This window comes from Chenopodium album, chromosome 7 (assembly GCF_948465745.1).
Source record: "Chenopodium album chromosome 7, dcCheAlbu1.1, whole genome shotgun sequence".
Classification (NCBI taxonomy): Eukaryota; Viridiplantae; Streptophyta; class Magnoliopsida; order Caryophyllales; family Amaranthaceae; genus Chenopodium; species Chenopodium album.
This window is the reverse complement of record NC_137840.1, coordinates 68,069,952-68,212,242: the sequence shown is the minus strand read 5'-3', so window position 1 is coordinate 68,212,242 and position 142,291 is coordinate 68,069,952. Positions and strand designations below refer to the sequence as shown.

General features: G+C 35.0%; 14 protein-coding genes and 1 pseudogene across 17 annotated transcripts; 6 read left to right on the top strand and 9 right to left on the bottom strand.

Annotated features, from left to right (window-relative positions):
• Positions 1-5,273: 5,273 nt before the first annotated feature.
• On the bottom strand, positions 5,274-7,082 carry LOC145638192 (uncharacterized). Its single transcript, XM_081689151.1, has 2 exons — positions 5,816-7,082; positions 5,274-5,591 (listed from the first exon to the last, which is right to left on the bottom strand). The coding sequence occupies exons 1-2, from the start codon at positions 6,990-6,992 to the stop codon at positions 5,557-5,559; spliced, it is 1,212 nt and encodes a 403-aa protein (XP_081545277.1). The 5' UTR covers positions 6,993-7,082; the 3' UTR covers positions 5,274-5,556.
• A 4,486-nt stretch (positions 7,083-11,568) lies between these two features.
• Positions 11,569-12,469, top strand: LOC145638191 (uncharacterized). Its single transcript, XM_081689150.1, has one exon. The coding sequence runs from the start codon at positions 11,655-11,657 to the stop codon at positions 12,195-12,197; it is 543 nt and encodes a 180-aa protein (XP_081545276.1). The 5' UTR covers positions 11,569-11,654; the 3' UTR covers positions 12,198-12,469.
• A 3,978-nt stretch (positions 12,470-16,447) lies between these two features.
• Positions 16,448-35,223, top strand: LOC145639277 (E3 ubiquitin-protein ligase BRE1-like 2). 3 transcript variants are annotated; one of them, XM_081690470.1, is made up of 20 exons: positions 16,448-16,589; positions 16,713-17,038; positions 20,634-20,795; positions 20,891-20,978; positions 21,089-21,328; positions 21,462-21,629; positions 21,799-21,992; positions 22,110-22,193; positions 22,375-22,494; positions 22,568-22,754; positions 22,831-22,991; positions 23,496-23,567; positions 23,751-23,827; positions 31,594-31,788; positions 32,979-33,051; positions 33,160-33,246; positions 33,341-33,478; positions 33,557-33,759; positions 34,476-34,638; positions 34,781-35,223. In XM_081690470.1, exons 2-20 carry the CDS (start codon positions 16,934-16,936, stop codon positions 34,910-34,912), a joined length of 2,649 nt encoding a protein of 882 aa, XP_081546596.1. In that variant the 5' UTR covers positions 16,448-16,589; positions 16,713-16,933; the 3' UTR covers positions 34,913-35,223. The 3 variants fall into 3 exon arrangements, with proteins under 3 accessions (XP_081546596.1, XP_081546595.1, XP_081546597.1); XM_081690469.1 differs by having other exon boundaries at positions 21,459-21,629; XM_081690471.1 differs by lacking the exons at positions 16,448-16,589; positions 16,713-17,038; positions 20,634-20,795 and having other exon boundaries at positions 20,911-20,978; positions 21,067-21,328; positions 21,459-21,629.
• Positions 35,224-53,457: 18,234 nt separating this feature from the next.
• On the top strand, positions 53,458-61,684 carry LOC145639276 (O-fucosyltransferase 7-like). The gene is made up of 13 exons (XM_081690467.1): positions 53,458-53,616; positions 54,018-54,119; positions 54,389-54,488; positions 54,583-54,650; positions 55,537-55,625; positions 55,734-55,903; positions 59,186-59,208; positions 59,324-59,452; positions 59,548-59,681; positions 59,804-60,017; positions 60,563-60,747; positions 60,829-60,924; positions 61,040-61,684. The coding sequence occupies exons 1-13, from the start codon at positions 53,473-53,475 to the stop codon at positions 61,197-61,199; spliced, it is 1,614 nt and encodes a 537-aa protein (XP_081546593.1). The 5' UTR covers positions 53,458-53,472; the 3' UTR covers positions 61,200-61,684.
• Positions 61,685-62,673: 989 nt separating this feature from the next.
• LOC145639275 (thylakoid lumenal 29 kDa protein, chloroplastic-like) lies at positions 62,674-67,278 on the top strand. The gene is made up of 11 exons (XM_081690466.1): positions 62,674-62,874; positions 62,954-63,049; positions 64,100-64,184; positions 64,264-64,298; positions 64,425-64,490; positions 64,605-64,645; positions 64,885-65,015; positions 65,454-65,560; positions 65,701-65,838; positions 66,531-66,665; positions 66,857-67,278. Exons 1-11 carry the CDS (start codon positions 62,788-62,790, stop codon positions 66,965-66,967), a joined length of 1,032 nt encoding a protein of 343 aa, XP_081546592.1. The 5' UTR covers positions 62,674-62,787; the 3' UTR covers positions 66,968-67,278.
• Positions 67,279-68,130: 852 nt separating this feature from the next.
• On the bottom strand, positions 68,131-69,433 carry LOC145640567 (putative galacturan 1,4-alpha-galacturonidase SALK6 pseudogene; annotated as a pseudogene).
• Positions 69,434-70,687: 1,254 nt separating this feature from the next.
• Positions 70,688-72,450, bottom strand: LOC145638190 (putative galacturan 1,4-alpha-galacturonidase SALK6). The gene is made up of 4 exons (XM_081689149.1): positions 72,304-72,450; positions 71,866-72,189; positions 71,235-71,750; positions 70,688-71,145 (listed from the first exon to the last, which is right to left on the bottom strand). Exons 1-4 carry the CDS (start codon positions 72,448-72,450, stop codon positions 70,891-70,893), a joined length of 1,242 nt encoding a protein of 413 aa, XP_081545275.1. The 3' UTR covers positions 70,688-70,890.
• A 5,214-nt stretch (positions 72,451-77,664) lies between these two features.
• Positions 77,665-79,686, bottom strand: LOC145640566 (putative galacturan 1,4-alpha-galacturonidase SALK6). Its single transcript, XM_081691820.1, has 4 exons — positions 79,540-79,686; positions 78,995-79,318; positions 78,141-78,656; positions 77,665-77,919 (listed from the first exon to the last, which is right to left on the bottom strand). The coding sequence occupies exons 1-4, from the start codon at positions 79,684-79,686 to the stop codon at positions 77,665-77,667; spliced, it is 1,242 nt and encodes a 413-aa protein (XP_081547946.1).
• A 2,123-nt stretch (positions 79,687-81,809) lies between these two features.
• Positions 81,810-83,804, bottom strand: LOC145640565 (putative galacturan 1,4-alpha-galacturonidase SALK6). Its single transcript, XM_081691819.1, has 4 exons — positions 83,673-83,804; positions 83,209-83,532; positions 82,361-82,876; positions 81,810-82,064 (listed from the first exon to the last, which is right to left on the bottom strand). The coding sequence occupies exons 1-4, from the start codon at positions 83,802-83,804 to the stop codon at positions 81,810-81,812; spliced, it is 1,227 nt and encodes a 408-aa protein (XP_081547945.1).
• A 3,459-nt stretch (positions 83,805-87,263) lies between these two features.
• LOC145638189 (putative galacturan 1,4-alpha-galacturonidase SALK6) lies at positions 87,264-88,980 on the bottom strand. The gene is made up of 4 exons (XM_081689148.1): positions 88,838-88,980; positions 88,417-88,737; positions 87,652-88,167; positions 87,264-87,576 (listed from the first exon to the last, which is right to left on the bottom strand). Exons 1-4 carry the CDS (start codon positions 88,958-88,960, stop codon positions 87,331-87,333), a joined length of 1,206 nt encoding a protein of 401 aa, XP_081545274.1. The 5' UTR covers positions 88,961-88,980; the 3' UTR covers positions 87,264-87,330.
• Positions 88,981-91,728: 2,748 nt separating this feature from the next.
• Positions 91,729-97,252, bottom strand: LOC145639272 (serine--tRNA ligase, chloroplastic/mitochondrial-like). 2 transcript variants are annotated; one of them, XM_081690463.1, is made up of 10 exons: positions 96,844-97,252; positions 96,583-96,731; positions 95,077-95,170; positions 94,852-95,000; positions 94,630-94,722; positions 93,964-94,143; positions 93,618-93,784; positions 93,131-93,265; positions 92,947-93,040; positions 91,729-92,162 (listed from the first exon to the last, which is right to left on the bottom strand). In XM_081690463.1, exons 1-10 carry the CDS (start codon positions 97,172-97,174, stop codon positions 91,896-91,898), a joined length of 1,659 nt encoding a protein of 552 aa, XP_081546589.1. In that variant the 5' UTR covers positions 97,175-97,252; the 3' UTR covers positions 91,729-91,895. The 2 variants fall into 2 exon arrangements, with proteins under 2 accessions (XP_081546589.1, XP_081546590.1); XM_081690464.1 differs by having other exon boundaries at positions 95,077-95,177; positions 96,844-97,249.
• Positions 97,253-98,911: 1,659 nt separating this feature from the next.
• On the bottom strand, positions 98,912-102,990 carry LOC145639274 (uncharacterized). The gene is made up of 5 exons (XM_081690465.1): positions 102,833-102,990; positions 100,358-100,675; positions 100,146-100,228; positions 99,981-100,062; positions 98,912-99,239 (listed from the first exon to the last, which is right to left on the bottom strand). Exons 1-5 carry the CDS (start codon positions 102,857-102,859, stop codon positions 99,186-99,188), a joined length of 564 nt encoding a protein of 187 aa, XP_081546591.1. The 5' UTR covers positions 102,860-102,990; the 3' UTR covers positions 98,912-99,185.
• A 3,945-nt stretch (positions 102,991-106,935) lies between these two features.
• On the top strand, positions 106,936-108,328 carry LOC145640564 (uncharacterized). The gene is made up of 3 exons (XM_081691817.1): positions 106,936-106,992; positions 107,107-107,905; positions 108,087-108,328. Exons 1-3 carry the CDS (start codon positions 106,936-106,938, stop codon positions 108,326-108,328), a joined length of 1,098 nt encoding a protein of 365 aa, XP_081547943.1.
• A 701-nt stretch (positions 108,329-109,029) lies between these two features.
• On the bottom strand, positions 109,030-113,752 carry LOC145638188 (alcohol dehydrogenase-like 1). The gene is made up of 9 exons (XM_081689147.1): positions 113,657-113,752; positions 113,413-113,552; positions 113,257-113,303; positions 110,956-111,278; positions 110,547-110,629; positions 109,991-110,066; positions 109,580-109,743; positions 109,296-109,457; positions 109,030-109,178 (listed from the first exon to the last, which is right to left on the bottom strand). The coding sequence occupies exons 1-9, from the start codon at positions 113,715-113,717 to the stop codon at positions 109,047-109,049; spliced, it is 1,188 nt and encodes a 395-aa protein (XP_081545273.1). The 5' UTR covers positions 113,718-113,752; the 3' UTR covers positions 109,030-109,046.
• A 14,671-nt stretch (positions 113,753-128,423) lies between these two features.
• LOC145638187 (VQ motif-containing protein 9-like) lies at positions 128,424-131,443 on the top strand. Its single transcript, XM_081689146.1, has 2 exons — positions 128,424-129,397; positions 131,228-131,443. The coding sequence occupies exon 1, from the start codon at positions 128,566-128,568 to the stop codon at positions 129,385-129,387; it is 822 nt and encodes a 273-aa protein (XP_081545272.1). The 5' UTR covers positions 128,424-128,565; the 3' UTR covers positions 129,388-129,397; positions 131,228-131,443.
• The last annotated feature ends 10,848 nt before the right edge of the window (positions 131,444-142,291 follow it).

The following is a 142,291-nucleotide window of genomic DNA, read 5'->3' as shown; positions in this document are numbered from 1 at the left end:
TTGGTTCGTATAGCTAACTCCACTTATGGGATTAAGGTTTTGATTGATTGATTGATTGCAGCAATGAGCAGATTATACTGTAGTTATTGTGTCTTAAGTACAAGCATTGTCACCTGCACTGTTAACGAATTATCATTGTCATCCCTCAATGATCAATGATGCAATAAAGATGTAGCTTTCTAGGAAGAAACTACGAAAGAGAAAAAATAGATCTTTGGTAACATTGGAAACGAAATGGAAAGGAATGCCAATAAGACTCTTATTATAAGAAGGGGGAAAGAAATCACTTAAACTTAGCTCTCTTTTGTTTTGTTTGGTGAGGGTATGGGAAATTGCTATCTTAGGTTTTAGAGATGTACTCCGTAACAAATAGAAGGAAACCATTACCCTTTGAAGTGGTAATTGTTAACCAAACACTTGGAAACGATAATGGTTTAATTACCATTTTCAACCAAAAAAAAAAAACTGACCAATTATGGTGAGTTGGTGACTTATGAAAAAACACCTTCACTATTTTTTGCCCAAATGATGTTGTTGACTAGATAGAACGTGGAATTTGTAGTGTGCAATATCAAATGCATTAGGCAATACATTTCGTTTAAGAAGTCCCAAAGGATGCTTCATGCTACATGTTTAATTTTAAGAATAAGCAAGAATAGTATGCTATACTATCAAAACATAAATCTGGCCACGGATGGTTCCATTACTTCCATATGTTAACTGTGTAATTTTGAGGAGCCGGATGGAAGTGGGTGGGATGAAAGAGTGGTACGCGGAAATTTTCAGTCATTTGAGTCCAATGAAGTCTTGGGTATTCTGCTAGCATTGCACAACTAGTTGATATGTTTGTATGGTGATACGACAAATCTGGAAATTATATAGTGAAGTTGGGGTAACACTTATTTCTTTTCTTCAGAAAATCAGTTAATGGTATGGTTGGGTGACTTGGGTCATTGTTGGATACTTGGATCTGAGAATTTGAAAGAATGTATGGAAGTTTGATACTTTGATGTGACCCTGCAGAGTAGCAAGAGCTTCTCTGTCTTTCTAGCAGCATATGTACAGGTGAGGGAGTTGTGTATAAGCAACTAAAAGATACTTGAAAGTCATTGTTAGCAGGTAGTGATTAGTGAAGCTAATTAACCATAAGCAGAGTGATGGTGAGCAGAATTCATTTTGGTGCGTTGTGAATGCACAATGCACTGTTTCATTGCCTGAAGATAAATTACGATATGTGATGGTATTAAGAAGTCTTTTACTGCTTTTCAGGGTAATAATTACCCATTGGACATCATTATTTGTAGTGCTTTGGGTGTTGATATGTATGATTGTGTTTACTCCACCTGCACTGCTTGTTTTGGTACAGCCCTTATACTACAGGTTTGCCAAAAGCTTCTGCATACTTATTTTTGTGAAATTCTAATGGGCAGGTATATCGTATGTGCCTCAGTGCCTGTGGCTGCGTACTGACACAAAATTTCTATTCTTTGATACGTTAAAGAATATGCCTTATTCGATCTTCTCTCTACTATTTCCAACCGAAATTTCCCTAGCAGGGTGTATAAAAACTACAGCACTAAGACCGAGGTTGATGATACTCGCGGTCTCACCCTATTGATCCTTCCTGTGCTCGTATGGCAATGTTTTTAAATAACCACTTCCTAGCTACTCTGTCCTTGAATTGTAGGTCACATTTGATTAGAGGTAAATTCTAGGGATTTGAGGTCATTCCTAGCACCTTAACAATCCTACATTTTTAAATATGACATCTTTACCATACCAGTTTAGTTCTCAATAAGAGTATACAAGAGTAATATGGGAAATTATAATTCATCAAAAGACCCAGGGAGTAATTATATAAAAAATCATTTGTAGTTACTAAACCTGGGGATGTCCTTTTACTGTAGGTTGTCAAGACATATACAAGAGCTTTATTCATTGTCGTGTTACAAAAGACACAATAGGCTCAAAACTTACATGATGAAGGTATATGTCTTGGGGGTTTTTCTAGACTAATGTAATATAATGTACAGTTACTGCTCATATTAGTCATACAGTTTTGTTGAACGGCACATCCCTGAGTATGTAACACTACTTTTTTTTTTTGCTAGCCTGTTTACTTTTTGCTATGCTCTTTTTCTTTTTCGGATGGTTCCTTAAGACGATTCATGTTAGCCGTCCCTAAATCATTTTGGGACTAAGGCTTTGTTGTTGTTGTTGCTGCTGCTAGCCTGTTTACTCCCCTGATGAGTTTGTTGTGCTTGATGAATGCATCATACTGCAATCTCATCATTTTTGGATTTTCTGCAGGTTTGTGCGCGATAACTGAACTATATTTATTTCTTTTTGTTTGGAGTTTGGAAAAATTGATATTTCTATGCTTTTGCTGTAGCTTCCAAACTGAGATGTACCTGAGTGGGTCTGCAATGCCATGGAGGTTGCTGAACCAATATTTTTTCATGCTGTGGATGATCGTTTATAAGAAATAATCCCCCCCTCGTTCTCATTGTTGCCAAAGGGTATAAATACAAGAGTATACACAATTAACTAGGATTAGGTACAGCTAATCTAGGTGAGCATCATAAATGCAATAATACACTATACATAATCTAATACACCCCCGTAGTCGAAGCGGGAGGTTCATGTACGCTTAGACTATTGCGAAAATCATCAAAAAGAAGTTGAGGCAGCCCCTTTGTGAAGATATCGGCAATTTGATAGCGAGAAGGGACGTGGAGAACACGGACTTGGCCAAGAGCGACCTTTTCCCGGACAAAGTGTATGTCCATTTCGATGTGCTTAGTCCGTTGGTGTTGAACAGGGTTGCCGGAGAGGTACACGGCACTAACGTTATCGCAATACACCACGGTAGCTTTCTTGATAGGACAATGAAGTTCCAGGAGTAAATTTCGCAACCAACAAGACTCGGCAACGACGTTAGCCACGCCACGATACTCTGCTTCAGCGCTGGATTTAGAGACTGTTGGTTGGCGTTTGGCGGACCACGATATCAAATTGTCACCAAGGAAGACGCAGTAGCCGGACGTCGAGCGGCGGGTGTCGGGGCAGCCACCCCAGTCGGCATCGGAGTAAGATGTGAGACCATTTGTGGGAGATGAATAAAGATGAAGGCCGAGTCTCAAAGTCCCCTGAAGGTACCGCAATATGCGACGAAGAGCAGCCATGTGCTCTTTGCGAGGGTCATGCATATATAGGCAAATCTGCTGAACGGCGTAGGAGATGTCGGGCCTAGTGAAGGTCAAATATTGGAGTGCCCCTGCTAGACTTCTGTACAGTGTTGCATCTTCGACTGGTGGGCCAGAATTCGAGCTTAATTTTGCTTTGGAGTCGACGGGTGTCGCGGATGGTTTACATGAAGACATGTTTGCACGAGCAATTATGTCGGCAGCATATGAGTGTTGAGATAAAAATAAGCCATCACGATGCCTTGTAACTGAAATGCCGAGAAAGGAGCTTAGTGGGCCGAGATCGGTCATGGCAAATTCGGAGCTCAATTTGGACATAATAGAAACCCGAAGATCATTAGAAGAAGTGGTGAGAACAATGTCGTCGACATAGAGAAGGATGTATGCCAAATCTTTCCCATGAGAATATATGAAAAGAGAGTTGTCGGAGGTGCTATGAGAAAAACCAATTGTGGCCACAAAAGAAGCAAACCGATGATACCAAGCCCTAGGTGCTTGCTTGAGACCGTAGAGGGCCTTTTTGAGAAGGCATACATGACCCGGGTTGTCCTTATCCCGCAAACCCGGAGGTTGGTGCATATAAACAGTTTCGGCTATGTCACCATTAAGGAAAGCATTTTTGACGTCCATTTGGTGAATGGGCCAAGACTTGGAAAGAGCAATGCTGAGGACGGTCCGAATGGTAGCCGGTTTCACGACCGGGCTAAAAGTTTCATCACAATCAATGCCAACCTGTTGATTCCTGCCATTAACAACAAGACGGGCTTTGTGCCGCTCAAAATCACCGTTAGCATTCTTTTTATGTTTAAAAAGCCACATACAAGGTATCACATTGACATTAGGAGGGCGGGGGACCAACTCCCACGTCCTAGTTTTAATAAGAGCATTGAACTCATCCATCATGGCACTTTTCCAATTCGGGTCCGAAAGAGCGGAAATGGGATTACGAGGCAAGGGTGAAGGGGTGGAGGTAGAGGTCAAACTGAAAATATTTTTGGGTTTGAAAATCCCATGTGAGCTTCGAGTTTGGATTGTTAAGGGTGGGGGAGGAGGCCTGGTGGGCCTTGGGGCCGGATTCAGAGGTGGGCCGGCAGTAGGAGATGCGGGAATGGACCCAAAAAGAGTGGGGGTGGGGTGGGCCGTGGGATTTCTAGGGGGAGAACATGTTGCTGGGCTGGGTGGTGAGCGGTGAGGAGAGCCGAAAGTGAGAGTGGGCTGAGGAGAGCCCATAACTGATTGTGGCGGAGGGGAGGTAGGCGAATGAATGGGCTGGGCCTGTTGGTGTGGTATGTGTACTTGGGCTGCAGGAGTTGGGTTTGCAGGAGAGTAGAGTTGATGAGTGAGAGTGGGGGAAAACCCATCATATAGGAAGTCGTAGTCAGTGGGTTTTGGTGAGTGAGTTTTTGCAAAAGGAAATTGAGTCTCATCAAAAACCACATGTCGGGAAATGATAATTTTTCGAGTGGAAATGTCGTAGCATTTGTAACCTCGATGGTTAGAGGGATACCCAAGAAAAACACATGGAGTAGAGCGAGATTGAAGCTTATTTATGGAGGTGGAGGGAAGGAGAGGATAGCAAAGGCACCCAAAAACCCGTAAGTGTGAAAAAGAAGGATCACGATGATATAGAATCTTTGTAGGTGAGTCATAAGAGAGGAGTTTGGTGGGTAAGATATTGTGGAGATAAGTCGCCATTTGAAGAGCATGGTGCCAAAACGAGGGTGGCATGGAAGAGTGGGCAAGAAGGGTGCGCATGATATTGTTGATGGTGCGTATTTTTCTCTCGGCTTTTCCGTTTTGGGGGGAAGTGTGAGGACAAGAGAAACGGAAAACCATCCCATTAGAAGCACAAAAATTTCGGAAAGGGTCATTATCGTACTCACCACCATTATCACATTGAAAACACTTAACATCACGTTCAAATTGAGTTTTGGCTAGAGCATGCAATTGGAGAAAAATAGAGTAGACTTGGGATTTTTTTGAGATAGGAAAGGTCCACAAAAAATTAGTAAAATCATCCACAAATAAAACATAATAATGATGACCAACACTACTTAGCTTTGGAGAAGTCCAAATATCACTGTGTAAAATATCAAACGGCATACTAGTGCAAGTAGTAGAAGGATAAAAAGGAAGTTTTACATGCTTGCCAAACACACAGGAAGAACACACACTATTGTCCAAAATTCTATTACAACTAATGAAATCCTGTTGCTTGAGAGTCTTTAAAATATTTGCCCCGGGGTGGCCCAATCTGTCATGCCACAAGTTAGAGGAAAAAGCAGCAAAAGAGGATGGAGTAGAGGCGTGATGCACAGTGTTGGTGAAAGGGTAAAGCTCTCCGGAGCTCTCACATCTCATAAGAATGGTCCCCGTCCGAAGGTCCTTCACAGAAAAACCACACGGATCAAATTCGATGGAAACGGAATTGTCATTAGTAAACTTTCGGACAGAAATCAGATTTTTGACAAGGTTGGGGGCATGGAGAACATTTTTTAAGGTGAAGGGAGGGAAGGATTTTTGACCATAACCACGAATTGGAATTCCATTGCCATTACCAACAATAATATTATGAGGAGTGCTCAAATTAAAATAGGACGAGAGAGTACCTTGCTGAGATGTCATATGTGAGGTAGCCCCGGTGTCCATGTACCAATTTTCATCCGGAGGAGTGAGGGAGAGAGTGTGCATGGCGGCCTCGATGTCGGTTGGAGCATAACCAACTGTTGAAGGAGCTTGAGTGCTGTAGGCTTGATGCTGAGGTCTAGGGCCGAGAATACCGCTTTGCTGCGGTTTGGGCCCAGCTGGAGGTCTGGTCCATGGAGTGGAGGGGTAAGGACATGGGGGAGCAGCCCATGATGGTGTGGGCCAAGTACCCCAAGGAGGGTATTGCCACGGTTGTGCCCCCCACTGCCAGTGCTGTTGGTGTTGGTTCTGCCCACGACCACCCTGACCACCTCGGCGGTTGTTGTTGCGGCCACCACCACCGCGGCCTCTGCCGTGACCACCACGGCCGCCGCCACGGCTGGTGGTCTTCTGGTGGTTGCGCTGACCATGAGAAACAGGGGAGGGGTGATCATTGGCTAGGGAATTAGGATTTCCCGTAGCCATTAGAGCAGAGGCAGCAGCATTAGCTTCGTTTGAGGCTTGATTTGCTTGACGAGATTCTTCGAGAAGGAGCATGGAGCGAGCTTTGTGGAAAGGAACAGGAGGGTCGGATTGTTGAAGGATAGCAGCAACATTGTCATAAGCCTTGGATAGACCTCGAACAAGGGTGATAACAAGACGGTGATCGGAGACTTTAGCCCCAACATTGGCTAATTGATCAGAAAGCATTTTGATATGCTGACAATAATCAGAAACATTTGCAAAATTGTTTAAATCCACCTGAGAAAATTCGGATTCGAGTTGCACCGCACGATTTGTTCTATTATCTTGAAAGATGTCTTTCAATCTCCCCCACGCGGCAGCGGCGGTGGAATCAGGTTCAATGATGGTGTTAAGGAGGTCGTTGGAGATTGTTGCGTATATCCATTGAAGTACGATTGCATCGAGACGAGCCCATAAGTCAGGGTCGGTGGTTTGAGAGGTGGAGGAAGAAGCAGAATCTGCAGCAGGAGGGAGGATGTGCTCGATGACTTGGTATGCTCTGGCCTGAACACGAAAAAGCTCTGCCCAAGTGGTATATTGAGAGCTTTTCATTTCCAAAGTGACAGGGATGAGGCTTTTGATTGGTGGTACAGCAAAGGCAGGGTGAAAAGGAGGATTTTTTGGAGGTTCACCCATGATTGGCGGCTTAGAAAAGACAAGAAGAGAAGAGGCGGCTAGAAGAAGACAAAGGAGAGGAAAGGTTAAACCTAGCTGATACCATATAAGAAATAATCCCCCCCTCGTTCTCATTGTTGCCAAAGGGTATAAATACAAGAGTATACACAATTAACTAGGATTAGGTACAGCTAATCTAGGTGAGCATCATAAATGCAATAATACACTATACATAATCTAATATCGTTGTCACTTTCCAAGCAGGTTCTTTATAATTAATCATGTGCTCGACAGGACGACAGGTGATGCAACTGCAGCTTGTAATCTTATTGGATTTATGTGCCAATTTTTTACTAGGTGCCATACTTAGGAAATTTACAACACATATGACATATTATTGCCACACAAAACTAATAGTTAGATTTATGTGGAAATTCTTTACTATAAGCATATGGCGTTCTTAAAATTTCTCTAGACTGTACTTGCACAAGGCAAACTGTTGTTCTTGGATCATTTTAACATTCAAATTAAATGAATTGCTGTGATATGATTCTACTGCTGTTTTAAACTGACGGCAATTCGAATGTTTAAACTCTGTTGGCTGTGGATTATCTTAATGAGACTTGGAAGAATGGTGCTCATTGGTTTTTTTTTTACTACATTTTTTTTTTTTTTTTGGTACTGAAGTATGATTCAAAAGCTTGTTTTTCAGATGGTGTAAAAGCAATATTATCAAGTGGTATATTTGAGGTGTGGATGATGACATAGGTATGACTCAAAGTCCATAATCAAGTCTTTAATAAAGAAGGGGGTGGGGGGCTTGTTGCCTATCCCCTTATTTCAGCTATTTGTTAGATTTTAGTAAAGAGCACTCATATTTCTTTTTTTCACCTGTAAGGATGAGTTGGGTCGGGTTACTCTGAGGACCCGACCTAAGTCATCCTTACGAATGAAAAGAAGATATATATAGAGAGAGAGAGGAGGGGGGATATCAGCTTTAAGCCTTCAACCGAGGACTAATCTTTGTAAATAACAGAAGATATTCTCACAGAGAAAATGTATAACTAAACACTTGCTCGGCAATCTAGCTGAGACTGAGATCCATGATTCAGAGTAGACGCTTGTATAATATTGTAAATTTGTAAGGTCTGTAACAGATCTACTAAGATAATAAGTGCTGTCATTTGTTTTTCCTCACAATTTGCACCCTCATTTACAGAGATATACAGCAGATGAAACTGGTGCATAATTTTTTGAATAGATACATAAATTTGAGTGAACTTCATCTTATGCACCCCTCCTAGACCAAACTAAACTTTGGCATAACTGACTAGTAATGAAATTCAGTACTCATAATTCACTATATCCAGCCTACATCATAACTATATTAAAAACTAGACTAGACTAATGTATTAACATGAATTAAAATTGACTCGATCCAAACTAAATGGTCTCGAAACTTAACATAAACTAGTATTGACAGAGGTAAACATAAAATCATGAATACTGCTTTTAACTGAACTTAACTGAATTGATTGACTTATGGCCTGTTCTCATAGACTGCACTCAGCTGAAATGAACTGAAATGAATATTTTATAAGAGAAGGAAATTAGGAGCTAAACTGAACTGAAATGAAAATAAACGTATGAGAACAGGCCCTTAATCAATTGCAAAGACCCCTAACTCAAACTAGATTCAATCCGAACATCATGATTGCCACCTATACACCTAACTCAATAAACTATTATTGATCATCAAAACAATATTCTTTTAAGATGCAAACAATTGAATAAAATGATTCCTATAATATCTATGAAACTGTTAGAGGGTGGTGGGACAGTTGTTGATGATGGTACACCATAAGCTACGGCCTACGGGAAAGTACAATCCCCCTAATCCCTAATCCCTATGCCTTCAAGCTTAGCTAGCTGCACTCCCACAGCTAAGCTTTGGCATGTTTCAAAGATACTCAAAATCTCATCAACTATTCTCAATTATTGTAATATAAATCATTATTATAATTAAGATACTGATGTACTGTAACGAAAATACATACATATTTGGTTGTATTTTAATACTTAAGAGTAGTCATTTTTTTTTGTAATTTTATGCTAATACATTATTAAAATATATGTTTATGAAGTAAATTGCTAGTAGTTAGCAGCTTCTAAGAAAGTGGTTCTCCTGTCGGGACATTGTCTGAATAGATGGCAGATTTGAGGATGGTGTGTGTGAATTAAAGCTTGCTTTTGAGTTGGCTTTGTCATACAAGTTGTTGATAATTTTATTTTAGAGAACAAAATATATTTTTCAAAGAATATGATTTAATTAAAAATGGTTATTAATCCCTGCATTTATGCCTGCAAATACAATTTTGAAGTCCTTTTTTGTCTACATTGTAGACTATACATGTTCAAATTTCTCAAATCATATCATAAATTGTATTGTATGAATGAATCAAAAGCAATATTCTCTGTAGCATGGTACACCTTACTCTTATAATTAAGCACTTTTCTATTAGTTAAATCTTCTATTTTAATGTATATCCTTGATACTTGATTTGGTAACCAAGGAAATATAAATGTCACTATGAGATATGTCTTTAACATGTAATACAACTTCATATCCTATCCTGCCCTGGAGGAATGGACATGAAAAGTGATTTGGCCAAGTTGATTGTATGGAAGCTAGGAAGGAATAATGTCATTACGGAAATCTAATCTTTTATGACAACCCATTAATAAGACGGACTCAATTTTTGTCTCTAAAAATATAACATTTTTAATGATAGTTTTTTAGTCTGTTAAAAACATACTCAACTCCATACAAAAGACCTAACTCAACTCTTATTTATAAACTAAAATATCAAAACAAATACGTTTTTCTATCTTAGCCAAGTCTAGCAATGAAATATTCATATTCAACAAGGAACATTTGACCTATCGAGGAGTTTCACCTTTACAATTTTACACCATCATATTAGAAGGCGAATTGTGCAAAGTTATTTCACGCAAAATTTCAACCTAATAATAGGACCTTCTCCTTACCGACCAAAAGCAGATGTAATAAATTTTCATGGGGCAACAGTAATTAGAGACGTGACAAGTTGTAAGTTTGATGTACGTGCATAATTACACACACTATAATCTACGGCTGTATTATGTATTTATAAAATGTACTCGTAGTTGACTTAGTAAATGTACATCCACATGCACGGACACGTATCATCTTTGCCCGTCTCGTGCTCCTAATGTAGTCCTCATTGATTAGTCAAGCCGCAACGCTTTCCACACGATTAATCTGTCAAACCATACTCCTTTCCACCTCCATACGATTTGCGACATCTGTCCACCTTACCCCACCTTAAGTCAAAACAGGCGACCCTTTCGCAATTTCACACACATACATTAACTACTTTAGGAAATTTTCAGGGTTTTTACTCTCACTTATTTTTGCACATTTTTTAGGCTTTGTTAAGGATTATCTAATGGTATTTAGATAATATTCTTATATTTATGTATTTTTCATATACTTTCCATTTCCTTAATTAATATCCTTCAATCTAGGTATGTAATTTTAGACTACTACCTAATGTAATTTTAAATAAATATAGAGTTTCCAAATGTTTAATATATGTAGTACAAACCTAAAGTAAAATTAAATTAACTAAGATTAAAAATATGCATCTAAAAGTTTTTTTAAAAAAATTCCAAGTAAAATTTATGCTAAATTAATAATAATAATAATAATTAAAGATTTTGGTGAGTACGATGGGTAAAATATATACTTCGTATTAGTTTGTAGCTATATTGTTTTATATTATTAAAAATAAATATATGAAGAATAAATTTAAATAATTTTGAAATTTAAGATTGAATTTAAACCCATGGAGTAGATATATTTTTAACTTTTCTTTTAATACATTATATTATACATTTATACGGAGTACTTTCTTATTTTAATACTTGCAATGTTTTTATTTTTCACTTTAAATACATAATTCTACTCATTATTATTATATCTACAACTGATACTTTTTTAATAAGTAAAAATAATTAAAAGTAAATGAATAAATAAATAGATATATTGAGGCGAATCCAAAAATAAAAAAAACATTGATGACATCAATGCAATCTTCCTTATATTATATTGTGAATCAAATTAAGTAATCAAAGTATGTGAATAGTACAAAACCAGTTAAATAATATTTCATATAAAAGGAAAAGCCAATGTAATTACTAAAAACCAATTAAATAATATTTCATATAAGAGGAAAAACCAATGTAATTACTAATGTATTTTAATCAGACTTTTGATTATTGGAAAAGTATAATTATGTACTGACCCACTTACCCCACCTTTCTAACACACTCACTAATCACTATCCACAAGTCTACAACTAGGAAAGAAGGAACTTAACCAACCAACCAAGTAAAAAGTGTCATTTTAATTAAAATATGTCCTTCCTTCAATTCCTTGATTTCCTTCTTTATTTTATGAAACTACTTAGAACCTCACTTGAACTCTCTTAGAAACAAACTCCCACCTACACCAACACAATACACCTCCCTCTCTCTATATATATATACACATAACCTTCACCCTCCAAATCCTCTAACTTGATCAACTTGAAGAGAAAACAATTACTATAAATAATAAAACCAAAACAATTACACACAACTATGATGGGAAGACATCAATGCAAGAAGCACCCTAAACACCGCCAATCCCCTGGCGTGTGCTCCCTTTGTCTCTCCGACAAGCTATCCAAGGTCTCTAACTCCGGTACCGCCTCTCGGTCCGCTATCATTCGAGCTCGAGCTCGTGTTTACTATCAATCCTCATCATCCTCCTCTCTTTCATCTAGCTATGATTCTTCTAATGCTTCTTCTACTGGTGCCTCCCCCGTACACCACGTTGTAAGTGGTGCTCGTCATCGGAGGATCGTGTCCGATGTACGAACTAATGTTGTTGTAGGCAAGGATGGGTATAATATTAACAGTAAAGGTGATTCGGTTTTTAGTAAGAGTAAATCTATGGCTCATGTTGAAAAATATGATGATAAAAAGAAGAATATGAAGAAGAATAATGTAAGGAGATTATGGGCTAATTTGCTTCGGTTAGGAAGAAATGAAGAAAAGCGTGTTAATGTTGCACAAGTTAATGATCGTAAGATTTTTCAGTCGCATCAACTTCAAAGTTCTAGCAGCATGGTTGTTTATTAATTGATTGATGATTGATTTAAGTTAGATTAGATTTATTGATCGTGTTATTTGGACATGATTAGTGATTTTAATTTTAATTTAATTTTTTTTACTTTTTTGTGTATAAAAGAAAAAGGGTAAATGGAGGGGAGAAAAAAAATACATACAGCAATCCAAATTACAAAAGAATTGAAGAAATTTATCATGATTTGATGAATATGTACATTTATTATGTGATACAAGTTTTACAAAAGATAGTGATGAAATGAAATTTTGTGGATAATTTGTGTTTATTTTATTATTGTCAATTATTTAATTGTGTGGTTAATGAGTTTGGAAATTTGGAAATGCAACTCAATATTCTTCATTGTAATGTAGCTCATTTGCAAATTAAATACTCTGTAGTCGGCCGTATTACCTTTTCTTTAACGTAAAAATACATCTGCCTCGCTCTATCATAGATTGATTGAGGAAAGGATTTGCCTCATCTTTATGTAATAAGGTAAAGATAAATTCGCCTCTATCACATATTGAGGAGAGGACTTGCCTTGAAGAACCAAAATTTGGACAATTCAAGGACACAAGGGCAAGATCCAATTAATGTAAACCTTGTATAATTGATAATAATGTCTATAGATCCATGAAGTTTCAACTTCCAAACACAACATACCACTATTCAAATTATCATATGTACGTACATTCACTTGATCACATTATCCATTCTCTTACCTAATGTTTTTTCTTATACACTCTATTAATTAATATCTCTAGTGTCATTTAAAAAGTTAATGATTTGCTAGTTTTCTATAATAGTATAATCGATATATACATAATAAACATTTTCTTTTATTATACTACAATTCCATTGAAATTGACGTCATATTATATCATAATTACAATAATGTATATAGTATACTTTGTATATATTAAGAGATAATGATTGACACAATAGTCATGAATTCTGTTTACATTAGAAATGACGCAAAGAAAGTATATAAATATGTTATGATGACCGTTTTGCTTAATTAAGTATTTTCAAGATATGCATTAAAAGAATTTGTTATCCGTAAGCATACATATTCTGATAGGTACACTATTCGCTAGATTGCTAAGTTAGCCACATCATGATCCCTTTATTTCAGCTTACAAAGTAATATACCTTTAAATATACGATTATCTATACTAATTAATCTTAAAACACATTATTAGAGGTAATAGTGATTCATGCTGATTTGAACATTATATCTTATTTATATGCAAAATTATTTATTTATTAGTTGAATTTGAACAATTCATTTGAGCTCAAAATATTGTTCAAACTCATCCACTTAATTAGATTTTGTCATGTTTGAACTTGGTTTGTAATTTGAATATTAAATGAACAAGCTTTCTATTGTCTAGCTTTGCGTAATTACATTATTAATTGTTCTCCGGAATATACTTCAGATAATAAAATTAATTTAACATTTTCTAGCCTAGCAATTTGTTGACAAATTCAAACATTTAATACAAGTTCTAGGCAAGTTATTATGAATAATAATGTTAGTGAATGAACACAAAGACAGTTATTCATGAATATATATTATATATTAATAAATGAATTGTTCATAGATACATACGTAATACTAATAAATGAATATCCATGTATTCAGGTTCGAGCTCATTTACTACTCAATAATAAGTTTAATTCGCAAATAATATATATTCAACTTATTTTCACCTCAAATAATTGGCAATGCAAGATCTTATATTTATGAGTTATTGAAACATCGTTCTTGTGAATGTTGTGACTTGCGACTTGCGAGCTTCATGCAAACGACAGGAAGAAATAGTACTATAAGGAAAGAGTGAAGTTAAGAGAGACACGTGGAATAGTAAGGAAATAAGGTTAGAACAACTATTTGGCGATGTGTTATTGTGACTTGTGCATGTGTAGGCCGTAGAAATTAGGTTGATTTGGTCATTATGGGGTAGAAACACAAGTATGAAATCGTCTAAAATAGACAACTAGGAAAAAGCAAGTTTAATACAACTTGTCAAATTAGGCTTCTTAATGTGAAGTCACTCGTTATTAATTTTTCATTGGGCTAAACATAAAAAGTTGTTATTTTAAGCTTATTTATCACAAAAAAAGGATATAATGGAGTATCAACTTATTCTTATCCGAATTATTTTAATCGTAAATCATATCATAATCTTAATATTCGTTATTTTTCCACTAAATGTTTTTAGTCATGTATCTAAAATACAAATATTTCCTTACCTATTTACAAATACACATTATACACACTAAAATAACATTTTTTGTGGTCAGTTTTATGAAAACTAAAAACCAAAAATAATAAATAAGAAAAATGTATTTTTACTTTTTTGTTATCAGTTTTCAAAATTATTTTAATAAGACTAAATAATTTTTTATTCATTATGTGACATATATAATATACTTTTAAAAACTAAAAAACAGGAACCACAACGATGTCAAACGAACCCTAAATATATGGTTATATATTAATTATATTAAATCAGACCATACTAAACCATAAAGATTCATAAATCATTACTGGTTAATTGAATATAATACCCATATGATTATTCACAAGTCACAACATAATTAACCGTGCATTTCAAGTTGTAAGAAATTCCTCGTCTTTGACGAATTCAAATTGATTATCTGTACTAGTCGGTGGTCAAACCAACGTGCTTCTGCGTATTTCTTCTTTCTCCTTTTTCTTTCGCTTTTACATTTTCCTGTCTTTTACAGGAATCCGAATTTAATGTCTTTTTATGTCTTTATTAACTGATATCGAACTCTTGTCTTTTATATGGGCTTCCATTCTACCAAACTGAAGAAGACTTATGGGCCCATTACTCTTACTCTTATGGGCTTGGCTGACCAAGATCTATGGACTTTATTTATCAAAGTATATACAAGTTCACTCCTTGATTTGAAACTCAAATTTATTGACTCTCATTGATAAGGGCTTATATAAATCTCTTGTCTTGAACCACAGGTCCACAATGTACCCCTTTTTTGTTATTTTCATTTATAATAGAGATTACCATTATTTACAAGTTGTAAGAATGTACAATTATTCTCAACATATGTTAGATCTTATTTAATTCGTCTCAATAAATTATAAATTGTAATTCATTTACGGAGTAATTTTTAAATATATTTAATCAAAATAATGCATTAATAAAGGTGGTATTTAAAAAATGAGAATAACATTTATGATTAGAGGGAGTAGGTTTTAATTTTCATGCTCTAATTAATCATATTCTACAATTTAAGGTCAAATTCTGGGTTATCAGTTTTTTTTTTTATTTTTTATTTATTTTTATTTTTTATTATCTATATTTTTCATATCTTGCAGATGATGTTACATGCGTTTCACAATACATACACTATTTTGAATTTTTATGCTTTTTTTTTTTATAAAAAAAAGAAAAGCAACTACATTTTTTTAAAAAAATGTAATACTATGTGCAAATATTGGGTATGTTCGGGGCAAAATATAGCTGTGAAGGTAGTTGTAGCTGTGGAGATAGCTGTAAGCTGTGTATGTAGTTGTTAGCTGTCAACAAGCTGTTAGCTGTGAAGATAAATAATTTAGATATGAGTGTTCGGTAAAGTAGCGGTTGACTAACTGTTACATATAAAAATCAACATTTTATTTTTAAAACTATAGATTAAATTTTCAACAGCTACCTCAAAAGCTACTTCTAATTTCAAAAGCTAATCTTTCTAACTTTTCATAAAAGCTACCTCCACCACTACTTTGCCAAACACTCACATTTTTTGTCAAGTAGTGATTTGACTTGGTCAAACCACTAAAAGCCACCTAAAAGCTAGCGCCGAACACGCCCATTGTTGAATTGGTTTTAGTGTATATCTTCACAATATAAGTACAATAGTGACAAACTGACAATGCAATCTAGAATTCATGGTATACAAAGTTGGTAATGTAAATCTAAAATGAGCATAAATTTATACGGAGTAACTACTATACTACTACACTACTCGGTTTATTCCATATCATTTATTGAAACGGATCTAATAAAACTCTACATATATATTCGATACTCCGTAAAAATTTCAAAGTCAAACCCTTAAAGTATAGACAGCAGAAGTACAATTAGATATCACCTAAATTAGTAAAGTCACTTAAAATCAGATCAGATACAACAGCAATACAAGCATGAGTGAATTAAACCCAAGATTAGTTAAATAAACTTGAGAGCCCTAAAAACGGAACTCTCAAAGACCCACCTCAAATTCCGTAACATTGGCGCTTTTCTTTCTCTCTCCTCTTTTTCTCTTTGCTATCATTCTCTTCTTCCTCACCTTCAACCTGCCACTCTTCTTCAACCAACTTTTAGCTCAATTAATTTCACTATAAAACAAAAATATTGGTTAGTTCATGATTTCAATTGCATGTTTTCTTCTCTTAATTTGTATTGTTTTCATTGAATTTTTATACATTTTTCTGTGAATTTCTAACTTTTTTTTGTTTTTAATCTCTTTGCATGTTTCAGGTTATTCGTTCTCACTGTTGATTACTCTTAATATTTCTATTTTTATATAGGTTGGATTGAATTAATTAGCTCTGAATTGATTTGGAAGTTAGTTGGTATTGCAAAATTAATCTGGGTATTAAAGAAATTAAAGAATTGTTTTGGGGGATTAGGGTTAGGGTTAGGGTTTTAGTGAACAGGGTAATGGTGGTGGGGGTGGTGGTGGTTGAGGAGGAGAGGTGATGGAAAACGCGGAGTTGGAAGAACCAGAGAAGAAAAGACCTCATTTGAGCAGTGATTCTTCCCCAATGGCTCGCAACTCTAATCTCTCTCCTGATAACAAATCGGTACGCTTTCGCGCTATACCTCTTTGCCTTAATTTGATAAGATCATTCGCTTATTTAATTGATAACACTCTATTTGCCTCAATTTGATATTTGCTTTCTTAATTGTTGATAAATTGGATGTGAAAGTAGGGTTTGGGTTTGAATTGATTTATAAGCTTATAATTGGTTTAAGTGTTACTTCCCACGTGTTGGCGGAGAAGAAGGTTCTGTATTTTGGCCTAATTTGTGTGTATTGTGTTATAATCCAGTGATGTATTGTAGCTGAATTAGTGTAAATTTTGGGTTGTTGCTGCCAAATTATATTGGCATTGTGAAATTTGAGTACTGATTGTAGCTTGAGTTTACGACGTGGTGTGTTTGATGCTTGGGTTACTATTGTTTGCTCGTGATAAATTGATTTCAGTGTATCAAAAATATTGTGATCCAAACCCAGTGCTAAAGGTTGAATATTGAACTTGGTGGTGTGACTATTGAGTGTGTTGCTAAGATTGGAGGGAGTCTTTTGTTATCTGAATTTTGTTGTATATTCATTCTCTTTCTTCTTCAGTGATGTTCTTGCTTTGGTATTTGTAGACTCAGACCTAAAGCGGTGGCGAAAATTTTGTGTTTTATGTGAATACTACTTTGTTCTGAATGGTCCTTATGAATTTAATGCATTCCTTAGCTGGAAGAATATAAACTTTTGATTCTCTTCCATGCTCATTTTGTGGGTTGGGATTCTGTTTAACCAACCTGTTGTAACTGTACCTTCCTGTTAAATCATATTGCATAGTCTTTCCCTTGACCTCCACTTTAAAATTTCTTTCCGCAGTTGGATTTTAGCCATTCAGACTCATTCCTTTTCTCTGTGCAGCCATCGCCATTAGTCCACTTATACATTGTCCAACCTTTTTCCTCCCCAGTATTTTAATGCAGTTTTTAAAAAAATCTTAGATACTTGCGGGCCTGTGGCTAACAGATAAACAATATATTACTATCAACTTTTTGGTTCCCGCGATCTCAAGGTGTTTGGAGCTACTAGAAACATGTACTTATTTGTAGGGGGTGAGCATAATAGGGCACCTTGTTAAAATTTTTGGAACCTGAACTGGAAAAAATGGGAACCAAAACCGGTTCTTGGAAAATGAGAACCAGGTTCCGCTTCAAGGTACCTTATTTTTTATAGTATAGTAACATAATAATGTTTTGCAAAATTTTATTTAAAAAAAACTCGATGGTGATAAATTTATAACTTTAACAACTCGCAAATATAACAAACCAAAAGTAGTTGTTTAGCAAATTTAATACATATATCTATAATTGTTATTTTTAAATATTTGGGTGTGAATTGCTGTATAATTTGAGCTTAAGTAATATACTAGGTCAAAACCCGTGCTATGCACGGTTTTACATTAGTTTTTCATTATTCATTTATTAGAAATTTTACAAAACGAAATTATTGTAAGTAAAAAAAAAAAACATTTTAAAAAAGAAAAGTACAATATACATTGTGATATACTATAAGATTAATCTCGATCAATGTCTAATTTTACTGTACAATTAATGTGAGATGGAATGAGCAATAATATAATAGTATACGTAATATGAAAGCATACTCATGTTCTTAATTAAAATGTCTCTTCATGATATTATTATAGATAACAAAAAAATAAAAATAAAAAAAATAGTAATAATAATAATTATAAATTTTTATAAAATTCTAAGTAGTATTTTATAATATTATGTAACATTTTTTATTCTTCACCACTATATTTTTTTTTAATTTTATTTAAGTTAATTGTTGTTGGGCAATATAAGGCCAGAATTTCTCCATGAGATATAGTAACAAACTACTTTCAATAACAAATAGGGATGTCAATGAGGCGGGGCGGGGCGGGGCGGATGTTGGCCTTCCCATTAGGGCTGTGCACGGTGCGGTTTGGATCCCAAACCGCAAAATTGCGGTTTGTAATTTTTTCAAACCGCACCAAACCGCAATTCTATACAAACCGCACCGCAAAATACGGTTTGGTGCGGTGCGGTTTGCGGTTTTTCCATAATTTTTTTTACCTCACAAATAATGATTATTTGCTAATCTTTTGTTATGAAATTTTTACTTGGAAACTGTACAACTATGCAAATAATTCAATAAAGAAGTAGTGCTTTACTTCAATGTTAATAGTGACCCAATAACATGCCAAGGCAAACATGGAGCAAAATCATTAAGTAAACCACAACCACTCCATTACAACTCCAAAGCACAAGAAACGGAGAGTAATAAGAAAGGAAAACTTTGGTTTTCTTAATAATGACCCACACAATTCAGTACATATAAATACAATATAAGAGTCTTCTTTCCATATAAGAGTCTTTGCATTAAATTACGGCTTGCGGTGCGGTTTGGTTTGAAATTTTTTTGAAACCGCACCAAACCGCAAAACCGCGGTTTGGTCAAATTTGAAAACCGCACCGTAATTTCCAAACCGCAAACCGCACCAAACCGCAATTTTGCGGTTTGGTTTACGGTTTGGTGCGGTCTAGACCGTACTCTGCACAACCCTACTTCCCATCCCCATCCCCACCTAATATTTTCATCCCCATCCCCGCGGCGGGTCCAATTTTCATCCCCATCCCCGCCCCACCGGGTACAACTCCAAAACCATCCCCGCCCCACCCCCCACTTGGATATCCATCCCCACCTAATCCCCACCAAAGACCCGCCTAATCCCCACCCAAGATCCACCTAATATCCGTATCTCAAATACACAATCTTACATAATTAATACGAATTATAAAATAAAACATTCTATACACATTTTGTGTTATAATATAAGTGTCGTACAAAGTATTATAATTAATATTGTATTTCATGTAATTATTTTATAAATAGAATAAAAGTATGTAATTTTGCTTTAAAAGATATATAGATGTGGGTATGAGGTGGGGATGGGGCGGGTACGAAGTGGGGCGGGGCGGGTACAACTTAAAATCCACCCCCGCCCCATCACCCATGGCGGGTACGATTTTTATCCCCATCCCCGCCCCACCACCCGCCAAACCGAGACCCATCCCCGCCCCAATGGGGCGGGTCTCCTACTTGACCCGCCCCACTGACATCCCTAATAACAAAATAAAAAACCAAAAAAAATAATATAAAAAAGTAACAAATTTTTTTGGCGGGAAATTTTTTTATGAGGAGACGACACATGTACTTAGGTAATAATTATGGGGATTACTTTAGTATATAGTATTGACTTTCTCAAGTCATATGGTTGCCTGGTACCCTACAGGTTCTGGTTCCAAAAAATTGAGAACTTGAACCGGTTCTCAATTTTACTACCCGGAACCAGTTTCAGAACCTTTGCTGGTTCCGTACTCTGATTATTTGCTCACCCCTACTTATTTGAGGTACCAACTTTTATTCATGAGTGGAAGTTAATTTGTAATGTAAAACATTATCCGTGTCAACAATTTATAGAATTATGAAGCGTTGTTGTGAGAACGAGCTATTTCATTGATGCCACCGATGTATGAATAATATACACAAGCATATTGCTGTGGGTGAAAAAATCGTATCAGATGAGGAGGTTAGTTAAGAACTCTATATTTGTTACAGGTTGATGCAGCTGTCCTCCAATACCAGAATCAAAAACTTGTACAACAATTGGATGCACAGAAACATGAGCTACATGATCTTGAAGTCAAAATCCAAGAACTAAAAGAAAGGCAATCCTCTTATGATGATATGCTAACAACTATCAAGCAACTATGGAACCAGGTTAATTCCTAAAAATGATATGTGCTTACTTTTTTGGCTTCATATTTCTGTTCTTATTCTGATTGTTAATGAGATTCCATGTCTTTGTGATGTAGTTGATTGATGATGTAGTTTTTATTGGGGTCAGAGCTGGAGGAAGCCTAAATGTCTTGCAAACTTTAGATTCTGAAGACTATTCTCAAGGTTGTCTTACTTGTGACTTATTTACTTGATGCACCTCTTAGGTTCTTCTGTTTTCTTACAGCTAAGATTTTCTTTGCTTCTACTCTAGATTGACTTGATGTACCTCTTAGGTTCAAACACTTCTTGTCCTGCGGAGCATGTATTACTCTGTAGGCTTCTAAATGTTGATTCTGTCAAGGGCAATGGAGGAGAGGATCATGTTAAATCTGTTGAAGAAATTTTTTCCCAACACTACTCCTCTATTTTGGATTTACTGAGATTTTTTGAAAACTTTGTCGAGGATCAGAAGAAAAAGACCTTCAGCATTGCTCAGGAAATGCATGAAAACCTTTCTACAGAAGGTCCTGGAGGTCAGTTTTGGATAACTAATAACTACTTTCTAAGTAGGTTTCTTGGGATTTCTTATAGAAAGTTTTTTCTAGTCCTGTACATTTTTCTGGTTGAGCATCATCATGTGCTTATTGCCATTTGTGGTTGTAGCAGATGCCATCACTAAATTAAATAAAATTGAAGATCTGATGACAGAGGAGGCTAGTAGTCTTCGTGTGGTCATTGATGATCTCCATCTAAAGCACTCACAATATGCTGATAGGATCCAGAGCTATATACAGAACAAGTCAGTTGATGAAACTGAGATCAAACATATTGCTGGTCAGTTGTATTCTTCTCTTCAATTCTGGCCTTCTTAAATGGCCTATAATACTGAACTAAATTTTATCTGTACTATTATGGGTTTTAATGCTGTCAATACATGTGATTTTCTATATGACACTGTTGTTCTTACACATACCACCTTTTTCCCTTTCTCAATGTTAAAAAGGTGAGCTTGAAGAGAGCATGGCTGAGCTTGAAGAAAGCAGAAGAAAGCTTGTAAATCTGAGAATGCAGAAGAATTTAGCATCTGGGACTTACAGCCCAGTCACTGGGGTTATGAATGGCAATTTATCTTCATTGAAGTTGCCTGATAAGTCAATGGGCCTGCGGGAGCTGAAACACTCAATTGAAGAAGCCGAGGTACTTAGCTTCTATGTACATCCCTATTACTACAAAAAAAATGGGACAAATCAAGTGGCCTATTTTGGAGTTACGACAAACTTCCAGTCCCTTGATTAACGTTTAGCAACAATGCAGGTATTGGCTGCTGATCGTCTTGCTGAGCTTGAGGATGCACGTGAAGATAATTCCATCCTGTCAAAACAATTAGAAGAAATTGAGGTCTGTTGCTTGACAATTGAATTAATTGATGTTTTATAATCATAATTAACTGGTCCATAGCATTGGCGGGAGCCTTGTTCTAGGCACTGTATGTGATGATATGGTATGGAGTCTATAGATTAGCTTGGGCACTTTTGCTACTTTGTTTTCTAATGTTGAATTGGCAATATTGTCATCGCAGAAAGAAATGAAGGATGATAAATACGTGTGCAGTTCTCGATTGTACACTTTGGTAAATGATCAGCTCCACCATTGGAAAGCTGAAGTCGCGCGATATAAAACATTGACTGACTCTCTGCAGGTGATGACTGCTATTTTTTTAGCTTGGTTTCCTGTGTACTTATTTTTTTTTCTCCTAAAAAGGCTTGCTTCAGTCCGATAGGTCATACCTTATCAGAAGAGAGAAGGAACTAGAGTTAAAGAAAGAATCAGCAGACAGTGCAAAAGCTTCTATTGACAAGGCTGAGACAAGAGTTGAGGAATTAGAGCTAAAGTTCCAGAATTCTATTATTGAGAAGAATGAACTTGAGGCTAAAATGGAAGAAGCTGTTCAAGATTCAGGTGACTTATTGTTTATACAATCATTAATGTACGTCTTTGTAATTGGTTAGTCTTTAATAATTGAAACTTCCTGCAGGAAGAACAGACATTAAATCTGAGTTCAATGTGATGGCCTCTGCTCTGTCCAAAGAAATGGGTATGGTAGAGGCTCAATTGAATCGATGGAAAGATATTTCTCAGGAAGCCTTGTCCTTGCGTGGGGAAGCAGAAACACAGAAGGCATTGTTAAATAGAAAGGTATTCTCTGAAACTGTTGTGCTGTACTTGATTTCTAGTTAAATTTAATTATTTGAGGTATTATGGATATCTTGGCATATCATGTCACTTCTTTCTCTAATTGCTCCATTTGTCATGCCTTTAGAAGGGAGGCACAATATATTTAGATGATGTAGAATATTGGTGCATGTTTAGTTTTCAGATGTACTGTCAGCAATGGGTTTTAACTTGTCACTTAAAAAGCTTCAATAGAAATACTACCTCCGTTAATTATTATGTGCAACAAAGGAATATTTTATGTCTCACAAATAATACCCCTTTGTTGCACATAATAGTTAATGGAGGTAGTAGCAAATATACTGCAGAGACCAATTTTTTGTCAAGGGTAGATAGTAAAGAATTCCTATGGATCTATATAGTAAATGGGTGTCATGTATGTACATATTTATTTACTCTGTTTTTTCAAGTGACAGTTTTCTTGACATTTTTTTCCTAATACGTTCACAATCTTTTATTTGCTGGTAGACTAGTGAAGTGAAGGCCTTGGGAGATAAATGTGGTCAGCAGATGGCAGAAATCAAATCCCTGAAAGAGTTGGTGAGATGTCTTCATCCCAGTAGAGTCTTAAATCAACTTTTTTTTTTCCCCCTTCATCTTTTCAGTCAAATGAGTAATTTTGTTTGAAACTCTCTAATACTGTTGGTATATTGATCATGAGTCATGACACCTCAGTATTTGAGGGGCGTTTTCTGTTAACTTACAAGTATATAAACATTGCAGATTGAGAAGCTGCAAAAAGAAAAGTTGGAACTGCAAATTTTCGTTGATATGCTTGGTCAAGGAATTTATGACAATAGGTATGTTGATGAGGTCTTCCTAACTTCTGATATGTTATCCCATTACACGTTTGATAGATCAATTAGTAAGTCTTATACGGGATTCGGTGACACTTACAAAACATTGGGTTTGTTCAATTTTGAAGTGAGTATTGACATAACTGATATTTAAAAAGACGAATAAGATTTCTTACTTGTTCGGTGATTGGCTCAGCTCATTTTTTTAGGCTTTGATTTTATTTTATTTTATTTTATATTTTTTTATTTACCTAGAAAACCCATAATACAACCTTTTAGTACAATAGTATGATATTTGGCTTCCAATATATCTTGATGTCTTCTTTAAGGAAGCGTTTCGTTTGGTATGAGAATAAAAATTTGAGGATTAGAGGGTGTGATTGAGGATAGCAATTTTTAGGCAGGAATTCATTAAAAAATTTCCCATCGCTTGTTTTGGTAGTGATTGGAAAAGATTTGGAATACAAGACTACCCATAAATTGTAACTAATACAATTAGCGCCCTTATTCATTCATAGCATGTGGGACATTTTACCCTTTTATTAATTCCCTTCCTTTAATTCCTGCCCCTGGATACTATTTTGATGGGAAGTGAGGTCTTTTATTCCCCCTAAAAATCCCACTCTCTTCCCCAATTCCCTTAAGGTACTATTTTCATTGAAACTATGGGTTTATATTCTTAATCCCACCCCTTTATAAATCCCACTCATACCCTTAATTCCTACACATCAAGCACCTCATTATGTTGCTTGGTCCATTAAAGGTGGACATACATCTTTATTGTTCTATTTCAAAGTCCTAGATATATCTTTTTGGGATATTAGTTCATGTCTCAAATCATGCTATGAAATTTTATGTTAAGAGGATTTTTTATGGATGGAATTCTCTATAGAAGTGAACAGTGTTTCTTATCTCATGAAGTGTATTACGTTGGCTATTCTTTTGGCGTATGCCGCATTCCTATGTAGTTTACAATAACAGAGAAAAATTAGACTTTTAATCGATCAATCAAAGCCTTAATCCCATAACTGGGTCAGCTACATGAACCAAATATTATTATTCCGTATAGTCATCCACAAAAATGTTCCTCCTCAATCCCTTACGATCAAATGCCTCATGCTCATGCAAATCCATATACTTCGTATCCTTCCTAATTCCTTCCAACTAAGTCGTGTTCGGTCTCCCTCTCCTTCGTTTAACCCTTCCATGGTCCCAAATAAGACTTTACTTCCTAAAATTCCTAACAGACTAATATACCTAGCTGCTGCTAATTCATGTGACCAAATGACAACCTTAGCCCATTGTGTCACCAATGTTGTCCTATTGGAGTACAAATAAACTAAGGCCCTTTCCCGCCTTTGCCCCTAAATCTACATTATATGAACTCTTAATTTACCTTAAGTAGGGCCGTGCATCGGTCTAGGACCGGACCGACATAGACTGAAACCTGAACTTTAGACAAACTAAGACCAAAGACCGGACCTATTACATTCGGTCTGAGACCGGATCGACCCTATCGGTCTGGTCTAAACCCCGGACCGGACCGATTATTTGATGATGATAAAGAGTGTATATCCTCCACCTTGTTTTTCTTGGATTTAGCTCTTTGTACATTGTAAAATATATATTTATACTATTGTATTGACTTTTTTAATGTAATTTTGATTACATAATTTTTATCCTAATTTCTAATATTAATCTATGTTAATTAATACACGTTTTACATGCTACTTATATAGTTATATGCATGTAGCATGTTCATGCTACTGACGTCCGTGGCCTCTTGTGCTACATGATAAGCAAAATTATGTACAAGAAAAGAAACAATAAAAAGAAAAAAAATATCTAATCAAGTCACTTAGTACAAATTTATAACTCAAAACCACATGTCCAAAAGTAGTATGATTAAAATTCTATAGTCTACAACTCTTATTAAAGCAAAAGTCATCAATTGCCCGATTGCTCTGAAGGTCTTGATACTCTTGATGAAAAGTGAAAACCATCAATCTACAAAAGAAATAAAATACATATATTAAATAAAAATGGCAACATTACAATAATAATAAAAAAAAAACAAAAAGTGAAGAGTATTTATATTGGGTTATTAGTATTACCTTTTCCATTCATCAATCAAAAACAACTTCGGATACACCATCATTTAAAGAATTCTCCAAATCTATATACAAAAAAAAAAAAAAAAAAAAAAAAAAAAAAAAAAAAAAAAAAAAAACTCAATCCGATTGTTAAAGAAGAGAATGAAAAATAAATGTGTAAGAAAAATACCTTTCTCATGTTGCTCCATTTCTTCCAATTTTTCCTCTTCAACACCTTTTTCTTTATCTTTCCTAGGACGGAGCCAATCTTGTGAAGATATAACTATATAAGAGCTTGCACCATCTTTTTAAATGACATACAATTATTAAAAAAAACAATAAAATTATTGATTAATATAAACAAAAAATGATAACAAAGAAAAATAAAAGTGAAGACATTACCTTAGGAGTCAAGGAGCTTCTAAATGGATCAAGATGACGACCGCCGGTACTAAATGCCGACTCGGATGCAACGGTGGATATTGGCATTGCTAATACATCACGAGCTAAGTATGCCAATATAGGATATCTATGAGCATTCATCTTCCATCAAGTTAGTATGTTCATCTCCAACTCATGTTCACCTATTTGATCATATTTGATCATTCAAGTATCTATCAAATTCAGAACTTGAATATCTTTCATTTGTTGCTAAACTCCTCACTTGATTTTCAATATCTTTTTTTAAGTCGCAAATAGTGGAATGTGAAGGAGTACAAAATGAGTCATCATTATGCGGTGTAAAAGGAGTATACATCTTCCTATAGTCCTCAAACAATGAAGTCGCTCTACGGTACACAATTTGACTCAACTCTTTACCTTTAGGTGATGCATACATACGAGCAAAAGCAAGTTTCAAGCCTACAAATTTCATCTTGGGATCAAGTATGGTACCCATGTAGATCAATACATTCATTTTTTCAATATCTCCCCAATATTTGTCAAACTTTTGTTGCATTGATATAGCCATAAGTCTAAAATCTCCATCATCACTATTCATCCACCTTTTCAATTCATCAAAAGCACGAGCAATGTGAAAGAAAGTGTTGTTACTTGTTACATACAATGAACCGAAAATGGCATCCATCAAAACCTTAAACTCTCTTAGGAAAACATCTAACCCTTAAACCACCTTCCAATCACTCTCAAGGGGGGCTCCAGAATTTCTCATTTCATCTTCTCCTGTACTACCATGTCCACTACTGTGGTTATCATCATATCCATCTTAAGTTTCAAGAATAGTATCTTGATCTAATTGAGGATTAGTTGGAATATCCATCCTCCAAAAATATCTCGAAACTTCAATGCTTTTTCAAGCATATCAAAAGTGGAGTTCCACCTAGTTGGAACATCTAGAGACAATGACGAATGGTTTAGAGCATACCTTGCAGCTATGTCTTTAAAAAGTTTCAATCTAGATGGAGAACTCTTTACAAACCTCATGGCATATCTAACCTTATTGATGGACTTTTTATTCTTTTTCAACCCATCCCACACAATAAGGTTGATAATGTGTGCAACACACCTCATATGCATACAATCACCATAACCAATACAAGACAATTTACTTTGCATCATTTTTTCTTAATTCAGAACTTGCATTATCAAGAGGAATAACTTTTCATCCAAACCCCAAGAAGTCAAACATTCTTCTACCCCTTTAGCAATAGCTTTACCCTTGTGGTTATAAATAGGACAAAAGTTCAAAATCTTTTTATGCAACTTCCACTCAGTGTCAATAAAATGAGCACTAAGACACATGTAATTGATTCTTTGAATACTTTTCCATGTATCAGTAGTGACAAAAACTCGTTGACATTTCATTCTTAGTACTTTTAATTGTATCCTTTCTTTTGTATAGAGCTGTAAACAATCACGTGCAATAGTAGTACGTGATGGTATATGGAACCTAGGACAAACTACTGACATAAAATGCCTAAAACCAGGTTTCTCTACATGATGAAAGGGTAATTCATCCACAATAATCATGTAAGCAAGAGCATCTCTAGCATCATCAACATTTAAAACCCAAGCTTTCATTTTATCTTGTCCAACATCAACATCATGGTCAAAAGCTATCTCAGTTTGTTTCCCTTTAGATTTGTTTTTAGGATTAGCCGGACAATTAAGCCAATGATTCCTCACATTTTTTTGAACCATTGAATATAGAATCACAAGCAAAGGTTTTATTCTCACAACACATACACTCAGCTCTATGCTTACCATTTTCCTTGTACTCCCAAAAATGCTCCCAATAATCTGCTCTCCTTCCTTGTGCCTTTGACACATAATTTCTTCCCTCCGTCTTTTTCCTAGGTGGTAGTAGTGTTGTGACTATTTGCTCCTCCGTATCAGTATCATGACGTATTATGACGAACATCATCCTCGTTGAAAGTTGCATCTACATTATCTTGTGAATCTTCAAACTCAGAAAGCGACCTCTTATTTGTTGATCTAGAGCTTGACATCTACAAACAAAATGTAATACACCTAGTAAGCTAGCGGCATACATATAATATAGTAGTTTTTTTTATGTTATTATAATATTTATAAGGAAATTTTGACATTTGCTACCACTAAAATGACACTCTTTCACATTTGCTACCTGTTTAAAATTTTATTTTAATTTACTACCACCCAAATCTCACATTGTTAAATATCACTACCTCCATCCTTATGCCGTTACTATTTCCGTTAAGGAGCTCAGCCACCCTCACTGCCATCGTACAACCACTCCTATCTCCTCAACCACTCCTATCGCTCCTCTCCCCATTTCGGCGCCTAAACCAGTCCTAGCCCCTCTTCGCCGACCTTATCTCTCTTCTTCACCGTCCCTATTGGCTATGGGGGTTGAATTTGGCGCTCGAATCATCATTTTCACCATCTTTTATCGAGAAATTAGCACAATTTAGCAAAATGCATAGAATCGCACTTTTTCACACAATTCACAAATTAAAAATCAACTAACTTCTAGAAAAACTTTAGCTTTAGCTTTGGAAGTAGCAATTACAGTAGAACTTTCAGGATGTGATTCAACAGAATGAATCAAATTCGTCGGTCTCTCACCGATAATCCGATCATCAGCCGCCGGAGACCGATCGATGACGACGGAAGACAACGAAGAATCACGGATCTCGCCGGAATTACAGCAGAAGACGTCATTTTTTACGAAATTGAGGCCATTGAAGAGGATTAGGGATCCCAGTGTAATAGTAATAGAAATTATCTAGAAAAAGTGCCGATTTTCGAGTGGTCGGAGGTTGAATTTGGTTTTGGCGGTGCGATGGTGGAGTGACTGATATGTGGAGGTCGATTTGGGTTGTTTGTGATTGATTGGGCGATGCTGCTAACTGGTGGCTGCTTCGACGTTTGGTGGGCGGTACGGCTGTGCAAAGTGAACTACTGCTACTGTTATTGTCGTGTTGGTTGGGTGTTGCTGTTGGAGTTGTTGGTGTTTGCGTCATTGCGTAAGTATAGACGGAGGTGCGAGGTGGCTGTGAACAGTGGAGGTGACTCAGGTGAGGGTGATGCCGCTGAATTGTGTGGTGATGGTGGTTGGTTTGAGGTGCGGTGTGGCTGCTTGGTGGGCAGGTATAGGGAGGGGGAAGGGTGGCTGACGGGGAGGGGGAAGTGGCTGGGAAATATATTTTTTTAAGAGGTTTTTTTCTTTTTATTTTTATTTTTAATAAATTAAATTATTATTTAATGAAATGATGGCCCCCACTTAACGGAATTCTAACGGATTCTGTTAAGTGGTAGCAATATTTAACAATGTGGGATTTAGGTGGTAGTAAAATAAAATAAAATTTTAAACAGGTAGTGAATGTGAAAGAGGGTCATTTTAGTGGTAGTTAATGTCAAAATTTCCTATTTATAATCTACCTTTAAATATTGGTGGTGAATACAGAATACATGAAATCTAGGATGTCAGAACTCAGAACAAACTTATAATACTTATAATATATGGTATGTTATTAAAGATGAAAGATTAGTTTATATACATATTAATGTATAGTAGTTTTGTTACTTTTTATGCCACATTTTTCCTTATTAGATTTAGTGGAGTTATGATTCATATCAATCTTATGACAATTGGCAATATAACTATGATTAATCCGATATTTAATCCTTGAAAACTAGAAATATCAAACATAGTAATAAGTATCAATACTATCTAATGCTCAATATAGGGTTTGTAGCCTTTGTAGGGAGGCAAGTGCCACTTAAGTGCATATTCCATGCAACATAAATACGATTATACGAATACAAAGTCGCAAACTCGCAAATTACACCAATATAAAATTTTCACTCCTTCACAGTTGAATATATACAATCATATCATTCATATGAATAATTAATCAAATATGAAAAGGGATCTGAAATATAAAGTACAAATAATTGAATAAATTAATAAAATTATTAATAATTTACCTTTGCTGGCAGCAAAAGTCTCCCCTAAATTGATGAATGATGATAAGTTGATAATTGATAATGTATGTAAACTAAGAAAATCACTGACTGCACTGTGAATTTGTTAAATTTGCTAGAGAAGAAGGAATTGTTTGAGAATCTACGTAGGTCAAACTCGAAGGCAGAAGGCAGCGGTTATGTGACGTTCAATTTCAAGGGTTTTTCTTATCAAATAATGAAGCCCATAATTATTTCCAAGCATTAAATTTCGGGTTCGGTCCGGTCTGGGGTTTTTTCGAGTTTAGACCGATCCGGACCGAAACCCGAAAAAATAAATTTTGGAACCTGAAGACTGGACCGAATATCTTCGGGTCGGTCTTGATCGGTCTGGTCCGGTCCAAAATGTCGGTCCAGCCCGATTTTTGCACAGCCCTAACCTTAAGTACTTGTGTCGAACCTCGAACCCTCGACACCCGGACATGGGTTCACTTGGACATTCCATTTTAGACCAAAATCATGTTTTTTTATTTTATTTTATTATTATTTTACCAAACACTTGGACATGTACCAAATAAGGGTACTTTGAGTAACGTAGATTCTAAAATATGCTTATTATGTTTTGTTGGCAGTATGTTGCCTTTTTGCTCGCAACATAGGAGATTTACCAACTCTTGGAACCATTATACTCTGTATACCTAGAGGTATTAGAAAAACTTGCCTTATCTTTCTTAGTCGGTTGGCAGGGCCTATCTAAGACTTGTAGTTCATTATATGCAATTTATTACAAGTATATCATTATATGAGATATTGTTTTTCTAGAAAAATCAAGAATATATTCTTGTGTTTTTTTTCCCACTTTCCTCAAGTTTATACCTTGAAGTTGTTTCACATTTGACCGACTCATTTGGCTGAGTGATATACATTCTAGGTCCGTTTGATACTAAAATTAACATTGCTACCTCTGTCTGTTTAGCGGTTGGGTATGAATGGATTAGTAGCTTATTTCCTGAAATTGAAAGTGCATGTATTATATTGCTCATATGAAACATGCGTTATCAATTTCAATTTTGGTCAAGGCTCAGGAAATCCTAGTGTCTTGATTGCGATCAATTTACTGAGATGACTTTTTTCTAATCGTGAAATGTATATTTTGGCTGCTCTTCATGTTAATTATCTTTCTCTGTTTTCTTATATTTTTGAGCTGCATTGGATGTTTCATACGTGCCCTATGTGTCTAATGGAAGATTTTTTTACTCTGAATTTCAGGGATCTTATGGAAATCCAAGAATCTGAACGAAGAGCTTGTGCACAAGCTGAGGTGTTGAAACATGCTCTTGATGAGCATAATCTGGAGCTAAGGATAAAAGCTGCTAATGAAGCTGAGGCTGCTTGCCAGCTGCGTCTCTCTGTTGCTGAAGCTGAAATTGCTGATTTAAGAGCCAAACTAGATACTACTGAAAGGTTTGAACTTTGTGTTTTTTTTCTTCAGGTTTTTGTTTTGTGTGTAGTTGATGTGGGGGCCAGAAGACCAAAAATCCAATTATTTGATTAGTCTTTTTTATTATTGGGCTTGGCTTGTTACCGGTTATAATGTAACTTGGTATATTTTATGGTTAAATAGCGTCATTGTATTGTGGGCTTGTCAATGTTATATTATGCGGTCTTATGGGTTTATATGGATTCATGTTAGGGTTTTAATTATTGTTTTTATGCAATAAGTTATTTATAGAGATAGAGATTAATTAAATTGAGTTTTCCCTTTGTGCAATTTATCGGGTTTAAGGATTGATACAGAAACCCGATAAATTTATCTTATTTCAAGAGTGATTAAGATTATTGGTTGAATACCTTGAGGGGATTCAAGAACCAAATTAACCAATATGTTCTTTTAGGAGTGATTTGAGTCTATTCTCTATCGGCTACATTTATTTTTGGTTAAGATTCATATTGTTTGACTAAGATTCATATCACTTGCCCACTTCCTTGGCTCCCACTCGCTTGCAACACCTCTGACTTCATCATGCTACGCTCTGCAACATTAAGCCGGTTAAGGCAATCCATTTTTAGCCCATAACTGTTGTTGGGCTCTGGGTCAAGACTCTCGACAAGAGAAGAGTTGACTAGCGTACAAGTTAAGTGAGGTTGTGCAGTGGGACACTTCCAACATTGTGTATATTTGTCTCTGTTTAGGATTGAAGTAGTACTGTGGCTATATATTTTGTAGAAAATTATTATGTAAGAGGCAAAGGTGGCTATATGTTTTTCTTTTTGTTTTAGAGTAGAGGGCTTCAGATTCCATAATGAAACCTTTAATGAGAAATGAACCCCTGCCCAGATGGTGTGTTCTACCTTCTTTCTTCCTGATTTCTGGTTGAATACAGAGGTAAATACTAACCATATTTCAGCATTCCCAAGTATGATGGATCATTTTGATATCAAATTCTGTAGTATGCAGCCTTACCCTTGATTGCAAGTTAGCAAGGATTTTGTCTTTTTGGACTTCTATTGGAAATATATAAGTTGGCCTCTTAAAGGTTTGAAACAGAAAGCTACTTATGTGAAATTTGGCATGTTCTCGAGGCTGATAAACAGTAGGCATTGAGTACATCTTTGTTGGCTTTGAAAGTTACAAATCACTTTTCTATCTGCAGGGAAGTTTGTGAACTGACAGAAGCAATTAAAATAAAGGATGCAGAGGCGGAAGCTTATATATCTGAAATTGAGGTTTTCATCTCATCCTTCGTTTGTTCCCCAAAGATTTTGGCATTCAAAGTGTTCCTCTTTTTTAGTGGTTTTATCACTGATTTTTTTTTTCCTTTTTCTATATTGCAGACGATTGGTCAAGCATATGAAGATATGCAGACACAAAATCAACATCTCTTGTTGCAGATGACTGAGAGAGATGATTACAATATTAAGGTGTAATGCTAGTCACATGTGCTTAATTTGGTCTCATTATTATTATTATTTTTATATATGTGCTAAGTAATTTACTGTTGTGCTGTGTATTTAGCTGGTGTCTGAAAGTGTGAAGACAAAGCAGGCTGTGAATACACTTCTCACAGAAAAGCAAGCCTTGGCTAAGCAGTTTCAATCAGTTAATGCATCATTAGAATCTCTTAGAGCAAGAATTTCTAGGAGTGAGGAGCAGGTATATTTCCATATTCGATCTTGTGCTAAAATTTTGCAGTTTTTTGTAATCCCAAGGTGACGACTCAACTCTTTGCAGATGAAGGCTATTATGTCAGAAGCCTTGAATCATTGTCAAGAAGACAGGCACCTCATTGTTAGCCTAGAGAGAGCGAAATGGGAATTATCAGATGTAGAAAAGGAATTAAAATGGGTTAAATCTGCTATTGCTTCTTCTGAGAAGGAATATGAACAGGTTCAACGGAAGACTGCCGATATTCAAAAGGAGTTGGGCAGTGAAAGGTAATATCTTTGTTATCTTACGCTGCTGTTAGACATATAGTTTCATATCCTAATATGCATTATTCCTGTAACCTGAAAAGGACATGATGTAACAGGAAAGTCATGTAAGCTTGTTCCAACTATCTTAACTTTTTGCTTGATAAATGTTTATCTTTGTCCATTGTTCATAACTAGGTACTGGAATCGACCGGGCTTGGAAAATTCATTAAATATCACAAAACATGTCCAAAATTGGACTGGGCTGGAATAATTCTGATCCCCCAGTCTACCAAAATTAATATTTCTGGTCTTCTGGTACATAAATTTTTTTTTCCAGGAATGTCCTGAATGAACGAGTAGTTTAAAATAATGCACATTCAATATGTAGATTATGAACATATTGTTTATATATTGTCAATAATTAAAAGTATTTAGTTCATACATCACTGCTAACATATAGTTGCACAAATTTTGAACTTATAATTCTTTTATTACTTAGGCTTTAATAAATTAACATATAGATTAATAAATGAAAATAGAAAATATCTTCCTTTACATAGAACCTATTTACTCATTTGGGACCAAGGCATACATTGTGGTCCCAGGTGCAGGATATAGTTATTGCAACTGGTTCAGTTTGTGCACTTCCCCTAATTCTAGTTGTATTAGTTGTCATTTTCTTGCTTATGATTGTATATGGTTTTATAAGAAAACGAGTGTTGCTTGTGGCAAACCAGGAATGACAAAAAGAAGCTTGAGGAGGAGCTCAGACAATGGAAGGACAGAGTTGTCGAGATGACCGCTGAAACAGGGGAGGCTGCAATCCAGAGACTTCAGGAGGAAATTAAAGACTGCAAGTCTATTCTCAAATGCAGTGTTTGCTTTGACCGACCAAAAGAGGTAGGTTACTTATCAATTATCTTTATGCTACTCCTGAGGTTGAAGTCGTTGCCTATCATCATAATTTGCTAGATATTGCGATTATTTCCCATTCGTTTCCTACTAGTCCTCTGGCTCAATATACTTGTAATTCTTCATATAGGTTGTGATTGTGAAGTGCTACCATCTGTTCTGCAATCAGTGTATACAAAGAAATCTGGAAATTCGCCACAGGAAATGCCCTGGATGTGGTACCGCATTTGGGCAAAATGATGTTCGGTTTGTAAAAATATGAAATAAACCTGCTCCTTTAGCCTCAATTTGTTTTTTGGGTTGCAGAAAACCCAATGCTTTGTATGATAAAGTGCACCACACCATTGTAATTGGCAGCCTAAGTGGTTATGCCCCCTTGTAAATAGCAATTAGTGTAGTGAGCTCCACTTATAAATTATAGCAGCGGTGCTTATCTGTAGTGTACTATAGGTGACTTTTTAACTCATGCCCTTAATTGTGCATGCTGATGTGAATTCGCATTAGTTCATATTTTTTGTTCGTTGACAACTAATAAGAGTAGCAATATTCTTGTAGCCTGCTTGACGGACGACAGCCTATTCTCTTTCTTGGCTGATTTTTGGGGTTCATTTTGTAAACATTTTTTATTTGATGAATGATTGATGATGTATATGGATTATAATAAGATGAAAATGTGTGTTGCCATTTCAAAATTGTATTTTTACATTCAATGTATGTAAAATGATTTAGGGGTGTTGACAGATTATTTGTTGCATATGTTTTACATTGTCAACATCTAAGGAAGACGTATATGGAGTAAGCAAATAAGCTCACTTTATGTTGTATTTTAATGTTGTGTTTGTTAATAGTAATGTCTAGTTATCGTGTATTCGTGTGCTCTATACGTGATAAGAGAAGTGTTCCATACTTTCATATAATAAAAAGCGATGTAGTAGTAGTGCAATCAAACTATGAAAATGTTTGGTGTATGACCCCTCTGTAGGACATAAGATCCAGAGCAAAGCCAAATGAACATAGTCCTGGAGTCCGCACGTATTCTTGGACTTGTATAATGACTAATGAGCCCTTTCAGGCCTAAAAGGACTTCAAATGAGCTTAAAATTGGGGGTCCCTATTTTGGGAATTAATACTAGTATAATGATGCGTCAATTTTGTAAGGTGAGGCCCGTAAATAAGTGTTTGTATTCTTGAAGTGTCATTTGTAGGCTTGTAGCAGTCATTGTTTTTAGTTTGAAAGTGTCTAAATTATCTTGGTACATACTTGGTATTTTGTAATGATACTAAGTAAAACCTCCATGTATAAAGAGTTTCTTTAAATACTTCCTCTAGAATAGAAGTTTCTGGAGTAGGGTTAAGGGGCCTATAAATAGGCGTTAAGGATCAATTTTATACATTATGTGAGTGGTTTTAATTAACACAGAAAAATTAATATTAATAAGCATTGGTCCTCTTTAACTTATTAATTTAGTGCAATAATTTTTTCATGTTCATGTGCCCGATTTTATGTTCAACAAAAATAAACTAAAATACATATTTAAAAAATTATTTGGGATGAAGAAAGGAGTAATACATTTTGTTAAAGATTCATAATCTGCTATTTTTAATGGGATGAGAGAAATCTATGATAGTAAAATAAATAAAAAATGACTAAACTGTTAAATAAGATTTCAAATTTTGTATTTAGAGATTAGATGAATTAATATGGAAATTGATTCAAATTCAATTTTAAAATTTTTTGATTCCCAAACAAGTAAATTGAGTCAAATCCTGAAATTCAAATTAAATGCACATCCAAGCAAAGCATTACATTAATATATATTATGTCATGTATCAGCAATAAAATTCCATTTAATTCTTTCTAATTAAATCACTATCTTAATTTTTATTTATTGTTAAAATGATGAAAATGTTAAATTAAACGATAAAGGATAAGCAAATAGTTATGAGTTTTTTTTTTTTTTTTTTTTTTTTTTTTTTTTTTTTTTTAACATGTTTTTCAAATGATGAATTGAATAAATCATATTCACTTTGAATTAAATGCAGCAAGTGTGGTGAAGGCAGTAAATTCGAAAGCAAAAGGCTTCTCTCCTATCTTTTTATTGTATGATGATATTTCTAGTTTGGCTTCGTGTTTTAGTTCTTTTCGTTTTACTCATGTTAAGCGAGCGGGTAACATCCTAGCCCATAGTGTTGCACGATGGGATACTAGGGATTGTAATGAATGTGTTTATATCCTTTCTCCAAAGTTTGACAACTTTGGCGGAAATTGATCTCATATAATGATAATCAGCAAGCGTTTGTTTCAAAAAAAAAATGAATTGAATAAATAATTAATATTTTTTTAATATAGTAAACCCTCCCATTTTTCTACTGAAATTGCTCGTAATTGTAAAAAAAACTGAAAATTAATATTTGAAATTAAACTATAAATTTTGTTTTATTAACTATTCAAAATAATGCAAAACAAAATGGAAATATTTACTGTATCTTTTAATAAAAATATTGATTTCTTGACAATGCATATTAATTGAAAGAAAACTATATGATTGGGTAATCGAGTAGATAACACTTTTTAGGAAGGTTATCTCAAAATAGATAAACATTTTTCAGTTATATATGCTCTTTAATATATAATTCAAGGGTTCTCTCGAAACGCTCTGTTCTCTCTCCTAAAAATAAAAGCCTTGAACCCTAGAACTCACCGGAGTTCCGGCGCCGCGGCCGGTTCTCCGGCGAGTTCTCTTTCCTTTTTCTCTAGTTTTCAATAGCTCTTGTTCGTGTGGTGAAGTTGAGGCGGAAACAAGCTCCACGAAGAGCTTCGACCTCCGTTTAGTTCTACCCTCTTCTCACCGGAGAGTTTGTTTTTGTTTTTGTTGGCTTAAGCTAGATAAGGAGACGAGGAAGCCTTTTCCACCGGGCATTCGCGTTGCTTAGAAGAAGGGTCGTGGTTACCGATCCGTGTGTTAAGGGGACGAAATTGACGATAAGGGGTCTTGGGCTAACTCTAACGCCGCCGTCAGGGGATTGCCGGAAAAAAAAAAAGGACATCTCGACGGTAATTGGTGAAGTTAGGGTTAGAGTTTCGTAGATTTCCGATCAATTTCGAAATTCTCCGTTCTGGTTTTCTTCTTTGTTATTTTGGTGCTCTGATATAGGCTCTGTAAGTCTTCTCTCCTTGGTTCTTCCTTTTGGAAGCTAGTATGTTCTTTTTTAGTATAAGTTGCTGCTCCTTGGTTGAATGTTTTCCCTTTTGGTTTTGTTGGTTTGTTTTTCTCCCTGTTATGTGTCCATGTTTGGTTTCTTGTTGGATGGCCATGGTGGGCTTGTCCAATCTTGAAGAGGTAAGGGGAAGTAATTTTGGGTTTGCCTTGAAGAACAAATTGGGTGAAAGTCATTTGGTAATGGCTTTTAATCTGTTAGGTTTGCGAGTGTACGACTTGAAGGTTTCGTGTTTAGCTTCGTTGTTAGTTGGCTCTAATTTTTATAGTTGGAGTTTTGTTAGTTTTTTCAGGTTTGTGATGGGGTTTGTACTCATTACATTCAAAATTTCAAATCTGTGCACTGCTCCCATATTATTTGGGGTTCATAGTATGCTACCAATCATGAATTTCTTTCCTTTAAAGGAGAGAAATCAAGTTACTTATTACAGTGATATTACCTTCCTGTCGTTTCTTGCTTTGGTTTTGTTGTTCAAGCTCCACAGGTTACAAAGAGTATCCAGCGTGGTCAATTACCCAAGCTTCTCCCTTGGTGAAAAAAGGACATCGGGAACAACATGTAATGTAGGCTTTGTCTCGCTAGAATCAGGGCGAGGTTACCTACACAGTGGTTCCAACACTCAGGGGATAACTAGGATAGCAGTTTCTTTTAAGTTGTTATGGTTTCTAGCGTTCATAAGAGCAAGTGTTGCTCGTAGCTTTGTTGTAAAGGTCTTAATAGGCCTAGTTCTTATTGTTTTAGCGTGAACTATTTCAATTTATGCAAATTAATCCTTTGTCAAAAAAAAAATAAATAAATAAATAAATATATATATATATATATATATATATATATATATATATATATATAATTCAAAGGTTTTTATTTTTATTATACTTATATTTTTATTATACTTATATTTTTAATTCTCGTCTTAAAAGGCACCAACATATTATAAATTCAAGGGAAATTATCAATAGTACACCCAAGGTTCGGGCTTTTATCAATGGTACACCAACTTAGTTTTTGTTTATCAGCGGTACACCCAAGGTTTCACACGATTATCAACTATACAATTAACGTTAAACAAACGTTAAGTTGGGGTTTAATTCGATTTTTTTAACTTAAAAAAATTCCCTCCCTTTTTTTCCCTCTTCATTTTCCCTCCTTTATGTAGTCTACCCTACCCACCCCCTCTTCCTCTATATATAGTTTCCCTCCTTTCTGATTTTCCCTTTTCACACACAAACATACATATATCTACTCAAACACACCCAATTCGAATTATTTGTGCAAAAAATACAACAATAAAGCAACAAATAATAATCACAGGCATATTGTGCATAATTTAAACCATAATTCTCTAACAATTGTACATGGAAACCATAATTCAACCATTTAAACAAAAAATTCATATACTACCAAAACTAAGCGAAAGTTAGAAAATCAAAGACTCATATGAAAACTTACCTTAAGCGATCAACTATGAAGTGCAGAATTTGCTAGAATTTTGTTCAATTCGCCCGTCGATTATGGAACCTCAAAGCAGCAGAAACAGGGGAGAGAGTGAGAAGGAAGAAGAAGATGAACGTCTTCTGACTTAAGAGTTTTTAATATAGATAGTTGATGTTTTAAAGGAGCGATTTAATGTATGTGGGGTAGGGGGGCAAAGTAGTCATTTCATTTTAAGTGGATTAACCTAAAATTAACCTTTAAATAACGTTTGATTAACGTTAGGGTTACTGTAGATGAGTGTATTATATTAAACCTTGGGTGTACCGCTGATAAACAAAAACTAAATTGGTGTACCATTGATAAAAGCCCGAACCTTGGGTGTACCATTGATAATTTCCCTAAATTCAAATACAATTCCACCAAAGTTGTGAGAATTTGGAGAAAAACATTTATACAAACTAATTCGGAACAACATGCCAAGATGGGCTATTGCATTACCGACTCTCTTTCTTGTCTTACTTCCGGAGCTACTATCTCATTTTTTTTCCACATAATCACAATCACGTTTTCATAAAAATAATCATATAAAATGCAACTCAATTCAATTTTTTCATCGATTGTCATGCCAAAAAAAAAACGGTAAGGTTTTAGGGGTCATATTAGTCCTTAAGAATCTATAGTGACCTCGGAATTGACAAAAAAAAAAAGCATAAATGCCTCATTTTGCTTATAAAAAATGTATCAATTTTGTGCAACTATTTTTTGTCGTGAAAACGAGTCCCTTACGTTAATTTTTTTGTCAATTTTAAGCTCAATTTGGACTCTTAAGAACTAAAATAGCCCTTAAAAACTTAATGAAAATTTTTGGCACGCAAATCGATAAAAAAATTGAATTATTGGGTTGTATTTTACAATTAATTACTCCCTCCGTTTTAAAATACTTGCTCCATTTCTCCATGCGCGGAGTTTTAAGAGAAATTGGAGAAAGTAATAAAATATGGAGGTAGTGGGGTAGTTGAGAAAATAAACAAAAAAAAATAAAAAAAACAAAAGTAGTGGAAGAATAGGAGGAGATAGAGTATTATGTTGGGTCCACTAATTGTGAGAAATGAATTAAATATTGTAAAAGCTTTCCATAAAAGGAAATGGAGCAAGTATTTAAAAACGGTCGGAAAAGGAAAGTGGAGCAAGTATTTAAAAACGGAGGGAGTAGTACTTTTGGGCCGCAATTTGCAATTTTTTAATAAAATGACTGCAATTTGTAAAATACAAAGGGTTCGTTTGGCATTGCTTTGGTTTTCTGTTTTTTGGTTTTTTGTTTTTTAAAAGTATATGATATATGCCCCGCAATGAATAAAAAATGATTTAAACTTATTAAAATCATGATAATTTTAAAAACTGACAACAGATTAGTGGAAACACCTTTTTCTTGTTTCCTTTTTTGGTTTTTGGTTTAAAAAAAAAGGAAGCTGAAAACAAAAAAAGATGCCAAACAAACATAATTTTGTGGGATGGGAATTCAGGGCAGCAGGAGGTGTTAGGGGTTTTAGGGGGGGGGGGGCAAGAGGGTGGCAACAAGGGGTGAGTAGGGATGGTAATGGATCTGGACCCGACCCGGATCCGTGGATCCAGTTCCGTTTTTCTCGGATCTGGGTCTTCAAATTTTGGACCCGACGGATCCGAGTCGGATCTGGGTCTAGGTCCTAGACCCAGATCCAGATCCGTGGACCCGTTTTTTTATTTTTCCTATTAAAAAAAACTAAAATTGTTTGTTTCTTTATTAAAAATGTTGATAATGTTAGTAATGATAAAGATTAACCCTTTCAAGAGATGAATTTTGGATGCTCATATTATATACATCATCGTTGTTTTTTCACTAGCTCATATGTAACATCATATTTTTTTTTTTGTTGTTTTTAATTTTAATTCAAAATATGAGTGTATAAGTTGGTTAATTTGGGGTTGAACTTAATAACCAACAACGTAAGTTTGAAATAAATTTTTTGACCCGAACATTACATTTTTTGCAAAAAATTAGGCAAAATATATTGGATCCGTTTTGGACCCTGATCCGGACCCGGATTCGGATTCGGGTCGGATCTGGATCTGGGTCCGGATGGACCCAGATCCAGATCCGACCCGTTGCCATCCCTAGGGGTGAGGGACAGTTCAGGTGTTTTTGGGGTGGTGGTTATGGATGGGGGATGTGGAGGTAGGAGGAGAGTGAATAATAATTAAAAAAAAAAAAACATTTTAACCTGTTTAATAGGTTTTAGGTTAAATGGATTTGTTCTTTCAAAAAAAAAAAAAAAGGTTAAATGGATTTGTTGGTAAAGATAAGGTATAAAAGTTGGATTTTTTTGGGAAAAATTTAAGGTTGGATTTTTAATTTTCATTTTTTTTAAGGCAAAATGAACATATAGTTGTTACATGTATATAGTTTTTTTGAAATGAACATATAGTTGTATTGTAAAGAACATATAGTTATTTTATAAAGAAAATCTGTTAAATTACTACGATTTATTTAAATCTAAAGCATAATTTGTTCGCTTATGTAATCTAATCACTTTTTTAAAATAGCAATGTATTTAAATACCCTATTTACTTTTGTTTGGTAGTAGAATTTTTTGTTTTCTTTACAAAAATTAATTTACTAGCCTAACAATGAGATAAGCATGAGTTATCAATAAAAAAAATTATAACAAAAATAATTTAATAATGAATATGGACGAAATATGTCTTTAAATGCTTTTTTCGATGGCTAGCGTATTATTTTGCACATATAGTACAAAAAGTTGTACTGCTATTAGTAAATAGTTGAAGTTGTATTATTTTGCACACACCGTTATTGGAATTATTTTAAGTCAATTTTCCTAATACTATATATATATATATATAGTGCAAATATAACCACATTTTATTAATCTAATTCATGTAAATAGAAACAAAGATATCTTGACAGAAAAATCAGGGAGAAATGCACACAAAAATAACTTAGATTTGGTACAAATTAATTTATAATGCATGTGATCTTGTTAATTATTCTTTGCTTAATTGGTTTGGTAAAATTTTATTAGAAGCTGCCATTCCTGACATTATAAAGTTAAACTGAATTAATTGATTGTTAAAGGGACCCACGAGCTCTTCCTCAATTCTCTCAGGCATAAGGTTTGTTGCCACGTGACTGTCCACGTTACATTTTTGGTTATTTATTAATTATTTTTTCTTAGGAAGAAAGACATTTTAACGTGCCCATTATCGCCATAATAATCATCATAATCCCACTAAATTAATTGTCTTTTGATAATTGGCCTTTAGGTCTATGCCACGTGTCCTGTTCTATAATGTTTTTACTGTAAACTTTAAAGCTTTAATTCCATTTTTATCTAATGTAATGTTTAAGTTTGACAAGTAATATATGATTTAATCTATAGTTTTAGTTAATGATTAAGGCCTTAAGGGTTAGGCTCACACAATTTAATTACATGGAAAGTTGTACAGTAGACCTTGCAGTAGCTGAAAAGACATGAGAAGACACATTTTAATAAAATGAGTTTTTATGTTCAGGTCTTGTTTAGATTATTTACAATTTTTTTCTTTAAGATTGTAAGTTGATAATATGAAATGAAAAACATTGCGTGAGGTAGAGTGTCATGTAACACGTAAAACTTCTCAAAAACACCTTTTAATACTTGTACTATATACAATTAGTGTATAGAATTATAGTCTTATAGATATAGCTATATAGATTAAATTTCAAACATAATATAATGAAGATATATCTAATTTAAGGGTGTGTTCCCTTCAGCTTATTTTCAGTTTAGTTCAGCTCCAATTCAATAAGTCCAGTTCAGTTCTTGATTTCCTTCTCTCATAAAATATTCAATTCAGTTCATTTTACCTCTAATAAGTTCAGTTCAGTTCAGTTCAGCTCAGCTCACTTCAGTGAATCAAAACATGTCCTAATCATATGTTGGTATGTTGAACATAATAAGTTTCAACTAAATAGTTCATACAATAAACTTGAGATTTGTAGATTTTAATGTGCTACACTGCTACCAAACAACCACTAATGCTAGCTAACTGATGTAGAAAGTAAGACATGTAAGAAAAAAAAAAAAAAAAAAAAAAAAAAAAAAAAAAAAAAAAGAGAGAAGTGTGTGTATAATTATAAGTATATTGTTTCGACAATAAAGAGGTTTTATTTTTAATTTTTTTGTAAGGGAATAATGTGGCAAATGAAAGTACGTATAAAAAATCAGTTTGTCAAAATAGAAAAAAAAAAAATTAGGGTGTAACCAACAAAAGGAAATCTACAAAAGTAAACTAGATACCAACAAAAAAAATTGAAGGTTGTATGATTAGCTTTCGGCTTTCAATGGTCTTTCCAACTTTCAATTGTCTTTCCGACTTGCTTAGTTTTGTCAATACTGCAACTGCCATCCATCTTTTTTAAGTCTTTTTTGCATTTTAGCTAGTTTAAAGAATTTTTACTAGTTTATTTATTAATTAAAACAAGCTATTTTTATGTTGTTGTTTAGGTTCATTCATTATTGAAAGATCTCCGGAGCAACTTTAATGGTAAGCTAATTTGACATTACGTAAAGTTTTAAGCTAATTATCATTTTAGTTACTTTGAGCTCGAATGGCTCGCTATTAGCTTACTACTTAAATGAACCTACCTCCTCAATTATTTTTTGTTTATATAGTAGTATTTCATTTTATTTATTCTTTTTTTTTTTTTTTGAGGCAAGTATTTTTCCCAAGCTAAGTAGCTTGAGTTGCGCTTATATGAATCATTATATGAGCTTGGGATAATAAAAAAAAGCTCATATATATACAAAGCTAAAACTAGAAACTTTAAGAAAAACAAGTAGATTTGCTTCTCCAATTAGGTCTGAAATAGACTTAATTAGCTCCTGGTTCAACCCAAGATATCCTCTAATTTTTCAACAATAGATTTATCAATTTCAAAGATGCAAAATACAATTGGTGGGCCGCTAAAAATGGAAGCGGACCAACTTTGACTTTGGTGAATTGGAGTAAATGAGTGACCTCATTGCACAACGTCAATACAATACAAGTGTTATCTTTGACATTTTGAAGTTGGAGTAGTAACTTAATTTTAATAGTGCACATATACCGAAAGCAACACTCTTTAATTGATAATTTTCAAGAAGATAAACAGTAGTGGCCTTAAATGTTAAAAATGAGAAGCACACAACATGCGTCATCCAGAGATAAAAATGTGTAGGTTTATATGGTTCGCTAACAAGGGAGAAATAGAGGTAAAAGAGTATCATATGGACTACAAAGTATAAAAACTCATTCACTTGTCTTTCGTTTAAATCTGATCTTATTCACCTGACCTTTGCATGTATAAATAAAAATCAAGTGAATAGAACGTGCGTTCACTTTTTTTAACTTTCAAACGATGTAAATCATATATGTACATATTGATAGAAGGGGATTATTAAGAAGAAATTCTACAAGGACAATTATAAATTAAGCAAACATACGGTGTTATTATTATGATTATTCTCACAAGTGGGAGCATTAATTAGAATCCGAAATGAAAATTAAAAACAACCTTTTTTCTTATGAATTGTCATGATTTTGCTTGTCGTTGAGAAATTCTTGATGAGGGGGGACATTTGGCATTTCTTAAGTTAAAAATCCTTTTACTACATAAGGCACCTTTGCGAATTGCGACCTTGTACTTGGTCTCATCCAAAAGAAACCCCCACCATTAAATATACGAAGTAGCAAACTACTCCTAGTACACTTTTCTAAACTAAAAAGTGGTACCAACTACCAAGTATATAACTTCTAAGTACTAAGTGTCAAAGGTGATGCATGCATTTACTGTTTAATTGGAGTTTTATGTTTGGATTGTGACATGCAAACTACTCTTTACCATATCTTCTTATGGAGTATTAGTAACTTATGTCATTTTATATTCTCTACTTAATTGTAGTTTGGCAACACTAACACTTATGTGAACCTTTCAATCTTTGATATATGATGTGTAAATTGTTACATGAATAATTCGAGAGCACAAAAAATTGTACGCATTCATATATGGTACGTATCACATTATGATATGACACACACATGGTACACCTACTTACGGTATTCATGTGATAGACTTGCATCCTTATGCACGCGTAGGTGTAATGCAAGCATCATCGATCATAGAACAAAGCCCATAAGTACGTGGACATAGAAACCATAAGGTTCCTTTACATTTTCCCCTCACTTTCAATCAAGTAAGTGCATCGTTCACAAACATTAGAATAGGATTAAATTAAACCATGACCATCGAGCCCATGCTAAATTGTTGAAGAAAAAAAAAATCAATTCCTTTGGTCATTATTCATTATTTTAATAGTCAAAGTCTTCAAGTTGATAATTTAAAATACACATTAAATTATAGAACTACCTTATACAAGTCAATTTTTGTGAAAAACTACCTTATTAAAAAAATATTGTAAGAAACTACCTATTAAGGAGTATTAAACAATAGATGTTGTAATGCTTGTCAAAAAAAAAAAAAAACAATAGATGTTGTAATAAACTACATTATAAAACTATTAATATTATAAAAAGCTACCTTTTTCCGAATTATTGCATTGAAAAAGAGACGTTTAATAACTCATTTTCAATCATTTTTTCTCCTTTTTCCACCTAATTTATCCATAGCCTCCTTATAACCCTTAATTCCCCTTCACTTTCATTGTTAAATTAAGCACATGGTAACAACTTACAACATTTAGTTTTTATGAGACAGTTTTTTACAACTTTTTTATAAGGTAGTTTCTCACAAAATTTAATGTATATAAGGTAATTTTTTCACAAAAAGTCCTAAAGTATAATCTATATTCCATAATTTGATAATTTACGAGGTATTAAGAATCATACTCCGTATCTCACATTATATGATTGCTCTCAGACATTAATATTATCACAAATATTGTTAGGAAATTAGGTTGTAATTGTGTTTGATTAACGCGGAACAAGCCAATGAAATTAAGAACGAGAAAAGCAATAAAGAAGATAAACAAAGAACACAAGGATTTACGTGGTTCGGTCAAAATAGACCTACATCCACGGGTGGGGGATTCGAGAGCTTCTTCACTATAATGGAGAAAGAAACAAGAGAATAATACAAGGAGTCTTAAATCTAATGGCTCGAAAGGTATGATCTAATTGATCAACTAAAGGGTCCTTTTATAACACAAGGAAACCCTAATAAAACCCTAAGATTGTTCCCCAAGTATACTCAAATAGCCGTCATAGAATAGATATAATTTTAGGAAATATTCCATCAATTATCCTAGAATAATCTAACTACCGAGATATAGCTCGGCAGCTAGCTCATGCCTGCCGCAAGTCCTCATAGGGCCGAGCTATAGCTCACTCGTATAGAGCTATAGCTCACAGCCTCGTTGCAAATTTTCAGCTTCGTCAGGTTTTCCTAAAACGGTCATAACTTTCTCGTTTCTTATCGGAATTGAGCATACGATCTATCGTTGGAAAGCTCTTGAACCAAGCTATCACCTCCAACTTGAATAACCTCAAAATCAGTTGTAGTTTGAGAGATATAAGCGTTCAAAGTCAGCCCTACTAGATTTCAAGTCACAATTTAACAAATATACGCTGTATATATGTCGCTAATTCAATGTTGATAGTATTGACCTTGAAAACCAAAATCTAACATCTATAAATGACGGCAGGTAGGGGACTTATTAGGGAGTAAACCATGGACTCATTTTCCCTTGATCACTTATATCATACGTAGCAGTGTTGACTATATGTTTTGAAAAATTGACTAATGACTTTAAATTAAAAACAAGGGGTCATCCTTAAATTAGTACGTAGTATGTAACTTAGCGATCTTCAAATCTCACAAATAATACTCTAAAGTTGCGAGTAATTTGAGTCGGAGGTAGTATATATTTTGTATAGAGTAGAAGGCTTCAGTTATTTTTTTAATCTATTGTTTGGATTTATCTTAAAAGGCTTTTTTTTTCTTTTTTGGTGTGTATGTGTGTCACTAATTTGTCTACTAACAAAAACAAAATAAATTGTAAAATATTGATGTATCTCTTGATGAGTAAGTAGTGTACGTAAACCTTGTGGCTTTTGTTAGCTAGGTTGCAGACTTGCAGCCTCGTAGGTGGAGCAGCCATTGACAATATAGAGCAGATAGAAGCAACATGCATTGGAGATAGATAAGGCAAAATACTCCAACTTCAAGTTTTTAGTTTTTATTAACCTAAATTTTATTTGGAGTTATCTGGATTGTAACAACTATTATGTTTCAGTATTTAAAAACTCTATTTAAAAACTCTTTTAATATGTGACAATGTGACACTATTATATAATCCGATCTCTTAATTGTTGAAAGTTGAACACAAATACTACCTCCGTTATATATTACGTAAGATATATAGAGTATAAAAACCGATTATAGGTTTCAACCATCAACTTAAGCTTTTGGTTGAATTGATTCTTTAACAATGCACAAGCGTTGGGTATTATTTATGAGATACATATTACTATAAAAAAACTCAAAAGTTGCACATATTATATAACAACGGTTGTGTCGTATGTAGTATTTGAAAACTTTGTAACAAGTGAGAGTGAAAATACCAATATGAAAGGTAATAATTAATTATTTTTTTAAGTAAAATGGTAACACTTATTATCTTCATTTGTATTAAAAAAAAGTAAAACTAATTTAAGGGTACAATGTGTTTTACTCATCTAATTTTTACTTATTTAAATTAATCTTATCTTATTTAAACTTAACTTATAAGAACTTGATAATATTTATCAAATTTATTAAACTTTATTAACTTATAAGAACTTGATAATAATTAATTATTAAAGTTTTTTTAAAAAAAAAAAAAATTATTTTAGCTCTAATTTAAACTTGGGTAACTCAAACTTATTTTATTAATAATTATCGTAATTTATTAGAAAATAAGGCGAACATAATATGCTCTAATTTAAATGTTACTACTTTAATCAATTAGGATTAATTAAAAAAAAGTAATATTATTAGTAAGTTAATATTTCTAGCTTGCTATTTTCTACCTACATTATTACTACTCCATAACATTCTACTACCTCTACTTCAATTCATTTGCAACGACATGATATACACCAACATTTAGGTAAAATTTGTTTGTGAGTGGTAAATGAAAAGAGGAAAATAAAGTTTGATCAGATGAGAAGATGACAAATAAAAAACAAAAGGAAAACATTTTCCTTATTTTTATTATTTATTCATGAAAAGTGTTATAAATAAACAACCCGTTTTGTGTGTGGCGGACCACACTATCCACATAATATATGATCGAGTGACCCTTATAACACTAACCAAGTAAACCCTGTAATAATGAATGAGTAACCCTTAAAAATAATAGCGAAGTAACTCCTACAATAACTTGTCACATGGTGTGACCAATCACATATAAAAATTTGTAATAGATAATTAAATTGATATTAAAATGAGTTTTCATGAGGCTTGATCCCTAGAGCTTAGAAATACAAGGTGGGAGCAATGTCACTACTCCATTACCTCAACCTCAAAGCAAGGAATAGTTAGTATTCCATATTGTATGTATGTGAATAATTGAATATGAAGCATCAAACCCTTGAATTATTGGTAGAGATTAGAGAAAGCAAGGAGTACAAATTAACTCGAAAGTCCCAAACCATGTTTAAGCAAGTTGACAAAAAAGACAGACATTGATTGCACACAGAAATATGTCACGAGAACTCTCCTATTGTTAGTAGTGCTACTTGTAGAACTTTAAAGTTTCAGAAAATAGAGCATGTAAAGTTGGCTTTTTTCCTTAAAATTAAAGAATATATTCTGTTACTATTTAAAGTTCAATTTGGACTTGGAAATAAGACAAGTGCTACACATTTCTATCTATGTAACGAATGTTTTTGTAAGTTACTACGAAGTGTTATCCACTTTCATTTTTGGATTACATAAATGGATCATGCCAATATGATATACAAGTGTAAATAATGGTTGATTCTTTGCCAAAAAAACAACTGAAAATTATACATTGGTCGTTTGAAATATGACTATCATAATATTTTAATGATTATACAGTTCATAATTAAGGTATTTTTACCCAAGTAATTAATTATATTACTCTGTTTTTTCTATAAAATATTATTATCAACATTTATAAATTATCAAATTTTAAGTTTTATTTATGTGAATTTTACTCTTATTTCATAGTTTCTCGAAAATATTTATTTTATGTTTGATTAAAAGTTTCAAAAATTATATTTGCATTGCAGAAATTAGAATACTAATTGTGTTCAATTTATAGTGTGAAAAAAATAGATCGCTTATATTATTTATCATTAAAATAATAAGATAGTCATATTTCAATTGACTGTTGTAGAAACATCCAAAAACAACCGAAAAAGTAAGGGAGAGTGGCTAGGTTTTTGTTTTATTATCTTTTCTCAATTAAGGAATTGACACTCTTATCTTGTATGATTAAATGTATAGTTGTAAAAAAATCAAGTTAATTGATAATCTCGATTAGAATCCAAGTACACACAACACACTATGTATAAAATAACATAATTAAATGACATTATATTCCTAATTACCGTCCTAATGCTAGAATTAATCTAGAATATCCGATCCACATAATTTATGAATTATGCATGGGGTACGAATGTATACACGATTGTTTTACTAGGATACTTGAATTATATTTGTAGGTGCACATGCATGCAGAGTCTTGGTATGTAAAAGAGTGTTTTCTTGAGATCTACAAAAATGGTAAATGAACTTAAGCTTCTTTTAATCTTCATTCCACATCATCTGCTAATATCTGTTGTCAACTTTAATATGTCAACGATGGGCAGACTCATCTAGTACAAATCGTCATTAATTCAAAGATTTCTTTAACTGTACTATTTTTATACTATTGATGTTGCAAGAGCATATCCTATACACGTCACTGTTTTGGAGCTGAAGCAACATATTATGCTCCATTGCTCCTAGCTAGATTATTCATACATGAACGCGCAATGGATTGTCAAATACTCCGTACGAACTACGAAGTATGGGCAACGGTACCATAAGGCGTAAGTACTCTACGTATTTTTTATTTTTTATTTTTATTTTTTTTAATTTATATTGTAGTCATTAAGCAAATTTTGATCGGTTAGGATTGAGCCTTCCAACCTTAACATGAACACTTTAAAGTTAGAGATTTCTCTTACCGTTACCTCTGCTTTCAAAGTATCTAGCCTGTAAAGTCTGATTAATTTACATGTAAGAAGTTTTGAGCTTATATAAGCCTATCTAAAAAATATTCTTTATTAGTAACAGTCTTTAGATTGTACCTGTCTACATCACCACCTTTTATAATCTCTTCTCTCTATATATAAAATCTTCGTTTTGCACCATTTGTGTAGTTAAATTTTTCGTGATTTGAGGTAGCTAAATACCCATATTAAATACATTACAACCAAAATACACAAAGCTTTTCTATTTGGTGGCCATTTACTCCAATTGACTTTCCTTGGAGTTGAGGTAAGCCATTTACAATCACGTACTCTGGATTTTGACATAAGAACATCCCATTGGGCGTCCTAGCCATTTATGAGCAACAAAGCCATTTTTTAATTGATTTTTAGCTAGACAATCTAATGTATTCCTAACACAACTCGCATTATTTTTATGTATTCATTGGTCTAGAAATAATAATTTATATGAATTAAATAATGTTAAGTTGAATAACCACAATGATTAACATGTGTAACCAACAAATATAATTTCAATTAATTAGTTAGTTTGTAACGTGAAAATTATCAAATTGTGAGCAAGAATAATTGAGAATCTTGAAGGTAGTTAGGTGAATAGTCTAAGTATAGTACAGCAATACAGTTGGTGTAAGCTTAAATGATTAGTGGATTTTAAGTAGCAGCCTCTAATGATGGAGCATATCGAACAAATATAATTGAACAAGTGACAATACCACCCAAAAATATATAGTCTCATTGGCCAATTTATAAAATTATAATGGCATTTATTAACATTGACTTTAAGTTCACAAGGTAGGTAATATACCCTCCATTTTACTTCCTTTCCATGGTAATATACTCAGTATGATATTATATACTTCCTCCGTCATTCAATATAGTTGTAAATTGCAATTCAAAAAAAAATAAAATAAAAAATAAAGTAATGATATATGTAGATAAATCTTTTGGAAATATTGCAAAGGAAGTATTAAATATACTCTTGGAAACTGTATAAAATTAGGAATTCATGACAAAAACACGCGTAAATCAGTGTTATTAGGGCCTGTTCTCATATGTTGAAATTCAGTTCAGTTAAGTTAAGTTCAGTTCAGCTCCCAATTTCCTTCTCTTATAAAATATTCATTTCAGTTCAGTTCAGTTTAGTTCAGCTCAATTCAGTCCAGTTTAGCTCAATTCAGCTGAGTTCAGTCAATGAGAACAGACCCTTAGTGTTTATATTTTGATGATTTCTTAATTTTTTACGATTTTCAAGTGTAAATTTAATGCTTATATGTAGCCATAAGGGCTATGTATAACTTTTTTTTTTTTTTTTTTGAGAGAAACTCTTTGTCCCACATTGGTAACATAAAGAAGGTTTTACTTGGTTTAAATATGTGTGGTTATACTTTGATGTTTGAAGCGGTTTCCCTATTGTTGTGGGCTAGAAGGGGCATCCTCGCACGCCGCTGCCATCCAGCTGGTTCAGGTTCGTGGCATGTGTGTGGTGTGGTGTTGCTACTTTTTTGGGCTATTGAGTACACTTTAAGAGAGATCGCTGTGTTCAATCTTGGGATTAACGCCATCTCCGGTTGCACCATAGTCGGGCGAATTTTGTTGCTTCTAAGACGGTGTTCTAAACACGTCACAACTTTACACATACATTAAACAAATTCGGCCCACATTTCAATATATATATTTTCCACATTTCAAAAAAAAAAAAAAGAACTATTCATGATGCATAAAGATAAACCATATTACATTACATAAAGACCTTTAATTTTTTTTATTGTACCATAGAAATCATAGGCGGATGCAAATTGCATAGTCTATTAACTTATGATTGTGATACATGCATAAACATTGTCCACTTAACATTTTTTTTTGAAACAAATTGTCCACTTAACTTGAATCAAATTTGGTCTACATTATTTTTCTTACGACTCTCTATATATTATAAACATTGTTCACTCAAATTGGAGAAGAATATATACAAAACTTAATCAATACATTTTCAACCACCCCATCACAAAACAAGGCCAAAAACCAAGGTAATTAATCATCTAATCCATCTCAAAATCTACCATTAAAATTAAAAAAAATAAACTAGTTAAATAAAAAGAAAAAAGATTAAAAAAAAAAAAAACCCGAAATCCTAGAAGTAATGGGTCGTTCAAGTAAGAGCAAAGTTCGTAAAAGGTTGTGATAGAAAATGACAAAAACAGGCTTATATTGCGCCTTAAACTCCTATCTTATCGAGTATTTAACAAACTTCCTCTTCTTCACTTAATCAAATCTTAATCTCTTAATAATCAAATTAAAAACATAATTAAAAACATAATTATAATTATAATTATTAATAATAAATCAAATTTCAATTTCTCTTTTTCAAAAATACCTCAAACTCCCCCACCTCCACCTCTCTTCTTCTCCCTCTCTCCCACGTTTACCCAGAATCTCCCTTCCTTCTCTTTCTCTCTCTAAAAACTCTCCATTTCTCTCTCTAAAACTCTCCATTTTTTTTTCTTTTTGGTATTTTATACTCTAACCGTTAACCCCCTCAAAAATCGGCATTTAACGCAAACACAGCTCAAAGCGTCGAAAACACCGAAACAAAAAAACCAACTCCAGTTTCTTTCAATCAACCGACAATTTTCGATTCTTTCAAAAGAATTAATTAGAAACCCAATAAGATTACATTAATTTTTCCGAAAAAACATAAACCCAGTTTATAGTTTTTGTTAGTTGTTGTCCTGTTTGATCATAGGATGTGTTTGGTTGGAAAACACTCCCTCTAATTTTTCCCACTTTATTTATTTATTTTTTTAAAATTTTCTAGAGAGAGAAAGTAAATTATAGAGAGAGAAAGGAAAGAGAATGACGCAAAAACGAAGATTATTAACGTTAGCAGTTCTTCGGAAGTTTCTAACATGCTCCATTTGTACAATTGGATTATTGGCACTCTTCTCTGTTCATGTCCCCCGTGTTCCTAAGCTTCCTGATCCCTACAAACTTCCCACGGTTTTTTTTCTCTCTCCTCCTTTTTCTTTTTCTTTATTTTTTTTTAAATAATGGGTATAATTAAAATATTAAATTTGTTTTATTGTTGATTAATTTCCATTAATGAATGATTTCTTTCCTTTGAAGAAGTATGACATTAATATTTTTTTATGTATAATGATGGGTAACTTCTAAAAGTGTATAATATTTAATTTTTTTTGTTTGTTTGGTAATTTTGTTATAACAATCTAATAAGTAGTTTATAGTGTTGTTAGTGATTATGGTATATGATGAATGATTAAATCAGGGGTTGAATCGTGTAATTAGTGTTTGATTTAAGCTTCATATTTCCATTTTAGAAGGTGTAGAGTGTATGTATTGTTTTTCCATTAACTAATTGGTTGTAGTTTTCATATTTGCAGCCACATGAAACTAATTTTCCGAAATTAAAGGCTGAGCAAGAGCTTGTGCTTGAAAATGCACCTCCAAATATAGCTAAACCTCCACTTTCTTCTTCACAGAAGGTATGTGATTCCTCACCCCTTGTCTTTGTCTAGTTATTACATTTGTCGGGAATTAGTAGTCGCGTTGATAGTGTGATTTAAACCAGTAACGTGACAACTAAGTGGTAAATGGAATCACATATGGATTGGCATTATTTTTGTAATTGATAACTGATAATGATATTGGTAAAGTGGTATTTTATCTGGAGAGCTGAAATTTCTGAACCATCTGTTTGATGCAAAGAATTTATGCTCGGGTTTTCATTTTTTCACTCATTTAGAATTGACAGTTCATTGGTGCCAGTGGGTTATTGGACTATGACAAATTATGGAAGAAGCCTCCTAATCGCGATTTTATACACTGTGTCGAGCCTAGCAATGTTTATACTCGTAAGGAACTGTTCTTTGGTTTTCCTTGATTTGTATGAATAATGTGAAAGTATTAATCATTCATATGTTTGCTATTGGTTTTCACACTTTTCAGCTCCTGTAGAGTCTCAGAATTACCTGCTTGTTCACACTAATGGTGGTCTTAATCAGATGCGAGCCGGGGTTTGTCCTCACTTACTTGCTCCTCGGAAACACTACTTAATAATATTGTTTATCTTGCCTGAGTTTATTCGTGAAAAAGAACCATATTGAGATTATGTAATTGTTTTAGTCTGATGGTATGCCAAAATTTGAAATATATGATTGCACTAGAAGAATATTTTGTAGGCAAATTTTAGTTTGATTGGTACCATCAGGATTAATAGCTTATTCATATTTCATTCAATTCTTCAGATGTTCTGTTTTGGTGGACACTTTGATTGAACAACTAGCATATATCTGGTCCAAGTCTGGTACTGATAGGCTTATATGGTTGATTAATTACGAAATTCTGTTTATTTGCTATATGTCTTTGTTTATCATGAGTCGAGGGTTAGCTGTCATCAGTCATTTCCCTCTACTAATTTGAAGGAATAAACACCAAAATTCGTTTTTAACCTATGAATCAAGAGCCGAGTGTTAGATATGCTTCAGCTTCACTCTTATACTGCTTTTTATATTTTTTTCTAGGACTTGTTAGAATTTTTTTCTTATATTGTTCCGAATTTTGTCTTTGTTTATGGGTGATTAATTGCAAAAAATAATAAATTTCATCATCTTTCTGATAGTATCATCCTCATATTTACTATAGAACTGTAGTTAATCTTTCACACCAACCTTTTGTACTTCCAAGATGAACGAGTTGTACTGTAGTAATGCTTAAGTTGTTCATTTTGATAAATATTTATACTCTTGAGATTTTACTGAATTTTTTGTATAATGCTGCACTTTTTCACCTTTTTATCTGGATAAATTACATATATTGGTGTTAAGAAAATGTCATTTATCTCTTAGTGGGGGTTGGATAAATGAGAGTTTGACACCCATCACTTTCATGTTTGAATTTCAGATATGTGATATGGTGGCCGTGGCCCGGATCATTAATGCGACTCTTGTGATCCCGGAACTTGATAAGAGGTCATTTTGGCAAGACTCTAGGTATTCATTCATTGTCTTTTGTTTTCAATTGATATGACATCAACTGACCTGGTGCTTGAGATTGGAAATTCTGTCTCTTATGTTAATCTTTCCAAAAATTGATTGCAGCAACTTTGCAGATATTTTTGATCAAGATTATTTCATTAAAGCTCTGGCTAATGATATTAAAGTAGTTCAAAATCTACCTAAGGAACTTATGACTGCTCCTAGAGCAGTGAAGCATTTTCGAAGTTGGTCTGGTTTAGACTACTACCGGAATGACACACTACAAGAAATAGGTCATTTTGCGACGGAAACCTTGCAACGGACTACAATTCCGTCGCAAAAAGGGTTAATTTGCGAGGGAATAAATTCCGTCGCAACTTTGCGACGGAAACAAACTTTTGCGACGGAATTTCCGTCGCAAAGTTTGCGACGGAATTTATTCCCTCGCAAAAGTTTGTTTGCGACGGAAATAATCGTCGCAAAACAATATTAAAAAAAAAATAAAAAAAAAAACATTTTGCGACGGATTCTGCGACGGAAATTCCGTCGCAAAAAGTTTTTAAATTTTTTTAAAAAAAACTGAAGTTTCGCTGAAGGAGAGAGAAAAAGAAAACGAAGAACAGAAAGAGGAAAGCGTAGAGAGAGATAGAGGAAAGCGTAGAGAGAGAAAGAAAATCCGGCCACTTCACCGCCGCTGTCGCCACCGGAACGACCGGAATCCGGCCACTCACACCTACTAACGCCCACCCCTTCCGTTCACTCCCACTCACGCGCACTCACGCCCACCCACGCCACCCCCTCCGTTCAAGCCCACTCACGCCCCTCCGTTCGCCGGCGGTGTGCAGCCACCACACCACCCTCCTTCCGGCAGCCGGATTTCCGCCACAACACCCTCAAATCCCGGTGAGTATTCCACTATCCCCCTTTGTTTTTGTTTTCAATTTAATTTTAATGTAAACCCTAACTTTTTCTAATTATGTTTTTTAATTTAATTTGTAACTAAATTTTATTATTTAATTACTTGTGTTTAGTGTAGTGTAGTTTAATTTATATTGCAATGTTAGAATTAGTTTAATTTTTAAGATATATTGCAATGTTAGAATTAGTTTAATGTATGTTAGTTTAGTTTAAAATACATGTTAGATTAGTTTATAATGTATGTTATTTTAGTTTAAAATATATGTTAGTTAGTTTATAATGTATGTTAGTTTAGTTTAAAATATATGTTAGATTAGTTTAAAATATATGTTAGATTAGTTTAAAATATATGTTAATTTAAAAATACATGTTAGTGTATGTATGTTTATTTGAATGTGGGTAATTGTGTGTTAATTATATGTGTTTCATCACTAGGCATACATTCACTAGTGAGATAAGATGTCCAAGGATGGGTTAGGTTGGAGTGATAAGGACCCCTGGATATATGTCATCTAAAACCTCATGTAGGTTTGATTTTATGAAGAAAAGAACTTAGCTTGATACTTTGCTACTATTGTTTGTGACTGATATGATTATATGCGTGAGTTGTGTAGAAGTTGTGACAATGAAACGAACAGAGCGTAGCGGTAATAACTAGTTTTCGCCCATTTTCAAGCCACTTGTTTCCTATATTGCCACTTATGAACTATTTCAAGCCTCGAACTCAAGTAACTATGTTAGGTAGGTGTATTATGGTCAAAAATAAGCTCATTTGATAACAAATGTGAGAAATAGGCAAGTTAGAACCAAAAACGCCCCATTTTCGCCCATTTTTTCTAGTTTTAGGACCTAGTGAACCTATATTGCCACTTATAAACAATTTCAAGCCTCAAACTCAAGTAACTATGTTAGTTAGGTGTATTAAGGTCACAAAAATAGGTTCATTAGATAACAAATGTGAGAAATAGGCAAGTTAGAACCAAAAACGCCCCATTTTCACCCAATTTTCCTAGTTTTAGGACCTAGTGAACCTATATTGCCACTTATGAACTATTTCAAGCCTCGAACTCAAGTAACTATGTTATTTAGGTGTATTATGGTCAAAAATAAGCTCATTTGATAACAAATGTGAGAAATAGGCAAGTTAGAACCAAAAACGCCCCATTTTCGCCCATTTTTTCTAGTTTTAGGACCTAGTGAACCTATATTGCCACTTATAAACAATTTCAAGCCTCAAACTCAAGTAACTATGTTAGTTAGGTGTATTAAGGTCAAAAATAGGTTCATTAGATAACAAATGTGAGAAATAGACAAGTTAGAACCAAAAACGCCCCATTTTCACCCAATTTTCCTAGTTTTAGGACCTAGTGAACCTATATTGCCACTTATGAACTATATCAAGCCTCAAACTATTGGTTCTCATTCTTTATTTTTATTTCTGCATTGTATATCCTTTGTTTGTTACAGGAGGCGTACCAACACAGACAGGAGGAATCAAGAACCCAGGGTTCCCAACTGTCTGAAAATGAAATTTTCTTTGAGGCGGCTGGTGGTCGTAATAAGAAGGGTCGTGTTAGAGGTCTTGGTGTTGGTGCTGACTTGTACTACGGCACATCTAGGGGACGAGGATCGGGTTCTTCCAGCCAATACGTACCGTCGGTCATAACTCAAATGCAGGAAAACTTCCACAAGGAGTTGAATGAGAGGGTGGAAGCAATTGAGAGCCAGATCGATAGCCGTGTGGCGGAACAGCTCGATGCTCGAGTGGAGGCTCGAGTGGCAGAACGGATGGCTGAAATCGAGAGGAAGAACAAGGAGTTCTTAGAGGAGTTAGCCAGTAGATTTACAGGATTGACCACTCCTTTCACTTGTTCTACGATTCAGCCTCAGATTCGAGACCCCAGGAACGACCCGGGTGGTGGTGGTGGTGGTGGTGCAGGCCAAGGACAGCCAGCTTGTGTTTAGTTAGGTGTCATTTTTCGATTTTTGTATATGGATGACATTGTAGTTTAAAAAATTATATCATGTACCGTACTTGGTAGTTACGGCTACGTGTTGTATATATTTGAATTATGTTAGGGCGTGGACTTTTTGACTGAAATTATTTTAAATGCACGTATTTTATTAAACAAGATTGCATGAATACAGGTTCCAGGAAAACAAAACAAAATACAAAAAAATTAAACAGGATTGCAGGAATACAGGTTCCAGGAAAAAAAAACAAAATACAAAAAAAAAAAAAAATTAAAATTACAATAACTTTGCGACGGAATTTCCGTCGCAAAATTTGTGACGGAATTACATTCCGTCGCAAAATTTGTGACGGACTATTCCGTCGCAAAAGAATCCATTTTGCGACGGAAATACATTCCGTCGCAAAATTTGTGACGGAATATTCCGTCGCAAAATGACTCCTCTTGCTACGGAATTTTCGTCGCAAATGTTGTTTTCAGCTACAACTACCTTTCCGTCGCAAAATCCGTCGCAATTCGTTTTGCGACGGATATTCCGTCACAAAAGGACTGTTTGCTACGAAAGTTCGAGCGACGCCATGCCTGTGACGGAAATCCGTCGCAAAGTCACTTTGCGACGGAATTTTGCCAGTTTGCGACGAATTATTTCCGTCGCAAAACGGCCCTTTTCTTGTAGTGACATAGCAAGCATGTGGAACAACTTCCAGGTACATTTCTCGTCTTTGTTCTGATTAACACTGTTTAGTGGGAGCCTGGGAGGCAAGCCTGAAGAAACTGCATTTTCATGTGTAATTTTAAACATCTTTTAACTTTTTGGTGCAGGTGATCCGAGCTGCCAAATCTGACTCTCGCTTAGCAAATAATAATCTCCCCCTTGACATTCAGAAGTTACGCTGTCGTGCCTGTTATGAAGCCCTCCGCTTTTCCCCAAAGATTGAAGCAATGGGAAAAGTAAATTTCTCTGAATAAGTTTATTAATGCGTTGCTTATACAGTATAACCAATGAAATGCAGTGTTGGAGTTTAACTTTTCTTTCTTTTGTATAGTTACTGGTGGAGAGAATGAGGAATTATGGCCGTTATATTGCTCTTCACTTACGGTATGAAAAAGACATGCTTGCATTTAGTGGATGCTCCCATGGATTATCTCATGAGGAGACTAATGAGCTCACCACGATTAGGTAACGCTAAATTTCCGTTGCAATTTTAGAGGAATCATTTACCATTGCTGTACTGGTGCTTTATACTGATTTTTAAGCCTAGCTTATGAAATTGATGTTCTGCATGTTCTTGTGAACTGAAGGCATAATACAACACATTGGAAAGTGAAGGATATTAATGCAACAGAACAAAGGATTAAAGGGTTTTGTCCCTTGACTCCAAAGGAGGTTGGCTTATTTTTGTCTGGTCTTGGATTTCCATCTGACACTCCGATATATGTTGCTGCCGGAGAGATATATGGTGGTGAATCTCGCATAGCTGAATTACGGTCTCGTTATCCCATTTTGATGAATAAGGTATTCCCCCCTATTATCTGCTCCTTATTATTACTTTTGTCTTCTGCCTAGATATCTGGTTGCACATATTTGATGTCAGAATGAGATATGAGTTAGGGAGAACGAGGTATGGATGAGAAGAAACAAGTGAAGGGGGATTCTGAATGTCTGGGTACAATGCATGTATACAGACACGCCAGCTATTATGAAACTTGGAACTTTTAAAAAAATTAAATACTTTAATTTTGTTGATTTATTTATTTTATTATTCTGTCTAGACTGTCATGTTACGATTGTGCTTATGAGTTAAGTGCCTGCTAATCCATGTTAACTGCTGAATGTGGATAGAAGAAATAAGACATCTTTTCTTGTTAAATGTAAATCATGTAATATATCAAGGAATACAGATTATTTGTGAGCGAATGTTATTGACAACTTTAAGTTGATGTTATAAGTTCTTATTTATTAAGTTCTTGAGGATAGGATATATTCTTTCAGATGTAGCTGGTAGGAAGTTGGAAATTTGGACTTGTAATGTCATTGACTTTCCTTTTGGTCATTTTCAGGAGAAACTAGCATCTGTAGAAGAATTGGAGCCTTTCATGAATCATGCATCTCAAATGGCTGCACTGGATTATATTGTTTCTGTTGAAAGCGATGTGTTCATTCCTACATACTCGGGGAATATGGCAAGGGCTGTTGAAGGTCATCGCCGATACTTGGGTCATAGAAAAACAATTATTCCTGACCGGTAAATTTCTTTCTAAAGCCCTATTCCTGGGGATATTTGTTACAATATGTGAAATTCATTAGTTATCATGTTTCTTCACAGGAAATCTCTTGTTCGTTTGTTTGACAAAGTTGAGCGAGGATCTTTGAAAGAAGGGAAGAACTTATCATATCGAATAATTGAAATCCACCGAAGAAGGTAATGTTATAGATTACATCTTTGAACTTTAGCTATTCTAATACATATGGAGTAGATATTATGTGGAATTCAAAAGTCTCATCTGCAATTACTGATGTTTGGTGTCCTTGAATAGGCAAGGGTCGCCAAGAAGAAGAAAAGGTCCAATTTCAGGAACAAAGGGCATGGACAGATTTCGTTCTGAAGAAGCATTTTATGAAAATCCTCTACCAGAATGTTTGTGTCAGAGTCAAGGAGCATCCTTACATACAAATACTTCTGCTGTCAAATTGTGACCTGCAGAACTGATCTCAGAGTTATACACACAGATACATTTTCTTTAAACTGCACATGCCGAATTTCCAAAACTCACCGTAGCTGCAATATCTGACAACAGCAATCTGATTCTGACTGCAGTTCCAAGTGCATATTCATATGAAGCCTGTATAAATATGCTGCGAACATTCTCTGTTCTTTTTTCCTGAGATAACAAGGCTAAGCGAAAGGAGAATTGGGTGCATTGTTGGGATATACGGCCTCCAGTTTTATTAGGGAGGCAAAATGTGTACATTTACTTCAACAAGGTAAATTAATGGAGGAAACAAAGTTTTACTTATTTCGAAAGGGGGGAAATCGCCCCAATAGGGATACTTAGCTGCATCTGTGCAGTTTTTCATGGGTAGTAAGTTAGTAACATATGTGGGAATTTACATGTATAGTTTCTTATTACATTAATTATTTATATTTACATAAAATGAAATAAAAGGTTATACTTTCTACTCTTGTACTTTGTATATCGAATATTTAGGCAGTAAGTTTGTACAAATGTATGTAATACTCAACATTAAAAAAAAAAAAAAAAAAAATTACTTACATACTTTTGATTCAGAAATCTAAAATGCATTAATTTACAGAGAGGTGGAGTAAAGAAAAATTCGGTGGAGGTAAGGAATAAAAAAAGGAAGATAAGTAGGAGAGAGGGTGCAGATTGATGGAATAAATGAAGGATAAGTCCTAATGGTGGGTTAAATGGTGAAATGTGTTTGCCAAAAGTGAAAGTGTGGTTATAATTTTTTTTTTCTAGAAAATACTAAAATTGAAAGATTATTTCACAATTAATTTGATACCGAAAAATTGGCAATAAGAAAAAGTCACATTGTTTACAAATATTACAATAGAAAAGTCAGTCTACTGTGGAAAATTTTATGGATATCAAATCCCTTTACTTCACTCACACATGTCACAAGTGGATCCTATGGAGTTGTTACATTATTTCATTACTCGTAGTAAATAGTTATTAGGTATTACTCTATACAATTGAAAGCTGAAGGTAATTGCTTGATTTTCATTCAATTCACCACATTGATTAGAGGAAATGGTCACGAGGGTCTATTAGGCATAACATAAAAGATGAAAATGATCTTTTTCAACACAATTTGACACACAATCCACTATATAAGCTCAATATGACACGAGAGACATGTCATTGAGTGGGCCATGAATTGTATATAAAACCATAAGCTCAACATGACATGGGAGGCATGTCAGTGGGCTATGAATAGTATATGAAATCATTAGCTTAACATGACATAGCATGACACAAATACAACATGACTCGACTCTCTCTTAGCCAGTTTTAGGCATGGTAGGACCGTGCCGAATTCTAACAGGATCTTTTACACAGTTCCTGAAATCAGATGAATAGACTAGAGTGATTAGGATAACAGATGATAATATTGATATCCAATTAAAAAACCCCACTCCCGCTTTCCAGTCTCCACAGATATCAGCAGAACACATCCAACCTCATAATAATACTCCTTCATTCTTTCATTTTTTGGCTCCAAAATTCCATCTCTTTCACTTTCTCTCTCCTCTTCAATAATGGTGTCACTCTCCCTCCTCTCAACACTTCCTTCTCTCTCTTCTCCCGCCATTTCTACTACTTCTACCAGATATTCTCCTCTTCCTGTATGATTCCTAATTTCTCACATTTTCATTCAAATTTACAACAAATTATATGATTAACTCTATTTTAGCTCAATTTCAGGGTACAATTCGCTGTAGTAGTAATAAATTGGAGGTAGATGATGATCGATTTCGAAGAAGGGATCTCCTCAATTGCCTTGCATTGTCAGCTGGAATTGTGAGCTATTTCTCTTTATTTTTCTCATGAATTTCTTCTAATTTCACAAATTTAGGGTTTTGAGGAAATTTGCAAAATTTCTGAAGTGTTTCCAATTTATAATAAGTTGAATTGTGTAATGTGTACAATTATGCTCTAATTTTGACTCACTTTGTTTTGTATCTTTGGTTGATTTTGACATTATATGCCTTTCTTATATAGCCATGTTTTATGGATAAAAAATAAAATTATATATGCAAATTTCATCAGTAGAGTTGTGTTCTGCCCAACCAATTATGACTTGACATCAATTGAACTTATCATAGTTGTGAATTGAACTCATTGTAGTGCTGCATTGAACTGTATTAGAAATTATGATAGTTTATTGGAACTTATTTGAACTTTTAAATTCTGCAGTAAGTTAGAATTAGTTGAACAAAACACACTTTAAGTCGGCGTTTGATTACTTCTCTTCCCTGAGCCAAAGTAAGGCTACTCTATGAATCAAATTTTTTTTTTTGGGATGATTATAGAGGTTAGTCATTATAGATGCTGCAGTTGTAAGAACAAGAAATTTCGCTAGGCAGAGGCGGGGCTATAAATGCTAACACTGAAAGTGGCCTGGTGCAATTTTATTAAATTGAGACCTAAAATCAATTTTTTGAGGAAAAGCATGTTACTAAATTAAAAAAGCCAAGGCCCTTTTATAGAAGTTTCACTTAAGGGCCTTGTGCGGTTGACCACCCCGCACATGCTCAGAACCACCCTTGCCGCTAGGAGATACTTGATTAAGTGCAGAGCTTGCATTTTAAGGAACAGATGGTGGATTATGTCATGCACTCATGTTTTGGTTGTTTGGTTTGGAGTTTTAATTTCTCGCGTCCTCGGTGCAAGCGTTGTATATTTTCTACAATTAGCTCAACTTTGCTTCCCAAAATTTCAAGTTACGTTATGTTTGAAGAGCTTAACTCCTGAACAATAGTGTTAGGTTACTGTAAAACATATAGTACCCCAAATTATGCCTTTTTGTAATATGATAATGATTTTTTACCAGTCTTAATGGCTTCTCAGGAAGTGATATCAAGTTCAGGAACCTTTTCTGGAGATGCCTATGCTGCTGATTTAATTCAGAGAAGGCAGCGCTCTGAGTTTCTTTGTAAGTCTCTCAGATGCTTGGCAATTTCTGTTTTAGATAGTTTACTTAAGCTTAATGTCCTTACATTATTACATTGCAGCTGATATTAAAGGGACTCTCTATACAGCTATAAAGGTATGCTACTCGTTTATAGATGTGTTGTACTTATAATATCTGAACTGCTTGTTAGATTAGTATTTTTGAATCTTTTGACAGTATGTCTTTTGTTAGGCTAATACATCATTCTTGTTAATTCTTCAGAAAAATCCTGACCTTATTCCGTCTATCCTAACTCTATCTCTAAATGATGTGATGACTTATGACAAGGTGAAGTCATTGATACTTTTATATTAAGTTTCTTTATACAATTCTTCTTTATACATTACTTGTGGCAAAGTAATAGATTTATGAAAAGCTGATTCCTTATTGTTAACTTTGTAGGCCTCAAAATCTGGAGGTCCAAACGGTTCAATACGATTCAGGTATTTCTGGAAAAATTGATTACCTCAGTGAAATGGTGTGAATTGTTTAGTGAGGCTAGAATAATGTCAACCCAGTTCTCTTGCATCCAACTATGGGATAATGTTTTGTGTCTGCCACTTGCCTATCTCAGAAGCTTGATATATAGGTGTTAATCCATCAATGTTATGGCTGTAGCAGTCTGTTTTCCTGCAGATTTTGAGACTAGGGTTGATTTCTTGTTTGAACTTCTTGCTTGAAGCTCAGAGATAAGCAGACCTGAAAACAAAGGTCTTTCTTCTGCTTTAAGTCTGTTGGAGGATGCAAAAAAGGAAATTGATTCATACTCTAAGGGTGGACCTATCGCTTATGCGGACCTTATCCAATGTGCAGGTTAGACAACTAGTGACTATTGCTATATTCTTTTTTCTAGCATGTGATGTTTCTTCATTAAATTCCATCACATAAGCATGTTTTTCCTTAAATTTGGTTTCCAACTGGCACTCTGGAAGTTGTAAGCAACATACTATGTCTGTGGATTATTCTAATTAAGTAGTCTTACTACGCACTGGTTTTTGAGAAAATATTTTTGAATAGAGATGCTGTGGAGGCGTGGATTTCAGTGTAGCATTCCACTATACTAATAAAGTTGGAAAATTATTGTGATCGCATAACGTATACAAATGTTTATATCATTTTTATTGGGTGTGAGGAGTAAATGCAGAACTAGAATGAATAAAGTATATTAGTCTCAATCCTAGCCAATGGAAACTATAATGTAATGTAGTTGAACTTATGGATACCCTGAGCATGTTCTTTTCATCAATGCAGCACAATCAGCTTTAAAGAATACTTTCTTGGCTTCTGCTATCCGTAAATGTGGTGGGAATGAAGAGAAGGGATCTTTATTATATACGGCGTATGGCTCTAATGGACAGGTGTGTTCCCTATACTTTGGACATTCTGGACAACCTTAACAGACAGGCTTTTCTGGATATTTAAAGAGAAAAATCATGTGATGTTGACTGATGAGTTTTCACTTGCGCTTTTGCATGTAATGCTCAAATTTATGCGATAGTGGGGCCTGTTTGATAGGACATTTGGGAGGACAGACGCTCAAGAACCAGATCCAGAAGGCAGAGTTCCCCAATGGGATAAAGCAAGTGTGCAGGAAATGAAGGATAAATTCAAAGCCGTGGGATTCGGCCCACGTCAGGTAATTCCACCCCGCCCCCACCCCCACCAAGTTGTTAATGCTTTTCTTTTACCCTTGAAAGATCTTTTAGTGCATTTCAGTAATTGTTGTGTTGGGATAGTTGCTGCTACATTTCCTTGTGCCATTTAACCCTTGGGATTTCTTCGTACAAATTTCTTTGTTTGTGATGTGGAGTTGTGGACTGATACTTGAGCACCAAATAATGCTGTCATGCTAGTTTTGTAGGTCCCTTAGAGATTTAAAAGAAGCTAATTTCACACATTTGTTTGAAGATTGTCCAGTAAATGACCATTACAATGAGCTTTCTTTTAAGAGACACGGGGTAGTAAAAAATGCAACTATTAGGTATGAAATGGTAGCTGTAACAAAGCTTACATTTTAAATTCTCATAAACAGGTTAAACTTACTGTTCTTTTTGGTTCGTGTGCGTTGACAAATGATGATATTGGTTACCGTTACTTGTTATGCGAGCAATTCAAGACTGCATCTCTGTTGCTGTGATTTGAATTTTAACTTGCATGATGTAGAGGTCTTTTTCATCATGATTTATTTAATCATATCTTTAAAAAATGTAAATAATACAATTTTTATTAAGCTTTACTTTGTGAGTTATGTAAAACAAATTTGTAATGCCTAAATGGGGTAAAATGTCACCCTGATCAATATTCTCTTTACCTTGTTTTGCTCATCAGCTGGCTGTGATGTCTGCATTTCTTGGTCCTGATCAAAAAGCAACTGAGGACTTATTGGCTACAGATCCTGAAGTTGCTCCATGGGTTCAGAAATACCAGCGCAGTCGAGAAACAGTTTCTCAGACTGACTATGAGGTGAGTGAAAGGTCTTCAAGTTAGATTAAATATGCCCCCCCCCCCCCCCCCCACCACCACCACCACACACACACACACACACATCCTTCATTTTATCTGTTTATTTGGAAGACGGACTTTGCTTCCTCTTTTGAACTTAGAACTAGATTCTTCCAATTTCATATGAATTCTAATCCTTGCTTTTTTATTAGGTTGACCTGATAACTACTCTTACAAAGTTAAGCTGCCTGGGACAGCAAATTAATTATGAAGCATATACATATCCTGTGAAAAAGATTGAGTTGAGCAAGCTGAAGTTATAATACCAATGCACCATGAAGTGCCATTGCGAGATGTTTAACTGATCTGAGTCTCATTAAGGGGAGAGATGAAGTCCAATGTGATGAATTCACCAACAAACTATCTGTAAGTTCTTGTTTAAAGATCCTTGCCATGACTCTGGACGTTTGTATATCTGTGCTAAACCATCTAAACTTGCAAATAACTTTGTTTTCTCCCCCATTTTCTTGAAAATGTCATCTGATTCTCATCTTTGACAGCTACTACTTTCTCTTGTACACATTAATGATATTCATTTGTGATTAATAAAACATAATTTTAGAAGGTTCTAATATACAGTATATATCAATGCACAGTCCAAACAAGATTGTGACCTGTAAAATGCCAAATTACACCTTCTCAAAGTCACTGAAGTTGCCCTTTTTCATAAATGTTGTATCCAATTCCATTTTAGGAAAATTGCCCTAACACTCAGTATTTGTATGTCATTATAGTGTACTACTACTATTAGTCTATTACACCAAAATCTGGGATTATATTTGTATGTGTTTGGTGGAGTCCCAACCTAGCTCTAGCAATTCTTTGCATTGTCAAGGATATATTCAAGAATGATAGTGGAGGTACTAAAAGGAATTTTCATTGCAAAACAGATTGTTATATGAATCATAACACATGTACCTCTAAAAGCATATGTATCTCCATTGAATTTGTATATCAGAGCATTGTGAGATTACAATTGATAACTCAACATACTAGCTAAAAAACAGGGGAAAATTTTACAAAGCTTAAAACTTAGTTTATAGATCTTTACTAGGGGTAACAGGTGCAGAGCAAGCAGGTGGGATCTGCTTTCCTGTTATAACAGGCCTGACATTTTTACACATAGAGACTGCAGGACCGTCTTCGCCTGTGTATGTCAGGTCAATGTCAGTGAGCTGTATCTTCTCACAAGGCACGCCGCTGCTGCAAACCACCTTCACTGCTTCCTTGCTACCTGATGTGCCCCTCACATTCTTGAATCTAATATCACTAAGCTTCACTTTGGATGGTGTCTGCAAACAAAAGCATGAATAGAATAATCAGTAGACTTTTATTATAGTTGATTCACTAAGCTTGGGAGGGGGGGGGGGGGGGGGGGAGGGGGTGGTGTTGCAGGGGATATATTTTATACAGGGGTGTCTTTGGACTTCACATAATTATGGGGTGTCTTAGATATTATAATAGCTAAATTATTCAGAGCTTAATAGTAGCAGATGATTTCTTACCTTTTGTACGCAGTGATTATAGGGGCAATATTCTTGATCAACAATAATAGGATTCAAGACGTTTTCAACAGTGATGTCCTCAAAATGCAAGCCAGTGACCACACCTTGGTAAGAGTTGTGCCATGTTTTAACCCTAACACCGTTATCTGTGTTCTTGATTGTGCATCCCTTCACGGTGATATCTTGCACCGGTTCCTCATTAGGGTACCTACCTAGACTTCCTACACTAATACCATGGCCAGGTCCACAAGTGACCTGCTCAATATGAACATTTTTAGCACCGTCCCCAATTGAAACACAGTCATCTCCTGTTCCAATTTGTGCAAGCGTTATATTCACTCCATCAGAACGTCCTACGTGAATTCCATCAGTGTTTAAACTAGTTTTTGGGGCTGAAATAGTAATGTCATGCATTATTAGTTGCTTGCATCTCAAGATTGCCATGTGGAATAGTTTGCTATCCAGAGAAGTTATGCCATGAATCACTGAATTCGTCAAAGAATTGAACCTAAAGTTCTGCAATTTATGAGGAAAAAAGAAAAATGAAAAAAAAGAACCTACCATTAAATTATCCTAATATTTTGATAGGGATGAAACTAGACCAATTTGGTTGGTGTGATATTTAAGGATGCTTAACTTACATAAGGAAGGCTATTGCATTTGCCAGTTTTAGAGCAGTCATTCATTGTCCAAGCCATATATCCTTGACCATCGAACACGCCTGCTCCTTTAGGAGCCGTGATAGTCAAACCATCAACATTTTGAACCTTAACCCATGTATCTTCACCCTTAAATAGAGCCGGGTCAGCAGGAGCCCTGAAGTTCCCTAAAATTTCTAATGTGACTCTAGACTTGCATGGACCTTGAAGCTTGATTGCGTTTAGCACATATGATCCTTTCGGAACCAACACTGTGGTAGGAGTTGTCGCTGCACAAGCTGCTTTCCAAGCACTCATTAAGGCCTAACAACCAAGATATGTGTTAAAAAAAAGACAGATCTATTCTCTAAAAAACTGACATTAAAGAAGTTTGAAGTTTATTATGCTCTTATGTATATTTCAAGCATGTGTAATCATTCACCTGTGTGGCATCGCCGTCAGTCTTTGCTCCATGATTCCATATGTCAAATACAACACCACCACTAGCGGCCGTATGTCCCTTAATCGCTACGGTGCACCATTGAAATAGAATGAAGAACAATGGAAGTTTTGCTGTGGGTGCCATTTTTCTTTTTTTTATTTGGTATATGTTTGAAATATTTTTACTCTTTGTCCCTGCTTGGTTATGTCTTTATATACTGTTTTTCTAGGCATAAAAATACCTATATATCTATTATTAGCACCCTTTCTAATTGAAATGAGCTTCAATTTTTAAAGGTTTTGTTCATACCTTTGTTACCTTCAGTTGAATCATGTTCTTTTCGCTCTCTACCATTAGTCTTTCAGGAATCTAAATTTTTTTTCCCGCGTAATTAACTAAGAAAAGACAAGAAACCATCTATTAAAAAAAAAAAAAAAAAAAAAACCAAATAACTGCAATTTTTATTTAGTCTTTTGGTTATATAAATGCTGTTTAACAGAATGCTCCTCTGCTTACTATCTATAGGCAGGTTCTATCTACCTACCTTTTGTGCTTGTGATTTTTTTCCCTATTGCTTTTGAACTTCTTTTTGAGTAGAGTTGATACTGATGATGCTCTTGGACTCGGATAAACGGATCGTATTTGTGTTTGATTATGATTGATAGATTCGGGTTATTCAAAAATGTTTATTTTTCTAATTTTCTCATATTAAACTTTACCCTTACCAAGTAATTTGATGTCTGAAAATAAACTTCACAATAATATTCACAAGTAAGGTAAATTATTTTAGTCAATAACCACCCTTTATTAAGAGATTGTAAATGAACCACCCTCCAATAATATTCCGTCAATTCAAACCCACTACTCCTTAATAGTAGTAGTGGTGTAGTACCCATCCAAACCATTGGTTTGTTTTAATAAATTAACCGTAAAATCTATAATTATTGATTAACATATGTCTTAATTACATCACATAATCTTAGACTTTGAATAGCTAACTGATGATATGACTCATATATATGTATGAGAACAATTCAGTAGCTTGCCTGGATTTGGAATAAAATGAAGGTTCCCATTAGTCTAATTTGGGTCGATCTATCTGCGATTCAGCACTGATATGGGTGCTGTGGATTAGATAATTTTGATCTTGTTGACGAACATTTCATGGGGAATTCATTGATAATTTATGTAAGGATCATCGATGGAAGCCGAGTATCAAGTGGTAAGAAAATAGAAATGCGTTCAAGGAGGAGCAACGTTAACTTCTGATGTTTGTTTACACTTCATAAAAGCAAAATACTTGCTCTAGTTTTTGTGGTATTAGGACTGTTTTCGATAAAATTCTTGGTTTGGCTATTACATCTCCAAAACACTATACTAGACGAAACAGATGTTAGAGAAGAGGAACATGATTTTCTATGGCAAAATCATAATTTTGCTTGCTTTTCATTTACATTAAGTACACGAATAATTGTAAAATCATACCAATTATTCGACAGTCTATGCGCTCTAGACTATTTATTAACTTATACTAAGGGGTAAAAAAACTGAAGACTACAAAATTTTGGTTTGTAACAATAGAAGCCCTGCTGTCCTGGAACTTAAAGTTCAACAACAGGGGTTGCAGGGGCATCACAAGCAGGTGGATTCTGCGTTCCAACAAGAGAAGGCTTAACGAATTTACACATTGAAACCGCTGGACCATCGTTGCCAGTGTACTTAAGATCTATGTCTGCGAGCTCCACCTTGTCACACGGAAATCCACTGCTGCAAATCAGCTTCACAGCTTCCTTGCCACTTGAAGCTCCCTTAACGTTCATAAACTTAATGTCGGAAAGCTTAACTTTTGATGGCGTCTGTGAAGATAAAATACTATACATTGTTAGAAGACAAGAAAGAAAAAAAAGGGGGTAAAATACAGGCATCATTCAAAATTTAGGCTTACCTTTTCTTTGCAGTGATTGTAGGGGCAGTACTCTTGATCAACAATGACAGGGTTTCTAACATTTTCGACAGTGATATTCTCAAAATGCAACCCATCAACGGAGGATGGGTAAGAGTTGTGCCATGTTTTAACACGGACACCATTGTCGGTATCCTTGATGGTACAATGCCTTACAGTGATGTTTGACACTGGCTCCTCATTAGGGTATCTGCCAAGACTTCCAACACTAATACCGTGGCCAGGTCCACAGGTAACATTTTCTACAATGACGCTCTTAGCACCATCACCAAAGGACACACAGTCATCTCCAGTGCCAATGGTGAATACTCTTATGATAATAAATTCAGAACGTCCGATGTGAATGCCATCTGTGTTAGGGCTGTCTGCTGGGGCTGTAATAGTTATGTCTGTCATTTCCAGGTGCTTACACCCTAGGAGGGCAAAGTGAAATATCTTGCTGTCTTTTGATGTTATGCCGATAACCTTTGAATTCGTCACAAAATTGAACCTGAAGTTCTGTAATACATAACATAAATCATTAGTACTTGCATCATATGTAAACAATCTTGGTATGTGACATTCTTTTGACCCAAGACTTCTCAAAAAGTTAAAAGGGATTTAAAGATCTTACATAAGGAAGGGTGAAGCAGCCGACGTAGCTCTTAACGCACCCATTCTGTTTCCAGGCTTCTTGTCCTTGGCCATCAAATATACCAGCTCCTTTAGGAGCTGTGATTGTCAAACTATCGACATTTTCTACCTTAAACCACGTATCTTCGTTCTTAAACGGAGCCAAACTTGCAGGGGCCTTAAAGTTCCCTAGAATTTCTATTGTAGTTGGTGTTTGGCATGGACCTTTTAGTTTAATAGGGCCTAGCAAGTAATCTCCTTTGGGAATTAATACCTTGCTTCGTTTCTTTGATTCACATGCATCACTCCACGCGTCTAAAAAAGCCTGAAAAATATTCACAAATCGATATTATATTTTGCCAAATTTTTGTATGAGACGGTCTCAATCATGTAGAAACTACTCTTTATGATTACGACGATTATTCAAGCAAATCTTTACCTGTGTAACATCAGCATTAGGCTTTGCACCCTTTGCTGTTATGTCAAATACAACGGTATCACCCTCAGCTGGTCCCTGACCATTAATTTGTAACGCAAGCAAACTAAATGCAAGAAAAAGCAGTGTGTATTGTAATTTAGTAGCCATTTTTTTTTCTTACAAATTTTAGTTATGAAACTAATTGAAATAATATTGCTCAATGATTTTTCTTTGTTAAAATTGTGATATATATACTAATAACTTTATGGTAAACATAGATTTAGACTATCAATTATTTAAAATTGTTTAATCCCTGCCATGAGAAATTTACTAAATATATCACTAATTCTAATTTATTTGATATAAAATAATGGTTAACCATTTTATTTTACTAAACCTATTATAGGTGTAGCTAAAAATATATCAACTATACTAATATCATCCATAAAAGTTTGAGTATCGAAGGGGTCAAACAGACAAAATTGGAAGGTATTGAAGAAGAAACTTCTGACGCTTGTTTACACTTAATTAAAGCAAATACTTGCTCTAGTTACTGTGATATTTGTCTTGTTTTCATATAAATGACTTAAATGACATTGTTAAGGGTTTTTAATGAAATCAAAGATAATATGAAGACCTTGACTTATATTGATTTGTCTCTTTATTATACTCCATTTTCTTTTAAAAAAATAAGGCAAATTTGTTAGAAAAAACCTTTTAAAAACACCATTTTGCGAAAGCTTTTTGGTTAAACTTTGTTGACCGACACACATTTTAGAAAATTGAATCGAATTGAGTTAAATACATACATTTTGTAAGTGGTGCTTATTACGGAGTATTAGTTATAAATACTTCGTACATGGTAATGACAATAGAAAAAGAAAGAAAGTGTATTAATAAACAATGTCGTCAGTCATGTCACAAACCAATAATGAGCCTCATGACTTAAAGGTTATTCTCGAAAATTATCACACACTAAAATTGTTTAGCTTTCTTTTAGTATTCTAATAGAACATCTTTGCCAAGGATATATATTATCCTCTTTTCCTCAGCATCCTTGCTTAATTAGATTATATTAAATAATTATTTAGCGGAAATATTATGAATGATTGATATTTGTTTGATAATAACTTTTTTTTTTTTTTTTTTTTTTTTTTTTGTCATAAGCTTAAGCAAATTACATATAAACATATTACATATAACTTGATTACATCAGATCATGAGGTTATATAAACATATTACATATAGTAACCTACTACCATTTCACACAAGCATACTAGACATAAAATAGGTTATCGATCGATCTTATCATTTCTCAGTCTTTCAAGTTTCAAGATATCGAGTTGTGGTACATGGTGGAGTAGTGACATCGCTCTTCACCTTAGATTCCAATCCAATTAACAAGTTGTGATTGATGCGGTCGATTGAGACACAGATTTCTTCATAAGAAGTTGATTCGAACAGTTCCAGGTTCGACTCCCTGAAGCCCATCGAACTTTACCTCCTCCTCCCACCAACCAACAGCATCACTTGTCACGTTTGCTATATAATTTCCTTACAAAGCCTTTAACATGACCATCGATCACATGATATTTTACTCAACAAAAACAGTCTTTCGAAAGACGTCTATCTTACTAGGACATGATAAGGATGGATATCAAAGATATAATATCAAGAATTTGATTAAATAGTGATATGATTCTTTGTATTCCTTCATTATTTATTCTTCTCCTACTCATTATTGTACCAATTTAAACAATGAAAATGAAATGTTAGTGAAAAGTGGAAGGAAATTGTTCACCGGCCTGGCCTAGTATTATTATACTAGTATTCTCAGGCTATGTTATGTTCACCTTATTTTCACTTTATTTCAGGGTTAATAAGTTCTTATAAAGGTTAATAAGCTCAAATAAGATAAGTTTAGGTAAAATAAGTTTAGATAAGTTGTGATAAGGGTTAATCAGAGCTATTCAAGTTTAATTTATAGCTAAAATAAGTTCTAATAAGTTCAGATAAATAAAACAGCTCATCTTGTGTGCGGCCGGCCACACCGTGTGACCACTAAAGTAACGCATATAACATTGATTAAGTAACTCCTGTAATACCAATCAAGTAACCCCTATATGAAATTTTTTCTGTGGAGGCGGATGCATCCGGTTTAAAAAAAAAAAGCGGAATGAACATTTAGTTGTTCAGTAAAGAACATATAGTTGTTTTATAAAGAACATATAGCTATTTTATAAAGAACATCTAGTTTTATATGTTTTTTTTTTCGTAAATCTAAAGAACATTTGTTATATTAGTAAAGAATATGATAATATTAAAGAACATTATTCATATAGTAAATGTACATTTGGTATAAATGACCCTGTATACATATAAAAAAGTACATTTTATTGTATTATAATATACATTGTATTATATTCTAATGAACATATATATTATAATGTTGGTTACATGTTTAATGTACATTGTATTATTTGCATCATGCATGTAAGTATATGAAAAAAGAACATTTTACTGTATTTTAATGTACATTGTATTATTTAAATCTACAAATTTTTCTAAAATTGTCTATTTGCTTGCTTTCTTCTTAAAAAATGGATTAATCGGACGATCTTTTTCAAGAACTTCATTTTATTTCTCATTGCAACAACAAAATAACATCAAAATCGCAATTTCCCAATAAAATCAAATATTACAATTTTCAATCAAATTTATAAAAAACAAACACTCAAACTCAAAATAAACAAGTAGGAATGTCAAATAAACAAGTATGAATGTCAAATTTGTTCTTACCTTTCGTTTTTATTTGTCATCTTGAACAATTTGGACTCAAAATTTCGAATTTCTTGAAATTTTGCTTGAGGTTTGAGGAATTTAAATGGGTTTGAAGTTTTGTTTGGAGAGAGAAAGTAAACTTTTGGTAAAAAATTTTTTGAAATTATTGTAATTAATGTATGGTAAAAAAAATATAATTATAGTACTATTTATCTATTTCATTATACAAAAAAAAAATAATTGTATTATACAAAAATAATATACAAAATTATTGTTGCACAAAAATCTGATGTACATTATAAATGAACACTATGTTCTTTTATATGCCCATGTACATTAGTATATACCCGCATGTTCATTCCGCCTTTTTGTACTTTGGAGCGGATGCACCATGCGGATCGTGCATCCGCCTCCACGAATCAAGCTTTAACCCCTATAACACGACAGAGTAACTCTATAACAGTGATAAAGTAACCCCTTTAACACTGATCAACTAACCCCCATTACACTAGCAAAGTAACCTCTATAGTGGCTGGTCACACCGTGTGGCCAGCCACATATAAGACTTTGTGTAAATAAAAATCAGGTGAATATAACGCACCCTTAGTGGTGGATCTTAGCCAAAAGTATCAGAGGGGCCGCAATTTGAATATCTTTTATCTCTTGCTTAAAACTAATCACTATTTCCTAATATTTTTTAAGTGAAATTAGTTCTTTAAGCTCATCAACTAATTAATCTAACAGGGCAAAACCCTAAATGGTCCCGGTGGAAGGTCCTCCTCCAAGTATAGTACTCTGTATATAATGGATCATGCAGTGAGGTATGAATGAAACGATAAAAGTGAGAATCTCCTTTAAAGGAAAAGTTCGAAGATAAAAAAACGAACATGTAAAATGCGTAGTAGAATGTAGGAATATACCAAGTAAAAAGAGAGTAGAGGAAATATCTATTATCATGTTGTGGTCATTTATATGTTTAAAATTATCCAAGCTTGATTTTAATTAGCAATCCCTGTATTCTTGTAAAGTATCCTTTGCAAAGGACAGAAAAACTTGTATGAACCTGGTTCACAATAATATTATTGTAGACCTGAAGTTTTATATGTGCGTAACTGGCTTTGTATTGAACATAGTAACCCTTATATTAAATATAATAACCTTAATTTTAATATAGTAACCTTTAATAAAATTTGTGTGATTTTTAATATTGTTGCAAACTTAAAGTATGATGTTATGATCCTAATTTTAACCTAGTGACCCATATTATTCATATTGACCGGTATTTTAAAATTTTCATTTAAAAATTTTTATCTCTTATGACCTTTATAAAACAAAATCACTTTTATTTTAACATAATGACCATTATTTTAACATAGTGACCTTTTTATTAAATTAATAAAATGATCATAGTATCTCTATTATAAGTGGTCCATAATAAATTAGTGTGAACCAGGTCTATTTAAGAGTTTGTACAAATTCTTAAATGGACCTGGTTCACACTAATTTATTGTGGACCACTAACATTAGAGAAAGTATGGTTGTTTTATTAATAAAAAAAGGGTCACTATAATTAAAAAAAAAGTTCACTATGTTGAAATAAAAATTATTTTGGTAATATATAGGCCTAAGTGGTTATTTTTGTAATGAAATATTTTATATACTGATCAATATGAATAATAAAGGTCACTAAGTTAAAATTAAGATAATAGCGTCGTATTTCAAGTTCACAATATTATTAAACATTGTAGTAGTTTAAATAAAGGTTACTATGTTAAAAATAAGGTTATTATGTTAAAAATAATGGTCACTATGTTTAATATAATGTCAGTTGCGTGTGTATAGACCTTGGGTCCACAATAATATTATTGTGGACCAGGTCCACGCAAGTCTTTTTTATACAAATTCTTAAATGAACCTGGTTCACACTAATTTATTGTGGACCACTAATATTAGAGAAACTATTATTGTTTTATTAATAAAAAAAAAAGTCACTATAATTAAAATAAGGTCACTATGTTGAAATAAAAGTTATTTTGGTAATATATAAGTTATAAGAGATTAATTTTTTTAATGAAATATATTATATACCGGTCAATATGAAAAATAAAGGTCATTATGTTAAAATTAGGGTTATAACGTTGTATTCAAGTTCACAATAATATTAAATGTTATACAAGTTTTAATAAAGGTTACTATGTTAAAAATAAGGGTCCCTATGTTCAATATAACGTCAGTTGCGTGTGTATAAATATCGGGTCCACAATAATATTATTGTGGACCAGGTCCACGCAAGTCTTTTTGTGCAAAGGATATATTATTCTTTTAATTTCTAGCTTAGAATATCACACTCATTATTAGCCTTTCTTTGGCCTCTTTCACCCTCAACACAAATGTTATCATTCATCTAATCTTTCAATGATGAGAGGAATATGAATTGAATTATCTTGCATTTTATTCAGATGAAATAAACAAACACTTGTAATTATACAAAGTATTAAAAAGTAATGCTGAAGTGCTAGACTAATAATGCAAGATATTACTACAGGGTAAAAATGGACACTACAAAACTTTAAAAGGTAAAAAGCCTTGTTGACTCAACCCTTAAAGTTCAACAACAGGGGTAGCAGGGGCATCACAAGCAGGTGGATTCTGCGTTCCAACAAGAGTAGGCTTAACGAATTTACACATTGAAACCGCTGGACCATCGTTGCCAGTGTACTTAAGGTTAATGTCTGCGAGCTCCACCTTGTCACATGGAAATCCGCTGCTACAAATCAACTTCACGGCTTCCTTTCCACTTGAAGCTCCCTTAACGTTTGTAAACTTAATGTCGGAAAGCTTAACTTTTGATGGTGTCTGCAAAAATGAAATGATATACATTGTTAGGAGGTTGGTAAGAAAGAAGAGTAAGATACGGCCTTGTTGTAAAAGATACCGCCCTGTTGTAAAAGATACCTCCGTTAATTATTATGTGCAACTTTTGGATATTATTTGTGAAATATAAAAAATTTCAAAGTTGCACATTATAATTAACGAAAGTATTATGTAAGTGAATCTATTAAAATTTATAGGCTTACCTTTTCTTTGCAATGATTGTAGGGGCAATATTCTTGATCAACAATGACAGGGTTTCTAACATTTTCAACCGTGATGTCTTCAAAATGCAACCCATCAACATTAGATGGGTAAGAGTTGTGCCATGTTTTAACACGGACACCATTGTCGGTATCCTTGATGGTACAATGCCTTACGGTGATGTTTGACACTGGCTCTTCATTAGGGTATCTGCCAAGACTACCAACACTAATACCGTGGCCAGGTCCACAGGTAACATTTTCTACAAGGACGCTCTTAGCACCATCACCGAAGGACACACAGTCATCTCCGGTGCCAATGGTGAATCCTCTTATGATAACAAATTCTGAACGTCCAATGTGAATGCCATCTGTGTTAGGGCTGTCTGCTGGGGCTGTAATAGTTATGTCCGTCATTTCCAGGTGCTTACACCCTAGGAGGGCAAAGTGAAATATCTTGCTGTCTTTTGAAGTTAAGCCGATAACCTTTGAATTCGTTACAAAATTGAACCTAAAGTTCTGCAATGCACAACACAAATCATTAGGATTTTTTATCTTTTGTAAACAATCTTGGTATGAAAAATTGTAGAGACTTGATCTATAGAGGAGTTGACAGTTGACTTTTTGGGGGTTATTTTAGCAAATAGTCTTGGGTGTGACCGATGTTGTACAATGTATGATGAGACAGATACCAAATCATCCCTTAACAATATAACAAGTCATATCAGAACTAAGCAGATGACTGTAACGAAAATATATCAATGTGAACTATAAATATATCAATGTGAACTATTGCATCAAATTTCGTTACGAATATATAACGACTCAAAAAATTATAGTAGCTTGAAGATCCTTACATAAGGAAGGGTGAAGCAGCCGACGTAACTCTTAACGCACCCATTCTGTTTCCAAGCTTCTTGTCCTTGGCCATCAAATATACCAGCTCCTTTAGGAGCTGTGATTGTCAAACTATCGACATTTTCTACCTTAAACCATGTATCTTCGTTCTTAAACGGAGCCAAACTTGAAGGGGCCTTAAAGTTCCCTAGAATTTCAATTGTAGTTGGTGTTTGGCATGGACCTTTTAGTTTAATAGGGCCTAGCAAGTAATCTCCTTTGGGAATCAAAACCTTGCTTCTTTTTTTGGATTCACATGCATCACTCCATGCGTCTAAAAAGGCCTGAAAATCAACCAACAAACAAACAAACAATTCATTTCAGACATACATGCATTCACAAATCAATATATATCACGTATAAACTACTCCCTCCATTTCTAAATTATTATATTCCTATTTCTCTCTATTATGTGAGGAATAAATGCTAGAAGTAAGAATGTAATTTAGGGACGGAGGGAGTACTTTTTATGATTATAGCACTGATTTTTCATGTATTCCTTTACCTGTGTAACATCGGCATTAGGCTTTGCACCCTTTGCTGTTATGTCAAATACAATGGTATCACCTTCAGCAGGTTCCTGACCATTTATTTGTAAAACGAGCAAACAGAATGCAAGAAAAAACAATGTGTAATTTAATTTAGTAGCCATTTTTTTTTTTCTTACAAATTAGTTATGAAACTAGTAAAAATATATTGCTTTATGATTTTGTTTGTAAAACTTGCTATATATATAGTCAACAGTTTATGTTAAACATAGGTTTAGACGATTGATTGTTAGAATTTGTTCTCTGCCATGAGTTGTTTGCTAAATATATCACTAATTCTAATTACATTATGAATATTAGAGGTTAACCATTTTATAAAACCTATTATAAGTGTTGCTAAATATGCATAATAATATGCATACATACACTAACATAATTACATAATCCATTGAAGTTTGAGTGTTGAAGGGGTCAAACGGACAAATATGGAAAAAGTTCAAGGAAAAGAGACTTATGATGCTTGTTTACACTTAATTATAGCAAAAAAGGTACTCTAACTAATGTGATAATTGTCTTGTTTTCTCAAATGTAATTTTTTTTTTTAGAGAAGTTTAGGATATCTAAGATAATATCAAGACCTTGACTCGAAACGTTCTCTTACTTCCTCTGTTTTAGTTACTTAAGTTTTAATTATCTGTCTAAATCTTAAAATATTGAGTTGAATTGATGACTAAAATATTGATAAACGGGCCTGAGTCACACCCGACACACAAGGAGGTTCCACCTCAAAACCATATGGAAATGAGGGGAGTAGCCCCTTAGCCTTATAAAGTGGACACAACTTTCTTATTTCTTCAATGTGGGATACACTTCCTAATACAAACTCTTACTTATAAACTAAATCAATGTGGGACAACACACCACTCACATGCGGGTTTTCTCATGAACTTAACAAATATGTATATACTCGTACGTTGTTAATGGGGTTTGATGGACAGAAAACTAAAATCTCTGTACATAGCATAAGAAAAAGATAGTGTATTAATACTACTCAATTAATTACTCTCGTCCAACTTGGGTGCTTGGGATGTTCTAGCCCACAACTTTTTTTGTATGCAAATGAGGGAAGAACCAAAGAAATACAATATCTTCTTCCATTCTCGTTATTGGTGTTCGCTGTTACATTATCATCTTCAAGGACATAACAATTTTCCACAGATCGAGTCAATTAAAAAAAAAACATTGACATTAATATATGACTATCACTGTACTTAATTTTCATTTCTGATTTTTTTTTTCCGTTGTTCAAATTTATTAAAAATGATTTAAAAAATGATTTTTTTTAATTAAAAGAACTACTTGTAATTTTTTTTTTTTTTTTTTGAAGAACACTTGTAATTATTTATTTTGGGAAACTAATTACAAAAGATTTTTGAAAAATCAAAAAAATTGATATTCGGGAAAAAAAAATGAATTTTCAAAAAAGAAAATTATTTTTAATAAGCTTGACCAACTAAATCAACCCCTTAAAAAAAAAAAAAAAAAAAAAAAAAAAAGAAAACTAAATAAAAAAAAATTGTTATATAGTGGTAGTCATTTTAAGGATGACTATTGTAGAATTTTAAGAATACCATAGTTTGTGTTAAATGCTACCGCCATTTAAGCCCACTCCATTGATAATCAATCAAGAGGACATGCTCTCAAACAATATAATCCTCAAAATTGTGAACTGAATCCTATTAGAGTATGTCTAATAGGCAATAGTACGAATTTTCCTACCTCTTGTTGCAATAATGTCCTTCGATCACGTTGCACTTCTCTTGATAAATAGTTTGAAGGTTCAAATACAGATGATAATTATATTAGTTAATTCAATAATGTTGATTAATAGGAATGTTTAGTGGAATCGCTAATTTTCCTAAGATGGCCTTCTAGATTTACGAGTATATAATCAATAATCCAAGGGCTAGAGCTTTATTTTGACTTTATAATAAGTGATTTATATAAGTATGATTTCATTTTCGTACCAAAGTCTTTTATTAGTATCTTAGAATATCAAAAAGTCACAAACATAATAGCCAATATCCAGTTTTTATATAATCTCTTTCAATCTCAATACAACAAAGGCTATCATTCTTCTAATCTTTCAATGAGAAGATCAGAGGAACATGATTTTCAGTGGCAAATTCACATTTTCAATGAGTAGAATCTTACAAAGTATTCGAAAGTCTATGCTAAATTACTAGCTAGACTACTTATTAAAGATACTACAACGAAAAGCCAGAGACTATAATTCGACAACAGGGGTAGCAGGAGCATCACAAGCAGGCGGATTCTGCTTTCCAACAAGAGTAGGCTTAACGAATTTACACATCGAAACTGCTGGACCGTCGCTGCCAGTGTATTTTAGGTCTATGTTTGCGAGCTCCACCTTGTCACATGGATATCCGCTGCTACAAATCAACTTCACGGCCTCCTTCCCACTTGAAGCTCCCTTTACGTTCATAAACTTAATATCGGAAATCTTTACTTTGGATGGTGTCTGCGAAAATTAAATGATATAAATTAAATTGTTAAAAGGCCAAAAAAAAAACATACTTCCAATTCCAATTCCCTTAGTCCTTTTTTTTCACCATGGGCCCATTTTTTATGAGAGCTTTATGAGTCATATGATACAAATAAAAGGGGACAAATTGAGTAATTTTACTCGTATCTTTACACGTGAAGAAGTATTATATTGCAATTATTTAGAAACAAAAGAAAAAAAGACAAGTGTTGCAAGTAATCATCAATAGCGAAGGGAGTATAGTAAAGATATCATTCATGTTTTAGGCTTACCTTTTCTTTGCAGTGATTGTAGGGGCAATACTCTTGATCAACAATGACAGGGTTTCTAACATTTTCGACAGTGATATCTTCAAAATGAAGCTTGCTAACAGTGGATGGATACGAGTTGTGCCATGTTTTAACACGGACACCATTGTCAGTGTTCTTAATGGAACAATGCCTTACAGTGATATTGGACACAGGATCTTCATTAGGATATCTGCCAAGACTCCCAACACTTATACCGTGGCCAGGTCCACAGGTGACATGTTCTACCAGAACGTTCTTAGCACCATCACCGAAGGACACACAGTCATCTCCGGTGCCAATGGTGAATCCTCTTATGGTAACAAATTCTGAACGCCCGATGTGAATGCCATCTGTGTTAGGGCTATCTGCTGGGGCTTTTATAGTTATGCCACTCATCTCCAGGTGCTTACACCCTAGGAGTGCTATGTGAAATAGCTTGCTGTCTTTTGAAGTTAAGCCCACAATCTTTGAATTCGTCACAAAATTGAACCTAAAGTTCTGCAATGCAGAACATATGTCATTAGTAATTTCATATTTAATTTTGTAAACAAACTTGGTGTGTGAAATTGACAAAATCGTAGTGTTTTTTTTTTTTTTTAGTATGACCAATGTTTTGCAATGTGTGATTAGGGATACAACAAGCCACCTCTCAACGATATAATAAGTCATCCCAAGATTAACCAGTAGATGACTACATCGAAAAATGTTGATGCAAACAGCCACATAAATATTTTTTCTAAAATATGACGAGTCACATTAAGTTATTATAATTTGTGACATTCTTTTGATCCAAAACCTCTCAAAAAGTTATAGGGATTTAAAGATCTTACATAAGGAAGGGTGAAGCATCCGACGTAGCTCTTAACGCATCCATTCTGTTTCCAAGCCTCTTTTCCTTGGCCATCAAATACACCTGCCCCTTTAGGAGATGTGATTGTCAAACTATCGACATATTCTACCTTAAACCATGTATCTTCTTTCTTGAACGTAGCCACACTTGAAGGGGCCTTGAAGTTTCCTAGAATTTCAATTGTAGTTGGTGTTTGGCATGGACCTTTTAGTTTAATAGGACCTAGCAAGTACTCTCCTTTAGGAATTAATACCTTGCTTCGTTTCTTTGATTCACATGCATCACTCCATGCATCTAAAAAAGCCTGAAAATTAATCAACAAAAAACATTCATTTCATTTCAACGGTATATTCACAAATTGATATTACAATTTGACACATTCTTGTATGAGACATAGAAACTACTCTTTGTGATTATGACGTCGATCCTACAGTGTTCCTTTACCTGTGTAACATCGGCTTTAGGCTTTGCACCATATTTGGCTATGTCAAATACAATGGTATCACCCGCAGCAGCTTGTAACACAAGCAAATTAAATGCAAGGAAAAGCAAAATGTAACTAAATTTTGCAGCCATTTTTTTAAACAAATTTCTCGCTTAAAATTATTAGTTTATGAAGCTAGCTAGTTGATTATTATTGTTCTATGTTTTTCTTTGTTAAAACTATAATATATATACTAAACAATTTCTGGTAAACATATAATTAGGCCAAGCAATTTCTTAATCTATTTTGTTCTCTGCCATGAGTTAGTTACTAAATATATCACTTATTATAACTTACTTGATGTAGAACAAGAGGCTAACCATTTTAAGAAACCTATTATAAGTGTTGCTAAAAATACATATTATAAGTTATAACTACACTCATACCATCATAGTAGAGTCAATCTCTGCTATTAGTAAATGTGTTTCACATAAACAATGTAAGACGCTAGAAATATAAATCGACCTATATAATTTATTTATTTTTCTCATTCTTTCGTACCAAGTTAATAAGTTATGGAGCTTATGAAACAATGGTACGAATTTAATCTAACACAATAATGGAGGAGTTGTTTTCAAACTTTTCACCACATTTCTCTTACTTAATCTTCGATTCTTATAATGGACAAAATGTCTTCAAAAACTTTATAAACATAAATTATAAGATCACGTATCCACATATGTACTTTGCATAAGAAAATAAAGGCTTTTTCTACATTATAACCCTCTTACTTTCCGTTTTCTACGATGTGCCCCTTTTTGAGAAATCCACATTGTAACCCCAAAATACATTTAGTTTCTCTACGATAACATTGCCATTATCCCGCCGTCAACAAATTCCGTTAGTGGGACCCACTCTCCACTTAATAATTATTTTTTATCGATTTGCGTGTTAAAAAAATTGTTCCATAAGGTTTTGGGGGTACGGGAGCCAAATTTGAAGACTATAATACACGAAATCGGAGCAATTTAGTAGGTGTATGGACCCAGTGTCAGAAATTCACGGAATTTTACGAGATGTATCCCGAGGTCATAAGATGTTGTTTGTACCCATATACAATCATTAGTCGGCTACATAAAGGCCCCCGTGGAAGCCTATAGTCAATACAAGAAGCGTGTACGGAAACTGGTAAATTGGATGTTTAAAGACAAATTGAATGGTTCCACTCATCCAATTGGACTCCCGAAGGGTATTATGGTCTATAAGTAGCTTCTCGGCAATTTTTGTTTTCGGGTCCAAAAAAGTCAAAAATTGGCAAAATAGTAGGATATAATACACGCTTTTTGGCAAAATTTGTTGCATATTTAGATAAAATTCCTAATATAAAAAGATAATATTTTATATTTAATTAATTTAAACTTAAAAATATCATTTGCCAATTTGCTTGCATGGCATTTGAATTAATTAATTCTAAAATAAATTAATAATCTCTTATTTAATTGGCTACAACTAAACTTTATAATCTTACATGGCACGCTAAGAAAATTAAATCCTACGTGGCTCTCTAAAACCTCGGGAAAAATTCCCTTATATATATATATATATATATATATATATATATATATATATATATATATATATATATATATATATATATATATATATATATATATATATATATATATACTAGTTTTGTGCCCCGTGCGATGCCCTGCTTGTTTATGAAGTCGATTTAAATCTATCCAACGTGGCGCAACACTCAAATTTTATTTTATTGAAAATAAAACTCTAAATTAACAATTTTATCCTAAAATTCTATGCAAATTTGATTCAAAATAGAATTCTAAACTAACTTTTTTTTATCTTATGAAGTGTATTTAAATTTATTCAACGTGGCGCGACACTTGGCGAAAAGTTAGAATGCCAAGTGTCGCTGTCTCGTGACCTGGCTAAAAGTTCGTTTAACTTCATATATTAATATATGATACTAGTTTTGTGCCCGTGCGATGCCCGGGTTGTTTAATGAATTTAAAGATAAATTTATAATCTATATGTCAAATTTAAAATATACCATTGATACAAAATTAGTTTATTGATGTGTTTTTGTGACGATTTGCTATCTAGTAGGCATGTAATGACTAATACTAATATTGATGGAAATGTTCGATTTAATACATTAAAAACATAAACACATAATAAATTAAATAATTTAAATGTTCAAAGCCCGTTGGGTTGACCTGAACCCAAGGGTTGAACATTTCTTGACTCGTAACCTAAAGTAACCCAATCCGAGATGACTCATGGCTCAACCCTAATTGACAGGTCTATGTAGTAATAAATTCTATTAGTTGTGAAGTATATTATTTTAATCGATTAGTATATATTATAAATAGATGTTTACACTTTAAACTAATTCCTTCCGCTCCAAAAAAAATATTATGACATAAAAAATTAAATTTATATGATAATTTTTGAGAATTATAATCTAATAATTTTTTTGAATAAGATTATAATTCAATTTGTATCTTTGAAAATAAAATTCTAAATTTAAAATTATATCCTAAAATTCTAATTTTTTTTAATCTTATGAAGTCTATTTAAATCGCTCCAACGTAGCGCGACACTTGGCAAAAAGTTGGAACCCCAAGTGTCGCAATGCGTGACCTGACTAAAAGTTTAGCTTTATATATTAGTTATTATATGATTATTAGATTCGTGATTATTATTTAATAGTGGTGCAACAATCATAAAATTCTGATTAAGGCCCTGTTCCCTCCACCTTATTTTCGCTGAATTGATATTATTTTTACCGAAACAAAATTATATTTGCTGAACTTAAATTATTTTTACTGAACTTAAATTAATTTTATTGAACTGAAATTATTTTACTGATTTTCTATTATAATTCTTCTTTAAGAAAACTGAATTTTACTGAATTGAACTTTTTCTTACTGGACTGAAATTATTTTTACTTGATATTATTTTTTTTAAGGTGAAGAGAAAGGGCCTGACTTGATATAGTGGTACATTTGTTTTATTTATTTATATTCTACTCTGTATCGTTACAGATTTAAAATGTGAATTTCCTCTTTTCATAAACTTAAATTTGTTGAAAAAAAATTGCGATTTATTCTTAGATTACCATAAGTTCGACTGTTCGAGAACGCTAGTTTGATCCCATTTCAGCAAAATAAAGTTTGATCCAATGATCGTGCATATAAGTAATCAAGTACAAAAGGTTCTCTCAATGCCTTTTTTTTTTCTTAATTATTATTATAAATATGTGCGTAAAAGGATTTTTTTTTTTTAAAAAAATTAAAATGTAATACATCAATCATTCACACAAACAAATAAACAATAGAATTGTTAGTGTATCAATCAAGTCATATTATTGCATAAATTCTCTTACAATCATATGTTTTCAAGGTAGCCACAAAATAGTCTTGAAAAGGTGCTAAACCAAAGACATCCTAGTACAGAATCTATGCAGTTGACAAAATTTTACGAGTACAGCCCAGTAGTCAAATACTTGATACGTACAAACATTAAGTGCATAGTCAATTCATTTATGAAGATTTTGACTTCCCAGAATCATAATCTTGAGCGCCAATATGTTACAAAATCTAAAAATTAAATTTAGGGCCCAATATATTAGGACGCCCAAGGGCCTCCGGAATCTCAGAAATGGCCCTGCTGAGCGAGTCCACCACATGCAGCTGGGTTCTGCTTGCCAGAAGTGATTGGCTTAACATTTTTACACTCTGAGGCGGCAGCTCCCCCAGAGAAAGTCAAGTCAATGTCAGAAAGCTCCACCTTGTCACAAGGAACTCCACTGCTACACAACAGCTTCACTGCCTCCTTCGAAGTTGCACTTCCTCTTACTCGTTTGAAACTGATGTTGCTGAGCTTAACCTTTGATGGTGTCTGAAAATAAATCTTTTATTAGTGCACAATTAATTAAGATGTATATAAGTTAGAATTAAATGTTCAGTTGATAACCTTATCCTTGCAGTGATTGTAGGGGCAGTACTCTTGATCGATAATAATAGGATTAAGCACATTTTTAACAGTAATGTCCTCAAAATGAAGATCAGTACCAGTTGCTGCATAAGAGTTCATCCAACTCTTGATTCTAACACCGTTTTCGGTATCAGTAAAGGTGCAGTTCTTAACAATGATACCTTTGTTAGGAGCCTCATTTGGGTACCTGCCCATACTACCAATACTGATACCATGACCAGGACCACATGTAATACCCTCGATGTGAACATCAACAGCTCCATCACCCATAGAGATACAATCATCTCCGGTACCAATCTTTGAATTGGTAACAAACACCCCGTTTGAACGTCCAATGTGCATACCATCTGTATTAAGACTGTCTTTTGGTGCTTTGATAGTTAAATCATTTAGTGTTAAGTTTTTGCATCCCAAAACTCCCATGTGATATAGCTTGCTGTTCAATGATTTGATCCCGTTTATTTTACCGTTTGTTATCATGTTGAACCTGAAATTCTGCACATATAGTTGTAATGACATGATTAATTTAATTAATTAGTACAAGTACTGCTTAATAAAAAGATCTAATTACTACCCCTGTTTCATATTCAACGATCTGACATAAAATATGAGTAGAAAATGTCTCATTGTTGCAAATAATATGAAACAGAAGTAGTATACTACAGAAAAAATATCTAATCGTTGCAAATAATATATAACGGAGGTAGTATTATAAGACTGCTAAATATAACAAAGGTGACATACGTAAGGAAGATTGTTGCAAGAGCCAGTCTTAGCACAATCATTCTGCTTCCAAGCGGATTTTCCTTGACCATCAAAAGTTCCTCCACCAGAAACACCGTTGACAGTAAGACCCTTAATGTTTTCAAATTTAACCCAAGTGTCTTGGCCTTTAAACTGGGCTACTTGTGGTGGTGCTTTGAAGTTTCCTCGAACTTCGATAGTAATCGGACTCTTGCAAGGACCCATAAGCTTCACCGCGTTCAACAAGAAGGTTCCTTTAGGTACTACAATCGTCGTTGGTGCTTTTGCTGCACATGCTTTTTTCCAGGCACCTAATAAGCCCTGAATCAATTTTGCGTACACTTTAGTAAGCAAAATTTGCAACATTTTAAGAAAAATATACATCTCGAATATACATATTAATCAAGAAAGAAAAATGTACCTGTGTTGCATCTGCATTAGGCTTGGCACCAAATTTTGTTATGTCGACCGTCTTTTGGGATCTTACGACTATAACAAATGTATAAAACAAGCTAATCAACAATGGGAGATTGGGAGTTTTCATTTTTTTTTTTTATTTTTTTTTTTTTTTATTATGATCTTAGACATAAACCTGCTGCTTATATAGTAACAGCTGAAATCCTCCACCACTCATACGTTAATTCAGTTTCAAGCAAGTTGCTAAATTTAAGCTAAGTTTGTGGTAATTGCAAATTAAAATTAATTTCAGATCTACTTCATTTCACCTTGATACACTCCCATCCATTGATAAACTAAACGCGTGTTACATTAGTTTGGTTTTTTTTTTTTTTTTTTTTTTTTGCTGTTGGAACAACATTTCGATCTGTAACAAATTAAATTTGCTTATGAGTATTTCGTTAGGTTTTACGTCATTTGGAGTTGTGTAGTTTGACAACGTGGTAATAAGTTAGAGCGAGGATTATCCGGTTACTCCCTTCATCCTACAAAAAGCTTTGTCATTTCTTTTGGACAGATGTGCCAACACGTAACTTTAACCATTTATATTTTAAATAATTCATTAGCAAAATTACATTATATTTAACAATGCATATTGAATCTGAATCAACAACATTTTCATAATAGCAGTTGTTGCTTATATGAAATGAATAGTGAAAAAGTTAAAAAGAGAATTTTGGTGGAGAAAGTGATCAAATAATTACTACGTACATAATCAAAGAAATAAAGTGTTAAATAAAGGTCAAAGACTTAAAAATGGTTGTAGCACATTCGCACTTGCTTATATAATTGTTCGCACTATAAGTACTCTAGAAGTGCTTGAAAAAAATGATAAATACATGTTTAATTAGCATCTACGAGTGATCAATTGATCATCAGTAGTTAACACACTTAAGTTTATAACTAAAGTTTTTACTTTTGTTAAGCCCTAAAAAGTGAGGGTGAAGGATAAGATCATAAGAGGGGTCCTCACTCTCAACTACCGTAATTGAAAGGATTTGACCTTGTGACCTCAGCTTACTGTTACAAGGTGAATTACTCGACAACTACACCAACCCTTTTGCTTGGTATAAAGTATAGCTAAAGTGATGATGATGTTTTTGATATCAACCCTTAAAAACATGTATTTTCAAGTATGTTTCCATCCTCTAAGTAGAGAGCACTTTAGTCTTTTTGGTGATAAACCATAAAAATAGGTCATATTTGCTTCTCTCTTTTAAGTTATTATTATCAAGTATTATAAGAGAATTATAATAAACACATTCACAAGTCATTGCTAGACAAGCTTTATATGAAAAATAATCAAGTCTTGTTATTTGTATCTCACCATATAGATCTATTGTTTAATACTTCCTTCGTCTGCTTTTACTTGCAAGTTTGCAACAATTTCACTTAGGCAACAATTTCACTTAGGCGAACCTAACAAATTTCAATATACATATCTGTAACCATAAATCATCAAAGTTAGTCAAAGTACAACGGGTGAATATTGCATACATAATTTTCTTGTTAAGGAGTGATTCAGATGGACCATAAAGTGCTAAAAAAAATGGAGGCAATTGACGTTTCTGCCCTTCTTGGTTCCATGTTGCGCAGTAATATTTGTCACCAATTTTTTTAATGTTGTAATTTTAGAGAAATAATGGCAAAAGTAGATTGAATAAATTCTAAGGAAATCAAAGAGTTAATAAGAATTTCCGCATAAGTAAAACTTGGCCTTGTATTATTAAGGAAAAATTGGATTTTGGAACCTCGAAAATGGAGGTAATTGAATCTTTGTACCCGTTTAAAATTTATTTTTAAATTGGTACCTCCAAAAACACAAAACTGTAGATTTCAGTACCTCCGTCCAGTTCCGTTAAGTTTTCCGTTAGTGGGGCCCATTATTTAATTATTTAATAATTTAATTTATTTAAAAAAAAAAAAGAAAAAACATTTTATAAAAAAAAAAACTTAAAAAATAATTAAAAATAACCAAAAAAAAAACCACTAAAACCACCAGCCACCCACCTTCCGCCGGCGGTAGACCAACCCCTCCCCTCAACCGCCACCCAACCCTGCCTCCCCGCGCCGACGCCACCCCCCCACTAGCCTTGCCTCCCCGCGCCGACGCCACCCCCCCACCCACCTGATCTGAAAACCCGCAACAGTAAATTTCGGCAGCCCACTGCCTTCACCACCAACATCCCGCAACTAGCAGAGCACCGCAGCCCCTGCTCCGTTCCCACGCACCAGCCAGCACCAATTCCTCCGACAAAACCACCACCTTTCGCACTTCCAATTGAAGTCGTTGATCTTCAATTCCTCAACCCCGATTTGGTTTCAGGGTAAGGGTGAGAGGAGTACGGCGGTTTGTGGGTTTTGGTATGGGTGTGGGTTGGGGTTTCGGCAGTTCGGCGACGGTTTTGGGTAGGGGAGAGGAGTTATGCGGCTGTTGTGGGTTGATTTGCTGTTGTCGCTGGGCTGGTTTAGGTGGTTGCGCTAGGGTTTCGGGGAAGGGGAAAACAAGGAGGGAAAGGGAAGGGGTGGCCGGCGCCGGCGCCGGTGCCCGGGGAATTCGGCCACCAACAGTCGGAAGCCGGCACAGGGGAAGGGTGGCAGTGGCTGATTTTTTTTTTAAATTATTTTTTTTATTAAATGTTTTTTCTTTTTTTTTAATAAATTAAATTATTAAATAATTAGATAATGGGCCCCACTAACGGAAAACTTAACGGAACTGGACGGAGGTACTGAAATCTACAGTTTTGTGTTTTTGGAGGTACCAATTTAAAAATAAATTTTAAACGGGTACAAAGATTCAATTACCCCCATTTTCGAGGTACCAAAATCCAATTTTTCCTATTATTAAATGAGTAGTAAAATTTTTAATATCAAGTCTCTATGAAATCATAAACAAACTGTTACAACCTATTCTCAACTCTAATTTGCATTGAAGACCTTAGGATTTAGGAAGATGTAAAAATCGCCAAATATACATCTCGAATCCAAAAATGAGGGTAGAGCTTAGCTTATAACAGCTACTCCTATCGGAATTTATAAGTTATCCGCTCAATCCCGCCCATAAAGGGCCTTAGTGGCTCGGGAATGATAACCGAGCCATCCTCTTGTTGGTAATTCTCCAGCAAACAAACAATCATACGTGGTACTGCACATGCTGTAGCATTTAGTGTGTGCACAAACTGTGTTGGAGTATTCTTAGCCTTCTTCTGATTTGTAGATGGCAATTCTGGGCGGTATCGGATCCCTAACCGACGACTTTGATAGTCCGTACAATTTGAAGCGCTTGATATCTACACATGAAATTTAGGAATCCAAGCTTTATATAAAGAACCAAGATTCTAATAAGATAGTGAATCAACCAGCGTCTTTATATTTTGGAGAGGTGCATATACACATATACCCCCGATCTTAGAGATAATACATACATGGAAGGGGTGATGAGAAACATAGAGCCCAAGACTGGGTGACATAGGTTCATAGCCAAGCTTTACCACATGAACCGACAGTTCTAAAAAAAAAAAAAAAAAGACGAGTGGTAGACATTTAGGATTTGTAGTTCATCCAAGAAACAGGGATTCCATTGGTCAAGACTCATCAAGAGCATATTTTTCCCCAAATTGGTTATGTGTTAGAATCTTATATGGTCTTTTACTAGAACCCAAAAGGAAATAAGGCACTATATTACGCTTGAGTATAGTTTTCGAATGGAAGATAACAATCTAGACTTTAGAGGTGGCAAATTGGTGATTGGGGTTGGGCCAGGTCCATTCACTAGGCATCATATTCAGGCAGTAAATCGTTTGGTTCAGTTCAAGTCACATTCAGATCTATCATCAATTTGCTTCACATAAAAACTCAAATCAATTTTGATCAATAAATTTGGTCAGGATGGGTAGATGTCAGGTTGCCTAATTTTGGGGTTCAGGTTTGGACCAGGCTTGTTTGCATCAGGTCAGATCGTTCCGGTCAAGCCACTTTTGCTAGATCTAGATAACACTAATGCACTGATTGTCCAAAGCTCAAAATTGCTACACATTTAACCTGTATTCACAAAGATAGAGAAAGTCAACATACCTCACCATAACGTTCCAATCCTGGCATCCATGCTTCCACATCAAACTTACGGAAAGCAGGAGCACCTAGATCTGCAGATGACATATCCAGGGTTCTGCCACAACCAAAAGTAGATAACAACATTATTTGAGGAGAAGAGAGATAAAGCCGCAACAAAATTAGACAAGAACAGGGTTCTTCCTACTTGAAGTGAAATCCCAGGGCTGTAAAGAGGTCTTCTTCAATTCCAATAAGCTCTTCAAGATATATATCACTGTCCTCAGGTCTACACAGGACGAACATCTCAACCTTGCTAAACTGATGCACTCGGTAAAGCCCTCTGTATCAATTTACAACAAACTTGTCAGATGACAAATTCAAAAAGCCTATGTATAATGCATGGAAGAAACCAACCAGGAACATACAAGAAACAATTTATTTGTGAGATGACAATATAATAGGGAAAAATATATCCTTCAAGAATCTGAAAAAAAAAAAAAAAAAAAAAAAGGAAAATGAACAGTGAAGTTTTGCGCAAACTATGGAGCAGAAAACCAGCAATGTCAACCAAACCAGAATCTCAATCTACTGGATTTCAAAAATGAGATGTAGAAGTCACAATAAGAGGATTTAAAAGTCAAAATAGACAGAAGCAGCAGAAAAGGAAGATATGACTTTTTCAGATTATTTACCTTGTTGCGGCGCCAGCAGCCCCTGCCTCAGTCCGGAAGCAATGTGAATAAGCAACATACTTCAAAGGTAATGATGATTCAGAAAGAATAGAATCCATATGAAGTCCTCCTAATGGTATTTCAGCGGTGCCTACAAGGCACTGATCAGAACCTGAAATAGTATAAACCTGTGGAGGTTTCAAAAAAGCCAGACATAAGCTTCATCGTTCAAAGCTTTACAACAAGACTACTATATGACAAGCCTGACAGATTAGGCACTCCAGAAATCATGAATCAAAAAATCATATTGTTGAGGAAATATATGCAAAACATAATCAACCATTACAAAAGAAAATCATTGACAAACCTGTGTATTCTCTGCCCGAGGTTGAAACCCACATTTTTCTACAACAGATGCCCTCACAATTTCTGGGGTTGTCAAAGGAGTAAAACCTCTTTTTGTGACCTCTGAAAGAGTCCAGTTAACGAGGGCCATTTCTAGCATGACTGCTTCATTTTTTAGGTAGTAAAATTTGGAGCCACTAACCTAAAATGGGCAAATAGAAGAATTGAAAAGTAAATATGTTGAGACATTATTAGGGATTTGCACACCAACAAATATCCATTGCCATATATAAAAATTGTAACTAAGATTTATAAACAATAATTAAGCAACAATACTGATACCAAGTAAAAAATTGTCTTCAAGAGAATGAAACATAAATAAAAAAATAAAAAATAAAAAAATAATTCTAAGTGAATACGGAAAGGGAAACAGAAATCCATTAATATCCCTTACAATTAACATCCCAATTCTCAAATGCACCCACAATCCGAAAAAAAAGCACTTATTGCCACAAGGGAAAAAAAAAATAAAAAAACCATGTAGTTTAGTATGTGTTGAGAAGAAATATAAGCCAGTGTTCTGCTACAATGACAGCTCTCAAGTGAAGGAGATCACATGACATTTATATAGGGCTATTCAACACAATAACGAAAAGATACTTCTAGCCTCACTTAAACAGGAAATTACCTCAGCTGCAGCATCGAAATCAAAAAGATCAAGCTCTTTGCCTAGTGCAAGGTGATCCTTGACAGGAAAGCCAAATTCACGTGGTCTGCCAACCTACAGAGACAAAAATTAGATATATGTACAAAAAAGGATGCAAAACAACCTTCATTTTCTTAACATCCAACCTCAAGTTATTGTGAATTTAAATAAGACATAAACTAAGAATTGTATGAACAAAGTTACCATTTTTCTCAACACTGAACAATCTTCATCTCCTATTGGCACATCCGGGTGAGTCATATTTGGAATACATTGAGCTTCCTGCTGAAGCTCATCAGTTAGTCTGAGGAGATCTTCCTCCAGGCTAGCAAGTTTTTCCTTCAAGTTCTTACCTAAACGCAAATCATTACAGATGTTTTCATCGAATCAAGTTACTTTATACAAGCAACTGCGTAGAACCCTTATTACCTTCTTCTATCAGCTTCTGACGCTCAGATGGTTCCAGTTTTCCTTTCATCTTGTTTGCCACTGCATTTCTTTCCCCACGAAGCTGCTCAACCTCCTGCTCTCTGTGAGCGACAATTAGCTAAATTCAGAAGAAACCTACTCTAGTGCAGTAATAAGAAGTCGAGAAATGATACACATACAGCATGATCACTTTAAAACATTGTGCCAAGTTACACACACACACACACCATAATAATAATAATAATTTTTTAAAAAAGGATGGTGCAGCTTTGAAAGTGGGGTGGAGGGGGTAAATAAAGAAAATAAAATATATTTATTACACTTGTTTACACTAAGTACTAGCAGTTAGCACCCTTAGGAAAAAGTAGGAGTAGAAATGTCAAAAACTCACCCGACCCGACCCGACCCGACCTGAAAGTAACCCGGTTTAGATTTCAACTTGTATATGCATAATGATTTAGCATAACTCAACTTCTAACTAGACCAGACCTGACATAACACTATCAAACCCGACCCAGACATCCAAATTGACACCTCTAGGGGGGACTAGAGAGATACTGAGATACACACATGGGAAGGAAATGAGGAAGAAAAGGCATGTGATGGAAAGCATAACTTTCTTTCAAGCGAAGAAATCTATTTCACCTTCATCACTTAATAAATTTGATCTCTCCCATTTAGAAACCAAAAAAGATATAGAGGGAAGCCCCCCAAACAAACAAAACTTTTATCATATAATTCATAAATATCAAAAGAAATTAAAATTATCCTACAAAAGCACAATTCCAAACTAATTTGCTAATATCTAAAGATTATGACTAGTAGCCAAGTCCTCAAATTTTTTTAATTATTTGAAAGAAAAATCCTGAACATGTTAATATAACACCAAAACAAACTTGATTGAGAATCCCAATGATTTCATATCACATTGATTTACTAGAGTTATGCTAAAGATCTACTCAACTTTAGCAACATCATACCAAAGTCCACGCGACAGCATACTTGGATAGGCAACAAACTCAGCAAACTTGGTATACTATACTAAGAAGCATAATTTCATAGCTAAATCACACACACTACTCCTCCACCATTTTCACTTCTTTCCGAGCATGGTGCACTAGTGCCATGGTAAATTCAGCAACCTTACTGAAATACTAAGAAGCATAACCTCGCTAATTCCTACACACTTCATCATTCTCACTTCTTTCCAAGCATGGTGCATAAAATGCCATGGTAAATTCAGCAATCTTACTAAACTAAAAGGCAAATCTCACAGCTAATCTCTGCGCACTCCACTATTTTCAGCGGTAATTAACACTCTCTAAGCATTCAAAGGTTCGATATTTGATAAATTGAACACTTATCAAAGTTCTCTTTCTTACAACATTGCTAGAAACATCAACCGATTTCCAACTTATCATAATAGTCCTCTTTATCTAAACTAACCAACTAACTTAGCAAAATGGAATGAAAAATTAAAATCAATCATTAAGAAAGAGGCTTAACCTTCTGAAGAGTAAGCATTTTGTCATAAAGCTCAAGAACCAAATCCAAATTAGCAGTAGAATTCCTGTTCTTTATATTAGCAGCAACTGCATCTTTGTTATCCCTAACCCATTTGAAATCAATCGTTGCTTTCCACTGAGTCTTCAACCCTACAATCCAAAATTTTAAAAAAAAAAAATTAAATAAATAAATAAAAACCCAAATTCAAATTTATGAACTTGAAGTAGAAAAACCCAGAAATTACAGGAAAAAGGGGATTACCTGAGTCAGATGGGGCAGTTGTGGGGGCGGCGGAGGCGGAGAGAGAAAAGGGGCGGAGGAGTGAAGGAAATGGGAGATGGGTGAGTTTAGTGGGGCGAGGAAGAAGAAGAAGGTTAAGAGATGGGGTGATTAAAAGGGGTCTGAAAATGGAAGGAGGAGGAATGCCCGCCATTTTTAAGGTGTGAAAGGTTGCTCCGCCTAAACAATGCGGAAACCCCATTGATGATTGTTGATGATGGAGATGACGAGGTTTGACGGAGTTACCTTGTTGCAATGTTGTGGCCTTGTGGGTTTTAGGCAGCAGATAGATAAGGGTTTGGACTTTGGACATTTGGTTGCAATATTGTGGATGTGGTCATGTGGATAGTACTAATGCTTGGTTTATGCACCCGACTGCACGATGTAAACGATACGCCTGTATTTTGGGTATAATAATTATAACTCCAATCAACATAAAATGTGCACGCTGCTCGGTCCTCACTTAGAGAAAACTCAAATTATTGGTTTGATGAATAATGAATCGATTCTTGAGAGTTAATCAATTTAGCCATCTTATATACTTTGCTTATTAGAAGTAACTATGATGTGATCCTATGGTAAATTTATACTAATAATACCTACATACCCTATGCATAAGAGTGTGAAGAAATGAACCTGGACCGGAAAACCGATCGGGACCGGACAGGAATTGGACCGGCCCGGACCGCTTGATTCCGGCTTCGGTCCTCACAAATTGGGAATTCCAGGTTTTCGGTCCGGTCCGGATTAGAAAGTGTATTTTTGTAATTTATTTGGTGAAAATTTTAAATTTTATGTTTAAATTTCTAAAAAATTTAGGTACAAAACTTGTAATTTATAAATTCTAAGTGCAAAATAGAAAAGCACGCAAATAAAAACAAGATGTTAAAAATGTATGTATATATTAAGATACTAAAATGAAATAAAATTATGTAACTGGTCCATTCCGGTCCAAAACCGGACCGGACCGGAATAAACAGGTCTGGACCAGAACCCGGACCGGACCGGAATAAATAGGTCTGGACCAGAACCCGGACCGGTTGAATACGGTCCGGTCCCGGTCCCCAAAAAAATTCGATTCCGGGTTCCGATCCCGATCCGGTTTTGGTCTGGTGCACAGCCCTACCTATGCATGTCACACTAGTAGACTACCAGTTGCTTCTTTAGGCACACTAAGAGAATGGTACGTATACTACATAATACTCCCTCTGTCCTCAAGTGTTTTTCCATTTCTAATATTTGAGTCATATATATTGAAAATTTTGACCTGAATTCCTAGTAATCCATTAAAAAAAAAGTAAAAAAAAAAAAAAAAAATTGTTGGATTTGTCACATTGAATATTTTATTTATATTAAGTTTTTTTACAACTTTCACTCGTATAAAAATGGAGATATAGACGTAATAAAGCACGTCTCAAAGACTGTGAAAAGTCAAATGAGAAAAACATTTGAGGAAGGAGGGATTATTAGAATTTGTTCACATTTACTAAACTGATTGAACCTGAACTGAACTGAACTAAATAGAGCTGAATGAATATTTTATGAGAGAAATAAATTAGGATCTAAATAGGTCCCTTACTCATAAAGAATGTTAGAATGTTGAGTATTAGGCCTTTTCGTGATAGGTTTGATTTTACCTTCTCAAGTGGTCATCAACTTTTAAACTTGCTTAGGTAAGTAATTTTTCATTTGGCTGAAAGAATGTTGTATGCATAGCAATTGCGCTATCAAGCAATGTCAGACGCATAGAAATCGTGTTATCAATATTTTTCATTTGAGGACGGAGGGAGTATTACTCATAAATAATGTTGTATGCTTAGCAATCCTGTTATCAAGCAAGCTACAAAATTACATTCTGGTGCGAGTCTTGCACGAGATCGATATTAAGGGGCCTCTACTCAGCTTCCTCACTAAGCATCTGCTTAGTTGCTCCTTTTTTCGCTATGGGGTCATTCAGGTTTAAGCCTACAACAAATGTGCTGTGTAAACTGAATAGGCAGAAGCCGCAGAATTAAGAAAGTGCCGCAGAATTTTTCTCACAATTTGAGTGTGTAAAAAAATGGATATCATTGGACATTTGGACCTACGATAACTGAGTTCCAGTGCTCAGTTAACAGGATACATAACCACAAAATTATTACATGAGCAAAAAGTACATTTTTCTGTAATTTGGGACTAAATTTAGTTCCAACGGACAAGCCTAAATTTATTAACTAGGCCTTCTATATGAAATTTGCTTTAGGCAGCAGGTTTCCATCGACAAACAGTTGAATTAGACAAAATCAACATAACCACATGAACCCATCTGTTCAGGAAGAATCATCCTACAGAGGTCCAGGAAAGGTTCCGTTCTCCCTTTGCTCATTCCACCTGTCAATCTGCATTCCACAAACATTGCAAATTTGCAAACCATTTTAACCAACATGGAGAGCTGACATAAAAATTATATAGGTAGCAGACAACTTGACAAGTAGTATGGGAAGGTGAGTTTATCTCAGTTTGATTTCTACTTTTATACCAGAATTCTGACAAGAAGCAACAAGACAACAAAATACTACAAAATACACACATTCCTCAGTGTTCTCGTTCTCACTTCTCAGTGCTAACCCTCAAGTTCTAAATTACCAAACCTCAGCCTCCAAGATTCCTTAAATATTTGTTTGATTGAAAACAATAAGTGGGATAGAAGGGATCACATCTCCATCGTAGGTTCAGAATTTTACACAGTATTCCAGTAAAAAGGGTATCAAAATAAGATATTTTCTACAACTTTATGATTTGCACACAACAGAAGCTTACAATGTGAGCTTCACATTTTGGCAAATTATTTTCTAGCTCACTCATAAAAAAAGAATTCACTTCAATTCCAAATTTCCAAGTTCTGACTTTAAAAGCATTGAAATGTATGTCCTTTTCCCCTCTTTGCTCTTCCCTTCCTTTCCACTCATCATAGAGAAGTAGGGAACTAAACAGTCTACAAACAATGAAACAACTACCTATCCTAAAGAGAAATTTTTTAGTCTAAATCACTGTTTGTGCTGTATGAAAATATTTACTCATCAAAAAGAAGGAAAGTACTAAGAAATTTTAAGTTATTAATAAGAAAAAAATGTACTTACCCATTCACCAGGGCAGAGAGACCTGTAGAACTTAGCAAATTTATCACACTCTGGGGCATCTTCACCCTTGGCAGCGGTGCACCTAAAAGAGGACAGAATACTTGCTAATTACAGGGAGCAAGTGTTGGAAAAAGAAATACCAATTCATTAAGTCAGATGTCTTACCGATGATACTCAATGTATCGGGTAAAGCAATGCCTTGTTTGGTTTGTGGTTGGGAAACGAAAATCTGCTGGTGCAGTCTCAAGCTGTAGCATATAATAAAAGATAGATGGATAAGAAAAATGAAAGAGGCTCAAATGGAGGTTATGCTTAAGATGAACATAGAAAGCAACACAGAGAGCCAATGTGTCTCATTTAACTCTTAGTAAACTGACCTTTATTTCTTCTGGGGTCTCTTCGCTAGCTTCTTCTTGCTCTGGAGCTTCGCTGCTTTCCTCAGCTGCTGGAGCAGCATCCTCATTGCTTGTTTGAGCATCATCAGCTGGAGCCTCACTGCTCTCAACAACTGGAGCCTCACTGCTCTCAACAGCTGGAGCAGAGGGTGCTTCACTGCTCTCTTCTACAGCAGCAGGTGCTTCTTCAGTTTTCTCAGGAGCAGCTTCTGCTACAGTCTCAACCTCTGCTACTTCAACAGGTTTTGATTCAACAGGTTTTGATTCAACAGGCTTCTCATCTTTTGGCAAAGAATATTGCTGAGTTCAACACCATTTAGGCAGAGCATTTTAGATTCAAATTAATAAGTGATCAGTGGTTTTTTAAAAAATTTATGTACTCCCTCCATCCCATAATATAGTTCTTGTTTGTGTTTTTCACAGTATTTAAGAAATAGGAGAAAAAAGTGGATAAAGTACTTCTGTACTTTAATAAAAGTGAAAAGTACAATCATAAACAAAAGTTAGAAAGAGAAAGTGGAAAAAAGTACAAGACATGTGCAAAATTCAAGGGTAAATTAGAAAGTACAATGAATAAAGTTAAAAAAGGGTAAATTAGAAAGTACAATGAATAAAGTTAAAAAAGTGAGGGTGTAGTAGTCTTTACATACTATCCAAAAATAGAAACAGGAACAACGTTTTGATTCTCCAAAATAGGAAAACAGGAACTATATTATGGGACAGAAGGAGTACAAGAATATACAAGCATAATTGAGAAAAATAACATTCAACATCAGCTATCTCGTAGAGATATGTCATGACCAAACATTGTAAAATCAAGAGTTCAACTAGTAACACACAAAAGATTTATAAGGAGTATTGGGCTGGCAAAGGCAATTAAATTGAAAAATCCATGGATTTTGGAATTTATGAACAAAAAATTTCCTTTCCATTTTGTAAGTAAAAAGAGGCAAACTTTGCAATCATTCTAATGGTGAAAGTCATGCGGCTGTTGAAATACAGCCTCACAATGAAGAGTTCTACAGTCAGCAGCCAGACTCGGCAGGAATGCCACAAGCAAGGGGTTTTGCAGCGCCTAGGTGCGCCTAAGGCGCGCCTCAGTGCGCCTCTTAACAGTTAAAAAATTGGCAGAAAATTGCTTCAAAAGCGCCTCAGGTGCGCCTCGTGCGCTTTTGGCGCGCCTCAGGTGCGCCTAATTGAAAACGCCTCGCCCAGACCCAAAAAAGCTCTTACCCCCTATCGCCTTGCGCCTAGGCGCGCCTTAGGCGCGCTTTTTCAAACACTGGCAAGCACATGTGTTTCACTATTGATCAAAGCAGCCTACGGTGTTCAACAGATCGATGCTTATGCTTAAGCTCAAGCTCAAGCTCAGCTCAGCTCAGCTCAAAATGTATAGATACAGGATACTTCAAGAAATCTGTATAGATTCTGTTATAACAGAATAACAGTCTGTAACTACGTTTATTTGTACAAGCAGTAGTATACGAAGTATAAAGAGAACTGTAAAGCCTGTTATAAACAAAACTTTCAATATTAATGAAATTATTCATTACAAACTTTCTCTCTTTCTCTCTCTCCCTAATTTCTGGTATTAGTTTTCATTAGAACACATAAGAACTGCTAGGTTGCAGTTTTCATCACATTTAAATCTCAAACTCAAACCTGTAGCTAAAAAGCACTCCAGTTTTCCTGACATGCACTGCCAATCGAAATTCCAACAAGTGCAACATTCCCTTAACAATATGAACTAAATACGAGATTATACGGCCATATCATACATATTTCTTTCCATAAGACAACTCTCTCATTGCACGATTGGGCGATTTTTAGGGCTCAACACTATAAGTGTATATCATCCAATCTTGCTAAAACATACTAATATATAACCCTATCAACAGCTAGAAATCAAGGGATATAAAAAGGTTTTCAAGGGTCAAATTAGATTCAAAACGATGTAATTCAAATTCAATTGGATTGCATTATTTATTGGTTCAGAGAGAGTGTAAATGGAATTCAATCAAGTCTTGGATACCATTCCCCCGAATTCAACCAACTAAACTAATTGACATCCACAAATCTACATTTCATTAAAGCTGTAGCATTGATATAAACAATAATCTGGAAGAACACTAATTTAGATCTTTTGAAACCCCTTGTATAAAAATAATCAAAGAAAAATTAAAACTTTACAATCAACAGTATCAAGGGTTATCAACTTGAGATGAAGCTATCAAACCAAAAATTGATCCATTCAAATTAAAACAATCCAAATAGACATCTCATAACCGCAAAAACAAATCGATCAAATACCCATCTAAACCCTAAATAAAATATGCAAATAAGTGGAAAAATCAGATCGAATTAAACACACAAAGTCAATTAAAGTTCAGATTCACCAATTGCAATGAAGTCGATAACAAGCATAATAAAGCAGGAGAGAGAAAATATAGAGGATACCTCGGAGAGAGAAGGGGGAGCAGCCATTGAAGGAGCAATCGAAGGTTGGTGGGACGGCGTGCGAACCTGGGTTGAGTTGCGGTGAGAATTTGGAAAACAAGGTTTAAGCTTTTTTAGGGTAGGTGTTGCTCACTGCTAGTGGAGAGAGAAAGGGGAAAGCATTGCTCTGTCAATTTACAAAGCTTGAGAAATTTCTGTCCAATTGTTATTTTACACGTGTACTGCTGACCTGGCCCGAGGGAACCTGTAGGAAAAAAAATTTGAAGTCAAAGCGTAAAACTTATTAAAACATCAAGAGGGTAACATAAAGAAATCCTTCGCATACAACCGTCAAGTAGATCTTGCCCCTGAAAAACATCTCTCGTTTACATTGTTGTCTGTGCTGATATATACTAGTACAGTAGTACAACTCTTTCGAATTGACGATCTAACGATTTTGTTGTAATTGTAAAATCGTTAAGATGAATTTAGTACAAATCTCTCGTTTACATTGCTGATATATTCAAGAAATTGAAAATTTTTGCAGTCACACATTTCTTCAATCTTCATCAATGAAACAATTTCAGAGCATTGCATTGAAGCTAAAAAAAAGCAAATCCTCCCTCGAAAAGAAGAAAAAAAATCTATGTTTTTCAAAGAAGAAAAGATCTTCCTAAAGAAGAAAAATGAAACCGTGACTTTCGAAATAAAAAGATTCTCCTATGGAAGAACAAAAACTTTGTGTTAACCAAACAACTTTTTAATTTATTTCTACGAAATTTTTTTTTTACTAGTATTTCAATTATTTTAAGGTACAACTTCTCATTGCACTTCTTGATTTGGGGTTTTTTACTCTACCACGTGGGCCAATCAGAGCGTAACACGTGTCACCTTAGGGAAAGCCCAAAATGAGCCTACTAGGGCTAGACACGTGGCAGGCGGATACCCCAAAAGGAATTGGCTGCCTTCAAGGCCCAATTTCCTAGAAGAGCCACAAAACAGCGCAACACACCAATCCTAGGTCGAAGTAAGCTAGGTAAGGACACAAATTCTAATGACTCTATAACTAGGGAGACAAGCACAACATTGTCTTTTCTCTTCATACCCATCCACAAGGAGGGAGGACGGCAGGCTAAACGTTTATACCAAGTATTCCTCCCATTTTAGGGACACGTTCAATCATTACATCATTTATTACACTTACAACAAAGAAAACACCTGCCCTCGGAATCCGAGAAGATCTACTTTTACTTTTTGCACTTTTTAACTCTCCGGACACTTTCTAACTTGATCGTCGGATGCGGAACTCCGATCACCCGTAACTTCCGTTGTTTTGCGGGTGCAGCCGGCCCAGAACTAGACTTAGTGACGTAACTCTCTCGAGGGACATAAAAAACCCCAAAACACTTCTCAATTTATATGTCAACCAAACAACTTCTTAATTTTCTCAATATATCAAATTCCATGAATTTCCCCTTCACAATTTTTGTGTCAACCAAACAACTTCTAAATTTATCAATTCCCATGAATTTCCACTTCCCCTATTTTATGTTGTCAACCAAACAAGGGCTAAATGTTAATGTTGAGATATTTGAAATAAACAATTTATTTTGTTTTATGCTTGCTTGGTAACATACTCATCAAAAGATCATATCCATAAAAAAAAAAAATTTCTTTTTTTTTTTTACAAATCCTTCAATTTCTAGGTAGCATTGCATTGTTGCACTTTAATTGAGTTTTTAACATCTCCATGGGTTTTGTTGCACCTTTCTTTCTTTCTTTTTTTTTTTTAGGTTAGGAAAAAAATCTTATGGTCCAAACTCCAAAGTCTATCATAAATCAACCGGTAATATGTAGGCGAGAATGACCCCTTAGAGCATGGGCATTGGTGAGTCACAAGCCTACTCACAACACTATCTCTCTTCTTCTGAGCTACCTTACCATTGCATACGGTGACTCGTTACATACTCACAAAGAGGGGAAGCAACGTCTGCTGATGCTCTGATGAGTAACTGACATATGCATGGGCTTTGCTGACTCTTTTATAAAGGAATTAAATCTGATATTTATTTGTTGGTCCAATTACCACATGACAACTCATCCAAATTGCTGAACATTTGCATGAGATGTTGTATTAGTCCAACAGCTCTCCAACGACTCTATTATTTGGAGCACTTTCGTGTTGATATTATTACTCTAACGGTAATTTTTCACTTCATTTAAACATATTTCCAAAAAATAATTTCACCAACGGTATAATTATAATTTTATCTATAAATAGAGCCTAATATTGATATAGTTTTTCACCCTTAAAATTTCACTCTTCTTTTTTTCATTATAAAAATATTTTGTGATTGTGGATCTTAATAATCCTAATTACGGAAGTGGTTCCTCTCAAAATAATCCAAATAACCAATCTTCCAATTCTCCAAATTTTCAAAGTAATTTTCATTTTGATCCAAATAACCCTAATAATCCAAATGCTCAAAGGATGTTATTTTATAACATTCCTAACCAACCAACACATCCAAACCAACAATTTGTACAACAATTCCCAAATCAATTTCCAAACCAAAATTACACCCAACAATTCTCAAACCAATTTTTAAACCAAAATTTGCAACAAATTCCCCAAAATTATCCTTCTGGTTTTATGTTCCCAATGTCGCAACATTATGGTGTGAACCAAATAATTCAAAACAGTCCAGCAATTCCCGAGGGAGAAAGAAGCAGTAACTTAACCCCACCCGATGATCCAAGGGTTCCACAACAAGCCAATGATGATGCTGATGGTGTTGGTGATGATGATGTTGTTCAAGGTCCCCACGGGAGCAACACTAATGTTAGGGCAGAAAAATTGGGTGCAAAAGAAGATGATGCCCTCGTTTCGGCTTGGGTAGAATGTGCAGTTGAAGATCCAGAGACGGCAACTGATCAAAGTTTGGCCGTAATGTGGAGGAACATAAAATCCCTTTACGATCAAGCCAGAGAAGAAAATCCATCCACCATGCGCCCTAGAACTTTAAGATCTATTAAAAGTCGGTGGGCAAGAATAAATAAAGATGTGAGTATATGGGTTGGTTGCTATAGTGAAGCGAAAAAAAGGTATAGGAGTGGTACCAACACTCATGATGAAAAGACCGAAGCTCATGAAATATATAGAGGTACGTGTAATGGTTCACGCTTTGGTTTAATTGGTTGTTGGGAGATGTTGAGAGAGTTAGACAAATGGAAGCCAATGGACCTGGATTTACCTTCTAGTGATGGTGGCAATTCGAAAAGATCAGAACCAGATACTCCAACTGATGAAGGTCCAAAAACTCATACTCGTCGCCGTCGTCCTGACGGGGTGAAAGCATCTAAAAGAAAAGGTAAATCTGTTGCCTATTCTGGAATTCAAATTGGGGGTAGTTCTGATATTAAAAATTTAGAGTCGTTTACTCAAGCCCTATCAGAGATGAATGTAATGAAAGGTCAACACAATGATGTTGATGAAAGGCGAATTGATGTAGCAGAACGTATGCTAGAGTATCAGAAAGAGCGAGATGCCATCAAAGCTCGGAAGAAACAAGAAGAAAAAAGGTTCAAGCTATTTAGTGTCCTTATTGCAAAACCAATTCTATCTGAAGAAGAAAAAGAAATATATCTAAAATTAAAGCAAGAATTTGCACATCTTCTAGGCTAGTTTAATATCAATAATAATATAAAATTAGCTCAATAACGAGAAATGTTGTAAAATATGACCGACATGCAATGCTACATTGAAATGTCACATGTTGACAAGAAATCTGTAAGCAATAATATCAGAGAATCTCATCTTTTACTGTTTTGTGTACCCATACATTGAATTGTCATACAAAAGAAATCTTATAAGAAATGTAATCTTTTTGAGTTGTTTATCCATTCAATGAATTACCAATGTAAAAAATCTGTAAACCTTATCGAAAGTCATATCTCATATACTTGTGTGCCCATATATCATAATAATTACCAGCCATTTTTTTGAATAATTTTAGAAGTTATAAATAAGGGGGCTACACTTCATATTTCAATACATAAATATAAGTATTATTTCTACAAAAAAAAATAACTCTCTCTTCCTCTCTACCAAAAAATATTACAAAATGAACTCTGATTCAAATTCTTCTAGTTCATCTAGTTCTGGGTTATTTGATTACATGGTGAACGACTATGTAGAGTGGCATGAATCAATTACCCAAAGGCGAAAATAAGATGAATTGATCGAGGAAGCGATCAATACAATTGTTGTTCCATTTGTAACATCAACTTATCAGACCCCTTTCACTCTTGAACCTACGTACCAAAGGTGGTATGTACCAAGAGATCGAGAATATGCTGATATTCAGTTATATAACGATTACTTTAGTCCCCAACCATTGTACCCTGCTAATATGTTTCGTCGACGGTTTCGCATGCGTAAGAATGTGTTCACACGCATTGTTAATCAACTAAGCGAAAGTGATGTTTACTTTCAACAAAGGCCGGATGCCACCGGAAGACTAGGTGCATCCCCCCTCCAAAAATGCACTGCAGCAATTCGAATGTTAGCATACGGTACATCTGCCGATGCAGTTGACGAGTATCTTAAAATCGCGTCAAGTACTGCAAGAGAAGGTCTGGCTCACTTTGTTGAAGGGGTCGTAGCTCAATTTGGACCAGAGTACTTGAGGAGGGCAAATACTATGGATACTGAACGGCTCCTCCGTGAAAGTTATGCTCGTGGATTTCCTGGTATGATGGGCAGCATTGATTGCATGCATTGGGAGTGGAAAAATTGTCCGCGTGCATGGAAAGGAATGTATCAAAATAGAAGTAAAACAGCAATGGTGATCTTGGAGGCTGTTGCTTCGCAAGACTTGTGGATATGGCACGCTTTTTTTGGAACCCCGGGTTCTTGTAATGATATAAATGTCCTCCAACGGTCGCCGGTGTTCTCTGATATATGTGAGGGAAAAGCTCCAGAGGTTACCTTCAATGTCAACGGAAATACATACAATATGGGTTATTATCTTACAGACGGTATCTATCCGAAATGGGCAACATTTATCCCAGCAATCAAACATCCACAAACTGGTAAGCACAAATTATTTACCAAGAAGCAAGAGAGTTATCGAAAGGACGTTGAACGTGCCTTTGGAGTGTTACAAGCTCGATTTGCAATAATACGTCAACCAAGTCTAGCATGGTCGACCGAAATTTTATGGAAAATTGTAATGGCTTGTATTATATATCATGCATAATATGATTGTTGAAGATGAGCGAGATGGATATTTGCATTATGATGCAACTGAATTTATCAATGATCAACCGCAAAATGTAGCTGAATCATCAACTAGTAACAACAACCAACCACTTACTGTGAGAAGTGGACGATTGGATAGGCTTAATCTAAATGGTTATATGGAAAATAGAAATAATGTTCGTGATAGGGAGACCCATATTGCACTAAAGAATGACTTGGTTGAACATATATGGGGACGTTTCGGCAACGAATGAAGAGATGACAAAAGTCGCTGTTAATGAATATTGTATTTTAAAATTTAATGGATGTCTTTGCTAAATAAACTATGTTATTAATATATTGTATTATTTTTGTACTTTTCATTCAAATATTAGAAAATTTTTTTTATTAATATTGTACTATTTATAATGCTCTAATTAAAAAGAAAAAAAATTAAAAATGTCTAACTTTTTTTAATTAATTATGTAAGTTCAAAAATTACAAATAAATAATAGAGATTAATACATGTTTTAAAAAATATAAAATAAAACAAGAGTGAGAAAGAGAAAATGATGGGGTAGTTAGGAGAGAGAATGGTGAGTAACCTCACCATTGTAGATAAATAAATAAGGTGACTCACACTAGTAGCTTAAGATAGTGGAAGGTGAGGTGGAAGATGATTTGGAAAAAAGATAGATAAAAAAGATAATTGAAAGTGAGGTGGAGAATGGTGAGTAACCTCACCAATGCCCATGCTCTTAGGAGTGGGGGGGGGGGGGGGGGATGGTTTCCCTATCATCCCCAAGTTGCTTTTAGTGGAGGATTGATCCCACCACTAGCCAAGAACTACTTGATACAGTGACACTTGATAGTTGGAAGCATGGTATAATTGGTACTCCGTTTCAAACATACCTTATTATTTACGACTTGTACTTCAAATAAAAATTAGATTTTTGTAGGATCTTAAAACTACAGAGACAAGAATATATTCATTTACTGACGACCCATCACATTGTCCATCCATATAATGCAGCGAAGACTCTGCTCATTGATGAGATATTCGAATGCTTTGTTGATATCACGAAAGCTAACTTCATGAGTAATGAATCCATCAAGCGAAAGCTCCTACAAATTGAGTCAATATTATGATTATGAAAAGATACCTATTGAATGAAAATTATTGTAGAAGTACGTAATTCATTAATTAAATGTGAAATTAAAATGATATCAATATCGACTTACCTCGTTCATATATTTTTTGATGAGTATAGGTATATCGAGTTTGGGTTTAATCCCACCAAATAAAGACCCCGTAACACTTTTGCCTCTCATAATTTCTATGCAATCCAAACTCAAGGGAATGCCTCGTACCTCCACACCAAGTATTATTGTCCTTCCCCAACCCTATCAAACTGACAGATTTAGTACTGAAAATAGATAATACGAGTATTTTATATCTCACAAATAATACTATAAAGTTGCAAAAATAATAAAACGGAGGTAGTAGTTGAAATTTTAGTAAAAACCTCTCTAGAGCTTTCAAAAGCATCTTGCATAACAGTGGCTGAGCCTATACACTCGAAACAATAATCAGCACCTCCCTCAGTAAGTTCCTTAATAACCTGGCTTACTTTCTTCTCTTCATCACAAGATTTTGGATCTATAAAATCAGTAACTCCAAATTTCTTCCCTGCCAAAACAAATAATCAAGTTACTTAATTAGCCCAAAATATATGTGATCAAATGCTCGTACAAGTAATAATTATTCGAACTTTGTATGTCTACTTAGCTTTTTGTAAGCATGTTAGCATGAAATCATTGCATTAATAGTTTCAATTAAACTAACGTTTTTAGAAATGTGACAACTAAACATGCATGGACGGAAAAATAGTACAAGTCAAACAAATTCAATTAGGTAACAAATTTGAGAGACCAACCTATATCCTCTTTTTCAGGGTTAAGGTCTATTCCAATGATTTTCGAAGCTCCTTGTTGTTTTGCTGCTTGAGCCACCTGGTCTCAACAGCCAAAGCAATATTGCTAATAACTCAACATCTTTAATAAATTCATGGATGTATCAGTTAAAATAAAATGTGACACCTGACACGGCCTATACCTTCTCAGTTGATTACAAATTTATTTAGAAGCTCATGTCAAAAAAAAAAAAAAAGATTTAATTTAGAAAAATTAATTTCTATTCAAACATTATTTATAACCTTTCATAATTGCGCTTCTAATCATAATTGATTTGATTTGGTTTATAGGACTCACATGTCTTGCATCTCTCCACATTGCAACATGTACAATCTTACGTTCATATGTTTGTTAGATTATATTTTAGTCAAGTTTACTGCGAGAAATATTAAGAAATTACAAAAAAAATATACAAAATAAAATATTTAAAAACCGTGCATCGCATGAGCTTACATCTAGTAATGTACTATTATAGTACGTACGTGTTAAAGGAAAAAATGAAGGAAATAATAATATTACCGCCAGTCCTACAGCACCAAGTCCAAAAATAGCCACAGTAGATCCTTCCTCCACCTTAGCCACCTTCCACACAGCTCCAATTCCTGCTTCCTCACAAAGCAACAACTTATTTGCTATATAATTGGACTAAAATGAATAATTCATTAACTACAAAATTATCATCACCACTTAATATAATTATTGTTTGTCATGTTACTTTCGAATCAACTCAAAATAATTCCAAGTTTGTGAGACTTAAAATTTATTATATACACCCGGGTGTACCATACACCCAACTAGCCCAAAGTTAGTTTTTTCTTTTTCATTTGATAATTAAATGAAAAACAATCATCAAAATGAGAACAAATACTAATAAGTATACGTTACATCCGGGTGTATATAACAACCTCTCATTGAGGTTAGGTCATACCTGTAGTAACACCACAACTAAGCAAACAAGCTTTGTTAACAGGCATTTGAGGGCTAATCTTAACCACAAATGTGATGTCCACAACAGTATATTCGACGAAGCTCGAAACGTAGAGGAAGTGATGAATCGGCTCCCCTTTCATGTCCGTAAACCTACCAACCTCGTCCCTTGGCATTGCGTTAGAGTATTTGGCAAACTTGGTGCAAACATTGCTTTTAGTGGACTTACAGTCTCTGCACTCTCCACATTCAGGGAAGAACACTGGTATCACTGTATCCCCTTCTTTTACTTCTTCAACATACTCTCCTACGCTCTCTACTATCCTATTATGTCAAAAGGATTAGAGTCATCAGATCCGTCTTATACAATACTTTGACAAAATGTTGAAACAACAATTAATTAAGAAAAAAATAAGGGAAATTCTCTTTGGTGAACTCCAACTTTTTCATTTTCTAAGTGGTAAACATTTTTAAATTTTATTATCAATGGTAAACCTAAATTATTGTTTACCATTAATAAGTGTTATTTCCTTAACTATAGTTAGTTTCTTATTTTTAAAATTATATTGAAAATATTAAAAAAAAAAAATAATTAAAAAAAAAACCAACCCCTCCTCCAACCCACTGCCAGCCCCCTCCCCCAACCCAGCCCCTTGCCGGCGGCCGGAAACCGGCGAACTACCTCCACTAACTCCGGCGACCCCTACCTCCTCCCTCTCCTCTACCTATGACACCTCCACACTCTCCTAAAACCCAAACCCATTTCCCCGACATGAACTAACAACTCCCTCGAAAACCACTTTCCTCCCCACCGCCGGTGTCCAGACTCTCAACCCTGCACCGGCGAACCCAAAACGCCCCTCCCCCTACCATCTCCACCCTCTGAAACACCACGTCGAACCCCAAAATTAAAAGCCCCAAAATCGATTTTTAGGGATTCGATGTTGGGGTTTTAAGGTTTCGCGTGGTGATTTTTGGCTGGGCGGCGGCGACGTGGGCTTGGGGGAGGGGACTTGGGCTGCCGGCGAAGGGGATTCGGGTAGGCGTCGGTGGTGGCGAGGAGGCTAGGTGGGTGTTGTGGGGAGGCTGTTGGGCTAAGGTGGCTCATTAGTGGGGGGGTTAGAGGTGGTGGTTTGGGAGATGTCGGGATGGGTCAGAGGTTTCGGGTCAGGCGTCGTCGACACCGGGGGTTTGGTAGGGGTGCCGGCCGCCGGCAGGGGGAGGGGAGGCTTGGCAGTGGGTGGGGGAAGGGGTGGTTGATTTTTTTAATTTTAGTATAATTTTAAATTGTTAAAAATAATTAAAAACCTAACTATAGTTAAATATTATTGTTAAAAAAAAAAACCTAACTATAGTTAAATTTTTAATAAAATATAATAATTAATGTCATAAGTAATAAGTATAAAAAGTTAGAGTTTACCAAAGATAATTTTATAAAACTTTGTTTACCACTTAGAAAATGAAAAAGTTAGAGTTCACCAAAGAGAATTTCCCAAAAAATAAAAAGTACTATTCCGTATTTTAGTAGTGAATCTAATACTTCTTCCAATCCTTTTTATTTGGTATGTATCATGTCACTATTCATAAGGTGTGAAAATCTTGACGCTCTGAATTGATGCTAAACGTGAACAGTTAAAATGCGATAAACATTTGGGATTAAAGGGAATAGTTTGGTGTAGCATAATGGATTCGTGTAAGGCCCTGTTTGATTCACTTTAATTTTGCTGAACTGAAATTATTTTTACTAAACTGAACTTAATTTTACTGAACTGAAATTATTTTTACTGAACTGAAATTATTTTTACTGATTTTGTATTATAATTCTTCTTTAAGAAAACTGAATTTTACTGAACTGAACTTATTTTTACTGAACTGAAATTATTTTTACTTAATATTATTTTTTTTTTAAGATGAAGAGAACATGGCCTAACAATGTTAGGAATATATGAAAAAATAATATATTTTCCTATATTCCCAACAAACACGAATAACGTTAGTCACAAAATATAATTTACTCGGCATTATTTTTTTGAACAATCGAATTAGACAAGGTATAATTAATCACTACTCCGTATTTGAAAAGGACTTTGTAAAAACATGTGAGAGGGTAGGTTGATTTAACAACTATCATCTCGCTTTCTAAACATAAGTCAAACTTCGAAAATTTATGAAAGATAATGATTGAATTGTCCTAAAATGCCAGGATTTCTAAAACTTTCAACAATTAAACAAGATCACATATGAAAGAGACGTACGAGTATTTTGAAAGAAACTGAAGAGAGGGGGATCAGACTCAACTTACCCGACAGCTTCATGCCCAAAGATCCTTGGATGAACAACAATAGGACCCTAATGTTCAATAATGGTAAAATAAAATTCACGACTTTATTTTATAACAATTTTATTAATTATATACTGTTTTATGAATTTCTTGAAATATTAATAAATGAAAACTTACTGAATCCATCTTCCAGAAGGAAACATCAGTATGACAAAGAGAAGTACATAGTATTTTGATCCGAACTTCCCAAGCGTTAGGTGGTGCCACTACAACATCCTCTATTACTAAAGCTTCCCCTGCTTTTCTACATACTGCACCTGCAAAGTTTATCGATAAGTTAACGGTTAATAAGTTCAGATAAGATTGAGTTTTTCAGTAAATAGAAAGAAGGAAACAAACCCAAATCATTGATGTTACTAACCTTTGCATATGATTGGTTTACCGGCCGTTTTTGATGAACCGTTGACATTTACATAGTCCATGCTCAAAATTAGAGAAAACTCAAGATTTGGGAGGTGAGCTGTGGAAGGCAGAAAAGTTTGTGTGGCTATTCAAAAAACATGATGATGAGTTGAAAGTAATATATTTGTTTTAGTAATACCTCTATTTCGTCGGGTACTTTCGAAAATGAGGGAGAAAAGTAAGGGATTCTCATTCTCAAAGTGTCTCTAATGAAAATTGAATCTCTAATCTTAATTAAGGTTAGAAAATGCAATTCATACCGTTAGATTAGACCAAGCTTAGCTTAGTTACCTCAGTTTTTTATTTTTTATTTTATTGTTGCGGCAAATGAATTTTTTATGTTTACAAATTGAGAAGTGTCAAAACCTGATATGACTAACCCGACTCGAACCAAAACAAAAAATAACCGAATTAGATACCGACTTGCATGAATTCAATAAATTCAACCCAACTCAAACGCTCGAATTGACACCTACCCTTTATTACAACTAATTAGAAACAAAGTCAGTAGCTTAATTTAAAAAGTGACTCAATATTTTCTCCACCAGCTACATATTTTCTTGTCTGATTGGAATATTCAACTAGGAGTTTTTCATATGATTGTTGGTGCAATTAGATTGAGATTGGTGAACATGCAAATTTTGTATTTTTGTACAAATTGAAGTTATATTCTTGTATAGTCGTATAGATACAGTAATTAAATATTTAAAGAATGAAAGAATCTTTACAGATTGTGAGGTTAAGTTTTTTTTTTTTACAAATATTCGAAGCTCACCAATTATATGCCTTACGAATTACTCGCTAATTAATTAAAAGATTGATTATCTTGACTGTCTTTTTGGGTTAAAACTATACCAAACGTTGACCTGTTACAAAAATTATAGAATTTGTGTTTATGCTTGATCGGTTATTGTGTATTATCAATATACTTCGTATTGTTTTTTATAATTACCTCTTTTATAGGAAAATGTACTATTGTAAGCAATATTGCATATAAAGAAACTAAAAAATTGAAAGGTTAGAAATAACTACTCTAGGCATAAATTACGTCAATTTATGTTATTAAAAAAAAAAAAAAAACCAAAAAAAAAAAAAAAAAACAAAACAAAAAAGAAGAAGAAAAAAAAGTCAATTTATGTGTATTTTTGTCATATTTATAAAGAGTAAAGCCTTTAGTGCTTTAATTTATTTATTCTTTGGTGTTTTAATTTATTTAAAGAGCCACAAGGACCGACGGGGAGGAGAATCGATCTCATAGTCTCCGAAAATCGGGATAGGGGCTCTAACTACTTGAGTTATCCCTCACTCTCATTTAGTGCTTCATATATAGTTTACCTTTTTTGCAAGTGGTAACATTTAAGTTCTAGCTTAATGGTCATAAGCTCATAATTCATAGACATGAATTTAAAATTATCAAACCATTAATTAGTGATAGAATTAAAATTAATAATTACTCTGTTAAAAACAAAAATACTTTTTAAATAACTAGGCTAATCATGTCCGAGAGCTTTTTTGGGCTTGAGTTTATGTCACAAGTTTAGTTAACAATATTATAAGGACAATATATAAACAAATATTTTTAGGTGTATAAATTTCGGAAAACTTTTGTATACATCCGGTTTTCAGTAATTTACTGAACATCGGGTACACTTTTGTCAGATTTAGTGTCACTTTTGTCAAATTTAATGTCACTTTTGTCAAATTTATCAATGAAGCATAAATAACTTTTATATATGTCAGGGTAACTTTTGTGCGTTTTATTGTAACTTTTGCACATTTTATTGTCACTTTATAACGGATGTTCAGTAATTTACTGAACATCCGTTTTATTTAAAAGTTTGTCATAAATTTCCGTATACTGTTCTAAAAAGTTCAAAAAACGAGACAGTAGTTAACAATAATGAAGGCAAATAAGTAGATAAATATTTTAAAGGGTATAATTGTCCAAACACTATTCATAAGAATTTTCTCATAAAAGAAAGAAAAAAGAGGGATAATCTAGTAGGAATTAATGTTGCATTCTCTTTTGCTTTATTTGACTTATCTAAACTTCCCGTTAAAAAAAAGGACTTATCTAAACTTATGATTGCTAAAACAACAAGTCAAAAAGAAAAATACAAAAATTGACGTCGTCGGGCTGTCGTGACCAACCAATGAGCCGAGTTAATTTTAAGAACGAGGGATCTTTGTAAGCCTGCACACAAAAAAAAACTCAAAAGACTAGAATGGATATCATGAAATAACCACCTCGAAGAAATGAGAACTGAACCCGAACCAAATAGCAATGACAACAAGGTAGAACAATCGCTGCTTCACATAATTTCATATAAGTAAGTATTAAATTCATATATTAGTATCTTATTTATTAGTCTTAAACATATTTTATTTGAACTTGTTAACCTTTAAAGGCCTTAGTCTACCTATATCAAAATTTATTAATTCTTGCCTAATTACAACTTATTGGACTGTATAAAAGTTAAATCTTGCGGAATACTGAAATCTGTCAACTATTACGTTTCCTATTATCCAATATATATGGTCGTGTTTCACATTGTAAAGTGACAAATTTGATTCACTTTTTTCAGGATAGTGCAAAATATCATTTCTTCTGTCATGTCTTGGTTCCCTTAGCAAGATTTCTTCATAATGTTTATCCTTGACTACTATGTAAGGTAGAGCCGTTTCAACCGTAAAGGATCATTCTGTAGCTGCACGCCTGCACTACTGCATTCTCCAACAACATTGCAAGATGCTACATACATTTGGGGCTAAAAAAAATTAAAAATAAAAAAGATTATCCAATTGCCCAAAATGTTACTCTTTCATGGAAAATAATACTATACGTGGTTAGTTAATAGTTTTCGGCTCAATGTGAAGTCTATATATGTTAGTCTTCATGTTCTTTGAAGCTATATTAGTACTCATGTTTTTGAACTTAGGCTAGATGTTCAATGTATGACAATTTGAAGGAGTGAAGTATAAGAGTGGGTACTCAACTTTCACAAAAGTTGCAGATTGAGTACTCAACTTTCATTTGTTGCAGTTAGGGTACTAAACTTTGTACTCAACCTAAGTGATTTGTTATAGCCGGTAATCAACAGCTAGTAAATGCAAATTTGTTTAATTATTTTTTTTTTCATTGCCTTGAAGCCTGTGAAGATGAATAATTGTCAGAGAACATATTATACCAGCAAAATGAGAAATGTAACTGTTTTTCAAAAAAAGTAGCTGTTACAAAAGAAAGATCTAAGGCCTAATAATATATAAGAGTGCTTCTGATCATTGTTTTCTTCACATCTTGGTTTCTGAAAGTTTTCCCCAAAAAATAGTGTTGCTGGTGGGTGAATCTGCAAGTATTAGAAGCAAGAAAATCAGTCAACATGTCAAGATTAAGTTCAGGTTTTAGCTCAAGCCCAAGGAGGTGTCACTGTGGTTTGCTTGTGTCTTGGACATGGGCTTGGACAAAGGAAAACCCTGGAAGAAGGTTCCTTGCATGTCCAGATTATGATGAGAAGAGGGTGTAAGTTCTTCAAGTGGCGACAGATGTTGAAGCACCAACAGATTGGCAGACTGAAGTTATATTGGGTTTGATGGATGACAAGGACATGTTGAGACATGATATGGTAGCCATGAGGAAGCAGCTTTGTGAAGCTAATCAATATGCAAGGAAGATGAAGGCAGAAAACACCTTGATGGAATTCAAAAGGGGTGTTAGATTGAATTTGAGTTGGCAACTATGGGGCTTTACTTTAGCTGCAGCAGTTGTGATTTACTTTTATGTTTTAGGAAAATGAAAATATTAGCACTTCTAGTATGTTACCTTAGTTGTTCTTGTTACTAGTTCTTCTCTTTTTTGCTAGGTCCTGTAGAAGTTCAAAATGTACTCAGATGATGCTATTTGGCAAAGGAAATGAATAAAAGTTGTTTTATTAATTAACTCACTTGTAGTTCTTGTGATGTTATAGTTCTTGGATCATGCTGGGTTTGTTGAGATGAAGGGGGGTGTTCTTGACTGCAAGAATACACAGTCTGCTCCCCATCATAGTCTGAGTAAAATGCCCTTTAAACAGGTTGTGATGTTGGTGCAAGAACATGATTTTGAGGGTTGAATCTACCTTGCATCTAAGTGAAAAAAAAAAAAAGTTTAACAACTGAATGCAAATTTATTGACAATAAAACTCAAAATTTAAGTTATCTTACAGTTGCAACTCTCTGAAACCCATTTGGATAAGTGTAGATCCCCACTCCCCTCATATGCATGGGTACTTGAGCTGCATGCGCTGTTGTTGTTGCAGTAGTAGAGCTTTCACTGTTTCTATTGTTGCTTCTGTCTTCTGCAGCAACATTTTTACAGCCCCTTGCATTATGACCCTGGACACCACACAGGCTGAAAGTGATTACACCTCCTTTCCTCTTGAGCTTCCCTGCTGCATTGACTTCAGCTGCCTGCATTCTTTTTTTTTAGGCCTGTGATTAATTTTCTTGAGCTTTGGTGGCAAAACAAGATCATTAGTTAATGGTCATTCCTAAGGGCCATTTAAAGGTTATAATAAATGCTGATATGCCTTCAGGTAAGTGGATTTTGTGAAATATTGATTCACATATGGCTCAGGATGGTCTTACTTGTTCAATTCCACACTGTAACTACAACATGTTTGCAGGGGATGCAACTTATTTCCTAAGCTCTGCAACTACAAGTTCTTTGAGCAAGGTTAACAACAAATTTGTCTTGAGTAGCACCTTCTCTGACCCCATAACAAAATCCACCATCCCAGTATGCATTCCAACCCCTAGCCCAAACCTTGCATTTTTCCAACTTTTGTTGGATCCTAGGGCATACTACAACAAAATAAAGCAAAGGTAACAGTGAAAAATCATTGCCTAATATAACAAAAGTGTTGCCTTGTAGCTAAGGCAACACATATGAGGCGTAGTATATGCCCCCGTTGTCTATTCATAAGGCAACACATTTTTATTCAAAGGCAACAATTTTGAAAACCAAGGTAAAATAATACATAAGGCAACACTTTTACATAGACAACAAATGAAAAATGTTGTCATCTAAGGAGACAATTCAAAAATGTTTCTAAATGTTGCCACTCCCAAGCATTTAGCAGGTTGTAGGGCTCGAACTTGTGACCTCAAAGTCACAAGGTGACTTCACCACCAACTCGCCATAAAAGCAATATCTTAAATTATGTTGTTTTTTTAATCTGATCCCTGCCGTAGATGGCAACATAGATATTAATGTTACATTTTCAAGCAATAGTTTTGTTATTGTTATCTTTTCATGCAACAATTATTATGTTTGTTGTCTTAGACTAGAAAAAGGTAACACTTTAAGCGACTGTAGCCTTATATATTCTAGAGCAACACTTTTTTATCTGTTACTTTAGTTCAAGGTAACAAATAAATATTGTTGCTTTAGATTACTAAGAGTATCATTTTTGTAAGTGTTGCAATCTTAAGTGTTGTCTATTCTCATTTTTTTTTTGTAGTGATAAAACCATTTCTTTGTTGGCAATCTGATCCCTTTTCTTATGTAGCCTCTCCATTACCCCTTCCCTTATGTCTTCCAACATAGTGATTATTGGTTTATGCCTTGAGTTGAGAATGTAAGCATTAAACACCTCACTCATGTTGTTATCAAAACTGTTACAACATGAAAGAGGTGTGTAAAATTCCCTGCACCATTTTTTGTAGTTTATGTTCATGAGATCCTCAGCAGCATCTTCTGAAATATCTCTCATTAACTCAATGTTTGCATTGAATTCATTCTCATTTGTATTTTTGGCAATCTTCCAAAACTGCTTTCTAAATTCTAACCCTGATACGTCCATTTTATATAGTGTTTTACCCCCGTCCCTTGGTCATTATTAGTAGTGTTTTTGGCTCTTTCGAACCACTTTTATTACTAATTTGTATTTTCTAGTGTTTTCGTAGTTTTAGTTGTATTTTACAGGAAATTGCACTCTTGGAGCATTTTCCCGGGCTTTATGGATCAACTACGGAAGCTAGAAGGACACGGCCACTTTTGAAGCCCAGAATCGGTGAGAGCCGATGATTAAGGGCTCGGTAATTGGGATCCCGAGGTATTTGGACCGAGTATTCAAGACCCGAAGAGGAAATCCGGATTGGACCGAGGAATCAAGCCCAATCGAAGTCCGAGCCTCAAAGTGAAGCAAGGGCCCGATCGGGCAACCTTTAGCACGATCGGGCGTGGCAAGGCATTGGTGCTGTGCATGCTATAGCGCGCCCGATCGTGCGAGCGTCTTGCACGATCGGGCGATGCTGCGGAGAAGGAATGCGAAGAAAAAGGCGGGCCCGATCGGGCGCGTGTTTTTATATAGCCTGATTAGTTTAGTTTTAATTTTGTTTTAGGAAACGTTTATATATGAGTTTTGTACGGAATTTTGATTATCTTCTTTCTTAGACTTTTTCTCTCTACTTAAAATTTTTTCTCTCTCTACTTAGGATTTTTTCTCTCTCTTAACTTTTCTCTCAAACCTTGTTCTTGATTATTTTCCATTAATACAAATTACTTTCTCTTCTCTTAATCTTAGTTATTTATTTTACTCCTTCCATCATGACTTGTTTTATTGCTTTGATTAGTTTAGTTTTTACTATGTGTGAGTAGTTTTCTTTCTAGGGTTATGGGGATCCATAAATAATATGAAGGGGTAATTTATTGTTGTTGATTGTCAATGCTAGATTAATTTCCTATTGATTGATTTAATGCTCTGTGACTAGATTTGCGCAGATCTTTTATGCATGAGTTTAACAATATTGATTCGAGATTCGACAGATGAGAATTGATGTTTAGGTCTAAGTTCAATAGGCAGGTTAATTTATAAATGGTTAAGTCGAGATTCTAGAGATGAGATTTAATACCGGTAGATTAATTCTGTGATTGTAATACGTAGCGAAAGCCCTTTACGATCTGGTTAATTGATGCATTGATGATTGACTATTATTGATTATTGGTATTGCATGATAATTTCTTACTGAATTGTTTTAACGCTTTACAATTGCGGCTTGTAAAAGTATAGCAATATTGAATTGATGAATTGAGCAGATGTTAATTTGATATTAAAGGCTATTTTCAATAAGAACTTAGATCTAATAAATTGCGAGAGCCTGTTAGATCTATGTTGATTAATAAATTGCGAGAGCCTGTTAATCGTGTTATTTATGCAATGTCAATGATTGATTACTATGTTTTACCCTGGAGTATTATTTATTAGTGAACCTATGCCCTAGATCCTTTTATATATTGTTTTCTCCCTATTCTCAATCTTAGTAGTTTAGTTCCTTATTCGAATATAAATATTGGTTACTTAGATAATTTAGATTATAATAATTAATTAGGAGTAAAAAAGACTTGTTTCCCTGTGGAGATCGACCCTACTTCCCTATCTGCTTAGGAAGAGGACTTAGGAATTATTTTTGATTAGGGGATACGACTTTACCCTGTCAAACCCCCCACCAAAGACTGATCTGAAATTACAATATACATGTCTTGCACAAACCCTAGTCTCAGCTTCAGGAAATGTGTTTGCAACAGCAGCTAGCAGACCCTTCTGTTGGTCTGACATAAATGTGTACCCTGCCCCAACATAAGTACATAAATCAGAACCTAAAAGCTCTAAGAACCATGTCTAAGAATCTGTGCTCTCTACCTCCACTACTGACCATGCTATTGGGAACATCTGGTTGTTACCATCCCTCCCTACAGCCACTAATAGCTGACCACCAAAAGGCCCCTTCAGAAAGCATCCATCTAGTGAAATGATCCTCCTGCAGCCATCAAGGAATCCCTTCTTAAGAGCTTCAAAACACAGGTAAATTCTTTGAAACACATTGACATTCAATTTCAGTTTTACTGTATTTCCCCTGTTACTTCTTAGAATTTCAACTGCATATCTAGGAAGCAAACCAAATTGTTCCTCATACTCACCAACAATGAGTTTCTGTCCCAATTTTCTTGCTCTAAATGCTAAGTACCTACTTACTTTCAACCCTTTTTCAAGCCAAACAGTCTCAATGATGTCATGCACCTTCATGTATGGATTTACTTTGAATTTTGTTTGAAAAAACCTAGCAACCCATGAAGCTGTTACTCTCTTGCTTGTTGGTGCCCTACCACAAGTATGCTCACCAACATGAGTTTTAACCATGAAATTGTTTTTCCTTTTCTCCCAAGAAACCCATATCCTCCAAGGACATCCTTTGTCTTTGCTCTTGCAATGCCCACCAACCCTATTTTTGTCATTCCTACTGAAATGGATGTCTCTACCAGTCTCAATACAGTAGTCAGTAACAACTTTCTTGAATGTAATTGAATTCTCAAAACACTGACCAACAAAAAACTTGCTATTACTCCTTTCACACCCTCCTTTCATATTCATCTTTCTTTTACCCACAGGTTGTACCAGGTACCCATAGTCTTCCTCATCAGATGACTCATAAGGGTTGTCTGTCCCACTAAGTCCATCAGAGTCACTTGCAAATCCTGATGGATCTTTGCCCTTTGCTTCTGCTATCTTTCTCAAGCTAACCAATTCATCCTCATATGATTTCTCTTTCTGTTTCTCTTCATTCAATCTTATTCTGGCATTCATAATCTCTGCATCATCCTCATCTGAGCCCTCAGTATCATAGTCTATAAATGGATCACTACTCCTAGGCACACCACTATTAAGAAGTTCAACAAAGGAGCCATGTCCACCTAGTCCAATACCTATGTGTAGAGGTACATAAGCATGTTCATGTTCTGTAAATATATCTATATTCCTAAACTCCAATAACAGTGAAAGAAAGGGATCACTAGAGCTAGTATCAAACCCCAGAAACCTTATACCACTTTAAAAATCCTTTCTGGGATCCAAGAAATGCACTTTGACTATGTCAGTGTACCCTAGACTGTCAATAACTTGTTTAACATATACAGAGTCAACATCTTTTGGTACGTCATCAAATGTGTTGACCCCTCCCCCATTGTATATAAGTTGACCCTCATCTTGGACCCATTCCCCACCATGATGAACTATTATGCAAGGTTTCAAATGCATCATATCTGTTATATAAACAAGGCCATATTGCTCATAAGTTCATTGTCTAAATCTGTCAATTGAGTATATGTATATATATATAAGTGCATAAAACAGAAATAAACCAAGTATAACAGATATATATGTGCATAAAACATAAAACCTATTTAATATGTGCATAAACCAAGTATAAACCAAGCTGCAAATATTGACACAAGTTTTAACATAATTAATAATTTCATTCATTGCATATAATATGTCCATTACATCCATTCAAAAGGTAGGCTCAACTACAGCCTACAATTAGCAATACTCTATCATGGCATAGTGACAAGTACCAACATCAGAAAACTTGTCACAAAAACTACTTCATTCACAAAAACCTACATATGCTATGACAGTAGAAACACCTAAAAACTTCTACAAGCCAAAAGATTTAATTTTTCTTACATCAAAAAAAAAAAAAAAAAAAAAAAAAAAAAAAGGAATCAACTTAAGCTTAAACTAGCAGCATCCCCCCAAAAAAGCCTTAACATGCTGCACCTAAGACACCCCTACCCCCTTCCACCTACTCCTCCTCCTTGAACAGGAGTGGGAAACCGTTGAAGTAGACGGTCATGTCCTTGTTAACCCACGCATGGAGGTCGCGGCCATCATTGAACAGCACATCGTGGAGGATCCACTCCTGAATATAAGCCCTAGGGCCATGGAAAGGGTAGCTGAAAGCCATGTGACGAAGGCGCCACCAGACCCGCAACTTCTTGCAAGTCCTCTCCACACTGTCCTGGTCCTACCACAATAGGCGGTTGAAGATATGTGTCACCAACACATCCTGCTGGCTGAAAAGAGGGTGTGCATCAGCGAGGGCGTCCATACCTAAAGTCCAACATTTTTTTTACATAAAGTCAGTGAGGTGTACTTACTAAGCCTCTGTTGAACATACAACCCACACACCTTATTTTCTCCATTTTTAATAACAAATTCAACACTGTAATCAGTATTCTAATCTTTGTTTAAACTAAGTCAAACACTTTTACAACAACAAAAATATGTTACTCATGCGAAAAAGACAAACCATCACTTTTAAGAAGAACAAAACAACCAATAAGTACAAAATTCATGAATATAAAGACAAAGAATGAGAATATACCTTCTCTTGAGCTTCTTTTTGCGATCTTCTTGTCTCGTTCTTCAGCGAGATTAACTGCAGGCACTAGTAGAATAAACTTGATGGGCAGCCACAAATGGAAAGCAGTTATTGAATTCCGCTTGCCAAAATGTAAATGGCAAACGGTTTTGGATGAACCGCTTGTCAAAATGCCAATGGCAAGCGGTTTTGGATGAACCGCTTACCAAAATGTAAATGGCAAGCGGTTTGAGCATTGAACCGCTTTCCATTTGGTCAAAAAAACCCTAGAAAATTAAAACCCACTAGCTCACGGCCTCATCTTCTCTCTCCTCCGTCCCCTTTCCCCTCATTTTCACGCTCTCTCTCCTCTGATCTATCCCCTCATTTTTTCTCTCTCCTCTCATTTTCACGCTCTCTCTCCTCTTTCTCCCCTCCATTACGCCTCAGTTCTCTCTCCTCTATCTCCCCTCCATCCTCCATCTTCTTCTCTTTCTTCTCTTATCTCCTTTCTCAGCCTCCCTTCTTTCCTTTCTCACGCCTCACCACAACGAAGAATGACGAACACCGAGTACCCAGCGACGAGAATGAAGAAAACGTTTGGGTTCAGTTTTCCGGCTCGGCGTTAGGGTTCAGATCGCTGCTTCTCAAGTCATATCTCACTTGATTTTCCGGTATTTCATTAAATTTTTAGCTAATTTTCGAGTTTTTGCATATATTATGTTTGTGTATAATTTAAGATTTGAACCCGGTATGTTTGTGTATAATTTTCGAGTTTTTAGCTTTAAATTTTTGTTATTTATAATTTAAGATCTGAACCCGGTATGTTTGTGTATAATTTTCGAGTTTTTAGCTTTAAAAATTTGTTGTTTATAATTTAAGATTTGAATAATTTTTTTTTTTACACAAAAGATCTGAAATTAAGTTAATAATTATTGTTGTTTATTTTTTCAATTTATTGTTTGGCAGATACGGTGAATCGGAATAGGGTGGTGGTGGTAATACGAGTTAAGATGGTTGGTGGTGGCGGCTGGTGGCGCGTGCGGATGGTGGTGCGCGCGACTGGTGGTGTGCACGGCTGGTGAACAAGAGCAGCATCAGTTTTAATATGCTTGTTTTTTTTTTTATGAAAATGTAATATTACAACAATTAATTAATAAAAATATTAATGTTTTTGCATATATTATGTTTGTGTTTCAATTTAATTGAAAAAACTAAAAAAAAAAATTATTTTTTTATACCCATAATGGGCAGCGGTTTGGCGCCAAAACCGCTGCCCTTTAAGGCTAATGGCAAGCCCCACAATGGCATGCGGTTCAAAACCGCTTTCCATTAGGGGGTTTGAACCGCTTGCCATTACGCTTATTCTACTAGTGAGGCCAACTCATTCGATTATAAAAATAGCAACTTTCTTCTTTGGGAGTTTTTTTAATGGAGTAAATGATGAAGGCCCCCCCTCCCCCCTTTCCACTTGCTTTTATAAGGAAAAGGGATATGAAAGCTTGTCTGAAATAAGGAGAGAGGGGTAGTCTTGGGAACCCTGTAAAAGAAGCTTCATGAAGAATAGTTTCCCGCCACAAGCTTGTCTGAGCATTGTTACACGAGAAAGCATCTTCGCACGTTACCAATGATGTCATCATTACTCTGTTTTTCGAAAAAAATTTAAAAAAAAAAAAACAAATTTGCTTTAACTAGTTCAAACCGGAAACAACAAGTAACTCGCTGGAATATTCCCTCCGATTAGTACTCTCCCAAAGTTAAGTACCCAATTTGCCACTTTTGAAAGTTGAGTACCTTATTTGCAACTTTTGTGAAAGTTTTGTACCCACTCATGTAGTTCACTCCAATTTGAAGAGTGAACCTCAAACCTCTAGGATATAAAACAAAAGTTTTACCAAGTGAGTCAACACTTTGTTGGATTTATAATTTATTACCATGTTATAAGTGTTAGTGGACCAACTCAACCAAAAGCTTGGTTGAGTTGGTCCACTAACATGGTATCGGAGCCAGCGTGACATATAGGTCACGGGTTCGAATCTCATCCACCCCCCACTTTCAAGTGGAATATTAAGCGCTGGGTATGAGGAGGGTCCATGCTGGGCTCTCGTGTGAGGGGGCGTGATAGAGTATAAAACATATTCCTGGGCCTCAACTATCAGCTTAAGCTTTTGGTTGAGATAGATGGTCCTCTAACAGGGTATCGGAGCCAGCGTGACATAAAGGTCACGGGTTCGAATCTCATCCACCCCTCCTTCAAAGTGGGATTAATTCGCGCCAGGTATGGGTGGGCCTGTGTTGCATCCACATTTCAAGCCCAAAGGGCCTTTCATGTGAGGGGAAGTGATAGAGTATAAAACATATTCCTGGGCCTCAACCATCAGCCGCACTCTTTTTTCTTACTGATTTGTAGTCATGAACCATCTCGAAAATCATTTTAAATAATAGTTTAGATATTTCAATCAGCGTTCTTTACTGTTAGTATCGATTTTCCTGTCAAAAATAAACAAATAAAATTAAGCAAGTGATTAAATCTAGTATAGAGACTATAGAGTGCTAGAAGAAAATAAAAGGTTACAAGTCTGGCCATTTCTTGTTGGGCTTTTGGCTTTTGCAAAGGGAATTTAAGTTTATGATGGTTTGGGCTTGGACACCTTGTTTTGGGATGCTGTTGTAAAAAGAAAGATATTGTGTAAGAAACTAAGAAATGGGAGGGAAGGTAAGAAGTGACCTTGTATTTTCCTTGAATTCAATATACTATTCATGTACTCTATTTTAATTAAGAAAAAAAAAAAATTTGGAATCGCGTTAGATTTGTCCTGCTTAATAGTTATAATTTTGATTGTAAAAGTTTTTTTTTTTTTTTTTTTTTTAATTTTTTTTTAAGTTTTTTATAACCAAGTAGGAGTAGTTTCAATAAGGGGTGGAGTATATATTATAGACATTGACTGAATGAGTAATCATTACACACAGGTACTCCGTACAACTAGGGATGTCAGTGGGGCGGGTCAAACAGGAGACCCGCGCCCATCCCCGCCCCAGTGGAACGGGAATGGGTCTTGGTTTGGTGGGTGTTGGGTCGGGGATGGGGATAAAAATCATACCCGCCATGGGTGATGGGGCGAGGGTGGATTTTACATTGTACCTGCCCTATCCTCGCCCCGCTCCACCCGCCCCCCTTCGTACCCGCCTTATCCCCACCTCATACCCACATCTATATATTTTATAAAACAAAATTATATACTTTTATACTATTTTATGTATAAAAAATAATATGATAGATATAATAATTTGTAATACACTAATTTTATAACTAAAAAAAGTATGTAATATTAATAATAATTTTATTTGTTGTAATTTATACGTAGTATTAAATATGTTGGATTGTGTATTGGGAGGTGGGGATTAGGTGGGTTGGTGGGGATTAAGTAGGGATGGATATCCAAGTGGGGGGTGGGGCGGGGATGGTTTTGGCATTGTACCCGTCGGGGTGGGGATAGGGATGAATTTTGTACCCGCCGCGGGGATGGGGATGAAAATTTTAGGTGGAGATGGGGATGGGAAGACCAACATCCGCCCCGACCCGCGCCATTGACATTTGACACCATGCTAGATCAAATCAAAATCGAGCACCTTTAACTCAATTTAGTACTCCAACAACGCCTGTCGCCAGATTCGTAGATATAGGGACGACAATTTAATTCGAGTTCGATTCGAAGGAAAAAAATCCGATTCGAATCCGTTTAAAATTAGTCTGGATCCGATAAAATAAATCCGAATCCGAATAGGAGGTGGATCGGACTTGGACCTTACGCAAAGTCCGACAGAGTCCGATCCGAGTCCGAATCCGAGAGTATAAGCATATGCTCTATAACTCGGGACAATTATTTGCTTGTTTTGTAGCAAAATTTTGTTATGCAACTTAGTTTATAATTTAACTATGTTATGTTTATACTTTAATTGGTATGACAATACAAGCAATTATAGGTATATCACATTACAAAATATATATATATATAAAAAAATATTCGGACCATTTCGGAGGTCTGAATAAACGAACTGGATTCGGATCCGAAAATTACGAGTCGAATCGGATTCGGACTCGGATTCAGATCCGAGTCCAGGGTCCGTTTACTAAACGGATCGGATTCAGATTTAGCCACATCCAACCCAAACCCGATCCGTTGCCATTCCTACGTAGATAAAATTCAATTTCAAAATCCACCAGTAACAAAATACTCCCTCCGTCCCTAAATTACATTCCTCTTTCTCTTTATTATTTGAGGAATAAATGTTAGAAAGAGGAATGTAATTTAGGGACGGAGGGAGTAGAAGAAAAAAAAAAAAAAATCCAAATTTAAATTAACATACATACAAATGTACAATAACCTAATTACAAAGTGCATCATAAATTTATAATAGACGATTAGGATTTAGGAGTAGTGTTAGTAAGTGGTAGAGTATAAATTATAGACAAAGACTCCTAAGACTAATCGTTTGGCTATAAAGAACGCTCACATCTCATCTGCTGTCCCTACGCCACCGACCTCTCAATCCCCAAAATCTTCTGCAAATGATAACAACTCTCCCTCTTTCTCTCTCCTCTTTCTCTCTCTAACACACTCTTACAAACCTCACACCTTCCTCCTTTCTTACCCGTTTTCTTTTCTCAACAATCAATCATCTCCTTCTTCCATGGATAACACTAACCACAATCACAATGATAACAACAACATTAACAATAATTACACCAATAATAATAATAATCCATCTCATTTCTCTTCCGATTCCTCCGCCGCCGCAGAAACCACCACCTCCGCCGGAAACAACAACAATAGAGACCAGTTTCTAAGACATCTCAACAAACTATCACACAAGATCTCTAAACCCAGTTCCCTAAACCTCCCACCTTCCAACCTAGCAAGTTCCAATTCCAATTCTTCAACGTTCAGAAAACCACCAAATGAACCGCCGCTACCACCCCCAGTTCACCCACCACAACAACAACAACCCCCAGTTTACAACATCAACAAAAGCGATTTCCGTGATGTTGTTCAAAAACTCACTGGCTCACCAGCTCACGCGGCGGCTCCGGCGCCGCCGCCGCCGATTCACGCGCCCAAGCCGGCTTCTTCCCGGCTCCAGAGAATCCGACCGCCGCCATTAGCGCAGCTCAGTCCTCGTCCTCCTTCGATGCTGGGTTGTGGGGTCAACCCTCATTCTCCTCTTCCACCACTCCCGACGTGCCACGCGGCAGCTGAGAGTCCGATCTCGGCGTACATGAGGTTTCTTCATAGCTCCGTTGATTCCTCCTTTAATCGGACGGGTCAGATGTTGCCACCTCCTTCACCGCCGTCGACGGATTTTTCGACGGCTCTTCCTCCTTTTGGGTTTTTGCCGTCGCCAAAGTCGCCGTGCCCTTTTGTTCCGCCGAATATGATGTTTTCTCCGACGGGAAATAGTCCGTTAGGGTTTCCGATTTCGCCGACTGTTCCTGGAGTTCCTAGCCCTAAATGAGAGGAAGAAGGTAAATTTTCTAGGAAATATTTTTTATTTCATTATAAAATTTATATATAAATTTATAGATTTTTCATGTGATCATTTCCCAGAAATGTATGATGAAGGAATTGATAGAATTTAGTTTTGTGGTTTTTGTTGGCTAAAGTTAGGGATGTGCAATTGTGCATATGATGGTTGATGATGTAAATGGAGTAGTGAAGAGGAGAAATTTGATATTTAGATGTTAATGGAAAGGAAATTTGACTATACTGTAGTATTTATGGTGAAATGTGATGAATTTTCTTGGATTATGAATTTACAAATTCGGTATTCGAATGTTTAGTCATATGAATACTTATATGATTCTCCGTAATTGGTAATCACAGCCCTTTTTTTTGGTGAAATTCTTGAAATTGCATGTGTTATTATGGTGGTAGACTGGTAGTCCTCTATAATTGCTGTTAGCTTAGACTTTCTTGTATTCTACGTAGTATGATGTTAGACTTTGAATTAAGTCATTGGTTGAAGAATTAATCTGGTGAAAAAGCGCGGTTGTTCTTAATGGTTTCTTGGTTCATTTGAAAATCTTGGTAGTGTTGAAAATTTGAGTGTATGGGTAACCTTTTGATATGCTGTTGATCAAAGTTTCATGACTGTACATCGCAACCTGTTTTTCAATTAACAAAATGAAGTTTTTGTTAGTGAAATGTCTGATCTGGCTGTTGTGGTTGAATTTTATGCAATTAGAAGTATTGACTGGATCTACTGTGAGGTGGTGCTTTGAAGTTTTGTAGGTGCTTAATCAGCTTACGTCAACCTCCTCTTCTTTTATGTAGTGTTAGTTGCATGTCTGCTTGCAATAAGCTTCTGGGGTGGCAATTAAATTCCCAGTATATTTCCTTGTTCCCTTTCCTTCTGTAGAAAAGTTCAACATATGATTGGTTGCTTTGTTGCTTAATGAATGGGTATGACCGTATGAGGGTATTCTTATAGAAAACAACATCTCTTTGCCGATTTAGAATTGCAAGGAGTAAGGTTTCGTTGCTGCCTCACTTTGATACAATGGAACCTATAGGCATAGCAGGTGGTGATAGTCTTTCATTATGATACAGGACATACTAATGAAACACAGCTGAGCATGATGTTTACTTATGAATTATGACTGCATGATGCATTATCTTCTCAATATACATCTGTAAGTTAGCTTCTGTCAAAGCAAATATATCATTACCAGTGTTTTAGGTCCAGTGCTGGAGATTACGTTCAATCTGCCCATGTTTGAGGTTTAGCTTTGTCATCAAGAGATTTAATGTTACTTTCTCTTTGCTCAGTATTCCTGTCTGCCAATGTCGTGTGAGCTGTAGGATAAAAAAACTTCTTGCAATTATGAATCTGTCGGATATATGTGTAGTTCTCTCTTATTCACTACTTGTGTTGCTTCCCTTGCTAGATATTTTTGTGTTTGGTAATGTGAGAAGTTGCTTGACACTGCTGAAGTCAACTCATTAAACCCTGGCTGTGGCGCTGTGCTAAATTGCCTTCAGCTATGTTTAATATCTGATATATATGTCAATTTGCTGGTTCTTTATCCCCTCTATGATCCTGCTAGTGTCCGTTGTTCTGTGTCTTTCGTTGCATCCTGGTTGAAGGTAAGTAGCTACCTCATTGCATTCTGTAGAACCTAGAAGCCCCATATGGCGTGTTCTAATCCTTTGACCTTTTGATATGTTGGTTTACATTCTGGATGTCACCCATTTTCTGAAATTAATGTGTTTTTTTGTTTTTGTTGTCAACTCTTAACTATGGGTTTACATCCTTCATCCCGACCTCATTTTTCCTAATTTTGGTTTCTCTTTAGGCAAAGAACATGGTTTCACGCTTCAGGAGACGATGAACATGTAGGTCTAGGAGTCATATTGCATTACTGCATTATAGTATTGATTTAAGGTAGGTTGTTTATGGTAAAAAAAAACTCATGGGTAACAGGTTTCTGCCTTTTCTGGGGCATGTGCAGTCTTAATTGTAACTAGAAACAAAGTCAGCAATCAGTGATGATATACTTGTATAATGCCACTATCTTACATGTTTTGATAGGTTCATCCATGTGTTAAACTGTTTTTTTATTACCGTATTTCGCTGTATGGTTATTTAAATTTATTATCAGAAGATTGATTGGCGTTGCTCGTAATCTTTCTTGCATACGACGTATCTTGTTGAAGTTTTCTTCTCACCATCATCTATTTTTTCCCCTTTGCACGTATTCTTTCGTGATCCTAGATGGCAACCCATATGATCCGGAAATTTGTTTATGTGATAGTGCCATACTGCCATGTTTAATTGTTTATAGCGTTGGATTGACTTGGTAATACTATCATATTTGTGTCAAATTGGAGTTATTATATTCAAAATTCTTTGCTTCTTATTGCAAGGGATGAGTTGCATGTAAACTCCATGTTGTATCATGTTGAAACATTTGTTACTTAGCCTTTTTGTTCAAATGAGGCAATCGTAGAGGGATGGCAGAAGTCAGAGTAGTTGCTAGTCTAGCTACCCATGTAGTGTTAATTATTACAGAGAACAGTAGTAGTTTCTGGACGTTACAAAGATGTTCTTGATAATGCAATATGTGGTAAAATAAAAATAATTGGCTTAAAAAGTTTCTCCTGTTTTGGTCTATGCTATAATTGCTAGATTTGGAAATCAGTCAAAGAACACTTTGTAAAGAGGAAAAGGTGGGATTAGAAAAGAAATAAAGGAAAGAAATCAACAGGGCACTGTGCTTCTTTGGTGCTTTGTGAGCTAACTCATACCAATTTGCTCTGTAAAAGTGTTGGTTTTCATGGTTTTTGGTGAAGTTTTTTATGTTTTTTGGTGAAGTGGGAATCCTTGCTTTGGCCCCCTTTGTTTTGCTTTACGGAGGCCAATCTTTTGGGAAATGAGCTTGATAACGCTCTACTTTGCTCACCCATCATAAGCCAATACTCACTACATCCATCATCAAAAGCAAAGACAATGAACTGGTGAGAAAGAAAATTAATATCGGCAAAACTGATTTGTATTTGATTATCAGACAGATACGAGTATTTATTTGTGTATTACGCCCAAGCATTGAGTTGAATTAAACAAGATTTTATTTGATATTCCCTTCCGAATAACTAACATGCATGATAATAAGATAATTATTACTAGTATATCCAATTTGATATCTGTACAAAATTAGAGAGTCTATTATGTTCACCCGGGTGTTCGGTTCACTCAGAGTCATTTGCTCATTTAATCACTTGTTCTAACAAAATTGTCCTATCTTGCAATTGTAATAAAAAACAAATTGATTAGATTCCAATCCAATTCAAATGATCTATGGAAAGCATCTTTTGTTTGTTATTGTAATTTTTTTTTTTGTTAAGTTCCATTAGGTCTATGTCTGTTATTGACACAATATTTCCTTTCACCTTTATTTGTTAATAGTAGTATAAGGAATATCGTAGTAGTATTTCCTTTAACATGAGTGGGTGAGTGTTGTTAATGTTGCTTTAAAATGTCGTTATCCTAGTGTTGAGGATTGAAGGGGAATGAGAGGCCCACTCCAAGACTAGCGCACACAAGTTGGACGAGTCTAAAGGCTTTTTCCTTGTAAAAGTAATGTTTTGAATTTTAAGCTTTCATCCGTCCATTAACCTTCTAATTAATATGCTCTTTGCATATGTGATAAGATGGGAGAAATAAGAACCTACTTTTTATGCGGCCCAATTAAGAGCAAATTTAGATATCAATTTGATTAGGAAATTGTTATAGGCACAAACAATGTCTTGAGTTGTTGCTTAAGGAAATCGTACGTGGGAAATATTATTCCAAATCAAAATCCGCCAAAGTTAGAAGGCTTTTGAGTGGGGAGGGGGGGCTCATACATATATGTTTGGAGTTATTATTTGTGTCCTGTCTCGCTACAAGGTGGACTATGATCATTCTGACTCTTTTAGTTTGAGAAAACAAACCATGTACAAGAGGAAAATAAAGAAGATAGTAGTATAGTACTCTCTAATATTTTTGCTTGATATTTTTCACCACAGCCAAAGCATCACCTTCCACCCACATATTATCATAGGCTCATAGCCAAGTCGAAGAGCACATTGCATGCCGTAGGCTCTGCCATTTCTGCATCCCTTTCCACCTTAAACCTCTTCACTGCAGCTAGAATGATTTGCCTCAAATGATCCCTCGCCACAACACTAACGCTCACATACGATCCCTCCACAATATGTGCATCAACGTTCAGCATAATAGTTCCCCAGGGAGACTTGGCCCGCGAAAGATAAGGTGGGACAGTGGCAACAGCAGCAGGATTACCACAAACACTCATTGTTAAGAGTCTCCCAACTAGGGCCAAACGAACATGTTCACCTACACAAACGGAGCAAGCTTCAGTTCCCGGCTTTGTCAATGGCTAAATGAGTGAAAAAATAATTAATTATTCCTAATACGAGTATTTAAATCATTAATTAAACCCTGACTAACTCCATAGAAAGAAAATGATAATATTACATGATGAATAATAGTCCTACTTTTGGATGAATGGAACAAATTCTTAATGAGGATTGAGGATATCATGGTATAATATGGTACTCCATATGACATTTTTCGTGTGTTTGAATAGAATGACAATACGACATTATTTAGGTGTTTTGAGGAGTTGTAGTAAAGTTTACCCTCTTATTCTTATACTTGTATAACTTGTACCAAATACTTTACATACAACATATAAGAAGTTATCAAGCTTTGCTTGGTGGGGAAGTGGGGAACTCACCTTGTGACTTTAAGGTCACAAATTCAAGCCCTACTAATTACAAAATGCTTGGGAATAGAGGGATTTCTATACCTTTCCCCTTTACTCTCAAGTGTTGACCTACGAGGAAAAAAAAAAAAAAAACATATATGAAGTACTTTCTAACAAACTCTCATTGGTAAAAAGTAAATAATAAACAAATAGCTCTTCTTCTCTTCTGTTGCTCAATCAAAATAGTAGGTTATTCTCTATTTGCAATAACTTAATGAAACTACAGTAACATACATTGGATTTCTATATTGGAATTGGACCGATTGCCATGCTTGGATACGGAAATTTTAGAATAGGCCGAATTTCATCCTATTCTATAAAACAAAGTTTATAAAAGGCCCATTTGGGTTGTAAAAAAAAGTCCCATTTAATTATTTAAAAACACCTTGTCATTAATCCAACTAGTCTTACAAAAAAAAAAAACAACAATCATCCTGTTTAGGCACAAGTTGTCAATTCGGGTTTGGGTCGGGTCGGGTCAATTCGAGTTAATCACGTAACCTATGCAAGTCGGGTTCGAGTTGGGTCATGCTTGAGTAGGGTCACGTCGGGTTATACATCTTATCGGGTTTGGGTCGGGTTACATTTGGGTTGGGTCGGGTTACATTTGGGTCAGGTGAACAATAGGTCGGGTTTTCAAGGGTTAAAACGGGTTAGGGTAATTCTCGGGTTCGAGTTGGGTTCGATTCAAGTCAATAATTTGCGGGTTAGAATCGGGTCGAGTCATTCTCGGGTTTGGCCTAGACCGACTTGGTCTCCCTAGACAAAATGCTTTGATCAACAATAATAAGGTGGTCTAAATTGAATTTAGGAGATTTGAAATCAGGTCAGGAACAATTTGAGTTGAATTTAGGTCGGGTCAATGACATGTTCGTGTTCGGGTCTCACATACTCGGGTCAACTCGGGTCTAGAGTTGGTTTTAGGTCGAGTTTGGGTCACCAATTTTTCGGGTTCAGATGGGTCGGTTAATAATCAGGTGCGAGTCGATATTTCAGATCGGGTTAGCTTTAAACAGCTCTACCTAATACCCTCCTATAGTTCAATTGGCTGGGTGGAACCATCCAATTTGCCTTTAAACGACCAATTTACCGGTTTACAACTTGCACCGATTTCATTAACTCAAGCTTACCACGAACATTTATGACAACATATAATGATCATATATGGATCCAACCGACATTACATGACACCGAGATGTATCCCTTAAAATCTCAATGCTTTTCGACACTGGGCCCCAAACCTTCGAAATTTCTCAAAAAGCGTGGATATTAGACTTCAATTTTGGAATTTTTTGACTTTTTTCGCCCAGATATAAAAATTGCCGAAATGTTTACCATGGTCCCAAATATCCTTCGGGGGTCCAATTGGGTGGGTGGAACCATCCGATTTGCCTTTAAACGACCAATTTACCGGTTTACAACTTACACCGATTTCACTAATTCAAGCCTACCACGAACATTTATGACACCAAATAATGATCATATATGGTTCCAAACGACATTATATGACCCCGAGATGTATTCCCTAGAATTTCAAGACTTAACGACACCAGGTCCCAAAGACTCCAAAAATTCTCAAAAAACGTGGATATAGACTTCAATTTTTGAAAGTTTTTGCCTTTTTTCGCCCGGAAATAAAAATTGTCGAAATGTTTACCATGGTCTCTAATACCCTTCGGGAGTCCAATTGGGTGGGTAAAACCATCCTATTTGCCATTAAACGGCCAATTTACCGGTTTACAACTTGCAGCGATTAAATTAACTCAAGCCTACTACGAACATTTATCACAACATATAATGATCATATATGGGTCCAAACGACATTATATGACCCCGAAATGTATCCATTTAAATCTCAAAAAATTTCGACACCGGGCCTCGAAACATTCCAAATTACTCAAAAAGCGTGGATTTCAATTTTGAAATTATTTAACTTTTTTTCACCTGGAAATAAAATTTGCCGAAATGTTTACCATAGTCCCTAATATCCTACGGGAGTCCAATTGGGAGGGTGGAACCAACCAATTTGCCTTTAAATGGCCAATTTCCCGGTTTACAACTTGCACCGATTTCATTAACTCAAGCCTACCACGAACATTTATGACAACATATAATGATCATTTATTGTTCCAAAAGGCAGTATATGACTCCGAGATGTATCCCCTAAAATCTCATTTCTTTTCGACAGCAGCCCCGAAACTTTCGAAATTTCTCAAAAAGCATGGATATAAACCTTCAATTTTTAAATTTTTTTCTTTTTTTTCGCCCGGAAATAAAAATTGTCGAAATGTTTACAATGGTCCCTAATACCCTCTGGAAGTCCAATTGGTTAGGTGAAACCATCCAATTTGCCTTTAAACGACCAATTTACCGATTTACAACTTGCACCGATTTCATTAATTCAAGCCTACCACGAACATTTATGACAGCATATAATGATCATATATGGTTCCAAACGGCATTATACGACTCTGAGATGTATCCACTAAAATCTCATGCCTTTTCGACACCGGGTCCCGAAACCTCCAAAATTTCTCAAAAAAGCGTGGATATTAACCTTTAATTTTGGATTTTTTTTCTTTAATTTGCCTGGAAATAAAAATTGCCGAAATGTTTACCATGGTCCCTAATATCCTCTGGGGGGTCCAATTGGGTGGGTGGAACCATCCAATTTGCCATTAAATGGTTAATTTATCGATTTACAACTTGCACCGATTTCATTAATTCAAGCCTACCACGAACATATAATGATCATATGTGGTCTAAACGGCATTATATGACCCCAAGATGTATCTCCTTAAATCTCAAGCCTTTTGGACACCTGGACCCGAAACCTTAAAAATTTCTTGAAAAACGTGGATATTAACATTCAATTTTGGAATTTTTTGAATTTTTTTCGCCCAAAAAAAAAATTACCGAAATGTTTATCATGGTCCTTAACACTAGGGGTGAGCAAACCGGGTACCCAGTCAAAATTTTAGGACCCGGACCCGGAATTGGTTGTAACCGGATCCTAAAATTCGGAACCAGAATTGGAATTGGTTCAATCGGGTCCTAAATTTAGGACTTGGAATTGGAACCACCGGGTACCGGTTCCAGTTCCAGGTACCCACTTATGTAAATAGTTATTAAAATATAATATAAATTATACTTATTTAATTTTATTTTCATTTTTAGCGTTTAACACTTGTATTTATATGTACATTAAGATATTTTATTTATGTTGGGTATTAAAAATATTTTTTTTATTTTACTAACTAGATACATTTAACATATTTTTATTTTAAAAAACTTATTTAGTGTAGCATATGTTAGTTAAACGGGTACCCAACCGATTCTGGGTCCAAAAATCAAGAATTAGAATTGGAACCGGTTGCAACCAGTTCCTTAATTTATTACCCGGAATTGGAACCACCAGGTCCAATTCCGGCTCCGGACCCACCGGTTCCTAACCGGTTCCAATTCCAATTCCGAGTACACGGAATTTTTGCTCACCCCTACTTCATACCCTCTGATAGTCCAATTGGGTGGGTGGAACCATCCAATTTGCCTTTAAACGGTCAATTTAACTGTTTACAACTTACACTGATTTCATTAACTCAAGCATATCACGAACATTTATGACAACATATAATGATCATTTATGGTTCCAAACGGCATTATATGACCCCAAGATGTATCCCTTAAAATCTCATTTCTTTTTGACACCGGTCCCCGAAACCTTCGAAATTTCTAAAAAAGCATGGATATTAGCCTTCAATTTTGGAATTTTTTGACTTTTGTTCGCACGGAAATAAAAATTTCCGAAAAGTTTACCATGGTCCCTAATACCCCTCAAGAGTCCGATTAGGTGGGTGGAACCATCCAATTTGCCTTTAAACGACCAATTAACCGGTTTAAACTTGCACCGATTTTATTAAATCAAGCCTACCACGAACATTTATGAAAAACAATAATGATCATATATGGTTCCAAATGATATTATATGACCTCGAGATGTATTCCCTATAATTTCAAGACTTTTAGACACCGGGTCTCGAAGACTCCAAATTTCTCAAAAACATGGATATTCGCATTCAATTTTTGAATTTTTTGACTTTTTTTCGCACGAAATAAAAATTGCCGAAATGTTACCATAGTCCCTAATATCCTCCGGAAGTCCAATTGGATGGGTGGAACCATGCAATTTACCTTTAAAGGACCAATTTACCGGTTTACAAATTACACCAATTTCATTAACTCAAGCCTACCACGAACATTTATGACAACATATAATGATAATATATGGATCCAAACGGCATTATATGACCCCGAGATGTATCCCTAAAATCTCAAGGATTTTCGACGCCAGGCTCGAAACCTCCAAAATTTCTCAAAAGCGTGATATTAGCCTAAAATTTTGTGATTTTTTTGATTTTTTTTTCGCCTGTAAATAAAAATTGTCAAATGTTTACCATGGTCTCTAATATCCTCCGGGAGTCCAATTAGGTAGGTGGAACCATCCAATTTGCCTTTAAATTGTGAATTTACCGGTTTACAATTTGCACCGATTTCATTAACTCAAGCCTACAACGAACATTTATCACAATTTATAATGATCATTTATGGTTTAAAATAGTATTATATGACCCCGAGATGTATCCCCTAAAATCTCAAAGCTTTTCGACACCGGGCCCCGAAACCTCCAAAATTTCTCAATAAGCGTGGATATTAGTCTTCAATTTTGGAATTTTTGGACTTTTTTTCGCCCGAAAATAAAAATTTCTGAAATGTTTACCATGGTTCTTAATACCCTCTAGTAGTCCAATTTGGTGGGTGGAACCATCCAATTTGCATTTAAACGACTAATTTACCGGTTTACAACTTGCGCTTATTCCATTAACTCAAGCCTAACACGAACATTTATGACAATATATAATGGTCATTTATGGTTTCAAACGTCATTATATGACCTCGAGATATATTTAATAAAATCTCATTTCTTTTCAACACCTGGCCTCGAAACATTCGAAATTTCTCAAAAAGCGTGGATATTAGCCTTCAATTTAGAAATTTTTTACTTTTTTTGCCCGGAAATAAAAATTGCCGAAATCTTTACTATGGTCCCTAATACCCTTTGGGGGTTCAATTGGGTGGGTGGAACAATCCAATTTGCCTTTAAACGACCAATTTACCGGTTTACAACTTGCGCCGATTTCATTAACTCAAGCCTACAACGAACATTTATGACAACAAATAATGATCATATCTGGTTCCAGATGACATTATATGACCCCGAGATGTATTCCCTAGAATTTCGAGACTTTTAGACATCGGGCCTCAAAATCTCCAAAATTTCTCAACAAGCATGGATCTTTAGACTTTACTTTTGGATATTTTTTACTTTTATTTTTCCCCTTGGAAATAAAAATTGGCGAAATGTTTACCATGATCCCTAATACCGTTCGGGAGGCCAATTGGATGGGTGGAACCATCCAATTTACCTTTAAACGACCAATTTACAACTTGCACTGATTTCATTAACTCTAGCCTACCATGAATATTTATGACAACATATAATGATCATATACGGTTCCAAACGGCATTATATAATCAAGAGATGTATATCTCAATTCTTAAGGCTTTTCGACACCAGGCCCCGAAACCTACAAAATTACTCAAAAACCGTAGATATTAGCCTTCAATCAACCTGACTTGTTATTGACCTGACCCAAATTCAACCGACTTGTTATTAACCTGACCCGAATTTTACCGTAGCTATTACTTACCCAACCTAAAAATTCAACCCGATCTGTTACTAACCCGACTCGAAATTAACACGATTTGTTATTGACCCGACCTAAATTCAACCCAAATTGTTCCTAACCCGATTTCAAATCAGCTTAAATGCAATTTAGACCACATTATTATTATTGATCAAAGCATTTTATCTTGGGAGATCAAGTCGGTCCAGGCCAGTAAAAGAAAGGAGCATCATCATCCTCAAATTTAAGAGTTAAATATAGTATATATTTGTTGTATGGTCAAAGGAGATAATTATCTTCCTAAATTATAGACTATAATTCCCTAGTATATTGTCATATATATTATAGTCAAAAGAAATAATTAGTATGATAAAAATGATAATTATATATTTATAGTTAGTTGAACCCGAATATGACCTGACTTGGAAATGACCCGACCTGATTGTAACCTGTAAATTATTGACTTGAACATAACCTGACTTGAACCCGAGGATAACCCGACTTGATAATGACCCAACTTGATTATAACCCCCAAATTAGTGACTTGAACCGAACCTGACTTGAACCCGAGAATGACCCGACCTGATTATAATCCACAAATTATTGACTTGAACCGAACCCGACTTCAACCCGAGAATGACCCGACCTGATTATGACCCGCAAATTATTGACTTGAACCGAATCCGAGAATTACCTTGACCCGTTTTAACCCGTGAAAACCCGAATTAAATTCGACCTATTGTTCACCCCACCCGAATGTAACCCGACCTGTTATTAACCCGATCTAAACCAATTAAGAAGTATGACCCGACGTGACCCGACTCAAGCATGACCTAACCCAAACCCTACCCATATATGTTATGGAATTAATCTAAATTGACCCGACTCGAGTTGACCCGACCCACTCTTACCCGACCCAAACCCAACCTGTTTACGCGAATTGACGATTTAAACTATGTACTATTATAATCTAATACAAAATTAGTTAGGAATTGATGTACTATTATGACGATTTAAACTATGTAGTGGGCATGTAAATGACTAATAATAATGTTGATATTTTTTTTAGAGTTATAATCTAATATTTTTTTGAATAAAATTATAATTCAATTTATACCTATGAAATATAGTTATGAAATATACTAGGGAATTGTAGTTTATAAGTTAGGAAGACAATTACGGAGTATCTCCTTTGACCATACAACAAATATATTTTATATTTAACTCTTAAATTTGAGGATGATGCTTCTTTCTTTTGTTGGCCTGGATCGACTTGGTCTCCCTAGACATAATGCTTTGATTAACAATAATAAGGTGGTCTAAATTGCATTTAAGGTGATTTGAAATCGGGTGGGGAACAATTTGGGTTGAATTTAGGACGGGTCAATAACAAGTCGTGTTGATTTTGAGTCAGGTTAGTAATAGATCAGGTTAAATTTTTGGGTCGGGTTAGTAATAGGTTTGGTAAAATTCGGGTCGGGTCAATAACAAGTCGGGTTGAATTTGGGTCAGGTCAATAACAAGTCGGGTTGATTTCGGGGCGGGTTTGTAACAGGTTGGATTAAATTCCGGTCGGGTTAGGAACGGGTTAGGTTAAATTCAGGTAAGGTTAGTAACAAGTCAGGTTAAATTCGGCTTTTGACGGGTTAAAACGGGTTTGGGTCAATTTCGGTTCAAGTCAGGTTTGCTTCAAGTCAATTATTTATGGGTTACATTCGGGTCGGATCATCTCCAGATCAGTTCATGTTTGGGTTCAGGTCTCACATATCGGGTCAACTCGGGTCTAGGGTTGGTTTCAGGTCGGGTCAGGTCGGGTTTGGGTCACTATTTTTTCAGGTTTAGATGAGGGTTAATAATCGGGTTTGAGTCGGTATTTTAGGTCGGGTCAACTTTGGACAATTGTAAGACTCATGTTGAGACTTTGCTCAAAACTTACCCTAAATTACTTGAAATAAATTCAAATAGCACAACCGTCACTTGTCACTTGTCACCTAACTCAACTCTATAGCATTAAGACAATCTCTTTCCATCCCCTATTTCCCTCTATCCATCTCGTCACATTCTTCTTTCTTTGAGAAAACCCCAAAAGGCCAAAGAGGATTGATAACCAATGTGCATCAAGCATTAATCATTATAATGATTCATTATGATAATTCATAGGCCATTCTCATCATGCAATCATGTACCCGCCCAGTGTCCAAGATTTTAAGTCGGAATGTAACGAGAACACAATATACACGAAATTTTCTCCCATTTTCTGTTGATGTGTCAAATTTCTAATGATGTTGTATGTAGGGACAACATACAATGATTGTATGTGTATCAGCTCTCCCGAATGTAAAGT

What these genes read in the sequence shown, in the direction of transcription:
- LOC145638190 (XM_081689149.1), bottom strand. Translation starts at nt 72,450, where the DNA reads ATGGCTACTAAATTACAATACACACTGCTTTTTCTTGCATTTAGTTTG. An exon ending in GCTGCTTCACCCTTCCTTAT is followed by an intron (nt 71,751 to 71,865) that starts GTAAGATCTTTA and finishes TATGTATTACAG; the next exon opens with AACTTCAGGTTCAATTTTGT. An exon ending in ACAATCACTGCAAAGAAAAG is followed by an intron (nt 71,146 to 71,234) that starts GTAAGCCTAAAT and finishes TTATCTTCACAG; the next exon opens with ACGCCATCAAAAGTTAAGCT.
- LOC145638188 (XM_081689147.1), bottom strand. Translation starts at nt 113,717, where the DNA reads ATGGACTATGTAAATGTCAACGGTTCATCAAAAACGGCCGGTAAACCA. An exon ending in TTTGGGCATGAAGCTGTCGG is followed by an intron (nt 111,279 to 113,256) that starts GTAAGTTGAGTC and finishes TTGACATAATAG; the next exon opens with GATAGTAGAGAGCGTAGGAG. An exon ending in CCCTGAAAAAGAGGATATAG is followed by an intron (nt 109,744 to 109,990) that starts GTTGGTCTCTCA and finishes TTGTTTTGGCAG; the next exon opens with GGAAGAAATTTGGAGTTACT.
- LOC145638189 (XM_081689148.1), bottom strand. Translation starts at nt 88,960, where the DNA reads ATGAAAACTCCCAATCTCCCATTGTTGATTAGCTTGTTTTATACATTT. An exon ending in CTAATGCAGATGCAACACAG is followed by an intron (nt 88,738 to 88,837) that starts GTACATTTTTCT and finishes AAATTGATTCAG; the next exon opens with GGCTTATTAGGTGCCTGGAA. An exon ending in ACAATCACTGCAAGGATAAG is followed by an intron (nt 87,577 to 87,651) that starts GTTATCAACTGA and finishes ATTTATTTTCAG; the next exon opens with ACACCATCAAAGGTTAAGCT.
- LOC145638192 (XM_081689151.1), bottom strand. Translation starts at nt 6,992, where the DNA reads ATGGGTGAACCTCCAAAAAATCCTCCTTTTCACCCTGCCTTTGCTGTA. An exon ending in ACATATGACATCTCAGCAAG is followed by an intron (nt 5,592 to 5,815) that starts GTACTCTCTCGT and finishes TTTTCTGTGAAG; the next exon opens with GACCTTCGGACGGGGACCAT.
- LOC145640565 (XM_081691819.1), bottom strand. Translation starts at nt 83,804, where the DNA reads ATGGCTGCAAAATTTAGTTACATTTTGCTTTTCCTTGCATTTAATTTG. An exon ending in CTAAAGCCGATGTTACACAG is followed by an intron (nt 83,533 to 83,672) that starts GTAAAGGAACAC and finishes ATTAATTTTCAG; the next exon opens with GCTTTTTTAGATGCATGGAG. An exon ending in GATGCTTCACCCTTCCTTAT is followed by an intron (nt 82,877 to 83,208) that starts GTAAGATCTTTA and finishes TCTGCATTGCAG; the next exon opens with AACTTTAGGTTCAATTTTGT.
- LOC145639276 (XM_081690467.1), top strand. Translation starts at nt 53,473, where the DNA reads ATGACGCAAAAACGAAGATTATTAACGTTAGCAGTTCTTCGGAAGTTT. An exon ending in GCCTAGCAATGTTTATACTC is followed by an intron (nt 54,489 to 54,582) that starts GTAAGGAACTGT and finishes CACACTTTTCAG; the next exon opens with CTCCTGTAGAGTCTCAGAAT. An exon ending in ATTGAAATCCACCGAAGAAG is followed by an intron (nt 60,925 to 61,039) that starts GTAATGTTATAG and finishes GTCCTTGAATAG; the next exon opens with GCAAGGGTCGCCAAGAAGAA.
- LOC145639275 (XM_081690466.1), top strand. Translation starts at nt 62,788, where the DNA reads ATGGTGTCACTCTCCCTCCTCTCAACACTTCCTTCTCTCTCTTCTCCC. An exon ending in CTCTCTATACAGCTATAAAG is followed by an intron (nt 64,299 to 64,424) that starts GTATGCTACTCG and finishes TTAATTCTTCAG; the next exon opens with AAAAATCCTGACCTTATTCC. An exon ending in AACGGTTCAATACGATTCAG is followed by an intron (nt 64,646 to 64,884) that starts GTATTTCTGGAA and finishes TCTTGCTTGAAG; the next exon opens with CTCAGAGATAAGCAGACCTG.
- LOC145638187 (XM_081689146.1), top strand. Translation starts at nt 128,566, where the DNA reads ATGGATAACACTAACCACAATCACAATGATAACAACAACATTAACAAT.
- LOC145638191 (XM_081689150.1), top strand. Translation starts at nt 11,655, where the DNA reads ATGATGGGAAGACATCAATGCAAGAAGCACCCTAAACACCGCCAATCC.
- LOC145639274 (XM_081690465.1), bottom strand. Translation starts at nt 102,859, where the DNA reads ATGGCTGCTCCCCCTTCTCTCTCCGAG. An exon ending in AGACCCCAGAAGAAATAAAG is followed by an intron (nt 100,229 to 100,357) that starts GTCAGTTTACTA and finishes TATATGCTACAG; the next exon opens with CTTGAGACTGCACCAGCAGA. An exon ending in CGATACATTGAGTATCATCG is followed by an intron (nt 100,063 to 100,145) that starts GTAAGACATCTG and finishes GTCCTCTTTTAG; the next exon opens with GTGCACCGCTGCCAAGGGTG.
- LOC145640564 (XM_081691817.1), top strand. Translation starts at nt 106,936, where the DNA reads ATGAACTCTGATTCAAATTCTTCTAGTTCATCTAGTTCTGGGTTATTT. An exon ending in CTGGGTTATTTGATTACATG is followed by an intron (nt 106,993 to 107,106) that starts GTGAACGACTAT and finishes TCAACTTATCAG; the next exon opens with ACCCCTTTCACTCTTGAACC. An exon ending in AATCAAACATCCACAAACTG is followed by an intron (nt 107,906 to 108,086) that starts GTAAGCACAAAT and finishes TGATTGTTGAAG; the next exon opens with ATGAGCGAGATGGATATTTG.
- LOC145639277 (XM_081690469.1), top strand. Translation starts at nt 16,934, where the DNA reads ATGGAAAACGCGGAGTTGGAAGAACCAGAGAAGAAAAGACCTCATTTG. An exon ending in CTTATATATCTGAAATTGAG is followed by an intron (nt 33,052 to 33,159) that starts GTTTTCATCTCA and finishes TCTATATTGCAG; the next exon opens with ACGATTGGTCAAGCATATGA. An exon ending in GCTTTGACCGACCAAAAGAG is followed by an intron (nt 34,639 to 34,780) that starts GTAGGTTACTTA and finishes TTCTTCATATAG; the next exon opens with GTTGTGATTGTGAAGTGCTA.
- LOC145640566 (XM_081691820.1), bottom strand. Translation starts at nt 79,686, where the DNA reads ATGGCTACTAAATTAAATTACACATTGTTTTTTCTTGCATTCTGTTTG. An exon ending in CTAATGCCGATGTTACACAG is followed by an intron (nt 79,319 to 79,539) that starts GTAAAGGAATAC and finishes GTTGATTTTCAG; the next exon opens with GCCTTTTTAGACGCATGGAG. An exon ending in ACAATCATTGCAAAGAAAAG is followed by an intron (nt 77,920 to 78,140) that starts GTAAGCCTATAA and finishes TCATTTTTGCAG; the next exon opens with ACACCATCAAAAGTTAAGCT.
- LOC145639272 (XM_081690463.1), bottom strand. Translation starts at nt 97,174, where the DNA reads ATGTCCAAAGTCCAAACCCTTATCTATCTGCTGCCTAAAACCCACAAG. An exon ending in GTTCAGTGTTGAGAAAAATG is followed by an intron (nt 94,723 to 94,851) that starts GTAACTTTGTTC and finishes TTGTCTCTGTAG; the next exon opens with GTTGGCAGACCACGTGAATT. An exon ending in ATTTCGATGCTGCAGCTGAG is followed by an intron (nt 94,144 to 94,629) that starts GTAATTTCCTGT and finishes TGCCCATTTTAG; the next exon opens with GTTAGTGGCTCCAAATTTTA.